This window comes from Dipteris shenzhenensis, chromosome 18 (genome assembly GCF_047967505.1).
Source record: "Dipteris shenzhenensis isolate YYH24624 ecotype China chromosome 18, Dip_SZ_1.0, whole genome shotgun sequence".
Classification (NCBI taxonomy): Eukaryota; Viridiplantae; Streptophyta; class Polypodiopsida; order Gleicheniales; family Dipteridaceae; genus Dipteris; species Dipteris shenzhenensis.
This window is the reverse complement of record NC_141613.1, coordinates 8,119,329-8,255,128: the sequence shown is the minus strand read 5'-3', so window position 1 is coordinate 8,255,128 and position 135,800 is coordinate 8,119,329. Positions and strand designations below refer to the sequence as shown.

The 135,800-nt window shown below is 42.7% G+C and overlaps 2 protein-coding genes across 2 annotated transcripts in view; one reads left to right on the top strand and one right to left on the bottom strand.

The window, feature by feature from the left end:
• The window catches only part of LOC147890760 (ferredoxin--NADP reductase, leaf-type isozyme, chloroplastic-like), a 5,484-nt gene extending 29 nt beyond the window's left edge, over window positions 1-5,455 (top strand). Inside the window, exons 1-9 of the mRNA XM_087389273.1 lie at window positions 1-198; window positions 296-566; window positions 685-818; window positions 1,260-1,338; window positions 4,337-4,428; window positions 4,531-4,608; window positions 4,720-4,782; window positions 4,906-5,140; window positions 5,278-5,455. The exon at window positions 1-198 is cut by the window's left edge and continues 29 nt beyond it. Coding sequence (XP_087245399.1) covers window positions 88-198; window positions 296-566; window positions 685-818; window positions 1,260-1,338; window positions 4,337-4,428; window positions 4,531-4,608; window positions 4,720-4,782; window positions 4,906-5,140; window positions 5,278-5,345 — 1,131 coding nt within the window. The 5' untranslated portion in view covers window positions 1-87 and the 3' untranslated portion in view covers window positions 5,346-5,455. The remainder of the gene's footprint in view (window positions 199-295; window positions 567-684; window positions 819-1,259; window positions 1,339-4,336; window positions 4,429-4,530; window positions 4,609-4,719; window positions 4,783-4,905; window positions 5,141-5,277) is intronic.
• A 29,703-nt stretch (window positions 5,456-35,158) lies between these two features.
• Window positions 35,159-116,889, bottom strand: LOC147890759 (dynamin-2A-like). The gene is made up of 24 exons (XM_087389602.1): window positions 116,608-116,889; window positions 116,395-116,481; window positions 116,019-116,217; window positions 115,840-115,890; window positions 115,580-115,700; window positions 99,309-99,416; window positions 85,210-85,271; window positions 79,480-79,597; window positions 79,062-79,398; window positions 78,575-78,722; window positions 74,025-74,126; window positions 67,039-67,158; window positions 66,671-66,754; window positions 66,335-66,462; window positions 65,516-65,600; window positions 65,231-65,357; window positions 53,140-53,216; window positions 52,910-52,966; window positions 41,055-41,211; window positions 40,785-40,951; window positions 36,494-36,607; window positions 36,280-36,347; window positions 36,003-36,166; window positions 35,159-35,795 (listed from the first exon to the last, which is right to left on the bottom strand). Exons 3-24 carry the CDS (start codon window positions 116,142-116,144, stop codon window positions 35,530-35,532), a joined length of 2,787 nt encoding a protein of 928 aa, XP_087245728.1. The 5' UTR covers window positions 116,145-116,217; window positions 116,395-116,481; window positions 116,608-116,889; the 3' UTR covers window positions 35,159-35,529.
• Between the last annotated feature and the right edge of the window lie 18,911 nt (window positions 116,890-135,800).

Here is a 135,800-nt window from a genome sequence, read left to right as displayed (position 1 = left end):
TCTTCTTCTTCTTCTTCTTCTTCTGCTGTTGATCACCTTGTTCGTTTAAGCATTGTCTTCTCCGTTGTGATCAGTTTCACAGCTTCCATGGCTTCTGCTACCCTGGCTGTGGCTGCCGCCCCTACCTCCCTCTCCTCTCCCCCCTCCCTCGAACCCACCCGCCCCTCATTGGACCGCCTCTGCTTGCCCCTCCACAAGGTCTCATCACTCCCCATCCTCTCCGTCAATTCATCGTTTGCTCGCGTTTCCGTTGTTCTTTTTGATGTTGTCGTTTACGGTTTTTCCTGTCCTTCAGTCCTTCTTCAGTGGCAAAGTTCTCTCCAACGACCGACTCCTTGCCTCTACGCTTCCCCTGCTCCCTCGCCCAGGCTCCGTCCTTGTCAAGGCATCCATTGCCACTGAAGCCCCCGCTAAAGTCGAGAAGGAGTCCCGCAAGGACGAAGAAGGCCTCGTTGTCAACACATTCAAGCCCAAGAATCCCTACACTGGCCTCTGCCTTTTCAACACCAAGATCGTCGGGGACGATGCTCCCGGAGAAACGTGGCACATGGTCTTCAGCACAGAAGGTATTGAGCTTCTTATCGGCAATCTATTTGATCTATATTTCGGAATTTCAAAATTGAGCTCGAATCTATTAGCCAGTAGTGTTGGATCTGCGTTCAAGGGAGCTGTCTCATTTCACAGGTAAAGTGCAGTATAGAGAAGGTCAATCCATTGGAATTATTCCTCCCGGGGTCGATGCCAATGGGAAGCCGAACAAGTTGAGATTGTACTCTATCGCTAGCAGCGCGCTGGGTGATTTCGGCGATAAGAAGACTGTGAGTGACTTATTGCAGGCGACGTAATACTTGTGTTTGCGAAAGCGTAAATAGAATTTTGCTTTCTAAGATCTCTTCTAGCGCTTCAAATTCCAATGCACGTAGCAAAGTTCGAATATGCAGTTTCATGATTTCACTAGCTAAAGACATCTCTTGCACGGGATGCTACTCATCAGCATTGGCTCATTTTCCAAACTTCACGTGCTCAATGAATCTAGATTTAAAGAAAAAATGTTTGATTGATTGATCATTGATGCACTTTGTGACAATTTGAGTTCTTAAAGAGGTTGGCCCTTTGATCCTATAAGAGGAGAGAGGCTAAACCCTCCCGAGAGGTATGCTTGCCCTCTCATAGGACCTGCATACGGTCAAAATGTGGGGTCTTGTGGTGAGTTATACTCTATTTAATTTCTTATAGAGGTTTTCTTTTGCTCTACCCAGGTAGCTCTTTGTGTGAAGCGACTTGTCTATATCAATGACAAGGGAGAGGAAGTAAAAGGAGTGTGCTCCAACTTTTTATGTAAGTATTTTCATAGTTGAAGTGATTAAGAACAAAGCTTAACTAGGTTTGTGTAATGGAGGTTTTCCATTCCTTGGTCCATCTATTTTACATGATGAGAGTAGGATTTGGATAAGATGATTAATGTAGCTTATGTTTTGGTTATTCTTAAGTTTGGGTGAGTGAATTACTCTCAAAGAAGTCCTCATTTGTTTGTTTGATGCGCATTAACCTACTTAAAAGACCACCTTAACAGGTTAAATAGAACTTATTAATGATAGGAAGGGGGGACCTTCTCAAATAGGCCCCCCTAGTCGTTGTTTTGCACCTATTGATTAATTAGTCGGGTGGGGGGTGTTAATGAAAATAATGAACGCTAGATATGGCATCATTTATTAATTCATTAGTTCCTGTCTTGGGGGGCGGGGCGAGGGGATTGCACCACGTTTCCTTCACCTTCCAGATTGTTCCTTCCACCGCCTCATGCGAAGTATAAAGGACCAAATAGGGGAAGAGAGCAGGCAATGCAGTGGAGTGAGGGAAGGGGGAGGCGGAAAGGAGAGAGGTGACTTGGGGAGAGAGGGGGTGAGGGAGAGGGAGAGTTGAGCTAAGACGAGGGAGTAGGGAGGCATGAGCGATGCGATGCTATTAATTGATAGGTTAATTGAGACAAAAGGGGGGGAGGGGAGAGGGTGAGTGAATTAATTCGTAGATCTGGGAGTGTGAGCAATTAGGGAGACATACATAGGTTTGGGCTTTTTGTTTAATGAACTGTGGACATGTGTGTTGAGTCACCAATGTAAGGAGCTCACAAAGATTTTGAGATTGAGGCATAGCTATTTGTTGGCCCTTCTCCATATTTCTGTACTACTCATAACATCAACAAATCTGTCTTGGTATACCCCAAATTTGCTCCGATGAATGGCTTCCCCTCCCCAAGTTTGCTTTGATGAATGTCTATCCCAATTTTGCTTCTTAGTTGGCTAATTTGCTAATTGCAAGTGCAATCAATGATTTGGAAACATGGCAAATGAGGAAGGAGCAATGAGATGAAACATGGCAAATGAGGGGTCCTTTGACATACTAGAAGGGATGAGAATTGGCCCAATTCTTCCTTAGACACCGTCAGTGCCATTTTTTAGAAATGGGCCTCCCCCCATTCCTTCTTGTGTGTTACTTGTTCTCATATTGCTTCATTGATGCCATTCTATGCACACACTCTCTCTTTCTCTTCCTCCTTTATCATTTACTCTTGCCACCCCTTTCTCTTTATGTTTCGCCTCTTTGTTTCCCTTCTACATTGATTTTATTTACTCTATGTGAGCGTGTGAGCATGCCCACGTGTGCCTATACACACACTTGTTAGTTGGGTGCAATTCATGTTTCAATAATTTACCCCTTGCCACCCTCCATTTACAATGCTTCATTGGTAGAGTGTCTTTGTTTTCTTTATTTTATTTTATTTTCAAAGAAAGGAACATGTGTTTTCTTTATTAGCTATAGGGTTCTTCCATTTGCATTCATACTTTCTTTTATGCTAATCTCTTTTAAGATGAGTCCTCATCCTTTACTATGCATGCTTCCGCCATTATTCCCTAACTTGCTCTTGCAAACATTGTTGAGACCTCATGGTTTCGTACTTACTAGTATTAAAGTTGACTTAATGATGCATCCTTAGGACATGTGGGATACAAGATGTGTGTCTGGTATCTTTTTACCATACCTGAAAGAAACTTAACGTTTTCAAAACTTGGGCTGAAACATTTTAGAACTTCAAAATGGTGGATAATATGACAATGGCGCATTTATGCTTCCTATTACCTATACATATGACTTAACCAAAAGATATTCAATTGATTTCTTAGGTGTCAACGTGGAGTACCCCAATGAAGCTAAGGCCAAATGGATAGCTCTAAAATTTTCATGCAAAAGAGGGGAAGAGTTTTGAATTTGTACCCTATGGATAATAGGGGAGGAGCCTCAGCCCTCCTCTCCTCATAAAAAGAGGACTCCCTCATCCCCTTGACCTCATCCTTGCTTTTCCATCCCTACCCACTAATTGGTACATTTGTTAATTCTTTTCAATTGGGGTGCCATACTTCTATACTATATTTAATTGATGTTGTTCTCTCTCTAGAACTCTACTCTCTCTCTCTCTCTCTCTCTCTCTCTCTCTCTCTCACCTTCGGAGAGCTCTGCAACTGATTTCTAGAAAGAACGAAGAAATTGCCGTGTGCCGATTTAGAGGACATTCTCGCGTGAGAAAGGAGAGGAGAGAGCAAATCAAGGCGACACTCTAGCAAGTGTGCGCGGGAACAAGAAAAAAACAATTGAATGTCTTCCATCTCCGGTTCTCAAGCTGCTCTGAGGCAGAGTTTGGCTGAAAGGCTATTTCTCCATTGGCCAAAAACTTCCGAGAAGTTTGTATTCCCTATTCTCATGGCTAATTCCACCCAATTTCACGATTTTGATGGGCATTCCTAAGGTTACAGCGAATTTGAGGGAGACCTCCCAAAATGGATTCTTCCATGAAAATAGCTAGTGAAACGGAGAGCATGGGAATGCTCTCTGAGATGTGCACAACTAACTAGAGCAAAGAAGGCGGCCATGTGTGCCTACCACGTGGCCCACCAGCATTTGAATCACAGCACAGGCCTAACCTAAGGGCCTTGACCACTAGGCTATGATGTACCCACGTAAACTATAATCTAAGGCTATTTCATCATTTTGTACATCCTTCACCACTTGCCAGGGACTCATGAGGTACAGGCCCCCTACTAGTATTCTGTATGCTTTTTATGTATCTCTCTTGTAAATTTTGGACAGCAATTCCTTTGCTGTATTGTATAGTTGAGGTTGTAAGTATCAGGTGACATGTCTTGAGAGATGAGAGAACAGAAATTTCACAGCAAAGATTGGCACTACTTTATGTCAAATCGACCATTTCACAGATGAGAGTCAAGCAATGTCACAGCATAGATTGGCACTAATTGACGTCAACTCGATCGTTTGAACGCAGGTGATTTGAAGCCAGGCCTTCCTGTGGCAATCACTGGACCTGTGGGGAAGGAGATGCTTATGCCAAAGGACCCGAACGCCACCATTATCATGGTCTTTTCTCAACTTCCATGCAATTAACGTGACCTTCTGTAAGAACTTTTACTATTAAATCAAACAGGCGAACCATCTCATTCATTGTCTTATTTCCAACAGCTCGCCACGGGCACAGGAATAGCGCCATTTAGGGGTTTTCTATGGAAGATGTTCTTTGAGAAACACGCAGATTACAATGTGAGCAGCTGCTTACAAGAAGCTCAATATTTCTGTCAGATTCTGCTTGTTAGCATGTAAAGGATCTTTGGTTTAGTGATTGTATTAAGTTTAGCTGGGATTTTCCTACAGTTTAAGGGCCTCGCCTGGTTATTCTTGGGAGTACCTACGAGCAGCACATTGTTGTATAGAGAGGTATATGCTCTGCCGACGAAATTATTTCTTGTCGGCAATTTTGACAGCTTCGACGGCTTCTTTTGCGAAGTACGTGTCAAGATAATTGTTGTGGTTTGCTATGATGGTGTTGTTCTTGTTCAGGAATTCGAGTTGATGAAGGAGAAGTTCCCAGAGAACTTCAGACTAGACTTTGCTGTCAGCCGTGAACAAGTGAATGAAAAAGGGGAGAAAATGTATATTCAAACACGGATGGCACAATATGCGAACGAGCTGTGGGAGCTTCTCAAAAAAGATAATACATTTGTGTATATGTGCGGTTTGAAGGGGATGGAAAAGGGGATCGATGAGATCATGGCAGGCTTGGCAGAGAGAGACGGTATTTTTACTGAGCAAATTAGACAAGGAACCTAACTCCTGAAAGAATATATAAAGCTCACTAAGAGTTATTGCTATTTAGCCACTTCGAGGGCCTCTCCCAAAGAATATATAACTTTCTGCTTTGTTTATATGCAGGCTACAACTGGATGGAATACAAGAAAGAGCTCAAGAAGAAGGAGCAATGGAACGTGGAAGTGTACTAGGCTGATAAAGCTCTAATTCCATGCCTAAAGTGTCTTCAAAAAATTGGCAAAGGCCATTTCCAGTTCATGACTTCTGTGTACAATAATGCTATCATTGTTCTTCTTGCCTTTGCTAGCTCCTTTTGCTGCATGGTTGTCGCAGAATTGTAACCAATTGCAGAAGCGAGCGGATGCCATGACCCTAAAAACGGAGCAGTGCCTCAGAACCTTTCCTAGCCACATCAGATTTATATATCATTTAGGTTAAGTTCCTTGGTATGCTCGTTATTCTTCTTCCACAAATCTGTTTGGATACTAGCCAGCTGGGCTTGTACTGTCACAAAGGTGTGGCTTTTCTGCCTGGATTTTTTCCGGGCAGTATTCTAGTTTCATCACCAAGTCACTGAAAGCTAGCTTGTTACATCATCGGCTCTTATGGCCCTAATGGAGACTTCTTTAGAGCTCACTCACCGATCACCGAATTCATTGCAATTTGTTGCAAAAAAACGAAAAATTCAATGAAGCGACAATTGCAACTAAATAAGGCAGACTCACGTTCTAATATTATGTGTACACGAGTGCGTTTCTTAGGTCTAAAAATAGAACATGATCGCTGAGTATCAGTGCAGTACATCAGAACTCATCTCACGTACAGCCCAAAAATTGGCCTGAAGTTCTAAGTACACAAATGTCAGCATTTGTCACGTACAGCCCAAAAATTGCTGTGAAGTTCTACGTTCAAGGATGATTGCTTCTATGATGGTAGAAAAAGGAATTTTTATAAGTAGAGAGTGTTACAGAGAAATTAAATACTGCATTTAAATCAGGTCAAGCTATAAAGCACCTTAAATGGGTCTGAAACTCATCTGCCTTGGGTGAATAGAAGTCGAAAATTATCAATATGCTAAGCTGAATGTCGTGGAAAAGATCACCATGCACCTTCGTATCCTGAAAAAATAGAGCATTCATGAGCTTTCTAGTTAAAGGATCATGGATGCCCGAATGAGGCTCCATATCTTGTATTGAATGTGAGCCCTTGTCCGTGACTACCCACATTGCAAGTAGAACAAGAGTGCACACTACTCTAACCTTTGTGCTAGATGGGAAACTGTATTGCGCTATACTAAAATAGGAAATGTCATTAAAACAATGAGTTAAAGTTTATGTGAAATTTTCAATGTTTTAGAGCACCTATAATTGACCTTTTTTTTTGAGCTAGCCAAATCAAGGCACCCATATTGTTCTTTGGAAGCATCTATAACTAACCTTGTTTTTTGAGCTAGCCAAATCAAGGCATCCATATTGAATTCTTCATGGCATTTGACTTTCTAGAAAATGTGCACAAGTTCTTGTTTTAGTTGTTCCTTCAAAACTAGCATCTTGTAGTCTTGGCAAAGTGCCCCATGCCCCTAATAGAAAGAAGATGTTAATTAGTGCTTGCATTTGAAATTGAAGGACTAATCCCAATTATTCAAGAGATACCCCCACCATGCATTTTCCATTGATGTAGAGCACTTACAATCAACTTTATAATTTGCACGACACTTAACTCTTGAGCAAAGTGTGTACAAGTTGTATGCTTCTATATAGGACAAGCTAGCTTTAATTTGCTCCGAATGGTATGGGTGTTGGGAATTGGCAAGCAATGTAAATAGGATTGTGATCGGTTCAATATGCTACGGTTGTTCTGATGAAGTTGCTATGGGTGCATTTGTCCAAATGTGGTCTTGATCTAATAAGCATCGATTATTGTTGAGGCTTTGTTTAGTGATTGTAGATGGTTTTGTTCCAAAAGCTTTGTTAAATGCACTTGCTTTTGAGAATTCTTAAGCATATCAATGATTAGATATCCTAGCACAAACATTGGGCAATTTGTTGCCTTTTGGCCTAATGTTTGTGCCAAGGATTGCAACGCTACATGGCTCAGTTTGATATATCATTGCTGCGCACATGGATTGACTAGAAATTGGAAGAAAGTGTGCCATGACTATGTCGAGCCCAGTGTTTAAATGTATTTTGTGAAAGCTAGAGAAAGCATGGGCTTGTACAATAGCCCTATGCTCATTTTATCAAATGCTATGATTGTAGAAAACTATTTTGTTTTGATATGTTTGTTAGGCTCTGATATTCTAGTTTCATTGAGGCAAAGTAAGTCAGATGCTTGGAGATTGTAATCTGCATTCGCTTCATCACAAAGTAATGATAGAGAGCGGGTGTTTAGCGATTGTATGATGACATGTATGTGAGACCATTCTTTGAGGCAAAGCACATCAAATCTCCAAGCTACAAATGCAAGGTTTTAGTAGCCATAGTTGAATGTATATGGGAGTGGCTGTTGTTCAAGGGCTTGAGAAGGTACAAATTTTCTTTGGTATGTACTCTTGACATGTGATGCCATGTGATGGCCCTCTCGTAGGATCAAAACATAATGTTGCCAGTGTTGAGCCTTGTGCACAATGAAGGTGCCAAATTGTCTTTGGTATGTACAGTTGAAATGTGATGCCATGTTATGGCCCTCCCGTAGGATCAAAACATAATGTTGCCAGTGTTAAGCCTTGTGCACAATGAAGTGTCCTTGCTAATGCTATTTGGAACGGGTACTATGTTCGTGTGATGATGAAGTTAATGTTATTGCCTAGTTTTATAGTGATTAGGTGTATTACAATCCAACATTGCTCGATATGGCTTTCGTACAAACGCATAGACTTCTATCGTGTGCGCGCTCCATTGCTACAGTGAGAAATTTGTATCCACATAAATTGCGGGTGAATTGCCATTTTCTATGGCTTTTAACTCTCCATCAGCTCCATTCACAAGGCCATCAATTGTGTTCTAGTTCACTGCACAGTTCAGCAAACATATTCGACTTTGACTTTATTTCCCTATGGACTCCAGTTGTCTTCTTAGAATCATCTAACAATGAAAGTGTAATAGGGAAACTATAGTGCCTCTTCTCTACAGCATGGAAAATGAAATCTCACCATTTGTTTGTTGGAATACAACATCATTATGTGCATGTACTAGTTTGTTTATGTAGAACAAATGAGGCAACATAAAGCCTTGCGGGGGATTATCGTAGTTCATAGAATTGATTGTAGTAATGTCTTCATGTTGCTGTATATTTATTTGAGATTTGTTTAAGATGTTCGTGAATAGGAAGCCATTCTCTAGCATATCACAATGCTGCATTGATAGCATTTGATATATTCCTTCCAGAAGCTTTGATTTAAAGGATTTTGTTGATGAAAAATGCACTTGTCACCTACACGAGATAGTAGATATAAGTCTCCTATTATTATAACATCGAGGCCACAAAAGGGAATGTTGTGCATGTGTTGATAACATGCAATCACCTGTTGTTGACAAAGTCGAATATTCTTTTTCCGATAAGCAATATGTCATCCAAAATAGTTGTAAATTCTCGCATGTTCTTGCAATTTATTAGTATGGCTAATGTGGATTGAAGAGTTGTGCCACTTATCTTGTATACACCATTTTTAATATTTTTACCTTTAAAGGGTCAGAGCTAGGGTCTTTGTTATACAACCATGTTAGCTACCGCACAAGAGCTTGTATGACTATTATTTTGCCAGTTCTAACTCTACATGTAAGAAATATGTAGATTGATTCCTCTAAATTGTTTTTCTTTTTCCAAATCATATCATCAAATGTATGCCTTTGCTTAGGATTTATCATTTGTATTTGCAAGTAGTGTTCTTTTATTGAGATTAGTTATTCTACTAGCCATAGAAGTTGAGCTCTAGCCATGCCTCTTTCTTGGTTGTTAATTGTTTGAGATAAGGGAATATTTATCTCTTGGTTCTTTGCACAATAGTTGTAAGGTGTCACATCTATCATGCTAGATGATTCCATTAAAACAACATTGTTAAACTTGTTAGTTTTCTTATCATATTCACGTACAACTTCAGCAAGGTATACTAGTTCCATTGCTTTTGGCCATGTTATGTAATGATCAATATAGATGAAGCACACACGATATCAGTTGGATCATTTGGTAGCAATTGCAAGATTTTATCAAGCTTTAGTACTACTGTACGTAGATGTGGGGGTTATGTGTTTATGTATTGTGTCACTTGAGGAGCATGGTGCAATTATCAGGAAAGTATTGTATAGATTGCTTGTTGTGCTAACATTACTTGCAAGTTTAAGAATGCAACTCCCATTTCCTTAATATGGTCAATTGCATCATTGTTTTCTTGGTTGGGTTTCTTTATTATGTTGTGAAATGTCAATATGCAGTTGCTGCATACAAGTCTAATATAAATCAAGTATCAGTATTTGCATTCCATAATGGTACTAGCAACTTTGCAAATGGATTTGACCAAGCATCAAATGCTTTTCTTCTCAAGAACAATGTTGGCTATTTTAAATTTGCTCGCATGTACTCCTCTTTGTTGAGGTGCAGTTTTGCTAAGAATTCATCCAAATTTTATATCGAATTCAAGTTTCAATAATTTAATTCTTTGTATACATAAGTTAATGTAGTCTTGTTCTATGAAGACTTTGTTTGCAAAGGTTCTAGAGCAATTGTTTGATCCATCAGTGGGGTAATAGGAAATGGAACATGCATATTGCTTTTCCTTTCTCCTGACACATGCATGTGTGCCCTTGATGTTGCACTAACTACAATGACTCAGGAAGAAGTGAAAGGTCCCAAACTATATACTAGTCAACAATGTTTGTTACATCTTGGTTTGTGTTTATACAAAAATTAGAGCTACGCCAATCCATCGCCAAGCATAATCATGCTCACTTCCATGAATTTGAAATTCAATTGCAAAGTAGAAATCTTTGAGCTACCTAAAGAATCTCTTAGTGGCTCTCAAGAGTTTCATTAGCCCTCTTATACGATGAATACCTTGCCTATGTAATAAGGCCATTGTGAACTAGTTGATGCACCAGGATATTGTCATCATTATTTTGTTAGTGAGGCACTCAAAATTTTTTCCATGCACTTAGTAAGATAGCCCAATTGCTTTCACCACTTGTAAATGTCACAAAGAATGTTGGGAAGACCTAGTTGGCCAACCATTGCAAAATATTTTTTTCCATTGGCATTGTAAGTAATGTGGAGATGTTTGATACTTTCAAGCTCTCGATAACCAACATGAGATTTTATGATAAATCTAAGTTACGTTTATTTTTAACATCCTTGGCAATTATGGCTCTATCATTTAGCTATGCTGTTGGTACTCAAATCCATGTTAAACTAGCAATGAAATGTATCAATACTTTTATCACTTTGAAGATGAGGTTTTGAGTATGCATTGCAAAGCGTCAATCTTTGTGCATCACTTTCCATTGTGTGACTTTTTGGTAAGTGAGCATGTTAAGCATAATTGCATGCCTTGGTTTTGCCCAAAGAAAAGTGCCAAGTAGTTTAACTCCTCACAATATTTGTCTCTATATATACTTATGGGTTTTTTATTTTTTCTTCGTGTGCCAATGGCTATAATGGTTGATCTTGTATCAAAGATTTCATTTGCATGAGTGTAACCATGCACTAGTGTATCTGAAATGGATCACTACTTTCATCTTGTCATTTAGAAACTATGCCTTCTTTTTCTAAGTGTTTATGAGCTAAAACACTAGTTTGCTATGCTTTCATTCTAGGTTGAAAGTGGGGAGCCAATTGAGACATGTTCCTGCTTGTACAATGGTATGTCAATGAGTTTGCACAAAGCCTGCATGACTAGGTTTGGTCGAACGTTGCCAGTCGTGTATGGAGTTTGATATTCCAACTTCCTCTTAATCGCAATCCCAATGGTCATGCTATCATCTAATTGGTGTGGTAGCATAGTTTGGACACTTTCTAAATTAGTTGCAAGATTTACGATGCTTTCTTTTAGTATGTTTTGGTTCAAAGTGTAATATTTCTATATTTGGGCAAATGTAGTCGTGGTCAACCAATCTTTCTTCAAGTTCTGAAAGCAACTGCACTTGTCAGATCAAGTTATTCAGATTCATATGCTTTGGCAATGCCGAATTAGGAACTTGGCCTTGAATGATCTAACGCCTACACTGTCCACATATAGTGTTGTTACTTTCTGTGATGTGACTTTCACCTATGTGCATCAATAGTGTGATGATTTCTTTAGCTGCTATCTTAGTTTGACATTTAAATGATAGTCTCTCACAACAACAACAAGGATGTGTAGGTGTATTAGAACTCAGCAACAAAAATGCTTGTATTGTTCTATCATCTTTTTTGCTTAAGTGTTTATTATGTGTCCCCTTTTCTTATTGTCTATGTAAATTGCTTTCAAGGTATTGAAGACATCAAACCATTTGTGGGACTATTCTTCCTTGCATGTTTTGGAGCATAGCTTTTGCTGCCTCAATGCATGTTACAAAAGGCTTACTATATCTTAAAAAAGGCATTTATAAGTCACCTAGTCTAGGGCATTCCATGGATCACATATTTGGCTCTAGTTCTTGAACAATCTCCAATGGATCCTACTTTGCTTTTTTGGGTAATTCATATTTCCACTTGACGCACCTCACATGATTTATTATCTTTAGGCAAATGTCTTGATCATCATGGTACTTTTGGTAGTATTCAACAACTGCTTTTGCTATCCCACAAGGCATACGGTCTATGATTGATTGTATTGATGCATTTTGCTCTTCAGACTAGGAGCATCACTTATTTTTTATGTTTATAGTAACGATGTGATCCTTCAGGATAGGATTATCAATGTGTATCTCAAGTAGTTGCTTTGTCTCATCTAGTGGACTAACTTGGTGCTAAAAGTTGATGCATGGTCTTTTCAACTATGATGCACATCAATTCTAACAATTGGTTCAAAGAGTGATTCATACATCAATTTATCATGGTATAGAATCTGTAATGGCGGGTCTGAGTTAAATTCTTCACCATATTTTCTATAGAATTTTCTCTTTAAAAGTGACCATATGTAGATTGGTGTTTTAAGATACTCAGTAGCCCATAAAATAGCAAAATGGTCTCCCCACAAGCCATTTTTTAGATACTGAAATACTCATATGCATCAAGCATTTTTCGTAGTGTTGCACCCCATGTAAACTATGTATGAAATTAGGTGTCAAGAATACTCTCAGAAAATATGTTGCTTTTTCATAGTTCATGTGTAATCAAATCACAAATTCATTTACTATTGCAATTTGAAGCTCTATAACTGTTGATGTGGAACCTATCAAGTATTTTATACTGTCAAATAAATAATTTCCAAGAATATAGTTGTAATTTCCAACATGATGTAAATAGTTTTCATGCAACAAATCATCAATCAATTCAAGCTATTCTATCCTTAAAAAATCTTCTTGTGAAACTACATCGTTTTCACTTTGATTTTCATCATGAATCATTAATGTATCTTCTCCATATGGTTGTGCAAATCCTTTGGCTAGTCACATGTCTATGTATCTTTCAATGCTTCCTAATTCAAATTGCACCTCACTTTGTAAATCCATTTGTTAGCAATTTCTTTCTTGACTAGTAGTAAATCATGTCATTCCTGAGTATTTTTTCCCTACAATGCATTCATTTCTTGATTTAAAGCTTTTTACCACTCTAGTCTATAAACTCACCTTCCTAGTATTTTGGTATTCAGTGGGGTATTCTCTGGGGTATTCTATTTGAATGGTATTTTTTATCAAAGAAAATTTTCATGTTTTTGACCTAGATCTTTTACCTTTTTGTATACATGTCAATCTTTGAGATTGTTTTCTCTCTTTAGTTGTTCACTATTGGATCTAATTTCTTGGATTTTGTAGAAACAATCATCTTCATCAAACACCACATCTTTTAATCTAATAAAGTTACTTTTAGTTGGACACATGACTTGCATGCTTTGCTTTGCTATCTCTAACCTATCATAATGCATTCTGATCTTGTATGATCATCATGAACTTATGCTCATGCTATGCATCAACAAAAAGGGTAGGTGATATTCTAAAAAACATTTCTTGAGCACTCGATTTGTTGGAAATATATTCAAAAAAATGGGTAGGACTATTCTAAGAAAAATTTCTTGAGCGTTTCTGATCTACGAGACTTATTTGAAACCTATTAAGATCATCTTTTACTACTTTTTCTATAGATTCCTAGCATAGTGCACATTGGTTGCAAATTATATCCATTATCATAGCCTTGGCTTAACATGGCATTAAAATTCCAGTGTATATGTATAAAAAATGAAAATTCAAAGATTGAGTTACCTATAAAAATTCTTGATATCGGATCCAAATAATGGTTACCAAGCTATGAGATTACTATCAAAACCATCAATTGAAGGAAGCTTGCCATTAGAATTCATGGTAGACTCTTATTAGTGGATAAGAAGGTCTTTTGCGAGAAACTTAGGTTCAAGGAGTTCTCTCTCTCATGAGAATTGATTGTGGAAGTGGGAGGGCATGAGTGTGTTAGCATTATTTTGGATAGATGTGAACATCCAATGGTCTATTGTTTGATCTTAGTCTCAATATAGATTGGAGGAGAAAGGTTTCTTCTCCAAGTCTTGGGTGGAAAAAAGGAAATGTATTTTCAATTGGTAGAAATGTTTGGTACAACACACTTGATCCTATATAAGATCTTGCTTTTAAGAAGAGAACAAGAGGATGCGTCAACAATGGAAACATGCACCTTTTGGTGAGGTAGCAAATGAAGAATCAAAGAGGCTACAATGTTGGTGGACACCAGGACATCGAATAAAGGAGTATCCTTGATCCCAAGATTACAAACTAGGCTTTCTTGGTTGAATGCGAGGATTTGTACAAGGGAGAATTTATGGTAAAGGTAATTATTAAACTCAAATTATATTTCTAGCTTATGTGTGACATATGAATTGCAAAGAAATATCATTTCAAAGACAACACTTTAAAATTTTAGAATGGCATTCCCACAACAAACTCTGTAGAATCAACTCATGGGAGCTAGCTAGATCTACTATAAGAACCAAAAGAAGAAAATTGGTTTATATGCAACATTTATCCCAAGACATGGCAATTTCTTGATTGTAATCATGTCAATATACTCATTCTTGTTAGGAAGAGAATTTAAAACTAGCAAATTTGGCAGGTGAACGTAACCTTGTTGTAGAAGAGGTAGATAGAAGAACGAAGAGACATCTCTTTATGGAGAGGGGGCAACAATTTGCAGATTTAGAGGTGCTTCCTCTAGTGCATTAATTGGGGACACTGATAATCATCACCCAAAATACATGTATATGACATGAAGAGATTGGAAAAATGTTGCTATACTTGTGGAAGCAAGAGAAGGCATCCTATAAAAAAAGAGTTGTGTACAAGCTAGTAAATGCACAAATTAATTTGAAGACTTGGGGTGGATAAATCAAAGGTCATGTATCTCCTTGTTTTGATGGGAGGATGAACACACCCATGGGGGTGAAAGAATCAAAATTTTGGTTTTATGCTAATGTATATGCCACTCTTGGAGTCCTATGAAGATAATAATTGAAATTACTAGACTACATCCTTATGAATGGGATGTTGCTAGTGTTGGTATTCCTAGACTACCTATTTGTGAGTTAATGTGATGTTGCTAGGGGCACTAGGTTAAATACAATAGAAGTACATGTCTTGAAAAATGTAGGAATTTTGTTGGAGGATGTTAGGCTTGTGAAGAAAATTTGTGCAGAGAGGTTTTGGGTCTTACTAAGTATACATGGGGGACCATCCACACTAGTCTAGGAAAATGATGGAAATAGTGTTGTAGAGTAAGAAACACCGAAGAAAAATTGTACCAATAGAGCTTATGGAAGTTGTGGTATAAAGGCAAGAGAAATACCAAAATTTTAAAGATGTCCCTAAAACATAGCTAGGAGAGAGAGTGACTAGCATTTAGCTAATGGATCTGGGGGTTGACAAAAGGTTACTGCAAAAAATGAATCCTCAACCTTTGCCCTTACACATTCCAAAGGTGGCAAATAAAGCAAGAGAGGGGGTGTAATTAAAGATCTCTAATCAATCACTCTCACCTACTAAGATAACCAACAGCTTTGATACCATGATAAAGTGAACACATAGCTAACACACTCTATGCACTCTCACCTAGAAAGCTAAATCATAAGATCTGATACCATGATAAAATGAACATACATAGTACATTCACAATAAAGGAAGAAAGAGACATCATCCTACTAGCTATACAAGTCTATAATACTCCTTGCCTAACAAAAGATAATTTGATAGAATATATAATGAGCCCTAATGTAGGTTTCCCTAAGTCCATAAGCACTATTCACACCTAGGCTTGGTTCCCTTCTAGAGCTCCCTAATAATATACTCCATGTATCCAAGATTTATACATGTTTCCCACTTATTTACACGTATCATGACCATACCAATGGCCCAAACTTCAATAGAGAGGATAATCCACTTGTACTTTGGACTTACTAGGATTATACCTATGGCATGACTAGACGAATCTGCATGTACTTGCAAAATTACATTGCACCATGATTGATGTCCTCCCTAACCACAACTCACTCAATGAAGCTCTATTAGACTCAAAACAAGAGAATACATCTTGATTGAGCCAAAAATACCAATATATTACTCTAAGAAGAGAAAGGAGGGGCCAATTCCTCAATACAAGCTAGGAGGGCACAAAGGCATCAACTAGCTGAGGAAGAAGAAGAGTGTATACACCAATATGAATCATCCACTATATTAGGAATTTGGAAATATATTTTAAACCCTCAAATAAGGTGTGAGGATACTGATATATACTCCCCAAGGTGGGTAGGAACCTCCTCCATAGTTAAGCACCACCTGTCTCACCAAACCGTAGATTGTAGCAATTGAGTTTGGTGGATTCTAGAAGATCTGTGTGCTATCTACCAAATCCCTCTAGTGAGAATATTTAAAAAAATACAAGATTTATCTCATATGAAGATAGTAGCTAGATCTGATGGTGCAATTTTGAGGTAGGTGGTCAGGGTAGGTCTGAGTGGAGCCCTACAATTAAGGAGGTAGCTCCTAGAAATGGGAAGTCTCCAATGCCAAGTAGATGAGCTTAATTGGTAGCATGCTCTTACTAACCACTTCATCACGTTGTGGAATACCTACCATAACAGTGCTATGCCCTAGATCATCATCTGGGCCTTGTGGTAAGGCCTCCATTACTAGTGGGCCCATAAAAGATTATGCAGCTAGCTAACCAGACCACTAGCTTGAGTATCATTATTATGATTAGAGCCATGAGCCAACTACTAGTCTAACCATGCATGGAGCTAGATAAAGACTCATACTAGGAACCTGTAACATTAGACATGAAAAATCATCCACCTTGGTTGCACAATCTTGGCTCCAAACTATAGCAACCTAAGGGGTAAAAATGACTCAAATTTGACAAAGGAAATGGCAATGTTGCCTTATTACAATCATGGACTATGTGAGACCTTGTAAAATCATGAATCCAATAATGTATCCACATCATTACCTCCCTTCCTAAGTTTGAGTCTGCCCACAATCTCAAGCAATGTGGAAATTTGGAGGTAAGAGTCTCCAAATCCATCCAAATAGCCTTGAAAGAAAATTGTCCTTTTTTGCAATCAAAGTATGTCTAAGTGAACCCCTACATTCAAGGAGGTAGCTTCTAGAAAGGGGGAAGTCCCCAATTCTAGGAGATGAGCTCAGTTAGTGGTGGCATCCTCTTACCTTTCACTTCACCACGTTGTGAACCACCTATCATAACACTGGTGTGACATGGATTATCATCATGGCCATGTGTCAAGGCCTTCATTACAAGTGGGTCCATCGAACATTCTAGAGCTATCTGACCAAACCACCTAGCTTGAGTAGAATTATTATGGTTAGAACCATTTCCCAACTACTAGTTTAACCATGCATCTACCTAGATAAAGACTCCTACTGGGACCCTATAATATTAGACATGACAAATCATTCACCTTGGTTGCACAATCTCGGCTCCAAACCATAGCAACTTAAGGGGTAAAAATGACTCAGAATTGATAAAGGAAATGGAAATTTTGCCTTATTATAATCATGGACCATGTGAGCCCTTCTAAAATCATGAATCCAATGATGGATCAACATCAATGATTGGCATAGAAATAGGTATTGTAGTTGCTTGATTCTTATGTCTTTGGATGCAAAACTCACATGGTTGTCCACACAGATCAAAATCTTACATTCCATTGTGGTTGATATAGAGTAGATTATGCAACTATTATATGCTTAGGCCCTTCTTAGGTCTTTGAATGCAACAAATCAGATGGCTATTCACACAAATAAACATCTTATATTCCACCATGACTAACATAGAATAGGTGTTATAGCTACTCGATTCATAGGTCTTTGATTGCAATAACTCAAATGACTATCGAAAAAATATCAAAATCTTCATTCTTCACACAAAAATAAAGTGACTCAACTACTTAGGTGAAATCCTTATGAATTTTTCATAGAATGGATGATTGATCCTAGCTATTACAGGTTGATCAAGTCAAGCATTCTTGAAATTGCTTCCATTTTTTATCATAATTTCGTCTTTAGAAATGAGAGTCTAATAGTATTCTATACTTGATCAAGTCAAGCATTCTTGAAATTGCTTCCATTTTTTATCATAATTTCGTCTTTAGAAATGAGAGTCTAATAGTATTCTATACTTAATACAAAAAGGGAATTTCGTAGGGAAATAGAGATACAATTATCTCTTTACATTTGTGGAGGAAGACTTTACCCAAATACGATAGGTGCACATCTCTAGTGATGTATATATGTAGAATTCATCTACAGAGTTTATACCAAAAGTTCTATAAGATAATATCAAAATGTCTTCATCATAAATCTTTAAGGATTCCATGTGGTTGTTGCCACTCACTTAGATCGATGCTCCATGACCGCATATACTAGTTGGCCTGTGGCCTGTGACCCAGGGTCAACAGTCTCTAACATGATCCACATGGTTGGAAGTGGGAACGTGTGAAAACTGTGGTCACCAACTATGAAATAGATGAAGTTTGGGGGAGAGGCAATGCCACACATGGACATTGGCCCCTCAAACTCTGCAAAAATAGAGCTACAAAGGAGAATACACATTATCTTTATGAGATGGCACATCAAAGAATCCTCATAGTGGATGTGTGCCAATATACTTTGCAAAGATGTTGTATGCAAAGTTCGTGCTCAACGTGCCAATTAACTTTGCTTCTTGCCCTTATATAGGTGAGCAACGGCTACCACTACCAAGACAACAACAATTGTCCCCATGAGGAGATTATATATTATATAATATATATAATAACATATATTATATTATTTATATATATTATAATATAATATATATTAATGTATATAATAACATGTATTATATATATTATATATTTTTGTTTATTTATATAAAAGAGAGGGAGAGGTAGAGAGAGAGAGAGAGAGAGAGAGAGAGAGAGAGAGAGATAATGTATTATATATTAGAATATATTATATATTATATAATATTTAATATATATTCTAATATTATACACACACACACACACACACAATACATATACCTATACCTATATATATATATATATATATGTATGTATGTATGTATGTATGTATATGTATTTGTATATGTATATGCATATGTATGTATGAATGTATGTATGTATGTATGTATGTATGTATGTTCCCATGCACTGCTTCCATCCAGCACATATGATGTTATATATCAAGAACAAAGTTAGTGATCATTTTAGAAAATGAGGCAATTTGTCTCCTTATAAACAAGCTCATACCGCTTGACTATCTATTAAACTAGATCATGATCCTATCAGAGCACAATTTATGAAGTATTGACCAAACCCCCTTAGCTACATCAGTCCTCCGATGGTGGGGGTAATCAGTGATGACAATAGCTTGGCAATTCAGGATGAACCAAGCATAGGTGATGGTAGTAGTAAAGAGACCGTACTACTAGATGAAATGCTATTTATAATTGACACCAATTGTATATGCTCATAGGGACATAACTCCAAACCAAAAATGTCCCAAAGGAATTTGACTAGAACCAAAGATGAAAATTAGTCCTACAATCTTGTTAGTATCATCGATGCAACCCTTTACCAAAAAGTTCTAGAATGGGCCTTTATAAGATCATCACCACCTCTAGTGAGACTTCCTTCATCTAAAAGAGGTCCTTCAATCAAGTTGTAAAGGCCACTTTACATGCCAAATGAAATCTCAAAAGATCCTATTGGCTGGGTAATTGTGGGAAACTATCATAAAGTACTACCATATCCACATAGAGATTCTGATGCCATCCAACCAAGAGGTAGGATGGAGAACTGAATCCAAACCTTACTCTCAATTTCTTCCATTTGAGAAGTGGTCCATTGACCTCATTTTGCCTACGTTTTCATCACCAAAGATGTATATCATGGTGCCTATAGAGTACTTTACCAAATGGTAAGATGGAGTGGCCACCTCACAAAACAATGCGATCCCAATGGCCAAAAACTTTTGTTGTTCATATTGTCTGATGCTTTAATGCCCCCAAGGATACCATAATGGATTCTAGGACCCATTTCATGAAAAATAATTACCGAGTTTGGAGGTGCTATCAACTATCCATCAATTAGTCACCCTATAACCCAAAGGCCAACGGGCAATTGGAAAGCAGAAACCAAGTGCTTGGATCCATTCTCCAAAAAAGGATAGGTTCCTATTTGTGATTGGTACTAGAAGAAACCTCAAGCCCATGTGGGCCTAAAGCTTACATAAAATAAGGATATCGGGTTCTCCCATACTTCCTAGTCTATAGGGCAAAATCCATCCACCAAGGTTAGATTAGCCCTCGAAAGCAATCACTAGTATACCAATCACCAAAGTTCATAGTTCTTGATCTTAGGCTCCCTCTCATCAATGGCATGAGCCAGTGTTTGAGTGTTGTTAGAGCCGAAAGGATTCTAGGGGGAACTCATTTTTGTCAACTATTCGATACTCATAGTTCATAAGCTCAAGAGAATTTACAATACACAAATAGTCTTCCTAGATTGAGAGTTAATCAGTCAACCTCCTTGCTTTGAGTTCTATAGGGCTACCACATGTTGAGAGGCTTCATCGAAAGTCCGTCGAATTGGGGCATCATTTTCAAAGATACCTCTCCACAGGAGCCACAATACCTCTGGCAAATGCATGCATGCCTTGAGTCTATGGGGCCATCGATCATCCATCTTTCCTTTGGAGTGAATTTATTCAAAGCTTGTTGATTCGAAGTTCATCTATTTGAAACTCATCATTGGAAGCTCACGTTCCTCTAAATTGTTGGCCAAGGATTCTAGGGAGCTTCAGCATTGCGAAATGATTTCAACCATCAGTAATCCAATCGGGACAATTGTGATCACAGAGTCACTTGATTCTCATAGAATCATCCATTAAAGATCCCAATCTAGAAGTTGGACCAATCCCATGATTGACCATTTAGCACCAGCTTTGGAAGACTATAAAAGAAGACATACCCACTACACAAAATGATGCCTGGAAGGAAAAAGACGAAACAGCACTATCACTCATTAGTTTGCACTTGGGTCCAAACATAATTCATCATATAGACTCCAAGGATCATGCCAAAGATGCATGGGATGAGTTGAACACAGTGCTTAGTGCAAAAGCCAAAAATAAGAAATTCATCTTAAGATTGAATTCTATGGTTTGCACATGAGCTTCAATGAATCAATGGCACAATTTGTCAACAAAATCAAAAGCATGTCTTTGTGTGTGAGGTGGAAGCTCTGCAGCTTGTCTTTCCCTCTGTTGAAATCCACCACATCCTCGACCATTCGAAATGAAATCATAGCATCATACCATGTATCATGGTCATGAGTGGTGTCCTATGGCTATTGGTCGTCTTCTTTGTGTGGGTCCTCCTCTTGACCTTCTTCTTCATATGGCCCCTCAATGTCTTAGAAGAGGATGGGCTTGAGGATTTTGTACCAATGAGTGATACGCATGTCTTCTGGTCCCTCATATTTGAGAGACTACTGCTGAAATTGTGCCATGCTATGATGTGGAGGCTATAAGGTGGGTCCTATGCTTGTGTGGGTGCCGATGATAGTAGAGATAGGGCCTGTTATACAAGAGCTGTGATGTGGAGGCTATAAGGTGGGTCCTATGCTTGTGTGGGTGCCAGTGATAATAGAGCTGGGGCCTGTTATATAGGAGCTATGTCAGGATGGGAGGGCAGTGGTGGTTGTAAGGTGGAATTAAAGAGGTTCGAAGACACATCCATATCAATCGGTTGTACATCGATTGGGTATGCCATATGTACTGACTTATACCAGCTTGAATCATATTTTGAAGGGCTTGGAGTATATTATTGTATAGTACTATAATTTCGGTAGGGGGATATCTTTCACTAGAAGCCCTAAACAGGCAGTGGGATATATATTCGGAATCATTCCTACCATCCCCTTTCATCCATTCTAGACTTCTACAGAGGATATCTAGATTGCAACGTTGGTCTTCTAAGGATGATGGTTTAATATGTTCTAGAAGAGGCATAGCCGTGGTGAGTCTACAAAGTCTTGTAACACTCTAGTCCATGCCATAAAATTATATACAATGGAGTGGAAAATAGTGTGAGGATGCACATATCAATGTCTTAGACTATATCCTCATGAAAATATGCCATGGCAATGATTGGATGGGCTTGAGTGGGGTGTGGCAGAAAATCTCATCGAGATCATGCAAGGCGAGTGTGTTGTCAAAAAGGAAATCGTGGGGATGGACTGCAATGGCTATTGTGTGCAAAAAGTAGTGGAATGTGTCATGGACGGTGTGTGAAGTGAAGCAAAGCAAAGGGTGGAGGCATGGGACAACACTTCCAATAGCCTCTCGTGGATGAGACCAGGTTCCTATTGTGGAGGGGTTGATGGCCGAGCTAAATGTAGATCCATCTGGAGTGTGAGGATTTGTTTTTCGAGCTGTTGGGCTACTACAACATGTTGTTGGTCAATGAGTGCAGCTTGTTGCTATACTTGAAGCTCCAAGGCCCTTTTTTCCTCCTGGACCTAGGCATGTTGCTCCTGATCCAGTGTCGCCTATCTCTAGAAGACCTCGAATTCCGCCTAAAGGATATCGGTTCGAGAGTGTTTTGTGGCTAGGGCCTTTTGAGTCCGTTGCAACTCTTGCTCCAGCTTCTTACTGATTGCAATTGCCTAGAGTCCGCTGGCCTCTACCACTAGGTGCTCTGCTTTCTCTTTTTTTAGGCCTGCTTTCATCTACTGCTGGAGCCTCTGGGTGGTCTACAATGCCAACAAGTAGTGTCTCGAGAAGATTTCATATCACCGTTGAAGAATGTTCTTGGCAACAACTATCAATGTTGTGATAGATTCCATAAAGACCATCTCTTTCTATCCGGTCTAGCTATCCTCCTCCATCAAGAGTTGTCTGTACCCCTCATTAGAAGCATAGACTCTAGAGGTGTAAAACTCCATGGCCTACTAATATACATTAGGGAAAATCGAGTGTTGGAGAGGCTACTCGCCTCGGGTAGTTGTTGGTTTTCAAGGAGGGTTGGGCTCATGTCTCCTATGTCAAATCACTGATTTCTTCCCCCTGGCCAATGGGCCGCTTCAACCGGTGCTTGCGGCAGAGGCGTTCAGCACTATCTACTGCTTTCTTTTTCTCTTCCTCTCCAAGGAGCTGTTTGATTTCCTACTGCTATTGGAGGAGGTCTTCGCATTGTTTCTCGGCCACTTCCCTTTGTCTTTCCAAATCCACTAATCTCTCCACTTATCTCTCAATCAGGTCCATGAATCTGTCGATCACATCTAATAGAACCTTCTACCACCTAACCTAGTCATACTAACCACCATGTGTTGACACACACAAAATCACACTGACCTTGTACCCCTTGGTATAACCCCATTACATCAATTTGTCCCAACATACACCCCCACAAATTGATGACCTCAACCCTAGCAGTAGTCCATGGGAAACTTCATGGCTTACCACCTCTAGTGACAACATTCATGATCCCAACCTTGCACTCACTCTAGTTACATGAGTAGTAGACTCATTTGGGCATCCTCACCCCAACATGATCTCACTCAGAATTTAGTCTCTTGGTTTACAATTGGGAGATTAAACAATGAATGTGTATGGGAAGTTCCCATAGGTCTGACAAGGTAAATCTCACACATAAGACGAACAGTCATTTAAGGGGGACATCCCAAGGAATAGAATCCTTATTGACTCAAACATAGAAAATTCTAAGTTGACTCAAACATAGAAAATTGTAAGTTGAAGATGTGGGGGAATTCCCCCCTCAATGACAATCTTTTTTTGGCATCATTTCCAAGCCACCATTGTATTAGACTCATAAACTTGCTTGTCCATTTCATTGTGCTTGGTGTCGATGAAGCAAAGCCTCCCTTCTTTGTGTATCTTCTTGGTATACCAAAAGCATAATCTTTTTGTCAATGTGAAGAAAAGTATCCAATTGTAGGCAAGTTCTTACCACATCTAATTCCTTACAAGTTTGACAAATAGACTCAAATAAGTGGAACTTGAGAACATATTCTTCAAGAGCACAATATCATGTCATCCCCATATAGATGCAAAGAAGTTGCATACATCATAAGATATGTTGCATACACCACTAAGTCATCTCCATAAATGCAAAGTACAATGACACCCATGAGTTTCATAAATGAGTTCTAATGCTCAAGAAGAGTAAATATATTGAAAACTTTAAGTCAAGTTCAAAAGCCCCAATTTAGTTGACTTGGTCAACCATTAAGACCACCAAACTATCAAAATCTACAACCAGAGATAGATAAATATTGGAGCCCAAAATTTGCATTAATGGAGTTGGCTTTTAGAGGGCTTTTAGCACAGACATGAATCTCTATAATCAGAGTACTCACACACCAGAGGGTAGGTGGCGCAGATTCACGATACATCGTCAATAAGAGGTTGTGGAAATTTGACTGGTTTTTTTGCAAATACGCCTCAAATACTAAACCATTTCTCCTCAAAATTGAGCTAGATATATCTTGAGATGTTGCCCAACCTCCCCTAATAGGAATTAGAAAGATATTGCTCTAGCAGGCCGCATTGCATAACATGGCGCTGTGGCTGGTCTTTGTGTTGGCATAGGCAGAGGGCACAAGCATTCCCTAATTCCTCTTAGCCTAAGGTTCACCCCATCAAGAGAGTGCTTGCACTCAAAGGGCTTGGAAAATGGTGTAGCAGACATGGAGAACAAGCTTAAGAAAAATCATGGCATGAGAGGGAAGAAAGGAAAGAAATGGGGAAGAAGATGATGACATGGCAAAGTAGGATAAGGAGGATAGAGGGGCTCTAATACCACATGATGGAATGGCAATGGAAACATGGAGAATACCAACAATAAAGTGAAAAGATGTGTTTATTTATAAGTAGAAGTGCCCTTATGTAGTCAATTGATACAATGCATGTGCCCAAGGGAGAGCATCTCCAGATCCACTAATCTCTCCACTAATCTCTCAATCAGGTCCATGAATCTCTCAATCATGCCTAATAGAATCTTGTACCACCTAACCTAGCCACACTAACCACCATGTGGTGACACACACAAACTCACACTGACCATGTACCCCTTAGTACAACCCCATTATATCAATTTGTCCCAACATGTAGAATGGTATTAGAGAGGTGGAACTACATTCTTACTCTATCTTGGCATGATCTAGGAGGGGTGGAACTACGTTCTTGCTCTATCTTGGCATGATCTAGGAGGTAGAAGCAGAGACTGTGTCCTTCGGGAGCTAGTGGAATTTCTCGCCTTTATGTGTGCTTCGTGCAGCTGCAGTAGGCCCATTCTTTCTCGTTGGTATGGCTGCAGCTAGGTTTGTAGTGGCAGCTGCTGCAATAGATGAGGAAGCCATTGTTGGGGCCGTTGGGATCATGGATTGTTTTTCGGCCTTTCTTGTTATAGGGGATGTTGGAATGGAAGCCACCTCATTAATGGGTGACAATGGATCATTAATTTGAGTCATCGTGCAGGTTGTTAACTGCCCAGCACCATGTTTGCCTGAGAATGACTTGTTATCCATAGCAGCTATTAGCATAACATAGAACCTACTTGCCATGTGATAACTATTGACTGATAAAGAGGTTTTGATGCACCCTATAGCAAGCGAGATTTTTCCATTTACTACACGCAGCATAACAAGCGTGAGGCGTGGGTTCGAGAGTTACCTTGAATGTTAGGAGTAGGGTACACAACTTGTAGGAGATCAAGTTATGGTTGGCACTAGGATTGATGAAGGCATTAACTGAGCATATTATTGATGCGCAATTGAAAATTGGCCTATACACTTGCAAGGGTAATGGTCAAGTCTTCCATGGGGTCCAACCCTTCCATGGATGCTTTATAAATTGATATGAGCCCTAGATGTTTCACTTTGGCCTGACGTGCACTAGCCTCTTCTAACGCTTGTGCTGCTTTATTTGAGCAACTTCCTTTTTAAGTTCAGGCTCCTGATGGATAGCCTATAATGTTTGCAGTGTTAATGGGTCATAGTAGCACTTAGGCTTACTACCATTAATATAACTGTCCATCTTGATACCATCAAGGGTCAGCATTCTACATGACCCCTGAGGTATGATCTCTACAACTTGATATGGACCCAAACCATGATATTTAGGTTTATGCTTGGTGTTCCTTGCACTATATAATAGAGCAATATAGCAGTGCTTTAGGTGATATCTCGCTATATAATATCGAGATATCACGTTCCTTCAGGTCCTTATTTCATAGATTGCAGTCCATATCATTTTTTACGGTGCAACTTTTCCACTCTTATGCCAAAGGCCGCCCTCAGTCTCATTTCATCAAGGCTTTTGAGCTTGATTAATCTTTCAAGGATTGCCTCATCGCATATCTGATCCCTAACCGTGACTTTGAGGCTTGGCATAATAAAATCCGTTGCCATAATTGCCTCTACCCCAAATGCTAGGCTAAAGGGTGTGCAATTTATAGCAAGCTTATAGGCCGTTCGGTATGCCCATAGTGCTCTGATGAGTTTGTGCTCCCAATCATTACACGTGTGGCCTCGACCATGCATGTCATAATTGTGGCACAAAAACTTATTCGAGCGTTCAGCCTGGCCATTCACTCGAGGGTAATATGGGTGGATTTTCGATGCACAATGAGGAACTCACTCATCAATATTCCAATCGTGTCATTTACAAAGTGCATCCCTTGGTCGCTCCACAATTTCAAGTGGAAGGCCAAAGAAAGATATTACATTTTCATATAGGAACTTAGAGGTTGCTCTTACATCCACTTTCCTTGTGGCTCTAGCCTCTACCCACTCGATGAAATAGTCCGTGGTCACTATAATGTAACTGGCCTAAGTCCCTTTGGCGACTGGACTATTTGGATCTACAAAATCTATCCCTCACTTTTCAAAAAGCTATACCTGTGACAATTCTAGTCAAAGGCATAGTCCTCGCCAGAGGTATGGAGACATGTTAGCAAGGATCACATCGTTTGATGAACTTGGCTGCATCTGCGAAGAGAATTGGCCACCATAATCTAGCTTATAATACTTTACAGACCATAATCTCTCCCACGAAGTGGCCTCTAGCAATGCTTGAATGAGCTCCCTCCAAAACTTCTACAAATTCATCTTCCTGAACACATTGACGCATAATGCCATCTTTTCCCATCCGGTAAAGTTGTCTGGCTATTAATTAAGATGGGGTTGCATCCTTGATCAATTTTCTAGCTCCAACGTTGTTGAGCATCTTGTCCTCGGGAAATCCATTAGCTAAGAAGTGTTTGATTTCTTGTGCCCGCTGTGGAACCAAGTCAATCAGAAATAACATGGCATCTGGAAGATCATCTTTCAGTTCTGTATGGGGTTCTTCATTGGGGACATATGATCAGCCATGAAGTGTGTACATCCCTTCCTTACCACCACTGTGAAATCATATTCTAGGAGGATGCGCATCCGCCACGTGATTCAACCAATCATGCATGGTTTATTGACTAGATACAAGAGAGCCTACTGTCCCACAAAGAAAACAAACATGTTTGCTAACAAGTAATGCCTAAAACTTCAACTGCATACACCATGGCCAGTCCTTCAGGCTCGGTTGTAGTGTAGTTCATCTCGGTATCGTTTAGCTAGCGATTAGCAAAGTATATTGGATAGTCCAAGTTAAACTCACCTGGTTGTGCCAATATGCACCCTATCGCAAATTTAGAAGCATCAATGTGGACATTAAAAATTAAATCCCAATTGGGTGCTTGCAGAATCAGAACTGATGCCAAGACTAGCTTAAGCATCTCATAGGATAATTGGCATTCTTTTGTCAAATGAAATAGGATCAACAATTTGTACAAGGGGCGAGCAATCTTAGTGTAATTGTAAATAGACCTGCAACTATAGCCCATATGCCCGGTGAATCGCTATACACCCATTGCGTTCGTGGGTGGGGCTAATTCCAGGATAAGTTTGATCTTGTTAAAGCCTGTGGAAATTCCATTTTTAGACACTACGTGCCCGAGTATAACCCAGTGTGTTTCACTCAAAACTGACACTTGAAGGGGTTCAAGGAGATTCGACAAAGATGACATCTCTTGAATACGAGTCTCAAATACTTGATATGATCCTCTCATTTGGAATGGATGCATAGGTCTCTCAATATTCCTTGAAGGCTGTGATCATCAACCTTGCAATGTCACGGGAGCATTAGTAACTCCGAAGATCATTACTTTTGAGTCATAGACTCCCCATTCCATGGTAAATGCAGTTTTAAGCTCATCTTGTGGTGCTAATAACTGGAAACCTGATTGTATCCTGAGAACCCATCTAAGAAGTTGTAAGCCTCTTTGCCTACAACTCTTTCCAAGACATGCTCCATGAAGCACAGAGAATAATGATCCTTACAAGTCACAACGTTTACTGTGGGCTTTCCAGGTTTGTAGGTCGACCCTCACAATTTTCTCATCCTTGCATAGATAAATGCTATTCGAGGCGGCCTAGACCTGCGGCGCGCATAAAGGGTCTTCCTAGGATGACATCATAGCCATCCGGCTACCCATGGAAGTCCATCACCACAAACCTAACCCGGTACATCAAACCAAATGTCTTGATCTTTATGTCCTTCAGGATTCCCACCGGCTGAGCTGTAGCACCATCAGCTAGTTTTACAATGAGGTTGTTGCTCTCCATTTCAGAATTTTCCTATCTTGCCCAGCACTGTATTGTGACAATGCTCACACTCGCTCCACCATCCAATATGGCCTTTGCCTTCTTATTTTGGCTGAAGATCAAAATCATAGCATTCGTGTCATCACTCTCAAAGTATTGAACCAACTTGTTGACCGATATCTTTAGCAAATTCGACTCTTCGAGCAGAGCTTTGCCTACCTCGATTGCTACCTCTTCTAGGGCAACCATCTATCCATTGATCCAATTGGAGAGATCTCTCCAAAGGATGGGGTTTTTATCAAGAGGTGATGGGGTTTCTGTCCTCTTGACAGGGCTACTATGGACATTTTCACCTCTGTTGACAAGAAGGCACCAAGTTTGGCAACCGGTTCTCGGCCTTCCGATTGTGGTTCCTCAAACCCATAAAAGGATGCGGGATCCTCATCTAGATCTTGTTGCCAAGTAGGGTCTTCATCAAACATCTTATGATGCACGAGAGACTTTCTCGACGATGTGCTATTCGCGACTATCTCATCCACTTATCAAGGGTAGGCAAGGGCTTTAAAGCCCTTTTTGGGTTCTAATGGTTGGGATGGATGATGTCCATGTCTTTATTAGTCCTAAGCCGCTACTCAAATCTTTCCTGAAATTGTCGGACTAATCGTTGTGCCTCTACCAGGTGTTGCTTCCTCCATGGCTGGATTGGGGATTCATTTTGACCCACTAGGCTTACATCCTGTCTATGTGGTTGTACTTCACCTTTCCTACCCTTCTCCTCAAGCCATAGTGTAGTGGGGTTTAAGATCAACCGTGCACGCCCTGATGATGTCAAGGTGGAGACCGTTGTTGCAAGATCCTCATCCGAGCCGCTTTGGATGATGATGCAATCTGATCCTTTTCCTACCTTAACTGCACTTGTGTAGCCCGTACCCTTAGACTAAGAGGCAATTTATGTTTCCCTATTAGCATGTTTACGAAGCTCCTTACTCATGGCCTTAGCCTAGGCTTCAATGATACTAAGGACACCCGGCCTCTCTCAATACGCACTAGCTTAATGCTGGCTTTAGGACGAGGAGTTGATCTAAGAGTCCTTGTCATGGGACAATCTTTATAAAGATGGTCCATCCCACAACAAGAGCATAAGGGGGTGTTCAAATTACTTGCTATTGTCTCGGGTGCGGCTTGGTTTTAAGAAAGTGAGCTCCCTAGCATTTATAAAAGGCTATGGTCTAGTTGGCAACTATCTTGTACGGACACTCACTGGCGCAGTCCAGAGACCCTGGCAAGTGTAGCATTGGATACTGGTCTGCAATTCACGCTGTTCATGTCCATGGCTCGTTGCACTGCTGGAGCCGTCTAATACACTGAAACATATTGCTCGTCCTGCATGACGTAGTGACTTATCTGGCTTGTTTGATATGTAGGACTTTCATAAGAAGTGGGGTCGGGTGCCGACAAAACATAGTCATGGTCCTCCCACTTGCTCGATGGCTCTTCAATGATCACCTAGTTTATGAGAGTGATTCGTGGCGGCATGAATTGTAGACCTAGAATCGGTGGTGGCAATGGTAGCTTTTGATCCTGTAGGTGGTCCTTGGTTGGCTATGGGGGCTCCTTGTATGTCTAGTTGGCCCTGATTGTATCGATTTGGTGGTGCAGGGAGCGACAACGGTTGCCTTTGCTGGTACATGGCTCGCAACATTGACTTGGGGTATCTACATTGAGAAGTCGCGTGATTTCTCCATCTAGCACATTGAGCACAATAATGCGTCGGCCTTGCCCAAGGTGGTTGCCCTTACATATTCCACACGACACATTATCTCACCTCGAAAACAAGTGCGGATTACTTGGGCCTTCTTTGCCCAGCCCCCACCCTTGATCTATTGAGCCACTCGATTCAATAGATCCATGGCTACCTCATCTATGTTCGTGCCCTTAGGCACTTGGATGGTGTCCTTGGCCTCGACAGTGCTAATTGTCTTGCCAGTATGAGATACTTCAAAAGGAGCAACAGGTGATTTTTTCGGTTCTTTATCCTTCATGTTGTCGTCTAGGAGCACTGCGGTCTTGCTGCACAACTCAAAAGGATAAGGGATTCAAGGTAAACAAGTCATGTAACTTGGCATACAATCCTTATAAGGCCAATCTCACCATAAATCCAAATAAGGACAATGTGTAACTCAATTATGTCGAATTGTACGCCAAGTTTAGACATTCCAATGCTCAAATGATACAAGAGCTTGAATAAAGGTACAAATATACATTATTGACAAAGGTATCTTAATCCTCTATTCAAACACTATTCTTACAAAGGTATCTTAATCCTCTATTCTAACACTACTCAGTCAATATTTCCAAATTTTGTGCTGGATGTAAGAAAATATATCCTTATTGGGAGCTTCACATAGCAAACAAATTGAGTCCAATTGTACAATGTAACAAGAGTGCACAAGCGTTCGTAGGGACTATCTCCTTGTACCATGTTAAAGCAACTGCTTTTGGATGTAAAAGAGAAAGTAATTGATTTTTTGAAGAGCTCAGCAAGGGCCTTGGTGACCCTTTGCTCCATCCCCCTAGGGCTTGTATGAGATCATCCTTTTGGTGTACTTTGTAGCTTATCCCATAGGCTCTTGAGGTCTTCCACTGACGTTAATGCATCTTTCTTTCTCTCTTTGACTTAGGTTTCTACGCTTGCACTAAAGATCTCCCTGCTGCCACTATTCATCATCCCACCTCAGCTCAAGTTATCTACCGCTATTGTTCGTTGTCCCTCTGCCACTCAAGTCATCCCGCAACCACTATTCCAAGTTCACCGCATTGCTCCAAGTTCCAACCTCCAGGCCTTTAGCTTTACCTCTCATCTAGTAGTTCAGCTCCAGTCACGCTCTCGGTTTGTTTTCAGTGCCGCCTCCCAATTTTCTTCCTTCTTTTGAGCCCCTAAAGTCTTTGGAGCGCAAGAGTCTAGTCCAAAGTTCAAAGGTCCTAGCCCCCACCCCAGGTTTTCGCTAAACCCCTATCCCAACTTGGGGGTTAGTTTCAACATTGGGGTACTCAGTTTACAGGCCTTATAAGAAGCTTTTCAACATGGACTCTTTTATAACCTCAGCTTCAATACGCAAGCCCTCATATTCCACCATTACAACACTAGCAACACCCACTCCGGATGCAAAGACTCATTGGAGAAAAAGAATCATCTCAAACCCACAAGAGCGAATCTATTCCTTGGAACAAGAAGCGAAGACCTCAAGCTTCAGCTTACAACTCTTGGGAGAAAATGCAATATATGGAGTGTAATGGAAAGCAAGAAATTATTGCAAAGGTCATACACAAATGTTATGCATCCCCACCAGCACCAATACTTGTCTCCACGATTAAGGATATGAACACAAGTTCAATCAAGTTGATGCCAGCAACAAAGTCAATACAGCATATCTCTATGTGGAGGTAAAAATGTAGGAAACTTGAGCACGAAATAAGATGATCTTACGCATTGGGGATTGAAAGATGCATGCCTTCATGACGAGAAGGAGAAAGACATAGATAACATAATCGAAAGGAAGATACCACAAGTTACATGTCTTCCTTCATGACGAGGAGGAGAAAGACATAGATGGCATAATCAAAAGTAAGTACCAAAAGTTAGATGGAACGAAAATCATATATCTAATATCAATCAAAATGATATAGGTAATAGTTGTCAAAAGGGCACAGAAGCACAAGTTATATGTCAAAAGAGGGTACCAAGAGTTAGGATCCTTAGATAAACACATTAGCTCAAGGGTACAAAGATTTGGATATCAAATGACCTCACTCCAATCCAACTCAAACAAAGGAATAGTGAACTCACCAAAGTAAAGAAAGATTGCAAAGCAAGCAAATGGGCAATTTATAGAGATGGGCAAGCAATGATTACAGATTTCAAATCAAAACCCAAAGACTTGTCTTAGACTGATGTTTTAAAGGTCACCTTATAACAAAACTACAATGTCACTTTGTTCTATAATAACTTGAGAGGAGCTGGCCTAGTGCACTCCTGTGACTCTTGCGTTACTCAGATGGAGTAAATTGTCTCACCCTGAGATGCCTTCGGACTCCCTCTCCCTCTCTCTCTCTCTCTCTCACACACACACACAAAATTTTAAAGCCCACAAACATTACCGTGTTAACCTTAAACAAGGTACATAAATTCAATGTCAACAAATAATAGAATAATGCATTATTGCTTCAACTTTAAACAAGATATATGCCAAACACGAGAACATAAAATAACTATGTTATGCAAAGTAGACATTAATCCAACATTTTTATAAGGAGTTCATACTACACCATATAGCCAATGGGGCCAATGGTAAGAAGCATGTCGAACTTTTAATGCTTATTTCATCTTGGGATGGTTCATACGTTTCAGTTTTATCTAAAAAAGACATCTTATAGAACAGAAAGGTATCCTCCCATATCATCACGACAACTCAATAGTTGTGAATAAATAGGTCATCAAACATCAACTTCAATGACAAGATGGGTTGTAGGCATACACAATTTAAAAATTGCATGTTCAATAAGAGGTACATTGATCAATGTCACGACTACAAACATCATTTAGTGCGCTTTACCTGAACATCAATGACATTTAACAGGTATTGCAAGACATGACTCAATTACAAAAATAACATACAAATTTAATAATTTCCAGTACCACCTCAATAAAGCAATTCAAATGCAATGATTTTTTGTTTATAACATTATGCATGCACTCTTTCTCATTGAACAAATTGCACTTCAAGATGTGGATTTGAATGCAAAATGATGAAATAACATTATAATGCCCAGGAAGGGGAGGCCTTTAATCTTAGAACACTACCCACCTAATAAGGCATGAGAACACAATAATTGCGATAATCAAAAATTGATAAAATCTAGGCTGCATCATATACTAGCATCACCTAAAATGATTTACAATCCAAACGCATGATTAAACTCTTGTAGTAGTACCTTCTTTCCAATAAAAATATAATACTCATCCACAAAAGATTGACTATTTTCCAAATGGATTACCCAAACAATAAAAAGTGCAAAAGCCCTTAAATCAAAGGTGATGCTCACAACTTATACTCAAATGCCCATAAGATAAAGATACAAGATCAAGATACAGATAATAAAGTAGTACAATCAAAAGATCATTTGTTAGAATCCATACTAAATAAGCAGGTTGTCTGTTTTAAGGGAAAACATATGCAAACTTCCATTTACCATTCCGACATCAGGCACATGTATGAAAATATGATATACTTCTAAAACTACTCGAACCCCCTAATACAGATTTTGAATTAAATCAACTGAAGCACTTATCCAATCTTTAGAAAGACAAGAAAACTTAATGAGCATTGAATACTGTGAACCCTTTTTGCCCGAACAAGCTAGGTCATCAAGTTTTCCTTTGAATATAAATATGTTAGTAGATATGGAGGAAGTAGAGGAATGCATGTTACCTCGAAAATATTGTGGCACAAAGGGAGACAAACCCTTACCAGAGTTTATACCATCTAATGAGATTGAAGAGGGTCTATTTGTTGCAGTTTGGGCATCTGATCTAGGTTCAGAGTTGGATGACTAAGGTGGCCCAATTTAGGTTGCAAAGGTTGCTAAGATAGAAAGGATGACAAGAGAACTCCTATAACATTCACAATTTTATGGTATGAACCAAAGCCATTGAAAAATCTCTCGAGAAGATATACAATAAAAAAACTCTATGAGGGATGCTTGCAAAAGAAATGTGAATGGGTTCCAAATAATGAGGGATTAACAAAGGTGGAAGTCAGTAGCATTATTCATTGCTGGAAATCGAGGACATGAAGTTTTAAAAAGAAGCATGGATACACATAATATCCAGATACAGATCAATGCAATTAAAGTGAATATCGTTACATTTTATAGTAGATATGCACAGTATGTAAAGAACATTGACAATGATGTCTTATATAGGACCAAATTCCTAGGAAGCAAAATTAAAAATGGCACTTGCATTGAGATGAATTGAATACTTCAATCATAAATAAGTGGCCATTAAGAATGAGGTAAGGACCCCAAAATTGTTTATTCTCAACCAACACGGCTTGATTGTAATACAACCACCTTTATGTCATTCAAGATTGTCAGGCAAGGCCTAGTCAAGAGGGACACACAAGCAAACATAATACCTTAATGAGTGCAAATCTGCCAACAAATCACCAAAATAATGCCCATTTAAGACCGTCCTTTGTTCATGTACTGCATAGAAGTCCCACAAGAAATTGGAAAAGAGTGAACGGGTGACACCCCTGTGTAAGCCACTGATCCCATTTGAAAGAAAATATGCACAATATAACCTGCTTCCATTTACTTTCGATTAACTATCACCTTAAATGCAAGATAAAAGAGGCACCCTCAAACACTATGAAACATATCCCCAAAGTTTCTTCCCTTGCATTATTCCAGAACCTGTAATCAATTTGCAACCGTACAGGAGTAAACATCCAATTGTCTTCTATGGCCAACAGCCATAAGCTCTGTATTTTCATCAACCTGATTCCCCTGTACTCATTACAGTAGTATACGGGAGTCAGGAATAGCATATACATAGTTATATATCCATTGTTACACAAAATACTGCACACCTCACACTAGAACATGCATAGCTGTGCCACTAGAATTTTTATTACCTTACAATACAACAGCTGTGGTTGTATAGATGATTTTAAAAAATCATAATAGAAAGGATGTAAAGCAGTCTCAGGAACAATAGAGGGGTAGCTCCTGCTGCCTACAAAGATGAGCTCCCCCAGATCCAAAACCCCATTAACTGCAGAGATTTCAGAGCCTTACTGCTTGATGGTAAAAGAAAATCGATCTACAAGCTGGCCTATTTGAGGCAACATGCCCCAATTGAATGCACTAACCACAGCTGAACAAATTCCATGGGGCAATATGGATGGACCAGACTGTAGGAGCTTTAGTTCTTACAAATGAGCATAGCAAACCAAAACAAATTAATATCTATACACAGGGGCTCCACCAGGAGGTGGGGGAGGCGGCTGCCGAGAAGGTGTTCTCCGGTTAAAACTTACGTCCCCATTTTGTTCTGGATCACTGTAACGACGACTGTGCCCTCCATTCATTCTCTGGGAAGAAATTCGTGGTGAATCACCTACCATGTTCTGATCCAAAGAGCCTCGGTAACTGTCAGTTCCAGCCTGTTCAAACGCAACACGCCAGTCCTCACCAGCACCACCCGCAACAGAACCTGCTGAAGGTGCTGCAAAATGTACAAAGAAGCTCAGAAAAGACATACACAGAACCCTGCCAACATTCCCACTCCACCAATCGCACACATATGCACAAACAAAAGAGGCATCCCAATCTGACATCACAGAACCAACAGAAACTGTAAACCAGGCAGGCTCAGCTCATCATTGCATGATCATTATTATAGAATTAAAGATACAGGCAATTTAATCCTCACCCCCATTTGCAGACCAGCCCGTTGTTGAGGCACGGGCCTCATGCGTACTCAGCTGTCGGGTAAGACGGGAAAGCAAAGATGCCTGCCGCCTGTAACGCTCTCTGCGTTTCTTGACATCTTGATCTTCCTGTAAAAGCTCCTGGATTTTTTCATTGGACTGTGCACTGCGAGGCAGAAACAGAAACAGTCGTGAAAGTCTAAAACATGGTTTGAAATAAAGCACATCAGAGTCACCTATTGAGAATCCAAGCAACACAAACTTATTACCACTATTCACCTGATGGAACTGTAGAGTTGATTCAGCATAGCATCCTTTGCTCTCTCAACTTGGCACAACACTACTGCCTGCAAGGAATTTCAAAAACATGAAATAACAAAGCAAACAAAGCGCCCCCCCCCCCCCCCCCCTTTTTCACCTTTCTTCCTGGGGCCTGCCCAAGAGAAAACAGGAAAAAGAATATAGGCACACATCACAATGATCTGAGCCTCACTTTTGGTACATTTGCTGCTAAGCTGTTCAAAACAGCTTCAACATAGTCACGCACTTCTTGAGCCATGAGCCTCAAATCTTCATCAGGATCTGTAGGCCTCCTTACAGCAGTATCCTGTAATAATTCACCACCAGCCCGAGGGGATGGGAAAACAAATTAAAATTTTCAAGAGGAAAAAGCATACATGAGAGAGAGAGAGAGAGAGAGAGAGAGAAAGAGAGAGAGAGAGAGAGAGAGAGAGATGCGACAGCACAGAGATACGCTACTACGACAAATCAGCCAGCAGCAGACAGGTACAGCATCACAGGCTTTGAAGGCAGACCAAGCACAGCGACGTGTCACGCTTGAGTTGGCTCCAAGACAAAGTGACGCGGAGGAGTTAGTTGACCTGTAAGCAGTATGGATCTGTGAAGAGAGACGATATGATACTGCCAAGCGAGGGACGCAGAGTCCACACATGACACAGAGAGTGACCAGGACAAGCACGATCGAGGTCAGACCTATCTCCGCCCTCCTCAGAGGCGATTTCCCGAGACGAGTCACTCTTGAAAAACCCTAGGTCAAGGAGACCACACCCTCCGCCACAGTGTGAGACAGCTCGACAGATGCAGATCCGGCAGATCTTCGCAGTCCACGAGAGAGATACTATGGTACCGGGTTTCAGTTTCTGATTCAGCTCCGGACTCTCAGCTCCAATTTTGTTTGTTTGAGCTTGAGGTTTAAGATCTATAACTATAGCTTAGTTTAGCATAGCATTCAGCAAGGGCCCTAGCGCACCCTTTGCTTCAGCCCGTCAAGACTTGTATGAGTTTCCTGTCTATTTTGGTGTACTTTCTCCCATAGGCCCGCAAGGCCTTCTGCGGGCAGATGTTAATATATCTTTCTTTTCTTTCTAAACTGCCCGCCCCCCCCCCCCCCCCCCCTCTCTCTCTCTCTCTCTCTCTCTCTCTCTCTCCCTCCAGATATGCACATATCAGGGATGATTACCAGCAGACACTGGTAGACACCCCACAGCTCTAATCAGTTCTCTCCACTGCCTCTCCGGCAGCGTAAGGGTCTTTTGTTACTCATATTTTTTCGTACCATCAAGAAACTCTTGACCCCTCCACATCGGAGGAGATTTTTTTACTGAGGATTAGGTCCCATGGGTCGTTTTTGGCCCCCCAAGGATGATAATAAATTCTACTTCTACTTCTCTCCCCCCCCCCCCGCAGGGAACACATATCAGTGTTCAAAAGGTATCTAATCTGCAAAATTAGAACCAGTTCACATGGCCTAGAGGTGGAGAGGGGCAAGTGGGCAAGATCCAGCATCCCCCAAGAGGAAAGAATCTGTAAAATCTGCCCCACAAGGGAGGTAGAAGATGAACAACCTGTACCCTAAGATGTAGAGCCTATGCACACATCAAAGAAGGATATGGGGACAGCACAGGAAATCTGAAAAATCTGTTGGAACACCAGCCAGAAAGCTAGGGAGCTACTTAAAACAAGTTTTGGAACGCCAGAACAAGGTACTTGGGCTAGCACACAAGCTGGCACAAAATTACCAAATACCTGACAACCTTGTAAGAAATTCATTTCACTGGATGTAAAAGACCACTATTAGTTCAATAATGGTCACCAGTCCCATAGATCCACTCAGACTTTAATACAATCATATCATCTCTCTCTCTCTCTCTCTCTCTCTCTCTCTCTCTCTCTCTCTCATTGGCATATTGTACTCATCCCCCCATTTTGCACGCACCCAGGGGCGGTTTTCTTGCATCTAGTTTACTTTGTATTTAGGCTCAGATTTGACATTATGTACTTTCACTTGCATTGTATTGCGTAGCACTTAGATGATATTCGACGATGCCTCTTCTTTGCGACACGTTGATTTTGTGCTATCTTGTATGCAGAGTTCTTGATGTCCCATGGGCCCATTTTGGCCTTTAGTGGACAATAATACACTTTCTTTCTTTCTTTCTTTCTCTCGATTCAGAGACCAAGGAGCCAACTTTGTCTTCTGATTCCCAGCTCTCAGTTTCCTTCAGCTTGTATTTGATTTTGTTCGAGCTCTTGAGCTCCTTAGATCAGCATAGCTTAGTACTCAACAAGGGCCCTAGCGTCCCCTTTGCTCCAGCCCATTGAGGCTTGTATGAGTTTTCTTTTTGGTATACTTTGTCCCGTAGACCCACGAGGCCTCCCGCAGACATTAATACATCTATCCCTCTCCACCCATGCCTCAGACATCCCGATATCTCACCCAGCTAGCCCAATCACAGTCCACCATTTTGCCATACACTCCTAGTTTTGTACCACAGCCCTTTCCTTTTTGCTTGGGCGAGGACTAGCTGACCCAGATGCCTGGGAGTCTTTGCTCACAGCATTCGCGTACTTGAGGACTCGCTGACCCAGATGCCTGGGAGTCTTTGCTCCCATCACCAAATGCCTGGGACTCTTTGCTCACATCATTCGCGTACTTGAGATGTAGTTGACTCACTTCGCACAAGAGCAAGCCCGCTTCACCCAAGAGCAGGCCCAAGTCATTCAGGAGCAGGCTGGCCTCATCTAGGGGCTCAAAAAGGACGTCTTGCAGCTCCGACAAGAGGTAGCAGCCATCCATGCAGTTTGTAATCGACGAGACTATTAGATGGGTAGATGTGGCCAAACGGGAAGCTACGAAGGCAACCGTTTCGGCCACTCTCATGAAGCAGCAGCTGAGAGCCAATAAGGCTCTTAACATCAATGTCCTTGGTATTCCACTCACCGATGCCACCGATGAGCAATGCGACTGCATTTGAGGCCACTACTCTTGGGGTAGCTGAGCAAGATTGAGAGGGCATGGTGGGTGGGGAGAGATCCCAATCAAGAGCAGCCCCGTTTCATACGATTCCATCATACTCATGCACAATTTCAGCTCTATGGCGTAGATCAATCTTACGGGACCAGCCATCGATATCCATGGATGAGGATCTCACCCCCTTACAGATTAAGAAGAGGCGCACTCTAATACAACAACAAGATCAGGCCCGCAAGGATGGGAAGTGGGCGGTAGTTCAAGATGGACGACTCCTTATAGCGTCGGACATCTACCTCTCCCCCCCCACATAGGGAGGTGGGTCTATGAGACTCAGCATACGGAGACCCTATCCTGTACCATTTGGAACTGTAATGGAACCTTACGGTCAAAACCAGGGAACTTCTCAAAATCTTACACATGTCATGACATAGTCTTTTATACAAACACACATCAGAGTCCATAGCGCCCACTACCAGGAGCTTGCTTACAGAGATGAGACCAAGGACACACAGGGAGTACGAGTATCGAGAGGAGTAAAACTTCTTTACAAGTCCACTCTTTTGGGGACCATCTCAGTAGAGCGGAGAGATACACACTCCAGATTTCTCTGAATTCGGATCTGACACACAGACTCTCTCTCTCTCTCTCTCTCTCTCTCTCTCTCTCCCTCCCTCTCTCTCTCTCTCAACAGCAGCTCTGCAGGCCTTCCAAAGGCCATGTTGGAAGATACTTGCTTCAATCCAAACCTAGTTGATCTTTTCAAATGTTTTTGCAAGGCCTTACCATAGCCACAATTATCATCAATCTAATTCACAAGGCAAGGATTCCATGTATGCAAGCAGCTACTAGACCATCATAATGGGTCGCCTAATGGGCAAGGTATATAGAGTAGCACTTCCAATCTCACCAAGTGTGTTGAGTACACAGCATACAGGCAACTAATTAGGCATGCATCAAACGAGATCACTCCCATCCTTACAGCTCTCGTGGAGGAGGCCAAACACTAGAAACAGAGAGTACAATGTTGCTTCATGGATTTCTAGAAGGCCTTTGACTCAGTACCACATGCCTGTCTCATCTGCTCCAAGCCACAAGTATCACGCATGATGTTATAGTTGCAGTCATGGCATTGTACAAGACAGTCACAAGACCGTGCACCAGATAGGGACTCTCTAACGAAGTTAGTGCACTATTAAAGTAAAACAGAGATTTGCTCAATCCCTTGCCTCTTTTGGGCTCTACATCCATAAGCCGGCCTCTATTATGGATGCTTTGGGTAGTGCTTTGAGCGCGATGGTTACCAGATGGTGCCACTCACATGGCATGTCTATTGACCACCTACCTGCATACCAATATTCCCTAAATGTTTTCTTATTGTGCCTGACACATTATTAGATTCGACGGCTTAATGGCAAGTATAAGTAAACATTTGTAGAACTTGTTAGGGTACTTAGCATCTGTAGCCATGTAGCGTTATGGTTTATTTTAATTAAATTGAGGAATATTTTACCAAAGAGCCATCGGAAAAACTCGTTCGCATGGTAGGAGCTGATTCATTTGTAGAGCCCTTCGCGGAAGAGGGTGCTCCTTTTGAGCCTTGGGCTGTAGAGCGCAGCTTTGTCATCCATTCTGTTTTTTCTGTCATGTTCTCAGCCTTCAGTATGATAGCATGATGTGCTGCAAAGCCCAAGCCCAAGAGATCATAAGCATCATAAACAGGTATGTACCACAAAGAAAAAGCACTTCCCAAAAATCATTACACAAGCATTCATAAGCACACCTTTCACAACAGTTTTATATGATACTTTGTTGCTAATTTTAAAGGCAAGGCTCGGGTTCTTCTCCTGCCCATTTGCACGCTTTGAGCTCTTTGACTTAGCTGGTGGTGCCTCATCCACACCATCATCCTTGTCGGAAGCTTCTTCAATAATACACTCCTGATCATTATTCAAAATTATAACCCCTTCAGACAATTATAACCACTTCAGACAATAATCAATTATAATGAGAAGACTGTGCCAATTCAAGACTGTGCCAATTCAAGTATAACAACAACAACATCTCTCTCTCTCTCTCTCTCTCTCTCTCTCTCTCTCTCTCTCTCTCTCTCTTTCCCTCCCCCCCCCCCTCACTAGCTTCCCACATGGTGGTGGATCTAGTACTGTGGACTATCTACTAGGCCCACTAGACTTTATCTCACGGATACACGACTTCTCCATACCCCCCCCCCCACTCGGAGCTGATCACTCATACTTGAACTTCCATATCGCCACCACCATGCCAACCACAGGGAGAGCTCCCCCCACACACTCAGATCCACTTTGACCATGCTCTTGACCCAGTATACATGAGCCATCTAGCCAGGGAGATCCCAGTTATACTTGGAGATGACATAGACCTCACCAGCGCCTCCGACACCCTTGTCTCAGTGGTACAAGACGCTGCTATCAGATCTTTTCCCACGACCCGATCCGAGCGGGCCAGAGATGGGAAGATGCCTCAAAACCCTTGGTTCGACAACAAGTGCAAAGAGGGGAGAACCCACTTCACACAGCAGCAAACTCTGAGTCATCTGACGCCACCTGAAGCACAGAGGATCTATCGACGACGGACACACCATAAGAGAAGGGCTTTCCTCACACACAGGATGGATGAGATTGTCAGATCGTTCCGAGGAGACCCGACCACTGGATGGGGATTTCTATCAGAGGGGAAGCCAACTGTCCCCATTTCTGACCCAGATGTGTGGCACACGTATGCGTGCTCCCTCTATGATGTCCAGATGCAGACACCGCCGGATATGTCCTCCACGCCTAGGCCCACCACTTGTCATCTGTTCACCACACAGAATGTACGAGCTGCACTCCGCCATCTACACAATCGGAGAGCGCAAGACCACGAGGGCCTCTGGACCGACACTTTGCACATGGACAGGAGGTCCTAGCCCCAATCCGAGCACAGATGTTCAACCGAGCTGTTTGTCACAAATTTCCACCTTCTTGGAGTGTCACCACTATTGTACCGATACACAAAGCCGGGGACCCTATGGAGACGGGGAACTATCGGACTTTTATGATTGACCACACTCTGTCCAAAATTTAGGGATCAGTTCTAGAGAGGGAACTCAGCAGTCATACAGAGGCAGTGAGCACTAGGACAGGTAGGATTCCGGAGACAGCACTCTACCCTAGATCACATCTTCAATTTGAGGGTTATATTTGAGGAGGCGAGGTCTACACACCAGAAAGTCTGCACATGCTTTATAGACTTTCGCAAGGCTTTTGACACTGTCCCACGATCCCGCATGATCAGGAGGTTACAGAAGCTATAGATTCCAAGGACACTGATATGGGGGGTGATGAGCCTATATGAGTCAATCAGAGGCCGAGTTCGTGTCCCAGGAGGCCTATCGGATTGGGTCGAGAGTACGATTGGAGTGAAGCAGGGATGTCCCCTCACCGACTCTCTTCGAGATGTACATTGATGAGATCACCTCTTTCATACACTGCCTAGGGGGCGAAGGATCACCACTAGCCAATCTCATTACAAATATTGCTATACACTAATGACATGGTCCTCATCTCATCCTCAGCGGAGGCGCTGCAGAGACACTTGGAGGCCCTAGAGGTGTTCTGTAGAGAGAGAGACTTAACAGTCAACCTTGGGAAGACCAAAGTTATGGTCTTCAACACCTCATACGCAATAATCCGATGACTCAATTTCACTTATCGAACCGAGCCAATGGAGATAGTGCAGTCATACACATATTTGGGAGCAGTCTTCACAGGACCCCTTTTCACTATGACACATGCAGCCCAAGCACGACTCACACGAGGACAAGGTGCTCTGGCTCGATTGGAGAGGCAATGTTTCCAACCACACTTCCAAGATCCACCGACGAAGTGCTAGCTTTTCGATACGCTAGTGCAACCGACTGCCATGTATGTAGCACCTTTCTAGGGATGTGATCTACCGATAGCAATGTGGAAGACATTTGAGCGGTTACAGGTGACCATGGGATCTAGGATGATTCGGAGCAAGCCCTCAGTCCCGCATGAGATAATAAAGGCAGAGTTCACCACGACACCACTACAAATTGATGCCATCTTTCAAACAGTGACTTTCATTCATAGAGTCTAGGACTTAGCCCATTGGAGACTACCGAGGCTAGCTCTGGAGTCATCCAAACGACTAGCAGAGAGTGGGGCAGACACATGGTATGCACGTATATCCACATGGTTTGCCAGACATGGGATTCAGATGGACAGGCTTCCCCCCTCTCAATATAGTTTGGATGCACCCCCTGAGTCGATCCCGCGAGATGATATTAACCATATCATGCGGTTAGATCTTCTCCAGCTCCATACGTATCAAGCTTGGGGGGGAGATCAAGAGCTCCCCACCAAGACATAATTCTACCGTGACAATTTTCTGAATGTCTCAGAGGATGGATTCATCGTCACACCCCTATATCTCGAGGACAGAAGAGTCTCACATGTGCTGAGGATCACCATTGGGCAAATGCGGGTTTCATCCCATCAGCTGAGGATTGAGACATGGAGAGAAGCACGTATTACCTAGAGAGCAGCGGACCTACACGCTATGCACACTGGGAGTGGTTGAGACAAAGAAACACTTTCTTTGCACCTAACCAACCTACTACTAGATCTGGGGACGATACCACTGCCTCTATTAGGACGAGAGTGGCTTCGGCCCACTATCACACTTGATCCATTTCCATGACCAGTTTTGCATTGGGCTCTAACTGCTTAAGATGTGCCGACATAGGGAGACCTTGCTACGACAAATCAAAGAGCAACAGGAGCGTTCACACCACAGGATGCAGAGGCTGACCACAAACAACGGCACGTCACAGATTTTTATGCATTCAAGTCAGCTCTAGGATACAGTGGGGTGGAGGAGGAGGAGGAGCTAGCTGCTATGCGGGCAGCTTGTTACCCAAAGAGGACTGCAGAGGCCAGCCACGACACGAAGACCGCCCAAAGCACACTCGATTGAGGTTCGCCCTATCACAGCCTTCCTCAGAGGGGACCGCCCGAGACGAGGGGTCACTCTGAACATAGCTCAACGAGTTCAGAGATCGAGGAGACCACGCCCCCCTCCGATGCCACAGTATGAGACAACCAAACAGACTCAGACTGAGATTCGAGACATTTTCACCGCTCATAGACGAGCCACCACAGTGCCCGGTTTCGGTTTTGGTTTCTGAGTTTCCATTCCAGTTCCAGTTCTCAGCCTGCTCCCGATAGCAGATAGCACATGATTTGATATGATATATTTATTATTTTTGTACTTGTTTTTGTTTGAGTCAATGAGCTCTTTTTAATTCAGCACAGTACTCAGCAAAGGGTCTTAGCACGCCCTTTGCCTCAGCCCCTTGTGGCTTGTATGAGTTTTTCTCTTTGGTGTCACTTTGTCTCATAGGCCCGCGAGGCTTTTTGTGGACGTTAATATTTCTTTCTTTCTTTTCTTTCTCTCTCATTCCAATTTTGAGGGGAATCCTTTGGACATAGTCACCACCTATAAATACCTAGGACTGGAATATAAAGGCAACTAAAAATGAAATGCATGTGTCGAAAGGAGTCCTCGAACTACTATCTCGAACTACTATCTGTGCAAGTCACAATGTTGGCTCTAGTGGTAACATGTACAACTCCAAAGAAAAGTTCTAGGAGGGCTGAAAGCTCTATCCAGCTTCCAAAAAAAATGCAGAAAGGCACATCTAAAAACTGGACATGAGTAAGTTTTTATATACAATGCTAGCGCAAACGATGATCCTCTACGGGCGTCCAACCTAGGCACCCGGGCACTCGAGAGCTTATTGAAAAAGAATATAATTCCGGATTGGAGAACTAGGGGTCAAGGAACAGGCACACTATCCCATCCTACTGGCTGAGACCACTATCATACCTCAGGAGTGAGAAGCCTTGTGCCAACACATGGTCGACCTCAACAAGCTTGAGAAGATGGATGCAAACAGGAGACCACAGAAAGCAATGGAAGCTAGAAAGACTACAAGACGGCACAGAGAGGGGATGAACTGGATGGAATTATAGGGATGCTGATTTACCAGAAGATACAGGAAACTCAGAAATTTGTTGCCGCAGAAAATGCTACAGAAATTATGGCAAGACCCCAGGACAAAAAATGCAGTACAGGAAATTAATATGATGAACTGTCAGATGCACAAATACCTCCAAGATAATATATCAATGTCCAAAAGGCATTTAATCTGCAAAATAAGGACTAGCTCACATGAAATAGAGGTGGAGAGGGGGAGATGGGTAAGACCAAGGATCCTCAGAGAGGCACGAATCTGCAAAATATGTCCCACAGGAGAGGCTAAAAGATGAAGAACATGTACTCCTTAAATACAAAGCCTACGCACACATCAGAGAAAAATACAGGGACAGCAAGGACAGAAGGGACACCCTGTGGAACAACCAGCCAAAATATAGCAAAACTACCTAAAAGGCATTTTGGGTCACCGTAGTAGCAAGGTTCTCGGGCTAGTGCACAAGTTAGCAACACAAGGACTCACGATGTAGCATGTTTTGTAAAGATTTCTTTCAGAGCGTGTAAGAGACCACTATTAGTTTATAGTGGTCCCAGTCCCGACTCCCATCGATCCTGAAGGGTCACAAGAGGACTATAATACAATGATATCATCTGAGGTTTGCCCACAGGTCCAGACACCGCCAACCACAAGTCACATCTCAAGTTTCGCCAGCCGCAGCAGGTCCAGGTGCTAGAAGCAGCAGCAAGTCTAGCAGCTGACAAGCCGCCAGCCCCTTGCTCCACAGTTATGTTGGACAATGGGAGCCCAAAAATGAGTGATGGAAGAGCAAAAAGGAAGAGCAAAAACGAGGAGATGTATTGAAAATGTTGCAACAACCAGTGGAGGCTCAAGAAAGAGGCAATATGACAAAACCCTAGGGCTAAATGCCCTAACTCGACTAAGTGTCCTAACAGACCTAGGTGGTACATGTACTAACTGTACCAAGTCCTAACTGACTATAACTAGGCCTACAAGGCACATACCAAGGAATAAGTGGCACCTATGGAAAGCCCATAGAATGCCTACAAACCCTCCTCCATGGTATGGGCTGAAGTATCCTGGACATGGCTCAAGATACCTGAATATCTAATGTCATGATTGCACATGTTCATCCTGTAAGGATATACCAACCTATGACTGTACAGAGTACAACACATCAAGTTACAAAAGATAGTAAGTTTGAAGCTTTGCCGAAAAGCCTCAAACTTAGGTCGAGGTAGGGCCTTCGTAAATAGATCTGTCAAGTGGGAACATAAGACAACTGAATATCATTGGCTGATAATTGCTCTTTAACATAGTGATAGTAAGCCTCAATATGCTTTGTGTGAGCATGGAAAACAAGATCCCGTGCAACAGCCAAAGCACTCTGACTATCAGTGAAGATGACAGTAGGAGTAGTATGACATGCATAAAGATCTACAAGTAGCTTCCGCAGCCAAACACACTCCACTGTAGATGTAAAGGCTGCTCTATCCTCAGCTTCACAGCTAGAAGTAGCAACTCTACTCTGCTTCTTGCTGAACCAAGAAACACATGAAGTACCAAGCATGAAACAATTACCACTACGTGACACACGAGTGTCCGAACAACCAACCCAATGACTATCAGTGAATCCATTCATGACAAGTGAAGTATCAGCCCCATAAAAAAGGGCTAAATGCTGAGTGCCTTTGAGATATCTAAAGACACGCTTCACGACACGCCAATGGTGCATAGATGGACTGAGTGCCTTTCAGATATCTGAAGACACGCTTCACGACATGCCAATGCTACATAGATGGACTGTGCATATATGTGCTAAACTGTGAGACAGCCTACGTTAGATCAGGTCTCATATGGCATAAGTAAATCAAACAACCAACTGCCTGCCGATAGAGAGTGACATCACATGTATCGTTGCCATCCTCAGAAGAGAAGTGAAAACGTTGTAAAAGCTGTCCAATGTACTTGGATTGTGAATCAAAATGCCCCCCTCACTGCTAGCAAATTGGATGCCCAGCTAATATTGCAAAAGACCAAGATCAGACATAGCAAATGTCTTCTGCAAATCAAGCTTAAAATCTGCAATTTGCTTAGCATGTGTCCCAATCACAAGCATGTCATCCACATAAAGGACTACAATCAGCAAATCTATCCCACGCTTGTGGATGTAAACGGTAGCCTCTAGGGTTGTTATGAAAGCCAAGTGTGAGCAAATAAGTATGAATCCTGGAATACCAAGCCCGAGGTGATTCATCAAACACAACATCCCGACTGACAAAACACTTGCCCATGTGGGGCTGATAGAGCTTATAGCCCTTGCTTTCCGAGCTATACCCAATAAAAATGCACTTGACAACTTTATCATCCAACTTGATGTGTATTTGTGAAGGCACATGAGCATAGGCCAAGCATCCAAAAGTCCTCATGTGAGAAATGTGAGGCTTACGACCCGTCCAAGCCTCATAAGGTGTGATAGTCTGCAATGCCTTTGTGGGACATCTGTTCAAAATGTAATTAGCACACATTACGGCATCCAACCACAACTTGTTGGGCAAATGTTTGCCTTTCAACATGCACCTGGTCATCTCCATCACTAACCTATTCTTCCGCTCAGCCACGGGATTCTATTGAGGATATAAGGCACCGTGCATCGATGATGTATGCCAGGTGAAGCCAAAAAAACAGCAAACTCCTTTGACATGTATTCACCCCACCTCCCTGTATTAAGATGAGCAATGTGCAGCCCACTCTCATTCTCAGCCAAGGCAATAAAATGCTCGAAGCATGAAGAAACTTCAGATTTGGATTTCAAGGCAAAAATCCAAGTGTACTTGGTGAAGTCATCAATAAAAGTGACAAAATAATAGAATCCCCCAAAAGCTGCAACCCTCCTGGGTCCACCAACATCACTATGAACCAGATAAAGCTTGCATGAGGCACCAACTCTCCCATCCTTGGGAAATGCAGCACGGTGCATCTTACCAAGCAAGCATGGTTCAAAAACATGCTTTGAAGGCATATGCATTTTGGGAAGATCAACCACCATACCATCCTTATATAACTTCACCAAAGCTCCAAAGTTGAGGTGTCAAAACCTCTCATGCCACAAATGGGTATTTGCCATGGTAGAATCAAGAGCAAAGGCATGTGCATCAGCAAGTGCAGCATCATCCAAACATTTGTCATAGGCATCAAGTCTATAAAGACCTCTAGTCAATGTGCCAATCAAGACCATGGTAAAGGTATGTGTAGCATCATACACTGCACACCTAACACCATCAAAAAGAACCTGAAAGCCGCATGTAGCTATGGCTCATATAGAAATGAGGTTCTTGCGAATGCATGGAACATAAAGCACATTCTCTAGAGTGACAACACCACCAAAGACTGAAGTAAGAGCAACTTGCCCAATACCTTTCACATTAAATGATGCATTATTGACACATGTGACACTGCCCCCCTGAGATGTATGCTCTAATGACCTGAATAACTTCCAAAAGAAGTGATGTGCTTTCTCATCAATGTTGGCCAATTGCTCTTTCAAATCCTTCACATTAGTGAGATAGGCATCCATGTTACCACCCTCTTCAAGCTTCAAGTCCTTCAACTGCTTGCAGAGATAGGAAACCCAATACAAGGATGCAAGCTCATCCCGAGCTTGCCTAGCTGTCTTGCAAGACCGGATGTGAGGGATAATAACATGTTTCACTGAAAGAGCAATCAAGGCATGTGCTTTGGCATCATGACCATCCCACTGAATCTGCCCTGTGTAGGAAGCAAAGTAACATGTAGCTGTAGAAGTAGCATTAGAACCATCACCCAAAGACCCATCCTTGAAGTAGGCTGGCTTTAGGAGACAGCATTTCACTTTGGATCATATCTTCACCTTATGGGCAGTCATTGAGGAGGCACGCTTGCGATCCCAGAAAGTCTACGCTAGTTTGGTGGACTTTCAAAAGGCTAGTTTGGTGGACTTTCAAAAGGCCTTCGATACCGCTCCATGAGGTCATATGATCAGACGACTACAAGAGATGCAGATTCTAACTGTTATGATTTGGGAGGTAATGAGCCTGTATGAGTCATTCAAAGGAAGAGTACATGCTCCTAGAGTCCTGTCAAACTCGATCGAGCGTACAATAGGAGTGAAGCAGGGATGCCCCCTCTCGCCGACTTTATTTGGGCTATATATTGATGAGATTAGGGAACTAAGGCCATGGCTTGGTACATTGCGTCATGTAAGCTTGTACGGGGGTCATACAACCAGCTGTACGGGGGCCTTTGCGTTTGATATTGTCTCTCGGCTCTGATGTTGATGCGATAATCAATGCTATAGAAGACTAGCTATGGCTCTTAGGTGTAATAGTCTATGTAGAAGACTTGGAGTGAAGCCCTCTCTTAGCAAATCAGTGGAACTATCATATTTCCTAGGAGCTTTGAAAACATTGATATGGAGCATGGTGGAAAATGGTTTTTTGGAGTTTCGACCATTGGAAGAAATGGTGGAAACGGAGTGTCAGTTTGTAAGGTTAATAATGTATATATATTGTATATTATACATACATTATCATTAATGAAAACTTTACAAAAGCTGTAAAGATACATCTTTGATCAAGTTCAAAGAGGGAAAGCGTGGCAGAGCAGAGGAACAGGAAGATTACACATAGAGGATTCAAGATGTAAAGGAACTTGGAGATTTGAGAGAAGGAAAAGGACCAGTTTCCAAGCTTGATGCAGGTGAAGAAAAAATGACAAGGAGAGGAAGCCTGAAGTGGTGCAGGAAGAGGAAAAAGTCGGGCTGAGGAGGAAGAAGCAAAGAAGAGTGGCTAGGAAGCAAAGAGGAGAGGACCGGTACAGAAATTGCGATCCGTTGACACAAGAAAATGGTATGTCAGGCGCAATGCGAAAAAATTTGGAAAGAAAAAGAGCCTATCCGAAGCACCGTTTCATGATTCGAAAATGGTTCAAAAACGTTGCACCATTTCAGACCTCTCGAAATGGCGCTTTTGGAAACTATGCAAACCATCGTTAAATGGAAGGTTGCTTTGAGTTACTCTAACTATGCCTCCGGGATGGTTGCATTAATCTCCTCTATCTTATGATCAGCTGAGGTGCATTAGTGGACTATGTTTTTCCATGGGCTCCTATGGAAGCCAGTTGTAAGTTTCCATGGAATGGGTGGGTCTTCTATTCCATTGTGTGTACGGTGACCTCGCATGTGCACGAATCTTTGGCTGTTAGATTAAAGGTTGGTGCTTGAACTCCTCGTTGCACTTTGGCTTGGTGTTGAAGAGGTTGGTCCATGAAAGCCAACATACCCTCATCAAGCTCCTCATCAAGGGTGACCCCTTCTTTTTTAACGAGGCCTCTATGAAAGATCCATTTGTGCGAGTGTTGCCACGGGTTCTTTGTACGAGGAGTGTTTCGTAGGGGTGCGTGTTGAAGTAGGAGCTTCTAGGAGTAAGCCTTCTAACAATAACTTACTCGAGAGGGCTCGACTTTGCATGTCTAGGTCAATGTTGCCCAAGTTGCCCTTTGCTTGTGGCCCAAGTTGCTCCATACAACCTCTGTGGAAGGTCATCAACTACTTCCAAGGCATGGTTGTCATGTCTGATCACTACAATACGTACCGTTTGATATTAGTGCGATACTAAAAAAACTAAAATTCTGGAGTGTGCATCTGATGGTACATGGGGGAGCTAGATGGAGAGGGTGCTTAATGGAGCAGGAGATGAGAGGGAGAGGAAGAGGGAAAGGGAGAGGGAGAGGAAGAGGGAGAGGGAGATGATGGGGGCAGAGATGGAGAGGGAGCTTGTTGCAAAGGGAGAGGGAGATGGAGAGGAACTCAGGAGCTTGGGCTGCTTGGTGGAGAAAGAAAGAAAGTTAGTTATATTAACATCTTCGGGAGGCCTCACGGGCCTATGAGACAAAGTACAATCAACAGGATAGCTCGTACAAGCCGCCACGGGCTAACGCAAAGGGCTCGCTAAGGCCCTTGCTGTGTGCTAAGCTAAACTAATAGTCTCAAAAATTCAGAAGCACTCTCCGAGCTCTCAAGAGACACCAGTAGGCAATGCAAGAACTCCGAGGACATATCCAAGAGTCGTGGTATCTCTCCGATAAGAAGCAAAGATGTCACATATCCGTAGCTGTCAAGCTATCTCTTGTCGTGGTGGGGGTTGTGGTCTCTGGGACCTCTGTATCCGATGGGCAGCATCAAGGGTGACACCCTAGGTCGATTAGTCTCCTCTGAGTGAAGCAGCGATGGGCTGAACCTCTGTTGTGCGCGCTCTCGTCTTCCTCTATGTCTCCCTATCCTCTACTCTGTGGCATCGCTGCTCATTGATCCAAGCTGCCCTCGTGTTGGCTATCTCCTCATCCTCTACTCCAATGTGTCCTAGAGCTAACTCAAACGCACAAAAATCAAACCCTTGCTGTCCGTTGGTGCTATCTCCTCCTGTTGTCTGAACTAATGTAGCAGAGTCTCCCTGAGCGGTCAATCGAAAGACACCAACACACACTTGATCGTGGAAGTGGATCAATCGAAAGAGTGGTCCAAATCCACACCAGTCTTGGTAGAAGCAGTGGTAACGTCCTCTGATCTCATAATCAGCTGGGTAGATGGATAGAAAGTGATCCTTTGTCTCCACTACTACTAGCATGCATAACCTGCAAATCAGTTGCTCTCTAGGTGTGCCTGCGGCCCTCCTCGCCTCGATCCTCAGCTCGTGTGACAAGACCCACATCTGTCCTATGGCAATCCTCAATGCATGCATGCGTAAATCGCATGTCCTCCAGATACTAGCGCCTGATGATCGATTTGTCATCTGATACCCTCAGGAAGTGATTACGGTAAAATTGGATCTTGGTAGGAAACTCCTGGTCCCCTCCCAAGTCCGTGAGAGGGAGATGGAGAGAAGAGAGTGCTTAGTGGAGAGGCAGAAGGGGGAGAGGAGTTTATATGGAGGTTTGGAGGAGAGGGAGGCTGAAAACGGGCCGAGAATGAATCTGCAATTGTCTGCTTTTGGCAAGAATCCCTAATCCGCAGGTGATTGAACGAGACCGTACGGAACCTATTACGTACGTCGAACGTAGGCAACGATGTTCCAACGCAACTCTACACTAAGAAAGCTGGACCTTGAGAGGCAGGGTACAAGACCGCTAGCTCTTTTTTCAGCGCCTCTTAGAACGCTAATATTTGTATTGTGTTCAATGCCTCTAATATAGGGTAAGTTTTTTTGGGGACAAAATTCCATAAGGATGTCCTGACTCCAACAAATCAAAAATGCCTTGAGTGGAGACAAGTGCTTATATGGGCATTGTCCTCCAACTATCAAGTTGTCAACACAATGAGCAAGTGCCTCTCTCTCCCTCAGACACACCCCCGAAAAAAGGTTAGTACCAAAAATATGAGTTCATCATATACAATTCTCAAAAGGATATGTGTGTGTACTTCAAGTACATGTTGCGAAGAATAAAGCAAACAAAAACACAACATACTTTACAATGAAAATATCGGATTCTCGCAACAAAGTTTTGAGAAAATTTTATTTGCACAATTAAACAAAAGATCTTACCTCCATATTAATGATTCCTCGAAAAATCTTCTCATCCGAGGTTTTGGTATACCCTAGCTGTGGCATACCCAAACCACCCCCCCCCCCCAAAATCCCGCAATGCGGCCCCCAAGTAAAAAGAAAAAAATATTGAGAGAGAGAAAAAAGATGACATGAATATCATCATAGCTTCTATGAGACTTGCCAGCCAAAACTCAAATCCACATATCAACACGATCTTCGATGACAACCTTGCTATTCTTTTCATTGAAAACGAACCACCGCTTGCTCCAACCATTTGTTTTTGCACTTTTCTTTAAAAGATAGCCTACATGAAAACCCATCAACCAATTTATCTTCTTTAAACTACAAGTAAAATTTCAAAACACTTAACTACAAATCCCCACTTGCAAAGAAAAGTAGCAAAACACTCTACTAGCCAAAATATATATGAAAGTTGCATACAAATGTGCGATGGTAATTAAAAATATCACAAGCTTTGTTCAGAAGCATCAAATCTAGTCTTGTTTTCCCTAGAGCAAACTACCTCAAGAAGGAATATACAGAACAAAAGATTAGTGTTGAAGGCATGTCCCAAAGTAGCAATGTTAGAAATCTGAAATGTTAGAACAAAAGATTAGTAGAACGCATATCCCAAAGTGGCAATGTTAGAAACTGAATGCATAACAGCCTCCACCAAGCACCCAAAGACCACATGTAACGTCAAGCATGTGGGGCAATACAACCTGCCACAAAACTATTGGTCATGTACCGCCTTGCCACATCTCACACCACGCCATAATTAGGACCACAAGCCCTCATTTATTCATTATATCTCACATTTTTAGCCTTTATTTGCACATGTTTGTGAGGGGTGAAAGCCATCACCTCCAACACACACCTTGGACAAGCCAAATGATACACAGAAGCTAAGGCCACAACATCATTAAGAGCCCAGCCATGAGCCTAATTGGAGAGCACAACATCTACAGTGAGGAGTATAGCAAACAAGAGAAAGGGAATACCTGGCCCACAGCAAGACTATATTGATATAGTGGCAGTCTCTATATAAAGAGTCTCAAGTATGCAAACCATCTACATGTCTGAGTGTGCCAACTACTCTGATCCCCCTCCGTTGCTAGTGCCATAGGGCCAACTAAGGTAGCATGTGACATCTTAAGTGTATGTGACCACTTGAAAGGATGCATAAAACCATAGAGGAGTAGCCCCAACCTATGCTAGCAGGACATGGTGGGGGACCCATCAATTGCTATGGAACATTCAGGCAAGAAGTAGAACATGAAGTCTCTCAACACCAGATACCCATCTATCTTAGATAGATCTAGGCCTCCAATGCGACTGCCATACATCCAAGTTGGGTAAACAATAGAGTCGAAGAGAAGAGACTTCATCCAAATATCTTGAAAAGTATTGACGCTCAAGTCTAGGAAGAGCACCAGACGCCCTGCTCAATCAAGCTCACATAGTTGGTCCCATCATGAAGATCGGGCTTGAAAGAGAACACCCAAATACACATAAGACACAACCATCTCCACTAGTGCCCCTTCAAAAGTAAATTGCTCTTGATGGACAACTGTCCGAGACAAGTTCAAGATCACAACCTTGTTTTTTCAAGATTGACCTTCAGATCCTTTCTCTCACAGAACATTTACATTGTCAGGCCCTCACTTGAGGAGACATGTCATCTACATATACTATTATTAAAATCAGAATCAAAGGTGACCCTGCTTTGCCTAACATCATGATGAATGCCTCGAGCTCATCAATGTATACGATAAATGAGGTCAATAATAAAGAGCAACCCTGTTTGATCTTCAATTGTCCTCATGATCTTCTTTGTCCACCCAATTGTGGTCCTGATACCTGCTCATATAGTATCCTAATTGTCCAAATGATATCACGACTATAACCTAAATCATGGAATCGCCTGAGTAGTTGGAAAATGTCACTGTATCAAAAGCCTTCAAAGCTACACAAAGCAACAATAAATCCTCTACTTCCGTGCCTTTGCCCCCTCAATGACTCAATGGCACATCTCATAGTGCACATCATCGTGTGGTCCCCTAGAAAGCTTGCCTACCCAACAAAGAAAGAAACCTGATTTCTCCAAGTCAAAAAAGGAGGAGTTCCCTAAGGCTGAGAAAAAGGGATTCATGTGCCAATTACTCCCTTGATTGGGAAACTTCCTATGCATGTGTAGAGTTATGCGGATCAAGAAGACTTCTTTATTTTCCCTCTCAAACATCATGATGTAGTTCTGGGGATGGCCTGGTTTCACCGTAGCGGTGTGAAGGTGTCTCTTCTTGAAAGGGTTTTAGATTTTGTACATAAGGAAAAAATACACTGGATCGTTGCCAGGAATATAGGGGAGACTATTCCCAATGTATCTAATGTTTTTGCTCGTAGAGCAATGAAATCCGATGTTTCAATCTACATGTTTTTCATTTTTTTAAAAAGTCTTGGAAGTGCATGCTGAAATGAATTGCTGATAAACAAAATTTTTTTTTCTTAAGATTTAAAGATTGCTTTTCAGATGCCTTGCCAAGGGAGTTACCCCCTGAGAGACCAGAGGATCATCAAATAGAGCTACTCACAGAGAAAAGATTATGACTCAGGTCCATGACTTGCTGTCCAAAGGGACTCAGGTACATGACTTGCTATCCAAAGGGTTAATTCAATCCAGCTCCTCTCCTTTTTCTACTCTTAGTGCAGAAAAAGGATGGTTTCTTCCGTATGTGTGTTGATTATCACGCACTAAAAAAGATGACCATTCCCTATTCCACAATAGATGATGTGTTGGATCAGCTCAGTGGAGGTTCAGTATTTAGCAGGATAGATTTGAAAAGTGGTTATCACCAAGTCCGCATGCAGCCCCAAGATGTGCGCAAGACAACATTCCGCACTACTTTTGGTCTATATGAATATTTAGAAATGCCATTTGGGTTGACAAATGCCCCTGCTACCTTTAATCAAATGATAGATCGTATCTTCCAACCTTGCAGGCATTTCATTGGTACCTTCTTCGATGACATCATAGTCTTTTCCAAATCCGAAGAAGAGCACAGAAAACACCTTGCTATTGTCTTTCAAGAGCTGCATAATTATCAGCTATATGCCAATAGCAAGAAGAGTGAATTTTTCCTGGAAGAGAACCATTATTTAGGGCATATCATTTCCAAGAGTGGAATTTCAGTAGATCTTGCTAAGATTCAAGCCATTCAGGAATGGCCTGAACTGAAAAGTTCTCATGAAGTACACAGCTTTCTAGGCCTTTGCTCATACTACAGAAGGCATTATGCAAATATAGCTGCTCCCCTTCATGACCCGACCAAAAAAAATGCAGCCTTCAAATGGCATGAGCCACAAAGGACAGCATTTAATACACTCAAAAGCAAGCTGACTACATAACCAATTCTTGTAGTCCCTGATTTGTATAAGCCTTTTGGTGTGGATTGTGATGCTTGTGGAGAATGCGTTGGGGCTGCACTTCATCAGATGGCCGTGTAGTGGCTTATAAAAGCCGCAGAATACGGGATGCTAAAATAGCTAGCTGTGATTCATGCCATTAATACATGGAAGCACTCTCTTTTCGGTGCAGACTTTACAGTTAAGACTGACCACTAAGCCTAAGATACTTCCTGACATAGACTAAGCTCTCAAAAAAGCATATGAAATGGGCAAATATGTTGTCAATGTATCATTTTCAAATCGTCCATACACTGGGAGCTCAGAATAGAGTGGTTGATGCCTTGTCTCGAAACCCCAAGTCAACAATGTGACCATTGCTTATCATAGGAATCTCGAAGAAATGAGAGAACAGCATGTTAGTGACCCAAACTTAAGAGAGATAAAGCAGCAAATGCAAGAGGAACAGTCAACAAGTCAATATTCCATGAAAGATGGCGAAGGATGACTACCTATGCATCACCCTGAGGCAAAAGATTCTAGAGGAATGCAATGCACCTACATATGCTGGGCATAGAGGAATTGTTGCTACTACTCAAGCTGTAAAGAGGCATTTTATTTTAATTGGCCAGCTATGTTTGGTGTTGGAAGCAATGGAAGCTCAAAAATGGAAGCACAATGAAGAAAAACGAGATGCTGCAATAGATTGCTGCAAAACTGAAGTGTGGAGGCTCAAGGGTGAGCCAACATAACAAAACCCTAGGGCTAACTGACCTACTTGGACTAAGTGTCCTAACCGACCTAGATGGTACATAAACTAACTGTACCAATAGTCCTAACTAACTATAACTAGGCCTACAAGGCTCATACCAAGGTATAAGTGGCATCTATGGATAGCCCATGAGACAGCCTACAAACCCCCCTCCATGGTATGAACTGAAGTATCGACATGGCTCATGATACCTAAATATCTAGTGTCATGGTTGCACATGTTCGTCCCGTAGAATATAGCAACCTATGACTGTACAGAGTAAAATAGATCAAGTTACAAAAGATACTAAGTTTAAAGCTTGCCGAAAAGCCTCGAACTTAGGTCGAGGTAGAGCCTTCCTAAAAAGATCTGCCAAGTTGTCTTCAGTGGGAACATAAGACAACTCAATATTACCTATTGATAATCGCTCTCTGACATAGTGATAAGGAACCTCAACGTGCTTTGTGCGAGAATGGAAAACTAGATTCTATGCGACAGCCAAAGCACTCTGACTATTAGTGAAGATAACAGTAGAAGCAGTCTGACATGCATAAAGATCTGCAAGTAGCTTCTGAAGCCAAAAACACTCCGATATAGCTGTAAAAGCCGCTCTGTACTCAGCTTCAAAGCTAGAAGTAGCAATTGTACTCTCCTTCTTGCTAAACCAAGAAACACATTAAGTACCAAGCATAAAAAAGTTGCCACTATGTGACACACAAGTGTCAGAACAACCAGCCCAATCACTATCAGTGAATCCATGCATGACAAGTGAAGTATCAGTCCCATAAAGAAGGCCTAAATGCCGAGTGTCTTTAAGATATCTGAAAACACGCTTCGGCTGTTTATGACAGTCCAGCAAAGGCATAGTGGAAGATTCATCAAACACAACATCCCAACTGACAAAGCACTTGCCCGTGCGGGGCTGATATAGCTTATAGCATTTTGGGAAGATCACAACCATATCTTCCTTAAATAACTTCACTAGGGCTCCAAAATTGAGGTGTCCAAACCTCTCATGCCACAAATGAGTGTCTGCCATGGTAGAATCAATAGCAAAGGCATGTGCATCGGCAAGTGCAGCATCATCATCTGAACATATGTCATAAGCAAGGCATGTGTAACATCATACACTGCACACCTCACACCATCAAAAATAACCTGAAAGCCACATGTAGCAATGGCTGAAATAGAAATGAGGTTCTTACGAATGCCTAGAACATAAAGCACATGCTCTAGAGTGACAATACCACCATAGACAAAAGTAAGAGCAACTTGCCCAATACCTTTCATGGTATATGATGCATGATTGGCACATGTGACACTACCCCCCTTAGATGTAAGCTCCAATGAGCTGAATAACTTCTTGCAGAAAGTGATGTGCTTGCTAGCATCACTATCAAAGAACCACGCATCATGGCCATGGCCATACAAGCATTAAGAACATCAGGATTATACTGACATGTAGCCAAGAAAGCCCAATGGTGGTCTTGTGCGAAATTAGCGGGCTCATGTCGATCTTCTGCACTAGAAGAACCAGATACTGCAAGATCAGAATCTTTCTTTTTCTTTTCAGATGCTATGCACTTCTGCATTCAAAATTATCATGCCCAGGTTTCCTACAATAATTACATCTCTTCTTCTTTTTGTTATCCCCTAAAGAAGAGGCACGATGTGAATGACCAACATGGGAATGAGAGGGCTTTCCAGCTGAAACCTTGCCTTTACCTTTTTGTTTGTGATGGGCAGCAAATGCTTGATCACTAGCTAGAGTAGCATTGCGATTCCCACGAATTTGCTCCTCCTGAAGAAGAAGAGCAACAAGCTGGTCAAATGAGAAATGATTGGCATCACCCCCTGCAACACCATGTTACCACCCTCATCAAGCTTTAAATCTTTCAACTGCCTGTGGAGATAGACAACCCTCGCCTCATTCCGCACCTGATACAAAGATGCAAGCTGATCCCATGCTTACTTAGCTGTGTTGTAAGACGAGACAAAGCACCTGGAGCAAGAGGTGTAGGAGTCCTGGCTGTAGCAGTAGAACCATCACCTAAAGAAGCAGAGGCTAGAGGTGTAGCACTAGTAACAGTGCGTGTAGGCCTAGCCTCAAAACCTGAAACAATATGCCATAGATTCTTGGCAACCAAAACATGTCCCATCACGTATGAGCACATGGGGTAATTGGTGCCATCAAGCTTGTCATCCGCCCCAATCAGCTCAAACAAATCATCTTTGCCACCAGATATGGTGCTGAAATACAAGGCAAATGCATCAATTGGCAAAGCAAACGAGAGAAAGGCAACCTCTCAGAATCAAGAGCCAAAAAAATCCGTCCAAGCTTCAAAGCGTGTGTCTGCAAAAGACTCTGCTGTCCTAAAAATGCAAATGAAGCAAAAATTGGAAAAATCCAATGCAACAACGGCTTACCCAACGATGTACAGCAATGACAGGCTCTGAAAGCGAGCAACTGAGTGCTGGAAATGAGAATTACAGCAAAAGAAGTGCTCCCACGAGGAGGAGAGCACATAGAAATGGAGAGAAAGAGATCCAATGGAAAGAAACTCGCATCCCGAGGCAAAGAGATGCCAAATGAGGAGGGGAGGGCTCAAAGAGAAGTCTCCGGATCGATTCAGCAGCTCCAAATGGCTCCAAACGGCTACAAACGCCAACACACGCAGCTCCAGGCATCTCCGAAATGCTGGCATGCAGCTTGAGGCAGCTCCGAAATGCTGGCACGCAGCTCGAGGCAGCTCCGATATGCTGAGAAACCTTCAATATAACTGACACATACCCCGAGGCAGCTCCATACGAAATTCTGACAGTTGTACAGATTTTTTGACAGGTGTATGGATTTTCTGACAGTGTACAAATTTTCTGACAGGTACGGAATTTATGACAAGTCCATACGGCTATACAGAATTTCACACGTCTGTACAGTGTGTACGAAATTCCGTACAGTTAGGTTTTTGCTACAGAAAAGTGCTCGGATCTGCTCCAAAATGTGTCTCCTTCGCGGTAGCTCCTCCAAAATGCGATCTTCTCATGTCAAAATGAGATCTTTCGCGACATAATTGCTTGGAAAGGTCTCAAACACTTGTGGAAGTGCGAAAACCAGCAAGACCAGTAAGAATGAGGGCTCCAGAGGCTGACAAACAGCTTGGGAAAGCTGTCAATGGCTGAGGGAATGGATTCCCGACCTGCTCTGATAGCACTGTAGGGTGTTGGAAGCAGTGGAAGCTCAAAAATGGAAGGACAATGGAGAAAAACGAGATGCTGTAATAGATTGCTGCAAGACTGGAGTGTGGAGGCTCAAGAGTGAGCCAACATAACAAAACCCTAGGACTAACTGCCCTAACTAGACTACGTGTCCTAACTGACCTAGATGGTACATAAACTAACTATACCAATAGTCCTAATTGACTATAACTAGGCCTACAAGGCTCATACCAAGGTATAAGTGGCATCTATGGATAGCCCATGAGATAGCCTACAAGCTATGCATAAAGATATATACGAGTTTGTTACAGAGGCCTCACTTGTCAGAAAGTCAAGTATGACAGACGCAAGGCACCTGGCCTATTGATGCCTCTTCCTATGCCTCAGGCAGCAAGGGAAGCATAGCAATGGGCTTCATTTTTTATTTGCCACAATCAAAGACTGGAAATGATGGGATATGGACCGTTATTGACAGATTCAACAAGCAGGCCCATTTTTTTCCAGTACGGAAGACGATCAAGGCAAATCATGTGGTCAAAGTTTTCTTGGCTCAAATTCTCAAGCACCAGGGTATGCCGAAGTCCATCATTAGTGACCGACCCCAGAATGACCAGCCTATTCTGGAGAGCTTTATTTGAAAATATGGGAACGTATCTGAATTTTTCTTTTTCTTTCCATCCAAAGACAGATAGTCAAAGTAAAGTATTAAATTCAATAATGCTAGACCTTTTGAAATGCTACATCTAACCAAAAATCAGATTGGGAAAAGTACCTTCCACTCTTGGAGTTTGCATACAATAACATAGTTCATACCTTCACAGCTAAAACCTCATTTGAGGTCATATATGGAAAGGTGATTCTGATGCAAATCCTAAGGACCAAAGACGAGATATTTGCAGCTGATCAGTATGTCAAAGGCCTTCAGAAGGCATTCAGCCAAGTTCGGACAGCAATAGAGAGGCCTCAAGGGAAACAAGAGAAACCTGCTAATAAGCATAGAAGGAAACTAGACCTCAAGTGAGGCGATGAGGTACTTCTAAAATTTGAGAAAGCCACGCTCCTCCAAGATGAAGGGCAAAGAGAAAGTGTATGCCACGCTGTCTACCAAGTATTATGGCCCTTTCCAGGTCACAGATGTGGCAATACAGATTGCAGTTACCAGAGCATTGGAAGATTCATAATGTCTTTCATGTGTGTCTTTTGAAGAAATATCAAGGATAGAAGCCTACTGAACCTATAATATAAGATCCACCCACGATAAGAGCAAATTGTGTATCATACGGTACTCAAGGGACCTCATGGGAAGGTATTTTATAGATACCTTGTAAAGTTCAAGAATTATTCGGCATTGAATGCCAAGTGGATGGATGAAGACATGTTCTCTAATTGTCCACAAGTTCTAGGTATTTACAAACACGCTTTTCAATTGCGGTAAACTGATTAGAAGCTGAGGGGATGTTACCAAGCTGCAACTATTCCAAGTACAAACCCGACCATTTATATTCTCATAATTTAAGAGTTCGTTTCTTTTTTAAATTATGGCCAAAGAATTCTTATAAGTGGTCAAAGTATTGCCTTCAGTCAAGGACACTTGACTTCGGTCAAGAAGGCCCGACTTCAATCAAGGAGACTTGGTTTAGGCCAAGAGGGTTGACTTTAGTCAACCAAGGTATTCCGACGCTCATTGGAGAGGTTTGGTTATAATTAAGGCGCCTTGACTCTTGTCAAAGTCCCTTAATTATAGTCAAAAAGGATTGCCCCCATCAACAGAGAAATTAATGTTTATGTATGTGCATTGGTTTGCTTCGTGGGGACGCCCACAGAGACTAGGATTAGTCTACAAATTATTTTTGCATGCAAAAGCTAACAGTTAATGGGTGCCATAGTGGTGAGCTTCATTAAATTGATGCAGGTACCAAGAGGGAAATACCCCATTTTCATGGAGCTAAAGAAAAACCTTACCAAAGCAAGTGACCATGGGAGTTGGAAGGCCTAGAAGGACTTAACCCATGGCCTGAGTTTGGATAGTGACTAAAAATTATACACTTGGCACTTCCCAAGAGGAGTTCCTCTCCTTTGTATTCTCGAATTTTTTTACGTTTTTATAATCACTTGAAGCTGCAGATCTTGTATACTCTCTAAATCTTTCATCTGTGAAATAGAGAACCTACCGGGGGGGTCCAGCCTAATTTGGATCTGGGTCCTAATGTGTGTGTGTGTGTGTGTGTGTGTGTGTGTGTGTGTGTGTGTGTGTATAAATGAATGTTACATAATATAATTTTCTTGGTTTAACCAAAAAAAAAAGTGTGTGTGTGAGAGAGAGAGAGAGAGTGTGTGTGTAAATCGTCGTCAATATTGCCTCTCTGTCAATTACATGGATTTCATTGTATAAATGAATCATCACTTTCGCCTCGAGAATTGGAATCAAAGTCCTGCGTCTTAGAAATCGACCAACAGAGGGTACGCACAGCGGAAGACTGATACAATAGCACAAGAGCTCACATAGTGTGTATGGGGAGTGGAATCACAAACTTCTTAAACTTATGTGAATCATATAGATGTGCAGACTCATCAATAGACAATGATCCAGCCAGATATAGAAGCTATAAAAAGAATGTATATTTCCGTCCAAAACTATGGATACAATACAAAGAGAGAGAGATCCAAAGTCCCACCAAGGCAAGGTCCTCTGATCTTACCACGTACTTCTACTATCTGCAGAAGATCTCTAGACTTCAGCCCGCATGCTCCACCTCGAGCATATGTAGGCTCTCTGTCTGGATCTCAGCTCCTTTCTGCCCTTGTAGACAGCATAGGGTTCAGCCCTGTGTGGAGCTAAGTCTGCAGCAACTTTGCTCTTCCTTTGCCTCCTAGATGTAGGCCCAAGGAAGGGGCTCCGGCTGCTCCTGCTGCTCCCTTGTGCACTGACCTGATGGATACCAAAACTGAGGCACAATGGACTCTCTTATATAGGGCCCAAGGCCCCTCAAAATAACCAACTGGTCAGCCCCTTGCTGGCCGACTCAATCTACCAGAAAACCACCCCCACAAGCCCCTTATCTTGGGCTAGTTCCTTTTGGGCTGTATGCCCCCTACCTTCGGGTGGGGGACCAGTCCCCCTTTGTTTTGTTGCCAGCTGCCTCTACACATCCCCATGCAAGGGGCTGTGGGCTGGCCTATGTGGCCATTCAGCAGACCTGACCCTATATAAGGGCAGGGTGCTGCCCACTGCAGCCCCTCCCTTCCTTGCAACACCTGGCCCTTTCTTTGTGCTGCTGCTAGGCCCCTATCCCTTTGCTTCTTTGCTGCTCTTCCGTCACCTCGTGCCAGGCCAGATCTAAGGCTCGATGCCCCGCCATCTCTCCTGCACTTCAGCTCCTCTGATGCACTCTCTGAAGCTCTGGAGGTGCTACCCATGTGGCAGCCCCCTCTTTCTCTTTCTTCTCTGGGCAGATCTTGCCCTAGGTCTCGCTCCCCATGCTCTCCTCATTTGGGGGCTTTCAGATGAGGAGCTGACCTTTCGAACACCCCCTCTCACCGACACATCTCGGTCCAATGCCAACACGTCGATGATGTTGCCCTAGCAGCTCTCGTGATGAAACCCTCTAGCACAATCCAGTGTCGATTCCGGTTCCTGGCTTTTCAACCAGTGGCTCCTGCTCCTCCAAGTCCAATCGAGCACAAGCAAACCATCCTGGTACACACGTCCATCCATGGTAGCACTAGATGGCACCACCACCTTCAGTCATGTTCCCGCCTTCAAACTCGAGCAACCCATACGCCATGATCTTCCAGTTGTCCCCCTCATAATGAGGGAACAACCTGGACTCTTCAAGGCACCATGCTCTAAGGGTCTGTTTCAACCTGTCCTTCCTTTGGCAAGGTCCGCAACAAAAGAACAATCTCGAGAAATAAAATCCCATTGCCAGAGAATAGCCTATAGCGTAGTAGCTGATGGCACACACGGTGACCTGCCATTTGTTTTGGTGCCGCACGCGACGTAAGATCTACTAGGGCTGGATCGATGGAGCTAGGAGGGGCTGAGAGAGAGACACACACACACACACAGAGAGAGAGAGAGAGAGAGATGTGTTAACGTCCTCGGAAGGCCTATGGGACAAAGTACATCAAATGAAAATGAAAACTCATACAAGCCACAAGGGCTGAAGCAAAGGGCTTGCTAAGGCCCTTGCAGAGAGAGAGAGAGAGAGAGAGAGAGAGAGATTTAAACACCCAAATCACCTACAATCCCAAATACCAGATACACTATGACAATCTAGGACCCTCCGAAGCAATAGAGCCAATGGCCCCAAATGCATGTTTAAAAACACGTAGCAATGTCTAGACATAGTAGCGTTTTGTGCTGAGAATATTATGCCTATCAACTCAACGATGGGGATGAGAGCACTGTTCACTAAAAACCTCCAAACTATATACAATGAACCTGCAACATTTCATTTTAACCTATAAAAAATATTCTCTCGGTTTTGCAAAATCTTGCAAAATTTCAGGCAATTTAGTTACAATTTGGCTTTTGAATCTGCAAATTCTCACAAAAAAAAAAAGGGCTCAAAATTTTGAAACCCCAAGTTTTGTGATTTGTTAAGAAAAGTGTTTTCCATGAGTGCTGGATAAGAGATAGGTCTTTAGTGCATTTTTATCAGAGTAGTGCATTGTACTGAGTGTGTGATGTCCATAAAATGTGGAACTCGTCACAAGGGAAATGAGTTCTCAGTGAGCCCAGCTAGGGTCCAATTGAGTATAAATTGATTGAACACATTCATTTTATTCTATATCAGCTAAAAACGAGATCCTTTTGAGCCTGAATGTAACCACCACATGTTATGTGCATCCAACTTCCTAAAGAGCATATACAGATGGTGCAGAAAACCCCCAAAAAAAAAATTTACAATCCAAGCTTCCCATAAATGTAACAGCTGTTAGCATACCTGCAGTGAGCTCTCCAGCAGGACCGGCGACTTGCAAAGATGATGTCTCTTTTGACTCCTTGTCTGATGAGCCCTTATCTTTCATAGATTTCAAGCTTCCCCCTGTCTGGGGTGGAGGCGTAGTTGACTGTTACCACAAGGCCAAAAAGCAGATTATCCACTTTGTTTGATTCCAATCAACTGTGAGTCATCCACCCTGTCATTGCACATAGGAAAGGGAGGCCTAGTGCTATATGTAAGATGTGGTATGCTTTATATGAGCATGCCCAATGGATAGAAACTAACCCTGTTTAGAAGGGATTGTTCAGCATCTTGTGCCTTACGGGAGGATCTCTGTTTCAGTTCATCCTCTCTCCGTTGCCTGTCAATCCTGCAAAACCGTATGACACTTTTTGAAGTTAGAACAAGCCATGCTGCCAAAAAAATTTGTACTACCAATCTGAATCATGAGAGGAAAAGCTTCAAACTAACTTATGAAGAATCATGAATAAAAATGCTCTCTGGTCTCACCAAGTTCTCCTGTAAAATGATATTCTGAGAGCCTAAAATGTATAGTTTAGAACCTTTGCCAATGGCCACATCTACAAGGCCCTTCTGCAAGCTGCCAGTTGCTTCAGTTAAGAATGCCTCCTCATTGTCTTTGTTGCTTTCATTATGGTCTTTGATGGTTCTTTTTATTTCCCATCAAGACCAGTTACCAATTCATGACTGATGGGGCTCAAATGAATATGTAGAATACCCCTCCTTAGCTTCAATTTTACCAAGCGTGTTTATGTGGCACATATTCTAGTGATGTCCATGTGTCCAGACGGGCAGACACACCTCAAAATCTCTGGCAAGGCTAAAGAAAATATCATGACCTTCCGTGACACCCAAGAAGTAACTATCCAATATTCCTAGACCTCATTAGCCTCAATTTGATGGAACATGTGGGTGTCATGCATTTTTGTACATGTGTTATGCCTATATGTTCATATGTGCATGACTACACTACAGATAGAGTTATCTCTGCCAAGAGTAAAGAAAACCTTGTGACCAACGCAACACACACGAGCATCCATGCACAGTCCCATAGCCTCCTTAAAAGCATGAATTTAGCACCACCTGCGTTGCACAAGCCGAATAAAATGCTGAGGAGGGATAAAGGCACGTTCCATGTCCACAAGAGCAACCACCATCTTCTTGGATTCAGCACGATAATCATCAAGAGCAGCACTAGCTATGGCAACAACCTGCATATAATTTTTAACGATGATAAAGTTCCTTTGCATTTACAATAACAACCTAGCCAAACAATGTAAAATCTATTCCCATAACCGCACAAGGCATCCAAAACTATGATCCTTATACCAGTATTTACACCACTCAGACCATATTAAAAATATGGAAGTGTAGAGGTACGAACATTCTTTCCAAAATAAACTGTCTACGCAGACATACCTCGCGCTTAAAAGGAGGATATCTTCCCAGACCAGGAGTAGATGATGCAGCAGACGCCACAATGTCAACAAGGATTCGATGAACCTATGAATAAATTATAACCACAATCAGCTCTCTCTCTCTCTCCCTCTATGTGTCTGTGCACGCGCATGCGCACGCATGTGCATAGAGAACACATACAGATGTATATCAAATTGAGCTATACGCACGTGCACAAGCGCATAGACATGCTTGCAGATAAATCAACATGGATGAAAATGTGTAGAAAAAAGTGCATATATGAATCAAGAGTACATAAGTCTACAAAATTATTCTGCCATTTAGCATCGTGAAAATGAAAAAGGAAGGAGACGAGAATTCAAACTCACCTCATCAACACATAGGCGTGCAGGATCTTTTGCTAATTCCAAAACCCTACGAACAAGCGATCTTAAACCTTTTTCAGGAGAAATAAGATACGGTTGATATCCATCTGCTTCCAACACAATCTGAGCAGACACGTCAATTAGTTTAAAATCTCCCTCTCTCTCTCTCTCTCTCTCTCTCTCTCTCTCTCTCTCTCAGAGATCCATTCGTGTTCAGATCCATTTTGACCATGCTCTTGACCCGGTGTATGTGAGCCACCTGGTTTCTGAGCTTCCAGTATTACTTAGAGAGGGGATGGACCTCGCGCATGCATCAGATACCCATTGTCTCAATGATATAGGATGTTGCCACTAGATCTTTCCCACCACGCGATCTTCACGTGTCCCAGACGGGAAGATCCAGACGGGAAGATGCCCCAAAACTCCTAGTTCAACCATGAGTGCACAAAGATGAGAGCCCACCTTACACGTGAGAGAGCACTGGGACACTTGACTGTCCATGACCTAAGCAATGGCTATTGGCATTCTCTACATAGAGATTTTGTATGCACAAACACTCCACAGCAGATCTCACGCCGAGTGACACGGCGCAAGAAGCAAACTTTCCTTGAACATAGAATGGATGAGGTGATCAGACCCTTTCGCGGAGGAGATCCTACTACGAGATGGGGGCTCTTGTCGAAGGGGAAGTCATCCATCCCCATCACACATCCAACAGATTGGCGTACATGTGTCATTTGTTTACTACACAAAATGTACGGGCTGCCCTTCTCCGGCTTCATAATATGTAGGTATGGCACGACTCACACAAGGGCGGGGTACTCTAGCCCAACTAGAGAGGCGATGCTTCCAGGCACACTTCCACGACCCTCAAAGGAAGGCTTGGCTTTTTTACAAGCTCGTGAGACCGATTGCCATGTATGCAGCACCTTTCTCAAGGAGTCATATATCAACGACAGAGTGGAGGAGATTTGAGAGGCTACACGTGATTATGGGATCCAAGAAGATTCGAAGTAAGCCCTCAGTCCCCCATCAGATTATATAAAAAGAGTTCGCCATGACCCCTCTCCGAATTGATGCCATCTTTCAGACACTGACGTTCCTCCACAGAGTTTAGGCCTTACCCAGTGGAGATTACCGAGGTTAGCATTGGAGTCCTCCGGGCGACTAGTAGAGAGCCGTGTTGATACAGCATGGTATGCACGAGTATCCACATGGTTTGTTAGTCACGGCATTTAGATGGACAGACTTCCCCCCTTTCAAAACAGCTTGGATGCACCACCCCAGATGATCCCATGAGATGAGATCAACCGTATCACACGTTTGGACCTCCTCCAACTCCATACATCTAAGGCTTGGGAGGGAGAGGAGTTCCCCACCAAGACCCAGTTCTACCATGACCACTTCCCGAGGATCTCGTAGCTTAGTCTTGTCATCAGACCTCAATATCTCGAGGACAGGAGAGTCTCACATGCATTGAGGATCACCATCGGTCAATTGCGAGTCTTGTCACATCAGTTGAGGATTGAGGCATGAAGAGCTATGGGCATACCCAAAAAGCAGAGGACTTGCACACTATGCCAGATGGAGGAGATCGAGACAGAGGAGCACTTTCTATGTGCCTGTCCAATCTATTATCAGATCCGAGGACGATATCACTGCCTCTTCTAGGAGGGGCATGGCTTTGGTCCCACTTATAGGGTTAATCCACTTTCCTGATCAGGTCTATCTTGGGCTCTATATGATTGAGATGCAATGACGAAGAGATATATTGATGCAACAGACCACAGAGCAGCAGAGATTGAGGCCATAGGTCACAGAGATTGACAGAGCACAGACACTTATTAGAGATTTCTATGCATCTAAGTCAGTTGCCGGCAAAGCTGAGGGAGAGAAGCTTGATGAGATGAGAGCATCATGGACTAGCAATGGGAGTCTCCACCACGATGCTACTAGACGAGAGACGTGTTCCACATGCAACACGAAGAGGACCACGCACGATCGAGATCTGGTCCATCTGGTGATCACCAGAGACAAGGAGTGACCCTCGATGTAGCCCTTCGGATACAGAGATCGAGGAGACCACGCCCTCCACCGCATCGAGAGACAGCTCGACAGATACATATACGAGAGACAGCTCGACAGATACGTATACGAGAGCTTCTCACATCTCATCTCAGACTCCCCAGAACCAACTCACGGCAACGGAAGCGCCAACACGAGTAGAACGTCTCTAACCCAGGTCGCACAAGAGGGGGCAGCCTTCTTTTCGCACAGCATCAGCTTAAGAGAGGTACAAGAGCAACCTATTCTCCTCCCCTAGGCTGAGCTGAGCACTGGACTCAGTCTAGGGTGTTAGACATAGCAAGAGGGCCCCCAGTTATTCACAGGCCATCAAGGAGCCCCCAAAGGTGAAGACCTTTGTTTCAACCCCTATCAGTAAACCCTCCTATTCCGACATCGCACAAACACCCAGCCCATATACATTGCATTACAAGCCGAGGGTTAGCACAGACCCACAGGAGCAGATATATTTTCTACAGCAAGAAGTAAGGGAGTTTAGACTTAATGGTTGCAGCTCTCGGGAAGAAAGTGAAGGAGATGGAGAACAATGGCAAACAAGAAATCATACAGGAAGTAATACAGATACACATGGAAGCAGCACCTGCACCACAGTTGATAACCAAAGTCCATGACATGGTTACCAATGAGGTCAAATCGATCAAAGACAAAATCTCAGCAACAATGGACAACAAAATCAACAAAAGTAAAGTATATGGAGAGGTACGAGAACAAGAAAAAAGGGCAGCTAATGCTGGATCTCTACGCATTGATGATTACCTGAAGATACATGAAGGGAGCCTGGCAGAAAATATTGATAATATCATAGCAGCAGCCCCTAAGATTGAGTAGGACTTAAAGGATATAAACATTGTGGCTCCTATTGGGACACAAGCTAAAGTGGTACTCAATGACAGGAAAGCAAAAATCAAGATTCTCATGCAAACAAATAAGTTGAGAGGCACCAAGGTATGGATATCAGAGGGGCTCACCCCGATTCAGCTCAAGATGAAGTCCATAGAATTGAACAAAGTGAAGGACACTCACAAAGAAGGGAGATGGGGTGTCTACGGAGATGGAAAAGCACTTATCAAACATTTTAAAACCAAACCCAAGGACTCTCAATCTTAAACTGAGGTAATACAGGCTGACTATCTCACCTAGAATAATGTGGCTTATCGAAATAATCTGGCTTATCTATAATTATGCACTCCCAAGAGACTCTCAGTCTATAACTAACTGACGTTAATATTCTATAATTATGCAGTCCCAAGAGACTCTCAATCTAAAAATCTAATATACCTCTCTCCCTCTGACGCTAATATCCCTCTCTCTCTCTCTCTCTGTGTGTGTGTGTGTGTGTGTGTGTGTGTGTGTGTGTGTGTGTGTCTCTCTCTCTCTCTCTCTCTCTGCGCGCACACGCGTGCGTGCGTGCATGTGTGTGTGTGTGTGTGTTTTTTTCTTAATACACACGCGCGCGCGCGTGCGTGCGTGTGTGTGTGTGTGTTTTTCACAATACACTAGTGCAGCCGACTGCCATGTACACAACACCCTTCTGATAGCACAAGTCGGCCATGTACACAGCACCCTTCTGAGACTGTGATCTACCGATAGCACAATGAGGAGATTTGAGCGGCTACGGGTGACTATGGAATCTACGATGATTCGGAGCAAGCCCTCAATTCCTCATGAGATCAAATAGTAGAGCTCGCCGTGACACCACTACAGACCGATGCCATCTTCTAGACAATGACATTCATTCATAGAGTCTGGGACCGACCCCATTGGAGACTACCGAGGCTTGCCCTGGAGTCATCCAGAAGATGAGCTGAAAGCATCGCAGACACATGTTATGCACGTATATCCACAAGGTTTTCCAAACACGGGATTCAAATGGGCAAGCTCCCTCCCTTTTAGTACAGCATGGATGTGCCCCCTGAGTTGATCCCACGAGATGAGATTAACCGTATCATACGCCTAGCTCTCCTCTAGCTCCACACGTCTCGGACTGGGGGAGCTCCCACCAAGAACTAGTTCTACCGCGACCACTTCGCGGAGGAGGGATTCATCATCACACCCCAATATCTCGAGGACGGAGGAGTCGCTATGGGGCAGATGCGGGTTTCATCCCATCAACTGAGGAATGAGGAGGGAGATTGGGCTCCCCCACTTTTGTGGCATGGATATATGAGCTCATAGTCCCTACCCCCCCCCCCTCTCTTGACACCGACCACTCATACCTATCATTTAGTATCTTAGCTATACTGCCAAACAGAGTACATGATCCACATGCCCTCGCCTAGGTTTGGGTATACTTCGATCATGCCCTTGATGCAATATACATGAGCAACTAACCCTGCACGCTAGCGAACCCCTTGGGAGATGATGCAATCTCACTCATACCTCAAACACACTAGTATCAGTGATCCGTGATGCCGCCACCAATCATTCCCCACGGCCAAGTCAACAATTCGTACCTAGGCTGGAAAGACGAGTGCTGGGAGATGAGATCCCACCTCATACGAGAGCAAGCCTTGCGACACTTGACAAGATCTAAGGCACATCGGATTTCACAACATCTGACGCGACGTATAAGGCAAGTGTTCCTCTCACATAGGATTGGATGAAATTATCCAATCTTTTTGTGGAGGTAATCCCATCTTTGCATGGGAGCTCTTATCCGAGGGAAAGCAATATGTCTGCTCTCCACAGGCCCTCCACTTGTATCCTATTCACTGCACATAATATGTGAGCTTCATTACGGTGGCTCCTCAACTGAAAAGCCCAAGACCATGAGGAGCTATGGACTGAGCAATTCGCATATGGACAAGAGGTCTTGGCCCCGACCCTAGCACAGATGTTCAACCATATTGTATGTCATGGCTTCCCCCCGTACCACCACCATTGTGCCGATAGACAAAGCAGAAGATCCCATGGATACTGGGAACTACTGCACTCTTATGATTGCTCATACACAAAAACAAACACGCAGCGAGCATTGGGACACGTTGGTTTAGAAGACGAGAGATCTACGCGTGCTATGTAGACTTTTGGAAGGCCTTTGACACAATCTCACAATCTCGCATGATCATACAACTTCAAGAGATGCAGAGATTCCAAATATCACGATCTGGGGGGTATGAGTATGTATGAGTCACTAAGAGGGAGAGTACATGCCCCTAGAGGCTTGTCAAGTTGGGTCGAGAACACAATAGGAGTGAAGCAAGGAAGCCTCCTCTCAACCGACACTATTTGGGCTATATATTGATGAGATCACAACATTTATTGACCACCTAGCAGGTGAGGCATCTTGGCTGGCCGATCTGATAATACAGATACTATTGTATGCAAATAGCATAGTCCTCCTATCCGCCTCAGCAACAGCAGGCTTACAAAGACACCTAGATGTCCTAGAGGTGTTTTGTACAAAGAGAGATACTAGACACTTAACCTTGGCAAAACAAGCTTATGATTTTTAACCCTCATGGCCAGCATTTCATCGACACAGCTTCACCTACAGAGGAGAGCCAGCAGAGATCTTACAATCCTACACCTACTTAGGGGTAGTCTTTGTGGGGTCAATCTTCACGATGACCCACGCAACCAGGGCATGACTTGCACAAAGGTAGGGAGCTCTAGCTCAACTAGAGCGGCAATGCTTTCAAGCACATTTTCAGGAACACCGACGAAGGAATGGCTATTTGACACGTTTGTGAGGGCGACAGCCATGTACGCAGCACCTTTTGGAGGTGTGACCTGACAGCGACCGCCTGGCGACGTTTTGAGAGATGACCCAAGCAACCAGGGCACAACTTGCACAAAGGTACAGAGCTCTAGCTCGACTAGAGCGACAGTGCTTTCAAGCACATTTTCAGGAACCCCGACGAAGGAATGGCTATTTGACAGGTTTGTGAGGGCAACAGCCATGTACGCAGCACCCTTCTGAGGTGTGACCTCACAGCAACCGCGTGGCGACGTTTTGAGAGGCTGCAGGTGATTGGGGGATCCATAATGATTCAGAGTAAGCCTTCAATCGCCCACCAAATCATACAGGTAAAGTTTGCCATGACATCTCTTCCAAACAGTTACTTGTCTTCACAGGGTCTGGGCCTTACCTAGAGGGAGGTTATCGAGGGTGGCACTGGAGTCATCTATACGACTAGCTGAGAGTGAGGCTCACAAGGCCTGGTATGCACGAATTTCCAAATGGTTGTTTGGCAACCAGGCATAAGGGCATTTAGGTGGATCATCTCCCCCCTTCCCCTTTCAGTACAACTTGGATGCCAGTCTAATCCCTTCCCGCCACAGCGCGAGACGACCAGACAGCCACAAATACAAGATTTTCACAGATCACAAGAGAGTCACCATGGCACCTGGCTATGTATTCTGATGCAAACATTCACACGTCAGCCTTTTAAATAAGCATTCAAATTCATGAAACTAGAAAAAATACTAGCTGTATCAGGTTATGTAGCAAATCACTTTTTCCATATTTCCGACCTCTTCTTCTCCACTTAAGGCTAGGCACTTGAAACCACAGGTCATCATGCTTACGAACTACTATGGCAAGATAATATCCCACAATTCTTGCAACCTTGATTACAGTAGCTGCACTTGCGTTAAAATTATGAGTTGATCTTCTACTTTAAAAAATGCTACTAGTATGACCTCCCCCTTTATTCCTCATAAAACAAGCAAGCCACATACAAGTATAACCTCCTACTTAAGCTGACAAGTATAGCCTCCCCTCATTGTTCTCTGTAAAATAAGGAAGGCACATACTACAGGCCCAGCACGCAAAACAACTAATACCATGTTCACATTGTTCAGAAATATTCACATGACAGCTTCATCTCATCAAGGCGGCCTCCCTTAAAATTCACATCTGTTTGCTGTCATACAGGCACAACAGCCTACATAATAGTTACCTTCTTCACATTGTTCAACTCAAAGAGATCATTCAAAGGAAGCTGCTTTATCCTATTTGGAAGTGCTCCCTCAAAACTGGTGACTACTTTCCAGCTTCCACCCTGCAAAAATAGTCATAAGAAACATCTAATCAATGTTATCTCTGTATAAGCCACAAAGATTATACTGTAAGAGAACAAATCAAACTGGTTGTAAGGCTCTATAGGTTCCAATTCATGACAAACAGGAAAAAGATGCGATCCCAAATAATACAAGATACTTAACACAACCACAAAATAAGGAGCTCTAGTAACTGGAGTAAGGCATACAGTTTTATTCATACTGAAATATAGGTTGCTTTCTAGGTTTTAGTAGTGCACGATATCTGTTGGTACACCTACAGCTCATGAAGACAAACCCAAAGAACTCCAACTACGACTACCAATCCCCAAGGAGGGGAAAAAATCAAGGTTAGAGAACAGGAGAAGAAAGGCAGGGGAAAGAGAGAAAGAAAGAATAAAGAAAGTTTATTAAGGTCTTCGAAAGACCAATCAGTCTACGAGACCGAGAAAAATCCTGATACAAACAAGCTGTGTGGGTGGAGCTCCTAAACAAGCATCCACTCCAATGCAAAATGCAAAATGATAAGTGCTGAGTGCTACATAGTCATGTCAGAATGATAATCGTCTACACAACACTAACATCCTCATCATTAGAGCGTCAAGGGGAATGAGGTAGTGAGGGCAGAAAGTCAGAGATAGAGTGCTGGCGGCTACCCGCGGACGTGGTCCCATGTCGTCTCCTAGTTGTAGCTCTGTGTCTGGCAAGAGCTACTATAACCCCTATCGGTGGAGCCCCAACTCTGAACAAGAAAGGAATATCCCCAATAGTAATCTGTGCACCCACCCTCAATCTGAGCTGTCATGTCGTTGGCTTTGTCGCGATCATGACGGGGCCTCGTGGTATGGGAGTCCGCATGGTCTAGCTAGAACAAATCAATGATCGAGCTCTGAGAAGAGTCTACCAAGGAGGTCTGCTCCTGTGCCCGTGATCGAATTAGACGCTCCCGGTGTCTGACTGCCTCGTGAATGAATGCAGCTAGGCATCTCTAGTCTGGAAAGGAGAGAAAACGGGACAATACCCAAGAACTATCTCTAAAGAGGCAATAGAAGCGTCATTGAATCTCAGAGTATACTCGGCATCTGAAAATGAAATGCTCCTCTGATTCAATCTCATGTATGTCACATAATGTGCATATGCACCTCTCCTTGGGCAAACTCTCAGCCTTGCCACTCTTGATGCGAAGTCTATGTGAAGAGACCCGATTGAGCTTCCATTGCTTGCCCTAGCCTACAATGGTATTACAACAGATTGGGAATTCATTCCCTCAGCCATTAACAGCTTTGTCAAGGCCTATGAGACACACCGAAACGAGTAGCCACTAAATCTCTTGGTGTCAAAGAGTCGAGAAGTGCTCATGGTATCTCAGCTCAAGATTATTATAAGCACACATCTATGTTCTAATCCTATAGTAAAGTGGCCTTCATTACATTAGTTTAAGATTGAGCGTCTTCGGGTTTTGATTTAAAATCTCTAAATAAATGCTAAACTATCTCAATAGATCACCCATTTCCTCACTTTGTGTGCGCCCTTCACTTTAGTGCGTTCAGAATTCCTTTGTTTGAGCTGGGTCGGAGTGAGCTTCACCGATATCCATACACTTGTACCCTTCAGCTGTTGGAAAATCTTCACTCTTCATGTCATGTCTTCGAAATAAACCTGCACTTGTATTCCCTTTTGAGTGATACAATTGATATCATTTTCATCCCATTCAACCTGGGGGGTCCCCTTCTTGAGGCATCTGATTTTTTGTGTACCCCTCCTCATCTTAATGACAGCCAAGGCAGTCCTCTTGCAGCCCCCTAATGCATAAGATTTTTCTGATTTCATACTATAGCTTCCTGCTCTTTGACTTCCGCATAAAGATATGCTTTATTCATTTTATTGTTGGCCACAATGGCCATCTTTTTCTTGGCTGAGCTGACTTGAGTAGTGATCATTTCCTTGACCATGGAAACAAGCATTGCTACTCGTGGAGATGTGCTTCATTTTTGTATGACCTCTGCAATGATGTCCTACTTGCTTACTTCTTGCAATAGGTAGTAGTTTGTTCCTATGGGGGCCTTGAGCTGATCCTTCGTTTGAAAGTCAATGCATAGGAGCAATCTTCGCGGGACCGGTTTTCACAATCATTCATCCATCCAAGGCAAGCTTACACGAGGTCAGGGAGCTCTCGCCCGGTTGAGCGACAGTGCTTTCAAACACACTTTCAAGACCCTCCAACGAAGGGATGGCTATTTGACACGCCATGTATGCAGCACTCCAAGGCAAGCTTACACGAGGTCAGGGAGCTCTCGCCCAGCTAAGCGACAGTGCTTTCAAACACACTTTCAAGACCCTCCAACGAAGGGATGGCCATTTGACACACTAGTGAGGCCGACAGCCATGTATGCAGCACCACCCCTCGGGGGGAGTGATCTCTCCGCAACTGCCTAAAGGAGATTTGAGAGACTACATGTGACTATAGGATCCCGAATGATTCGGAGTAAGCCTTGAGTTCCCCATCAGATAATACATGCAGAGTTCGCCACGACACCACTTCAGATTGATGCTATCTTCTAGACGGTGACATTTCTTCATAGGATGTGGACTTTGCCTAGCTGGAGATTACCGGGATTGGCACTACACTGATCTAACAGACTAGCAAATAGTGAGGTTAGCATGGCATGGTATACATGGGTCTCTAGAGCGTTCGCCAGTCAAGGTATTCAGATGGACCGCCTCCCCCCCTTCTATACAGCTTGGATGCACCAAACCCCCTCATCCCACAAGATGAGATCAACCGTATTATTCAGTTGGATCTACTCCACTCTAAACACTACGCACTCTTTGGGGGGAGGGGGCTTAAGACATTCGCTAGCTAGCCATGAAGCAAAACAACAATCACGTACCAAACCCTAGCCTGATCCAACCCTAGAAACTCCAAAAAAAGACTCCAAAACTAGCCGGCCCTCCAACAGCTAAAAAACACAGAAAAGGAGCACCATTTGGAGCATGGCACTGCATATTCAGTTCGCCGCCCCTCCAACAGCTTGAGGAAAAAACTCCAACACGGACAGCCACAACTCACAAATGTGATTCTGTCAGTTTGGGGCTTCCTTTGCTCTTTCTTAATATTAACAGCCGCCACTTTAGTTCGGGGCTGCTTGCAGCCCATGCGTGGGCACCTTTCTCCATGCTCCATCCGAATACCTTTAGAGAAGTTTTAAATAGGCGTCTGCATTGCGGCTGCTGCATTTGCAGTAAGGAAAAAGGACTTTGGAACATTGTCCATCGAACAGAACCTAATCGAATCAAACACTGTGTTTTTTACGAAAAGATACAGCATTGGTTTTTTTTACTCAGTATGGCCAAAACATAGGTCAAGACTTTCGTACAAGCTCTTGCTTCTTCTGTAGGGGCCTCTTCGAGAGCAGCCTGAACAAGACAGGGTGAACAAAATCAGATGTTGAGTCTACAAGAACAAATCGAGAACCTCCAACGGGAGAACCGTTGAGGTAAAAATGCTGATGGTAGTGCACTGGAGACCCAGCTAGAGAAGCATCCAGCCTAGAACACATTCAAGAAGCAGTACACCAGTGTGAGTGATCCCCCTTCGCATGTTATATCCTGGCTTGATCATTCGCATGAGGTCACATCAAAGATTAGCAAACATGTAGACATTGCGCTGAAAGAGGAGAAAGCTAGGAAGGATTGGGGATTGTTACAGTATTGGCAAAGTGAGGATATTCAAGTTCCTTTGCCATTGGAGCAATGCCTTAATAATATAGTGAATGCCATACCCATGCTCACTGGGACATTACAATAGTTGATGCATTCCAACGCGCTCCACAAAATCATGCTATCATTACATTCAAGACACGAGAGGATAGTTCGGTAATTGATTGCCAAACAAAGCCTTTAGATACAGATAACAGTAGATCTTACCCCTCAACAGCTTAAGATGAAGGCTAGTGAACTTCAGCAATTATGGGAAGCTTGAAAGCATGACAATTGGGCAGTATATCGTGCAGGCGCCACGCTCATTAAAGATTTCAAATCGATACGAACATAGATGTGGAGACAACCAGTCTATAGCTGATGTGATACATAAGTCTTCTAAGATACTAGGATGTCCTTCATTTGTTTTGATGGGCCCTCAGTCCTTATATGATTCTAGTTTCTTTACTCTCATAGACCTTTGGTCTTCACATACTATAATATACTTCCTTTCTTTATTTCTTTCTAGTTAAATTTAAACTTACATCAAAACAGAGCAGGTTTAATACTAGCAATAATCATAATGCAGAGAAAATTTGTATTTAGTCTAAAAGCAGGCACAGAAAGGCACCTACTTTGAGAGCACAGCCAGTCAACAAGTGAAAAAGTTAGAGAAACAACATGGCAGTAAGATGACAGCAAACCAAAATTTAAAGTCATATGCATCCATTGCACATGAAAGCTCACACACCTCGCCTGTATTTATATGCTGGAGAAACTTGTCTTCGAATTCCCTGCAGAGCTCCAAAGCAATCGCACGAGTTCCCTCAGAAGTTTGCACTAACTGCTCTCCTAACCTCACCAATTCCTCTTCAACCACTTGAGTGCGACCCTCAAGCCTGGCCACAACAACAGAAAAATATTACCGACCTACATAAGGAATCTAGATATTCTGCATATCTACTAGGATACCTCACAGACCTTTCAGGAAACAAGGGTGTATCTTTGAGTACATTCATTTAACAACAGCAACAAACCAGCCAAGTTCTTACTCAAGTCTAAACACATACTTGACATTGCAAAAGTTCAAATTCATACTGATTTTGCAATGATAAATCAGCTCTATTTTTCTACATTCCTACTTGCAAGAGACACATGTTTCAATACATATTATTGCTCGTTACCTAAATATACATTATTGCTCGTCACCTAAAAATATACCAAACAATTGAACTCACCCTGAAAGGATACTAGGCAGGCGCAATTTCAGCCGTTTTCGAATCTGTCTCGCAAGTGTGTCCATTAACGCATTCCTTCCTAGCTTTGATTGAGGCGCACTACTGAGTATTGACTTTAAGCTCTCCATTTCTGCCCTCCATGCTGTCTCCAGTGAATTATCACCTCCAACAGAACTGGCTGCAGCAATCGAGACCGACTGACCAATCAAGGCCACCCAAGGCACATCTAGAGTGATAGATGGCCCTTGGCCCACAAGAAGGGCTTGAACAGCTGCTATACTTCTTGGATCAGAGGCTGCTTGGTCAACTTTACTGATAACTCCAACAGTTCTGGAGCCTGTATAAGAAACTAGTCAGATACTACTCCAGATGTTGAACTATCCACTCAATACACAGATATCAATCACATGCAGCTTACCCTCAGGATCCAGGTCATGTGCCAATCTCAGACCTCGAGAACTAGAGACTTCTGGGGCTTGAGCTGCAGGCACTACCACCAGTAAGATGGCATCACTATGCTCAGTGTATTCATTGACCTGCAAAGAGCAGGATAAGCATATGATGAAAATTGCTCTTTTTTGCAGCTAATAAACAAACTCAATTAAAAAGCTCGAAGGAAACATCAAAAATGACATTTTCTCAACACTATCTTGCTGCAACACTTTATTTCCCAACAAGACATCCAATGACGGCTCTAATCGTGTTGCTTTCTTAAAATTCACTACTGTAACAAGCATTCATCACTTTACTACTGTTACAAGCATTCATAACACTACTAATGAAGAAAGGCATCACAGAAGTAAATACCAAGCAGTACAACTGTCTGGTATTAATCAATATTCAAGATTGCAACTAGATCCTCCCACAGACAAAGAAGCACATTGTCTTCCATTGCTTTTACTTGTTTTTTCAATTGGTTAAAACAATTACCATGCCATAACTAGCTTTCTAAAAAGCCAACTTAGAAATGGAGAGACATAAAGTAAGTCTTATTATAAAAACCCTCCATCACAAGGAGGTGGGTCCTGCATTGCCCTTTGTATAGCGCTTAAGAATCTTCTGGGACAAGTGGAAATTGAAAGAGAGTATATGCATCTGTCTGCATGTGCAGAAAGGTAAACAAGGAGGTGGGTCCTGCATTGCCCTTTGTATAGCGCTTAAGAATCTTCTGGGACAAGTGGAAATTGAAAGAGAGTATATGCATCTGTCTGCATGTGCAGAAAATGTAAAAGCAATCAGGACGCCACAAAAATAAGACCAGTGAGCATGTATCATGCACTGATATGAAACAGCCCGGCTCATAGAATCAGGGAATCAAGGTTTTAAATGCCATTATAAGATTGACAAGGTCAAAACTAGGTCATGACTCATGAGTCTAGACATGAGCAAAGGTGCCAAGACATAAGAAAGAAAGTCCTTTTGTGTGGGACTCCTTGGTATCCAGTCGATGTTGGCTTTAGTCAAACAAGATTTATATCAGTCAAAGATGTGGATTAATATCGAACAGTATGTTCCAGAGTGAAAACAATAAAGCAAATCACCTGAGACAAGGTGGCTTACTACATCCACAAGAGATCCAAATAAGAAATGAAAAAGTATCTCCATCAACTATACCGTTGGATTATCACCAACCAACCAAAGACATGATATAATTTGTGGAGTGATGGAAAGACTAACAAAGATGGCAATGTTTATATACCTTTGTAAGACTAGAATACATCCAATCATACAAATTTAGATTTTTTGTTGTTCTAAAGTCCAAAAATCTACACAGAAAATAAAAGAGAAAACGAAAGAGAAGTAAAAAGAGGTAGCAAAACTTTTCGAAAAACAAAAGGAAGACATACTTAGCAAGCAAAGCAACACTTATGTCGTCATCAGTGCCAAGCATAAGCAGCTATACTGGGTTTTTATTCCAACAAAGAATACAATTTCTTCTCCACAATTGGCACAGGTGCTAGTGAGGAAGTCATTTAGTTTCCATGGGTTACCAACTAAGATTGTCAGTGACTATGATCCTCGGTTACGAGTCACTTCTAGTAAGAAGTGTTCAAGAAATTGTACACCAAGCCGAGTATAAGTTCGTCTGAACATCTTAAATCAGATGGATAGACTTCTCATGGCTGAGTTTGTGTATAATATTGCAAAGCATTCAGCCACTAAGCTGAGTCCATTTGTATGGATTCCAACCTAGGGCTCCGTGGACTATTGGTCTACAAAACATAGAGATTCAAGCGATGCTGATTTTCTGCAAATGCAGCAGGATATGTTGCAATTTGCAACAAAGAATCTTCGCACAGCTCAAGATAGCGCCCAGTTCTACGCAAATCAAAAGCACTCACCTGAGTCTTTGCAAAGGGCCAGTTTGTATAACTTACAATCCCAAAAGATTCTAGGGTTTTGCCACTAGTGAAGTTTATAAGCTGGCAGCTTGTTCCTGCAATCCTTTTCGAATTATCTGTGTGATTAATAAAAGAAACCATGAATCTTACACACCAAGTTCCATGTTTGTCGCATAAAGGAGATGTTATGTGCAATTGGTAGCTTAGTTATTTTCAGGAGCTCCTAGACACGCATACAAAATCTTGGCCAAGGTCTTGATCTTGAGGGCCAGCATTCAACTTTTGCTTGCTATGGCATGGTACATAGCACCTTGTTGGTATTTCGTAGATGATCCCTAGGTCAGCTCAGGCTGCTAGTGTGCAACTTTAATGGACGACAAATGGCAAAAGACATCACGGCTAAAGTGGCTTGCCAAGCATTGATCATTTATAGCTTGTATGGAGGCGCTAGTGCAGAAATACAGCAGCCACAAGCTGAAAAACGAGCTGTGTTCTTGCAGTAGCACTCAAGTGTACAAGAAGAAATACAAGTTAAGTCTTTATAAATCATGTTAAGGGCTAACCCTAAAGCCCTATCCATTCAAACCATGTGGCAATATTATAAGTTTTAAGGTTGACTTTATGCTAATGAACTAATAGTGCACATTGTGCACACTAGAGCACAAACTATCCTACAAGACATACCAGGAGCTAAAGCATGCAAGATAAGTGATTCTGTCGGCACTCCGGAGGTGAAGAGCAAACTCAGCCATAACAAAGGCTAGCACTAAAGAAGAAATGCATCTAAGCTTTTTGAGTTGTATCCAATGAAAATGCATCTAATAGCCCTATCGTCAAGCTTATATCATAACTCTAGTGCAAGCCAATCTTTTTGGACATGGTCTTGCTCACGATGGAGAATCCGTTGTGCCTAATCTTCCTCACTCTCATCTTGTAGCCTCTTCATTTTCTTAAGGGCCTTTCTTCGAACCTCTGAAATGTCTTGTGCCATTCCCCAATCAATGATTCCAATGCGACTTGCATCGTTTGGTGTAAAATCAAGCAAGATGTTGCTAGGGTGCAAGTTTGTCTGGAACCATTTGGCCTCATGCAAGCATGCCACTCCATCCAAGAGAGCATGGATCGAATGGTGCACATTGGCACAAAAGAAGATTATACACAACAGCATTCAACCGGAATTTATTTGGCAAAGAATTCCCTTTCATCATACACCGTGCCATCTCCATCAAAGTTCTATTCTTTCTTTCTGCAATGCCATTCTATTGTGATGTGTATGGCGCTATACACTGATGTATAATGCTGTGTGAAGCTAAAGTAACAGCCAACTCATGAGACACGTACTCACCTCCCCCGCCAATGTGGAGTGTGAGTTGCTTGTGTCCTGCTCTCATTCTCAACCATGGCAAGACGCTGCTTAAAGCACGCAAAGACATCTGAAATGGACTTCAAAAAAGTAAACATGCGTATGCTGGGTGAAATCATCAACAAAGGTAACAAAGTAAGTATTGGCCTCAATAGATGTAGTCTGCATTCATCCGCACACATCACTGTGAACCAAATGCTATTTACTGGATTGCACCATCACTCTCATCTAATAGGAAAGAAGACTCGTGCATTTTCCCAAGTGTTTGGACAACAAAGGTAACAAAGTAAGAATAGCCCCCAATAGATGTTGTCCGCATTGGTCCGCACACATCACTGTGAACCAAATGCTACTTACCGGATTGCACCATCAATCTCGTCTATTAGGAAAGAAGATGGGTCAAGTGTTTGGACAACACATGCATCTTTGGGAGATCAACAACCACATCCAATGAAAGCAAACGTACCAAGCTGCCATAATTCAAATGTGCAAAGCGCTTGTGCCGTCTATGATTTCAGAAATGGTAATACCATTGTTATCACTAGAGCATTGGCTGATATCTCATGAGAAGATGTAGATTGCTTCTTCTTCTTCTTCTCTGATACAATGCGCTTTCGGCATTCAAAAATATCATGACCTGGGTTTCTGCAATAGTTTGCCCATGAATATTGGGCTTTTGTGGCTACATGTCAGTATAATCCTTCTATTCATTCTGGCATGGCAGTTTCAGACGCATCTAGCACATCGTATTTTGACAATGGTGGTTCTACGCACATCATTTCTTGCAAGGAGTTGTTTCTCTCTAATCTCATACCACTTTAAGTGTGCAAGAAGAAGTAGAAGTAGCCCCATGGAGACAAATATTTTTTATATAAGGTTGACTTTCTGCTGATGAACTAGTAGTGCACAAAGTGGACACTAGTACACAAACTACTAGCCTACAAGGCCATACCGAGGGCTAAAACCTATCAATCATGTGTCATTCTAAGGAAGGATTTGGCATCATTGATCGAAAGATGCAAAGCCGATTGCTTCCAATTAGCTTTGTTTTGCCATAGCAATGAGCACTTGCTTTGGAACACTCCCAACATAGAGGGCCAATGGCAACCCTCCCCATCACCGAAAGGGCTTCCTCTCAATCAAGATATAACATCATCTATTGCCAAGTCTCATTAGGGCTAGCTTACAATGCAAAGGAGCTAGACGCCAACCACTCATTTGCCCCAAGATAATCTTAGGCCACACGCTCAGGCACAAGACTCACATCCACTCAACACAATGGGATAATGGCCTGATCAGATCCATGGGGAGCCGCCTTCCCCATCAATTGGATTGAGTATCTCATAATGTTGGCGCGCGTGAGAGAAGCAAGACGTCTGCATTTTGCATTTTTTTGCATTCTGCATTGGTGTGGATGCTTGTTTAGTAGCTCCACTACCACAGCTCATTGTATCAGGTTTTTCACAGTCTCATAGACCCATCGGTCTTCCGAAGACTTTATTAAACTCTCTCTCTCTCTCTCTCTCTCTCTCTCTCTCTCTCTCCCCCCCCCCCGCTAAACCTCTCCCCCTAGCCCCTTGCTCATCCTCCTCCATCTCCATCTCTCTCTCCTGCTAGCCCCTCCGCTCAGCCTCTCCCGCTAGCCCCTCCCACCCTCAGCCTCTCTCTCCCGCTAGCCCCTCCGCTCAGCCTCCACAACCTCTCCCACTAGCCCCTCCCTCAGCCTCTCTCTCCCGCTAGCCCCTCCGCTCAGCCTCTCCCGCTAGCCGCTCCCTCAACATCTCTCTCCCGCTAACCCCTCCGCTCAACCTCTCCCACTAGCCCCTCCCTCAACCTCTCTCTCCCGCTAGCCCCTCCGCTCAGCCTCTCCCGCTAGCCCCTCCCTCAACCTCTCTCTCCTGCTAGCCCCTCCGCTCAGCCTCTGCGCCTCAACCTCCCTCACCCGCTCAACCACCAGCAGTAGCTGCCAACAGCAGCGCTGCCACAACACCAGCCAGCAGTCGCCACCGGGAGACGTTAATATATCTTTCTCTTTCTTTTTCTTTTTCTTTCTTTCTCTCAACAACTAGACGTGCTATAGAAATTTGATTGAATATTTGTGGGCCTTACCTTCACATGGCATTGTTTGTCCTTTCACCTCAAAGAAAGCTCAAGAGTATAAGAAGCATCTAAGATGAAAAGAAGCTTATGCAACAAACCAACCTTTTAAATCTAGCCATACTTTGAAGAATTAAATCTAGCCATACTTTGAAGAATTGTGAAGTTCAAACAAAGGGACGGACCAAAGGGAAATTTGGGGGGGGGGGGGGGCGAGAGGGACTATCCTTTAATGAAAGCCAAGCTCCCAAAATGAGCACACACACACACACCTACCCAACCCCCGACACCCCCAACACACACACACATGCGTATAGTACAAAGCAAGATTGCAAGTAATACTAACAATGGTGTCTTCTGATACTCGTTGATCAAGGCCAGGCAAATCAATCAGCTTCAAAGGAGGGGCTGCAAAACAATAAACAATATCAGGCATTATATTCTAGCCAAATCACCACAGCTAGATTTTCTATAACAATCCAAGTATTGCATTACATCCTCAACTCTAGATCCCTTGTATATCTTGCGTTATACTTGTAAATAGGGTTGCACATCCAACAAAAGAACATGAAGAGGGCACTAAAGAACAAACGCTCCCAAGAATAAAGGTAATCAAATGCACACTCAAAATAAGAACCAACTCATAATGGCTACATCTTTGTCCAACTTCTTCAACAAGAAGCACCGAAAGCGTTTAATAATTTGAAAGAAGCTCTACAAGAGAGCGAGAAATTACAGATTTCTTCACCACTATATACACATTCACCAAAATTGGAATTCCTTGTCTATCTGTGATCAAGTGACTGCTAATTTTAACATGATTAAAAATCAACAATATATTTTAGACCAAGCAGGTTATACGTCTTAAATCCCCAAAAAGAAAAAGCACATTATATAGAACTTTGCTACACCAATGTTGCAAAATGTGCTATATCTCCTAAGCAATGCTAAACACGGATCCAAACAAGTAGACTCAAGATGTTTGTATCTATTGGGCAATGCTACAACTCCCAACGTAAAGGATATCATAATGTGCCCACAACTTGGACTAGTAACTACGTGCTATCATTCTCCAGATAGTGACCCCCTAGCCCCCTTGATCCTCATAAGCCATCCTCTCCTCCTCCACATCCTCTTCAATAAAGATAAACCTCCATCAATCACCCTCTCATGCTATACAAAGCCTATAGCAATACTCCTACCCAAGAATGTTGCTGCATGTGAGATCTCTCTCCTTCAAATTCCAAATCCACTAAGGGTTCAAAGTGTTCTAGATCTTGTTGGGGGTAAAGGCACATTGCCAACCCTTAATTAAAGAATTAAACATAGGACACCTATGACTGTCTTAAGACAGTCATAGGGTAAACCTAATCCTAATAAAACATAAGTGAGTTTGTGGTGTGGCTCACTATCTCTTCACACCCGCACTAGAGTGTCACTCTCTTACTCTCTCTCCCTTCCACTTCTCTTCCCCCTCTCAACTGGTATCAGAGCTTCCTCTCCCAAGCCCCCTCTTCCTTGCCTATCCCTTTCCGTACGGACGTACGGCCAGATCCGTACGGCCATACGTCGTCCGTACAACTGTACGGACTGACTGTGACAGCGCAGGCGGCGACGGACGGCGACAGCGCGGGCGCGGGTCAGATCGACGTTGTGGGCATGGTCACGGCGTTGGTCGCTGGTCACGGGTATCTGTGCACAGGAGCTGCTAGCTGCAGCTCGAGGCACCGCATCGAGCAAGCAGCCAGCAGCTGCTACTAGCTGCTAGGCCTTTCGAGGCATTGTGAGGGCGCAGGGCAGCAGATCAGGGCGTCATCGGGTCGCAAGACTGCATCAGTCAGCTCCATAGCTGCGGGCGCAGCTATTCGACGTCATCTGTACGGACTGTCCGTACAGTCGTACGGACAGCCGTACAACTGTACGGACGACAGTCCTTCACAGCAGGGTACGGACGACAGTCCTTCACAGCAGGGTACGGATGACAGTCCATCTGCAGGTACACTGGGTTGGCGTCGACAGCAGGGTCCAGAAGTACAGCAGGACTTGTTTGTTTTGCTGCAAAGTCTTAACTTTTTTTTTGGGGGGAAGCGTGCTGCAGACTGCTGCGAGGACAGAAGTACAGCAGGAGCTTCTATGCATTTACTGAGTGCAATTCTCAGTTTTGGGTGACCATTTCAAAGGGCTTTTGCCTGGATGTGTGCAGTATATGCCTTGAGGCAGTGTGTAGCCAGGGAGCACACATTTGCTTTATTTCCGCAGTGCATTTGGTGACATTTGTTGCAGGTCACATTCTTTGTACGCACTTTGAAAATCTCAGTTGAGCCACGCTTGGTCAGGGCGCATCGAGTTTACTCGGTCCCTAACTGCCCATCGTTGACAGTGCTCAAAAGATTTTCTTCTTGGTGTCTGTACGTTGTGATTTGTGTTGTTACTGAGTACACACGGGCAGTCTATGCATTGCACATTGTCAGGTACAAGTGTCAGAGAGATTCCATATTGCATGCTACCTCAGTGTTGAGGTGTTCTCCACTTGATTCAGGTGTCAGATCAAGGGGCTTTTGCCCAGACTTTGTTTGATAGCACTTGGGTTACCGACAGAGATCTTCAGATGCATTTTCTCCCCTTGGTTTAAGGGTGATTGCTTGGGATTTATCCCATTTACTGTTGCAGGTTTTGTGACAGGCTGAAGGGTCATTTACTGTTTTTGGGGTGTTTGTCAAGTGGTTTCTGCAATTTAACTCAGTGCAATACCTCATCTGAGGTGGGAGAAGTGATCAGTACAGTCAGTACAGCAGTGTTTACAGCAGTGTTGGTGGTTTTGTCAGATGATTGTTCACTGTTAAGCACTTGTTGAGCAGCAACAGCAGTCTGAAATCACTGTTTTTATGCCTTTTTGAGCTCAGAACAGTTTGTCAGAAGGTACAGTATTTGCAGGGACATTTACTGTTTTGCTGCAGATTTTACTGACAGTAAAAACAGCACCATTGAGAGTGCTTCTGGCTCTTGAATAGAGCAGGCTTTTCTGAGAAATCAGAACTTTTATTCAGTCTTTTTACTTCCAGGGAGTCAGGTACTTTCTCATCTGATATGGCATCAGGAGGAGGTGATTCTTCAATTCTGAACATAAAGAAACTGGAAGGAGCACATAACTATGCATTATGGGCAGAACAGTGCTTGAATGTACTTCTGTTAAAGAAGATTGCTAAGCCCATAAGGGTAAAGGGTGTCAAGCCATCTGATATGGCAGCTGATGACTGGGAAGAGCTTGATTTGTCCGCGAGGGCAGCTATCATGCTCACTATTTCAGACACTCTTGTGTTCAATGTACAGGCTGAAAAGACCTCTTATGGTCTATGGCAAAGACTAGAAGAATTATATGCCCAAAAGAGCTCTGCCAGTAAGGTTTATTGGCTGAAGAAGCTGGTTGATCTTCGCATGAAGGAAGGTACAGCTATGACCTCACACTTGAGTGAGTTCAATGCCATCTTTACACAGCTGATTGCACAGGGGTTGAACCTTGATGAGGAGTTCAAGGCTACTTTCTTGCTGTGTACCCTCCCCGAGAGTTGGGACACTTTCAAGACCACCCTGTCAAACTCAAATGCCACTCTGATTTATGCTGATGTAGAGAGCTCTCTCCTTATGGAGGAGATGAGCAGGAAGAATAATGCGGGCAGCAAGTCTTCAAATGCTTTGCAGGTACAGGACAGAGGCAGGACTCAGCAGAAGGGGAGATCTGCTAGTAAGTCCAAATCCCGCAGTCAGTCCCGTGGCAAAAAGGACATTGAATGCTTTTATTGTGGCAAGAAGGGACATGTGAAGTCGAAGTGCTTCAAGTTCATACGGGATCAGAAAGCCAAGAAGGCTGAAACAAAGGATGCAGTGAATGTTGCAGCAGAGGACAGTGACAGTGACATACATGATGTTTTATGCTCTTCTGCTGTAATAGCACATGCTTTGGTTATTGATGGCCATGACATGCACACCTGGCTCTTGGATTCAGGTGCCTCTTTTCATGTTACTCCTCATAGGGAGTGGTTTACTTCCTACACAGGTACTCATGGAGTTGTTCATCTTGGGAACAACTATGCATGTCAGATTGCAGGGATTGGCAGTATACAGATAGTATTTCCTGATGGACAGTCATTTATGCTTGATGGTGTTCGCCATGTGCCGCAAATCAAGAAAAATCTGATTAGCACTGGCTTATTAGATGACAGTGGTTACCACACCACATTTGGGGATTCCAAATGGGTGATTACTGATGGCCAGACTGTAGTGGCTGAGGGTTTTAAGAGTGATACCTTGTACCCTCTTTATGTTTCCAGTGTGGGTAATCATGTTGTTGCCATAACCGAGCTGCCAAAGGTTTCATTGTGGCATAGCCGGTTGGGACACATGTCTGTTAAAGGAATGCAAGAACTGTCACGTTTGGGTTATCTGCCGCCTCTCTCTTTTTCAGATCTGCCTACTTGTGATCATTGTATTTTTGGCAAGCATTCTGTGACTCCTCATAAGAGGAGATCTCCCCAAAATAGAGCACCACTTGATCTAGTGCACACTGATTTGTGTGAGATGCCACAGTTATCACTAGGGGGTGCGAAATATTTTATTACTTTCATTGATGATGCCACACGTAAGGTGTGGGTCTATTTCTTGAAGCATAAGGGAGATGCCCTAGATGCTTTCAAAAGGTTTGTCGCTCAGGTTGAGAATCAGACAGGTCGTAGGCTGAAATGCCTCAGATCCGATAATGGGGGTGAGTATGTGTCACATGCTTTTGTGCAGTTTTGCCAAGCTAAGGGTATCAAACAGGAACTCACAGCCCCTCATAATGCATCTCAAAATGGTGCAAGTGAGCGGATGAATCGAACTATTCAGGAGAAGGTTCGATGTATGTTGTCTTATGCTGCATTACCCCATGGCTTTTGGGCAGAAGCCGTGCAAACAGCAGTTCACATTATTAACAGGTCACCAAATAAGGCTTTGGAGTTGAAAGTGCCAGAGGAGGTGTGGTCTGGCAAGCCTCCCTCATATAAGCACTTACGTGTATTTGGCTGCGAGTGCTTTGCTCATGTACGCAAAGATCTACGCACCAAACTGGATCCAAAGTCTATCAGATGCATCTTTATGGGATATGGTGACGAAGGTGAAATGGGGTACAGGTTATGGGATCCCGTTAAACGGAAGATTATACGCAGCAATGATGTCATCTTTAAAGAAGATAGTGTACACAAGGAACCCGTGCAACCTGTGGAAAACAGGAGGGTTATTTATGATGATGTTGGACAGCAAAGAATGCCCATTTATATGCAGCAGCAGCCTGCTGCAGATCACCCTGTTCAAGAGGGTATACAGGCTGAAAATCAGCCAGATAATTTTGCCAATGATGCACCACTGGATGTGCCAACAGATGGGGCTGTAGAACAGCCAGATATGGTGGTACAGCCACCCGTCATGCATGAAGAACAGGCTGGACAGCAGCCTAATCCGGAACATTTTGTGAGGAGGAGCACCCGTGCACAACGGCCTCCTGCCAGGTTTGTTCCAGGAGCCAATAACGTGGCTGATTTTATCATGCTGACAGATTGTGGTGAGCCTTCCAGCTTCAAGGAAGCTATGGGAAGAACAGAGAAAAAGAAGTGGGAGAAAGCCATGCAGTCAGAAATGGACTCCCTACTTCAGAATGATACATGGGACTTGGTGCAGTTACCTGCAGGCAGAAAGGTTTTGCCATGCAAGTGGGTTTACAAAGTAAAAGTGGATTCAAATGCTTTACCTCGGTATAAGGCCAGATTGGTTGCCAAGGGATTTAAGCAGGAGAAGGGCATTGACTTTGATGAGATCTTTTTACCTGTAGTCAAGATGACTACTTTGAGAGCAGTGTTAGCTCTTGTTGCTCATGACGACATGGATTTATGTCAGATGGATGTGAAGACAGCTTTTCTTCACGGAGATCTCCATGATGAGATCTATATGAGTCAGCCAGAGGGATATGCTGTTAAAGGGAAAGAGCAGCTTGTGTGTAAGCTCAAGAGGAGCTTGTATGGACTCAAGCAGGCGCCAAGAGAATGGTACAAGAAGTTTGATGCCTTCATGCAGTCCCAAGGGTATCATCGGTGTGAGACCGATCATTGCTTGTACACCAAACGGGCAAAGGATGGCAGTTTGATGCTACTCATTCTATATGTGGATGACATGCTTATTGCCAGTAAATCTCAGCATGAGATTAGTGTTTTGAAGAAACAACTGCATAAGTCTTTTGACATGAAAGACTTGGGAGATGCAAATCATATTCTTGGCATGCGTATTACTCGTGACAGGTCCAAGGGACTTCTGTTTCTGTCACAGAAAGAGTACATTGACAAAGTACTGCAGAGGTTTAAAATGGAGGGGGGGAAGTCCATTAGTACCCCGTTGCCTCCACATTTAAAACTCAGCAGTAAGGACAGCCCCAGATCAGATGATGATAAGGCTGAAATGGCCAAGGTTCCGTATGCATCTGCAGTTGGATCTTTGATGTATGCCATGGTTGCCACTCGTCCGGATATTGCTTTTGCGGTGGGAGTCATCAGTAGGTATATGGCAAATCCAGGCAAGCGGCATTGGGAAGCAGTGAAAGGTGTCTTGAGGTATCTCAAAGGTACCAAAGACTTGTGCATATGCTATGGTAGGCAGGATGCATTGGTGCATGGTTTTACAGATTCAGACTATGCAGGGAATGCAGATAACCGAAAGTCTACTACCGGTTATATTTTCACATTTGCAGGAGGTGCTATATCATGGGTGTCTCGGTTGCAGAAATGCGTTGCACTGTCAAATATGTTGCAGCCACTGAGGCTTGCAAGGAAGCAATATGGCTTACTCGGCTGGTGGGAGATTTGGGCATTACAGGAGATATGCCAGTTTTGCATTGTGATAGTCAGAGTGCTATCATGTTGGCAAAGAATCCGGTCTTTCATCAGAAGACCAAGCACATAGAAGTGAAATATCATTTCATCAGGGAGGTACTGGAAGACAAGCGACTTGAGCTTGTGAAAGTGCACACTGATGATAATCCTGCAGATTTGCTCACTAAGAGCTTGCCTACAGAGCGGTTTGCACATTGCCGCCACATCATGGGATTAGGATGAGACCATTCTTACTTTATGGTCTTGTATACAGTAACTGTATATTGCTGTAATTTTTATTCTTTTCTCCCCTTTAGGCACATTGGCCTTTAGGTGGGAGGTTGTTGGGGGTAAAGGCACATTGCCAACCCTTAATTAAAGAATTAAAGATAGGACACCTATGACTGTCTTAAGACAGTCATAGGGTAAACCTAATCCTAATAAAACATAAGTGAGTTTGTGGTGTGGCTCACTATCTCCACACCCGCACTAGAGTGTCACTCTCTTACTCTCTCTCCCTTCCACTTCTCTTCCCCCTCTCAGATCTATCATGTTGACCTTGCCCTATGCCCTCCTTTGATCTCTATGCACTCTAGTGATTGGAGTTTACAATGTGCAAACACTAATCTTTCTGACCATGCTGTGGCAACACTTGCTACAATGCTACATAGGTTCTTAAAGTAATCACTAGAGGTATCAAGCCTTGGGATGCTAAATGTAGCATAAAGGCTGAATAACATTTCATTGATAGCTGTATTTGGTGTATTAGGTGAAACATTGCAATTTTCTTCTTCTTGGAAGACATTCCACCGAGTTTCAAAGAGAGGCCTATATGCTCATACATGTTGTACCTTAGCTATGTGAGAAAGCATCTAGGGCAATTTAAGCTCTATTTTGGACTCTAAAACAAGACAAATATTTGGGAGGCTTCTAAGGATTAGGTTTGTACCAAAGCATAGTTGTCCCTTTCACGATCACAAAGCAACTCTTAAAACTCTATTCCGAGAATGGAACCAAGAATTCCTCAAATGCCCCATCGTGTTTAGAGATATCCAATCAAGGGGGATCGCATGCCGCATGGCAAACCAATGCAGCCACACGCCACTAAAATACATTTTAGAGGAGCATTTTCTCCATTTGTATGAGGTGGACTCACTCAAACCAATAGGATATCTATGGATTAATCTCATATGTGGTACAATAGCCATGGGCCAACTCTGGACATCAACACTAGACAGGAGACTAAGGCCACACATCATCACTGTAAATTGAGACTTTGCACACGTGATATATCTAGGTGGTGGAGACAAAGGAGCACGTGCATATGAGAAGACCTTGATACACCCCATTGGTGTATGAGGTGAGGACAAGAAGGGGGCTCCACTTGAGGGAGGATGGTTTCATTCAAGCACCAAGATACTTATAGATGCATCTCCCCCATGCAATATGGATCACCATGGACCTCATCTCATATACTCCAGATAGAGGAATCGAGGGGGAATCGGGAGGTCGTGGGAAGGAGAGCGACATACAGGGGCATGGGAGAATATGATATTACTAAAGTTCCACAGTGACCCAACAAGATCCGCAGGACAAAGGATTGCACCATGAGTTTGTACTAAGAGGATAAAGCGGAGGACAGAGACCTGCAGCAGTTGTGACTCACGGTTCCAAAAAGTTGCTAGGGGCCGAGCAAGAGTAGGAACGCTGCAGTCTGCCCTTCACTTGGAGGACCAGGTTTGAAGAAAACAACAGCCTTATAGCTGCCAATAGGAAGCCATCTACAAAAGGCCGACAAAAACACTGGTCCTGCTTCCTTACTCAGCCCTTCAATCGGGTGACAATCATCCCAAGGGTATGCCTTGTCCACGAGCCTCTTTCAGTACTTCAAGACTCCTTTTATGTAGAATCCAGGCTTCCCAAACAGTGTGTAGACTCTGATAAGACTGGCATACAAGAATTGTATCTGCTCATCCTCAATTTCTTCTAGCAAGCATACATTGCAGACTTTTTCCTCTTAATACAACATTCCATGGGGATGTTTCCACCTCAACTCCATGAGAGCTGGTTCTTAGTTTGCACAATAAGCATCACTTGAGGAGAGAGCTGCTCTTCAGGAGATACTCCTTTCTGGCATAGGTTAGCATGGGACTAAAAGGCCATTTTCTTTGGTGAGAGAGAGAGAGAGAGAGAGCCCAAAGGAGAAAAAAGGAAAATTTCAGGGGAGAAATGAACGACGGAGAACAAGACAATGTGGGAGAAAACAAAGAAATGCAGAAAAAGCAAGGGAGGGCTAAGAAAGAAAGCCAGCAGAGGGATCAGAGCAGCAAACAGCAAAAAGAAGCAAGTGGCTTCCAAAAGAAATCAGGCTGCAGTCAAAAGAAAAATGGGCTGCTCAGGGTGAGCAGGATAAGAAGAGCGAGGGAGTGAAGAGAGGGGGAGAGAAGTGAGGAGCATTCAGCGATCTCTCCCTGGTCTTTATACTTTCAAACAGGGATCAATTTAGGAAAGCACCTCTACTCATATAGGACCCCCAATCCTTTACACCTGTCCCACGAAATCACAACCACCTAGCTCCAATAGAGTCTAGTGGAGTGCACACATTCCAAGACAAATAAGTGTGAGCTCAACACCTCTCACCACAAGCCGGGAAGGATCGTCAAACTCCTACATCCTTGTAATATGAACAGTGGCCTGTTAGGACTCGACCCAAAAGCAATACCAAATAGACACAAGAGATGTTGAGGAAGGCCATAATGCTATACACACACACACACACCCCTTTGTAGGACTGGAATATATCCAACTGTACAAATCCAGAATTTTGCTGTTCTAGCCTTCATAATGTTACTTTCATGAAAGCGCTCTCATCAGTTGCACTCTCAAGTCCTTTCACACTTAAGACAGGTATATAATTTGATACATGTGCAAGGTCACTCATTTATATTTCAATTTAATTACCATACTTTGCAGAAACAAACACATTTTCACAATACAACTAAAAGCTGTGTCAGCAGAGGTCGACGTCCAACTCCTACATCTTTGTGATATGAAGAGTGGGCTGTTAGGACTCAACCCAAAAGAAATACAAAATAGATACAAAGTCGTAACAGGACAGTTCCTGGAGATGTTGAGGAAGACCATAATGTTATGTGTGTGTGTGTGTGTGTGCGCGCGCGCGTGCGCGCCTCTGTAAGACTAGAATATATCCAATCATACAAATTTAGATATTTTGATGTTCTAACCTACAAAAAATAAAAGAGAAAACGAAAGAGAAGAAAAAAGAGGTAACAAAAATTTTTTTAAAAAACAAAAGGAAGACATACTTAGCAAGCAAAGCAACACTTACGTCGTCATCAGTGCCCAAACATAAGCATCTATACATACATATATATATGTGGGTGTGGGTGTGTGTGTGTGTGTGTGTGTGTGACTATCATGAGATTGAAACTGCACTATGTTGTGTTTTTAGTAGAGGATGAGTTTGGGAATGTTCTTGGATTCATCTAGATATATGCTTCTACCGTATTAGCGGACATGCAAATTTCACTTTGTGAAGTTTCGTCCAAGTTGCAGCCTGCTGGTATTGCGATAATTCTTTCTATCTTAAATGGTGCGTTGCCCTATCAACTAGATTTAGATGCTCGTTTGGGAGAGACTAAAATGAAATCGTTTAGACTTCACAAGCAGTTGTAGCTTAAATGAAGAGATTTTGGACGACTTTTTTATTGGCCTTCTCCTTCAGTGCTAGCCTTCGTCATGGCTGAGTCTACCCTTCACCTCTGGAGTGCCGACAGAAACTCAGTACGAAGACTTTGTATAAATGGATGTTCAAGTATGTGTGGGTGTGTGGATTTGTATGTGTGAGAGCATATTTTAATACCATGGTCTACACCCACTGTTGGGCGCTGATGACGTCAGTGGGGATGTCATAGTAGCTAGTCCCTGCTCTGCATGATGGAGTTTATGGTTTTCAATCTTATGAGTGACTATCGTGAGATTGAAACTGCACTATGTTGTGTTTTTAGTAGAGGATGAGTTTGGGAATGTTCTTGGATTCATCTAGGTATATACAGATATACATATACATATACACATATACATATACATACATACATACACATACACAAACACACACACACATAAATATACCTTTGTAAACTAGAAAATATCCAATCGTACAAATTTAGAATTTTCGTTGTTCTATATACCTTTGTAGGACTAGATTATATCCAACCGTACAAATCCATATTTTTGCTGGTCTAGCCTTCAGAATGTTAGTTTCATGAAAGCATTCTCAACAGTTATTCATCTAGGTATATACAGATATACATATACATATACACATATACATATACATACATACATACACATACACAAACACACACACACATATATATACCTTTGTAAACTAGAAAATATCCAATCGTACAAATTTAGAATTTTCGTTGTTCTATATACCTTTGTAGGACTAGATTATATCCAACCGTACAAATCCATATTTTTGCTGGTCTAGCCTTCATAATGTTAGTTTCATGAAAGCATTCTCAACAGTTCCACTCTCAAGTACTTTCACACTTAAGCCATATACCTTTGTAAGACTAGAATATATCCAATCGTACAAATTTAGATTTTTTGTTATTGATACGTGTGCGAGGTCACTCATTTATATTTCAATTTAATTACCATACTTTGCAGAAACAAAGATATTTCCACAGTACAACCAAAAGCTGTGTCAGCAGAGGTCGATGCCATTGAAATCATTCAGCAAATTCAATATATATTCCGTTTCATCAAATACTTCCATGGCATCTATTAAAAATGGCAGCGGAAGATGACCAAACCGATAATGCCAAAGGTCGCCAAGAGAGGTTCCTGTAAGGGAGGGAAGGGCGACAAGCTTGTAGATATCATTAGTAGAATGGCCGGTCCAAACCGGCTGTCCGGTAGCACGATCGCGGATGGTAACAGAGGCCGCTTCAAACTCAACCTTCATATTGTTTTGACAAATCTGATGAACCGAAAGGAGATGAAAGCCGAGAGACGGAACATAAAGAACACGAGAAGAGTGTTTACCCCCTTTGCCATCAGGAATAATATCAAGAGAGCCCTCTGAATGAACAGGAATAGAGTGCTTATTGCCGATGCAGACACGACAAGAATGAGGGGTGAGATCCTGGAGCAGCGAGGAGGAGGGAGTCATATGCCGAGAGGCCCCACTATCAACAATCCATTCACGAGCATCGGAGCTATGGAAAGCCAATGACTCTACTGCAGGAAGGGGTACCGAATTCAAGAGCTCAAGGTGAACAAATGCAGGAGTGGGGGTAAGGGAGGCATCAGCCGCAGCGGCCAGAGGTGCGTCAGCTCGTTTGTGTTTGCGGTAGGGACAATTGCGCCAATAATGGCCAGGAGTGCCACAGTGATTGCAATTACCTTTGGGAGCAGGACGGTCACTGGAGGGATCTGAAGGAGATGAGTTATTGGCAGAGGACGGGGCATTCTTGGATCGAGATTTGGGACGGTGGGCCACAAGAGCCTCAGAAGAACCATCAGAGGTTTTAATGAACTGTTCCTCTTGATCCATCATCATGGGGACAAGTTCCTCCCAAGTGATGGTGCTGAGGCGGCCAGAGGTAATAAGAGAAGAATAGAATGCTGCATATCGACTGTCAGTAATAACATGAGATAAGAGAGTAATAGCCATATCTTCGGAGGAGATAGCCTTGCCTGCATGGAGGATGTCCTGATGCATGCTCTGCATTTTGTTGATGTGGTCCCGTATGGAAGGGGAAGTAGCCGGATCGAGGCGACGAAGCTGAACTTCCAAGGAAATACGTTTCATGGGAGTGACGCGAAGATACATGCCATCAAGAAATTCCCAAATAGCACGTGCAGAAGTAAGGTGCTTGATATGATTCAAAACCCCTGGTTGACAATTGAGAAAGATGAACGAGCGTACACGAGCATTCAATTTATCCCAGATAAGAGAAGCATGTGACTCCTCCTCAGGTGACGGACGAGGGATCCCGGGATCAACAAACTCAGCAAGATCATAAGATTCCAATACAAACGCCATCTGAATTTTCCAAAGAGAATAATTGGTCCCATCTAACTGCCGAGCATCTGGAAATGTAGGAAGAGTGGGAATACGTACAGGCTTGTCAGACTCTTGAAAGAAACTGGACATAGGGGGAACGCGAAGATCCGGAGTAGAATCCTTTGTTTCATCAGCCATAACTGAAACCAGGGAGTGGACAGCAACCAGGGGCTAAAGAGAACGGGGCTGGTGAAAAGATCAAGGTCTAGAACAGGGCTGCCGACAGGCAGCAAAAAATATATATATATAGGGGGGAAGAAGAGAGCTCTGTAGTAAGTGGGAAAGAGAGTTGCTGACGAGGACAAGCTTCTTCAACTTCATCAATATAGGAGTTCCAAGATCAGAGAGTATTCTGGTGCTCTGATACCATATTAAAAATGGCAGCGGAAGATGCAAACAAACTGAAATTATAGAACCACACAGAGAACACTAGAGATAACAAAATGTGCCACAACTGATCTGCTGTAACTCAGCCCCTAAACCAGGGCAGCAACTGAAATACAAGTTATCTTGAATAAGATAAGAAAACAGGAGCTGCAAGAGAGGCTGAACTGAAGCAGAGGAAAGGGAGCACAAGGAGGCTGCAGAAGAGGCTAAGCTGAAACAGCAGAAGGGGGGCACAAGAAGGCTGCAGCCTGAGAGCACGGAGGCAGGAGAAGCCTGAAGCGAAGAGGCTTAAGGAACCTGAACCGAGGAGGCAAGAGCCTAGAAAAGAGGAGGCTGAAGGAGCCTGGGTGAAGAGGCAGGAACCTTGGAACAAAGGGAACTGTAGAGGCCTGGAGCGAGGAGGCAGGAGCCCTGAAGAGGGAAGATCTGCTGCGGGAGTGTGGGCAGCCAACTGAGCAGCTGAGAGGAGGCTCTGAGGGGATGGTCAGGAGCAGGCTGTGTACATGGGCCTTGAGGAGCTGCAGGGAGAAGTGAGGGATGTGAAGGGAGGGAGTCCCTTTTATAGGGAAGGCCAGGGGGGAGTCGGCCAGATGGCCTAGACCGACCAGCCTGGTCGGTCAGCCAACTGGGCCGACCAGCTGGTCGGCCAAAGCCTGGCTGGTCGGCCAGCCTACCCCCTCTGGCCCCCCTTGCTGCGTGGGAGCTGGTCGGCCAGCCACCCCTGGAGATGCCTAGTCTCAACAACATCATACCACCAGATCCCTCAAAACATTAAAAGAACAGGTCTAGAAGAAATTTACAATGGCAACGCCAACAGGAGCAGAAAGAAAAGCACAAGAGAAGTCAGTGACAACTTTGCCAAAAAACATGCAACACCAAGACGCAAACTTAGAGGATCCCTGGTACTTCAAATCCTTAGCACAGACTTAACAGAGAACCGTTCAAAAACAGTAACAAGAGATGATAACCAGCAAGTAATGATTGCATTTAAAGAGCCATGTGTGCACATGAGTGTTATAGTGTGTTGTAGGGGCAGCACATGAGAGAGAGAGAGAGAGAGAGAGAGACCGGTGCTTGAACGGAGCTTGAGGTGAATCTCATCGGGACGTCCTCTTCCTGACGTAGGCATGCCAATCACTTTACTCAACTTATCTTGTAAGGAGTGGCGAATTGCACCTACAAATTACAAGCCACAAATGCAATGACCATTTTAAGCCCTTAGACATGGAACACAAACCAAAAAAACAAACAAACATTAACTATGAAGCTTTATTCCTCCTTTTTCAATTCATATGTATGTATGTATACATAAACCATCCCCAAACAACGAAAATCCACAAAAATTCACAAGCACGCGAGTCTAACATTTGCAAGAATTAAAATCAAAACAGAAAGTTTCCATGAAAATCCTATCTTGCTAAAATATAACAGGCAATTTATTTTTGCCAAAATGTGTTCAAAAGTTAAGAACTCTCTAGCCCAAATAGTCCCTGGCAGATAAACAGACCAGCATCTCTGGTCGAGGCACAGCTTCCTGGCTGAGTCACAGAAAGCCACCTTAAAATAGAAATAGCAGTAGTTCAATCGTAATTCTAAGAATTACACACGACTACCAAGCCAAAAGCAGCCGTTGAGTAGCTAACAGAGACAACAAGCAATTGTCTATAAAATTTGAATGTCTCACTTCAAAGATAATAGACTTGAAGAGAGAAAACAGAAACTAGACTCCACTTCTAATTGAGAATAGATACATTGGGCGTGGACACTGTAAATCAAAAGGGACGTTTGGCCAAATCACAAAATAGCTTAAAAACGGATGAAGGACTAACACAAGAGTCATCAAAGGATACTAAAGAATTTGAGAGATTTAGTACATGCAGTTCACTAATGAAGTGAACAACCTGGCAAATCAAGCAATCAAGATCGGTTCCCAACCGTGAGCAGACAGTATGCTGTTAAATGCTGTGAAGACCAGAATGGTGACAGAAGCCCGGAGATGCTGACCATGGGAATATTTTGTGAGGAAAGGATTTGAAATTTGTATTACGTGCTAATGTGCACCCCATGGTCCGCATTATCAATGACTCCATACAATCATGCAAGCAACTATGGAAGCTGTCAAAGAAGAGTCTTTGAGGACAGAATCGCTCCTATAGTCCTAGGCCTGCTAGGGGAGGTCTGGTGTAGGCTGGTGGGGGATGCCATAATGAGTGTGTGCATTAGTTTTGACGAATGAAGTCTCTCTTCTTCCGCTTCCGATGGGCCAGACAGGGAGTGGACCGATCCAATGTGTGCTGGGCAAGTGGATCTGGTGGTACGAGGGAACAATTCGAGAGAGGGCATCATACAATGAGCGGGTGATAAGAGTTGGCTTTATCCTCTAGTAGATGGATAGCTTCGAGATTAGCAAGCATAGTCGAGAGTCGGGCGACATAGGTGGGGGCTAATTTGTGATCAAAGTGAATCTCTTGGTACTTATTGTACATGGGATGGGATGCGTCTGATGGTGAGTCGGATGGATAAACTAAAAAACAATTAGGTATGTCTAGCTCCAAGTGGGGGGCAGGGGACACAAAAGTCTGCGATGTGCGAGGCAAAGGCAAGGGTTCCCATGAGATAGTGAACTACACTGGACCCTCGTCCATGTCAAAAATAAGTGAGTCAACTAGAAGAGGGCCATCTCTCTAGACTTGCATTGCAGCTATTATCATCACTCGAAGTGGGAGACCTAGGGGGAGAGAGGATACACTATGCGAGTGGGAGAGAGGATAGAGTCGGGGATGGCCGTCCGAGGGGCCTTAGAGCCCGGAGAATCGCGAGGAGAAGGTGGGCCGAAGTGGAGCCATCACAATACGTGGCGATGCTATCCACTCAATCCCCCGTTGTGCGAGTGAACCTTGTGTTTAACTAGTCCATTATCTATACTCTTTACTTTTCCCGAGTCTTTGGGTTTCTCTTTCCCTTTGTCACTTGCTGTAACTCGATGAGTTAGCTTGTGTGCTAGTCCAAGTATCTTGTTGAGGTGTTCCAAAGCTTCTTTTAGATAGCTTCCGAGTTTTGTAGATGGCTGCTCTAATAGAATTTTCAGATTGCCTTCATATCTTTCCATGATGTGTGCATAGGCCCAGCACTTGAGGAGTATGTGCTGCTCATTTTCCACCTCCCCTGTGAGGCAGGTTTGCTTAACCTTTATTCCTTAGGTCTTACCCACCTTCCCTTCTCCACCTGAGCTAGTTCTCATTTTGCATATTAGATGCCTTTTAAACATTGGCATGTCTTCCCCAAGGTATTTTTGCATCCCATAGCAGTCCACTGGATTGATTTCCTGTTTGTAGAACTGCATATTTGCCCCTGTGTCTTGCCATAATTTTTGTAGCATCCTCTGGTATTCGGCTGCTATTATATCCCATAATTCCATCCATGTCATGCCATCTCGGTGCCATCCAGTGTTCTTTGTACCTTCCAATGCCTTAGGAGGTATCCTACTGGCATCCATCTTCTCAACTTTGTTGAGGTAAGCCATGAAGTGGCATGATGCCTCCCCTTCGAGAGGTATCATACTTGTCTCAACTACTAGGATGGGTTAAGAGAATTTGCACCTTTACCCCAATTCCCCTATGAGAAATCTCTTATGTAAAGTATTCTTTTGAGGTAGGTCCTCGGGAGACCGGAAGCCCATGCTGGACACCCATAAAGGATTAATGTTTGTACAAGCATAATGTATAGAAACTTCCTAATTTCCCAATTCCACATGTGTGCCCTTCTTGCAATTGTTCTGCAAGCTTTTTACAAGGCTATCAAACGAGAGAGAGAGAGAGAGAGAGTTAGTTATATTAACCTCTTCAAGAGGCCTCACAGGCCTATGAGACAAAGTACAATCACTCGACACCCATAAAGGATTAATGTTTGTACAAGCATAGTGTATAGAAACTTCCTAATTTCCCAATTCCACATGTGTGCCCTTCTTGCAATTGTTCTGCAAGCTTTTTACAAGGCTTTCAAACGAGAGAGAGAGAGAGAGAGAGAGAGAGAGTTAGTTATATTAACCTCTTCAAGAGCCCTCACGGGCCTATGAGACAAAGTACAATCAGCAGAATGGCTCATACACTCAGCAGCATGTACACACACACACACCATTAGCATATGATATATAATAATGTTTTAATGTCTACGCCAATGATGTCATGACAAGAGAAATGATTATTTAGTTAATTGATAATCATTAGAACCTTATTATTGTTAGGCGCCAGTTTGATGGTGCGGTTATATGTTTGTATTTATGATCGATCAAGCAGTGTAAATAGTACCGCAAAAACTTAGTAATAAAGATGTGCACACACGTGTCTACGTCCTAAAGACAATAGGAAAGGGAAAGGGTGCATTAGAGTGCATTGAATGGTAGGTGGAGGGTCATAGGATAAGGGTAGGTGTAAATGGGAAGATGGAACTTGAGTGATCTCAAGAGACATTAATGAAAGGGTATCACCCTTTCATTGTGAATCTCACACAGTATTCTCTCTACCACATTGCATTCATCCGCCATCTCTCTCTCACCTTGCATGTAGGTCGAAATAGAAACAAGTACTCTCACGAGGGCGCTCTTCCCCATTGGAGGGCCAATTGGCATTCAAATTTGGCATGCATTGCACACATTTGCATTCTCGAAAAGTCTGGTTTTTCACATTCGGTATCAAAGCGACGACGGTCCATGAGCGGGACGAGAGAGCAACAAGCATAATCACGGCGGAAGCACCACTGTTGGGAAGACACGGCCTATGACAGCCACGAAAGACGATGGGACACGTCATGAAAGGTGCAGAGATGCAAGCGGACAGTGAAATCTCGACGGACCGCACAAACTTCCCGGACTGCAAACATCTCGTCTCCGGCCAATTCTGAATTTTCGAGGCAAGCATGTTGCTGAATTCCTGAGGTTCTGAATTAAGGGATTTTTATGGAAATCTTTCGGTCTTGAACGGTGAATGGGGTGTCCTAACGGGGTGACTCCCCCCCCCCGGTGTGAATGTACCCTTAAAATCCTTAAGGCCCATCAAGTACCCCCTATAACGGTATCTAGAGCTCCAATACACTGAAAACAAGTAGCCCAAACGGAGCGTACCAGTTTACAGCAGAAATACAAGAAGAAAAGCTTCAAAGAGAAGGAAGAGGAGGTCATTTTAAGTGTCTTCTCAACACAAACGAAGCGCCAGTCACATAAGTACCACCAACTCTACAACACTTGGCTTTTGCTGTAAAATAAACCCCTTTTTCGAAATTACATCAAGTCATTTTCTCTCTTGTATTACTAAAAGGAAAGAATGGAAGGAGAAGGGAGATATAACAATGAACTTTCCACCATTACCCCAAGGAGAGAGAGAACGAACACCTTCACTCCCTCCTGAAGAGGATGGATTAGGTGAGAGTTACACACATCTTGAGTATGATAACCCACAAATAGATTTACAGCAGTCTCTCCTTCAAGAACCTCTTGATAGGGATTTCTCCTTTCGTAATGAAAGAAGAAATGAGACCAGCCAAGAACAAGGTAATGAGTTTACGCCTTCAACTCAAAACCCAGCACACATGGATTATAATCCAAAATCCAAGTGCAAGAGGAAGAGAGGAGACTCCTATTGATATGTTGATTTCCCAGCTTAGCAATACGACCAAGCAATTCTCCATTTGGAGCACCTGTATTATTGATCAAGAAGAAGGATGGATCATATCGTATGTGTATAGATTACCGTGCTTTGAAAAAACTTACAATTAAGAACCAGTACCCGATTCCAAGAGTGGATAATTTATTGGATATGCTTAAAGGTGCTAAAGTTTTTAGCAAATTAGATTTGAAATCTGGTTATCATCAACTTTGTATGAAAGCTGGGGATGAACATAACACTGCTTTTCGCACTCTCACTGGACATTATGAGTTTTTGGTCATGCCTTTTGCCCTAACTAATGCTCCAGCATCTTTTAGTAGACTGATGAGAAGGGTTTTGCGACCCTACTTGGAAAAATTTGTCATAGTCTTCTTTGATGACATTTTAGTTTTCAGCCAGAATGAGGAAGAGCATAAGGATCACCTTGCTAAGGTGATGTAGCTCCTAAGGAAGAATCGATTGTTCCTGAATACCAAGAAGAATGAGTTCTTCAAGACAGAAATAGAGTATTTGGGACACATTGTGTCTGTTGAGAGAATTCGGGTTGACCCTAAAAAGGTCAAGGCCATAATTGAATGGCCAATACCCAAAAATATACATGAGCTGAGATCCTTCCTAGGGATGTGTAGTTATTATCGCAAATTCATTAAGAATTTTACACGTCTTGCTTCTCCACTAACAGATTTGTTGAAGAAGCATTCCTTGTATGAGTGGGGAGAGATTCACCACTTTTGAGGAGCTTAAGAGAACATTGGTCACTGCACCAGTGTTAACACTTCCGGACATGGACAAAGAGTTCTTTGTTGTATGTACAGATGCGAGTGGTACCTCGATTGGGGCGGTGTTGATGCAAGGAGGGCATCCCATTGCTTATGAGAGTAGAAAACCCCAAGGGGCTGAATTGAAATATATCATGTATGAGAAGGAGTTATTGGCAATCATTCATGCTTTAAAGTTATGGAAGCATTATTTATATGGTTCTCCTTTCAAGATTAAGACTGACCATCAAAGTATCAAGCACTTGTTTTCTCAACCCATTGTTTCTTCAAGGCAAATCAAATGGGCTGACTATATTCAATCCTTTGGGCAACCAAATATTGACTATCAGCCAGGAAAGGAGAATTTAGTAGCTGATGCTTTGAGTAGACGGCCCCAAGTTAATCACATTTCCGTGATTAAGGAGAAATCATTAGAAGCAATGGTTAAAGCTTATCCTTTAGATGAGAACTTCGCTAACATTTATGGGAAGATTCAACGTAATGAGGTCGAAGGTTTAGGGGCTTATTCCATCATGGATGGATACTTATTTTTGGGACGCGCCATATGTGTACCCAAAACATTTCGGTATCTAGTCATAAGCGAGTTACATGCGAGTCCATATTCTATACATAGAGACATTAGAGGGACCATTGACAATATTGAGAGATACTTCCATTGGCCTAAGCTTCGCAAAGAAGTTTCGACCTTTGTTCAACAATGTGACGTATGTCAGCGCATTAAAGCTGACGCAAGTAAGACTACTGGTCTTTTGCAGCCTTTGCCTATTCCCTCGAAAAGGTGGGAACACATTACAATGGATTTTGTGTCAGTTTTCCCCAAGGTTGGTCAGTTTGAGCAGATTTTCACTGTTATAGATAGACTAAGTTAACAAGCTCATTTTATTCCCTGTAAAAAGGAGTTGTCTGCTCCTGAAATAGCAAAAATACTCATTAGGGAAATCTTTGGGTTACATGGGTTACCAAAATCTATTGTATCCGATAATGATGGCCGTTTCATTAGCAACTTTTGCACAGCCCTATTGGAGAATCTCGGAACCCAACTGAAATTTACTACAGCCTTCCATCCTCAAGGAGATGGACAAAGTGAGAATGCCAATCAAACCATAATTACTTTACTCCGAGCTTATGTCCATGACCAACCTAGAAGGTGGCCAGAGTTCTTACCCATGTTAGAGTTTCCTTATAATAACAATGTACATACTTCCACCAAGAAAGCCCCATTTGAAATCATCTATGGGCAATGTTTACCCACTCCAATAACACACTTGGGGGAGCGAATTTTTGCTGCTGACCAGTTTGTTGAGGATATGTGACAGGTGATTGAGCAGGTAAAAGAACAAATTAAGAAGACCCAGGTTCAACAATCCAAGGCAGCCAATAAAAAAAGAAAAGAAGTTTATTACAAAAAGGATGATTGGGTTTTACTGAAGATTGATAAAAGAAGAATCAAGTCAATGAGAGGAAGTACCAACCATGTCAAGTTAGCACCGAAGTTTTATGGTCCATTTCAGATTTCAGCAGCTTTATATCCAGAAGAAGGATCCAGAGCATATGAGCTGAAATTACCAGAGCCCACTGGCATATGAAGAATATCTTTCATGTGAGCAATTTGAAGAGATACCATGGCGATACTTCTACATTTTTCGATACTCAGCATCAAGAAGAGCCTGAACTAGAAGATGGGACTGAAGTTCTTACTCCGGAATAGATCATGTACCATAAAGAGAAGAGTACTCCTAGAAAGAAGAGAGAGATGTATTTACTTAAGTTTAAAAACCAGCCAGCTAGTGATGCACAATGGATGGAAGAAGAGTTCTTTGCAGATTTTCCTCAGATACTCGCAGATTATAAAGAGGCCATGCAATTCCAGAAGTAACAAGAGACAGTGCACGTAAGAGGAAGAGACGAGCAATAATCCAGAAGAGGACTTCTACTCATTCAAGCAGGAGGGAGTGTCATGACAAGAGAAATGATTATTTAGTTAATTAATAGTCATTAGAACCTTATTATTGTTAGGCGCCAATTTGATGGTGCGGTTATATGTTTGTATTTATGATCGATCAAGCGATGTAAATAGTACCACCAAAACGCACACACGTGTCTAGGTCCTAGGGGCAATAGGAAAGGGAAAGGGTGCATTAGAGTGCATTGAATGGTAGGTGCATGGGTCATAGGACAAGGGTAGGTGTAAATGGGAAGATGGAACTTGAGTGATCTCAAGGGACATTAATGAAAGGGTATCACCCTTTCATTGTGAATCTCACGTAGCATTCTCTCTACCACATTGCATTCATCCGCCATCTCTCTCTCACCTTGCATGTAGGTCGAAATAGAAACAAGTACTCTCACGAGGGCGCTCTTCCCCATTGGAGGGCCAATTAGCATTCAAATTCTGCATGCATTGCACAAATTTGCATTCTCAAAAAGTCTGGTTTTCACGAATGGTGTAACATGTATTTGTATTTATGATGGACACCGACTGATTTGTTATGGCGGTGGATCATCTCAATACATAGGACTAGTCGAGTTGGAGCCACTACTTTAGACAACATCGAATTTGGACATGTGATACTTATTCTATTAATAAAAATGTGCACACACGTGTCCAGCTCCTAGGGACAATAGGAAGGGAAGGGTGCATTAAGGTGCATTGAATGGTAGATGCATGGGTCATAGGCTAAGGGTAGGTGTAAATGGGAAGATGGAACTTGAGTGATCTCAAGGGACATTAATGAAAGGGTATCACCCTTTCATTGTGAAATCTCACGTAGCATTCTTCATTCACCTTGCATTCATCCACCATCTCTCATACACCTTGCGTGTAGGTCGAAATAGAAACAAGTACTCTCACGAGGGTGCTCTTCCCCATTGGAGGGCCAATCGGCATTCAAAATCTAGATGCACTGCACACATTTGCATTCTCGAGAAGGCTAGTTCTTCACATTTGGTATCAGAGCTTCGACGATCCACTAACAGGACGAAAAGAGAAGGAAAAGAAGCGAGAACGAGAACTAGAGAGGGTGTAAGCGTGCGGGACAGCAGCCAACGCGGAAGGGAGCTGTACGAAAAGGTGGTGCACGGAGGAGAGTGCCGTGGAATGCATAACGGGAGAGCGCCGTTGAAAGGCACGTGCATCGAGAATTGGAAAAAAAACCAACATGCGCAAAACACCACAAGGGACCTTGAACAACTCTGTGCGGAATAGACCCTTGGCTGAAAGGCAAAGGACTGAAGAACACAAGGACGAGAGGCACCAAAAGTTGCACTGCTGAACGCAAGAGGAAGAAGGGCGTCAGCCCAGGGGCTCTGGAGTAAGGCTTGAATTTGGAATCCCTAAGGTAAGGGCTTTCTCTGATTTTTTTGGGTCTTTGGACGGGGAACGAGGTGACCCCCCGGTGCGAATAGACCCTTAAAACCCTTAAACCATGGGAAAAAGAGACGCCCCCCGTTCTCCCCAACGGAAAGTCGGATTGGAACAAGATTTTAAGGGGGTGATCCACCCATCAAGTACCCCCTATAACGGTATCTAGAGCTCCAATCCACTCAAAATAAGTAGCCCAAACGGAGCGCACCAGTTTACAGCAGAAATACAAGAAGAAAAGCTTAAAAGAGAAGGAAGAAGAGGTCATTTCAAGTGTTTTCTCGACACAAATGAAGCGGGAGTCGGATAAGTACCACCAACTCTACAACACTTGACTTCTGCCGTAAAATAAACCCGTTTTCTGAAATTAAGCGAGTCATTTTCTCTCTTGTATTACTAAAAGGAAAGAATGAAAGGAGAAGGGATATTTAATAATGAACTTGTCATTTTTCCTCCACTACCAGAAGGAGATAAGGAGAGAACACCATCATCTCCTCCTAAAGATGATAATGTAGATGAGAGTTACACCATATTGAGCATGATAACCCACGTATAGAATTACCTTCATCTCTCCTTCAAGAATCTCTTGATAGGGAGTTAGAAATGAAGGGAGAAACGAGTCCATCCAAGAGCAAGGCGTTGAGTTTACACCTTTAACTCAAAATCCCAAGAGGAAGCTATTGTACAAAAGCCAATCACGTCCTAGATGGATACCCTTTCCCTCCATGACTGATGATGAGAAGAAAAAGTTAATTAAGAGGGTAAATGTTTAGGATGTAAGAAACGTAAGCTAGGGCATCCATGGCATAAATGTCCTACTCTATTAGCCAAAATTACCAAAACCAATTATGTAAAAGAGAAAGGCAAAGCATCCAAGCAAGAGGGTGAGGCTTCTACCTGCTCATCCCAGGACTCTACGGTGAACATAGAGCCAAGAGTAAATGCTATCCATTCAGCCAACACTGGTGTATGGATGTATGGACTTAATAGAGAGTAGGCATATTCATTGTAGAGTATGGACAGAGAATAAAGAATCTTCTCCTCCATGTAGAGCGTCTGATAGGATGAATAGGGCTGAAATAAAAGAGTTCGAAAAAGAGAGTAATAATCTATAGTCTCTATAGATTTAGAAGCTCTTCATCACAAAATCATCTATAGCCAAGGTCTACCTAGTTCAATGAAACATTTGGGTGAGAGAATCGTTTTAATACTGACCAGTTTTTTGAGAATATGTTTCAGCTAACTGAGCACGTTACTATAAAGAGATTTCAGCAACTTGGTATTCAGAAGAGAATTCTGAGTATGAAGAGATACTGAAGAGACACTGCAGTGATACTTTTGCATTTTGAAGAGGAATCAGAACTTGAAGATGTGATTTAAGTTCTGATTCAAAAGAGATCGAGTACTACTAGGAGCAGATTATGAAGAGGAGATGCAAATGCAGAAGTGAGAGAGAAAAGCGTATGCAAGAGAAAGACAAGAGAGGATCCAGAAGAGGACTTCGGCCCATTCAAGCACGAGGGAATGTCATGACAAGAGAAATCACTAATCCGTGATTAGTAGACATTAAAACATTATTATATATTATACGCCAATGGTGTAACATGTATTTGTATTTATGATGGACACCGACCGATTTGTTATTGTTATGGTGGTGGATCATCTCAATAGATAGGACTAGTCAAGCTAGAGCCACTGCTTTATACGGCATCAAATTTGGACATGTGATAATTATTCTAGTAATAAAATGTACACACAAGTGTCTAGGTCCTAGGGGCAATAGGAAGGGAAGGGTGCATTAAGGTGCATTGAATGGTAGATGCATGGGTCATAGGCTAAGGGTAGGTGTAAATAGGAAGATGGAACTTGAGTGATCTTAAGAGACATTAATGAAAGGGTATCACCCTTGCGTTCTGAAATCTCACGTAGCATTCTTCATTCACCTTGCATTCATCCACCATCTCTCACACACCTTGCATGTAGGTCGAAATAGAAACAAGTACTCTCACGAGGGCGCTCTTCCCCATTGGAGGGCCAATCAGCATTCAAATTTTGCATGCATTGCACACATTTGCATTCTCAAGAAAGTTGGTTCTTCGCAATGTGCGCGCGCGCTAAAACGAGCATCATCACTCATGCAAGATGCTAAATGCTACATAGTCCTAGAAAGCATCAGTATGACACAATCATAACCACAACATCATATACATCAACATCACCACGTCACATCAAGTCATGTGCCAAGTCTGACTTGATACAACATGGTACACAACGACTAGCGAGGCTACGGTGGTATAATAAGATCTCGGATAGAGCGATGTTGGCTATCCCTAGGTGCAGTCCAGTGTGGTCTCCCAACTGCAGCTCTACTTCTGACTGGGGCCACAATAACTTCTGCAGGTCTTGTCCCAAGTCTGAACATGGAAGGGATGCTACGAGTGTGATCTATGTGTCCTGAGTATGTTGTGTCCTTGGCTTAGGATTTCTGCCTCGTCGACTACCTAAGGAACAAGGATCTGAAAATCTAGCTGAAAGAACTCTACGATCGTGCTCTGAGAGGAGTCTGCCTATATGTTCTACCCCTACCTCTCCAATCTGAGCAAGCACTCACAATGCTTAATTGCTTCATAAATAAAGGCAGTTAAGCATCTCTGGTCCGGATAGGAAAGGAAACGGAAGAGCAATCCAGAGCTATCTCTGAAGAGAGAGTAGTAGCGGCCTCGGATTTAGTAGTATACAAGGCATCTGAAGATAAAATGCTCCTCCAACTTGATCTCCTATAGTCCTATAGACCACATAAGGCATAAATACGTCTCTCTCTGCAGTACTCTCTCAGCTCGTCCACTCATAGTACGGAATCTATGTAATGAAACCAGAAAAGACCCTCAATAAGTGGGATACTCCCTCTCTCTCTCTCTCTCAAGTACTCCCTCAGCTCATCCACTCTCCCTCAACTCCCATGATGAAACCCGCTGGCACAATCGGGTGTCAATTCCGATTCCTTGGCTTTTCAGCCAGTGGCTCATGCTCCTTCAAGTCCAGGTCCTACACACTTAGTTACACAAAATGGCACCGCTAGCTTCAATCACATTCCTGTCTTCAAACTCCTACAATCCAAATGCCACCATCTTCTAGCTATCCCCTCCATAATGAGTGAACAACTTGGAGTCTTCTAGGCACCATGCTCTCAGGGTCTGTTACAACCCATCGTCCTCTGGCAAGGTCCACAACAAAAGAAACATCTCAAGAAATGAAATCCCAAGAATATCTCCATATACCCTAGACCATGAACTCTCACTGAGCTCTCAAGCAAGTACTCTTCTGGCTTCAGTACACCCTGTCTATAATCACCTTTCCAACAATTTGCTTTTGAGATTTGAAGAAGCACGCACACTTCCCCTTCTGCCTTCCAAGAAGGCACATTCCTTCCAATCTCTCATTTCCTGAGACAAAGCACATTCTCTCCACAGCATGCTATAAAGGCTCAAATTAGTGACGTCAAGTACATAACCGAACATCGTCTTGCCAGTGTGCTTGCTCTAAAATCAAACCATGCACCTCATGGAGGCATATACCAATGACATGTGTAGTCTTGCAATGCCCCCTTCTGAGTTACAGCATCCATCTAAATTTGAAACCCTAGGGCACTCCATGGAATCCACCCTTATGTTAGTATCAACAGCCAAGCACTTGGAAGAGTCCAAGCACTCCTTGTTGTTTACAAAGATCTCTAACTCCCCATCTTCCCACATCTCAATATCAGACATCTTCACTGTGACTTCTAGGTCTGCATATCTGACCTCAGGAACACATTGAGATGTCACCAAGAACAGTTCTCCAACTACCACATTAGCCAAACCTTTTGTCTCACCATTCAAATCTGCGTTGGAGTCCTTCTTGTTCTTTTGATCTGCCTTCTTCTTCTGCAATCCTTCGCAAAATGGCTTAGCTCATCACAATAGAGCACTTCATCTTTTTGGCAAAGAAAGGAACCTTCTATTAATGCTTGAAAGACTTCATACAAAACAGCAACCTCGAAGGCTGAGTATGGAAAAACCCGAGAAAAAGCTCAAAGAAGAACCGGCCTGTTCTAGAGAAACCTAGCTCACTGCCTAGGGGATCTCTAGTACTTGGGCTAACAACCAGGAGGGGGGATTATACAACCAGTGAATCCCTCACAAAGTGAAAATGTAAAAAACCATTACCAGACTACAACAAGCAACCCAAATGTTCCACGTAGTGATACTGGCTACTACCTCCCATACGTTGTTCTCCCGAGGAAGAGGAGCCAGGCTATCAAGAGGGACCGCCTCATGGAGCTCTAGCCTTTCAATGCTCAGACCCTGTATCCAGTAAGCTGGGGAGATCTCATCAATATATAACACATGTCCTCCCTCAATCAACCAGGCCATCAATCCCCAAGTATAGTCCCTCTGAAGACTCTGCATACGGGTCATAATCCGGAGGGCTCCCATCCAAATCCTCGTTGCAATAGAAGCACTTCTATTGCTTTCCCTTGTTACTGCAAGTGTCCTCTTCATCTCCAAAATCATACTTCTTGGGCTTGCCACCGCTAGGCTTGCCCTGTACTTTGCCAGCTTTGTCCTTTGCCAGTGACGCCTTGTCATCATTGTCTTTGTTGTAGAGCTTATCCCAAGCCTCTTCCCGTAACAGTAAAGGACCCAACTCCTCAAAGATTAGAGGTTAGGTCCTCTGTTCTGCTGTCATAGTTGTAATGAAGCTCTTGAAACTCCGTGGTAGCATCTCAAGTACCATCACGACCAACTGGCTTGAGTCTACCTTTTGACCAACCGATGCTAATTGATCTCTCACCACCTTGAATTTTATCAACTGGTCATGAATCAAACCTCCCTCGTCCATATCCATGTTGTAGAGTTGATGCTGAAGAGTCAAGATCCGAGATGAATTATCTATCTCATACAGATCCTTCAAAATGGCCCACACCTTAGGACCAGGGCTCAGACATCTCTATCCTCCCATGCTTTGAGTTAATCTCCATCTACCAGTACAAGTATCCTCCCCTTTTTGTCCAGCACATCCTCCGACTCCGGCTCCGTTCCCGTTGTCAACTTCCACAATTTAAAAGCCACTAAATGACTCCGGATCTTCACCTTCCAAATAGGATAGTTAGTCCCATCTAGTTTCTCGGACTCTCCAAAGTTAGGGATAGTGAAAGAAGAAACTCAACTGGAGGAGAAGGAAGGAAGAGCAGTGGCTAAAGAGACTGCTTCTGAAATCAACATCTCTACTACTATACCACACAGCAAAATCGAAAAGCAAGCACCGCTGTCTGTAGACAAGAACTCTTTACACACCTGACTGACCCTCCTTTTCGCAAGGGCACAGTCCTCCAGTCGTGAAGTCGATTCCCTAGAGCCTTGAATCAAGGCAGTCCTTCAACAAGGTCCCTACCTTCAAGCTCCCACACTTGTGAGCCTCCTATCTAGACTCTGATACCATGTTAGAAATCAACCAACAGAGGATACCTACAGCGAAAAACTGGTAGAATAGCCCAGGAGCTCACACAGTGTCTGGTGTGGGTGGAATCACAAACTTCTTACTTAATGTGCTTCACACAGATGTGCAGAACAGCAAATAGACAATGCTCTGAAGAGATATAGGACCAACAAAATATTTTCATCCAATGGATACAATACAATAGAGGACCTAAGTCCCCCAAACCGTGGTCCTTTGTCCTCGCCAAAAGATGCTGTCCTACTATCTCCAAGACACTCCTAGATCCCTAAGTCCACGTGTGCTCCCTGATGTGTGTATGTAGACCTTAGTCTCCGTGTCTGATCCTCCGCACCTTGCTGCCCTGAGTGTCAGTCTACAATACAACAGAGGACCTAAGTCCCCCAAACCGTGGTCCTTTGTCCTCACCAAAAGATGCTGTCCTACTATCTCCAAGACACTCCTAGATCCCTAAGTCCGTGTGCTCCCTGATGTGTGTATGTAGACCTTAGTCTCCGTGTCTGATCCTCCACACCTTGCTGCCCTGAGTGTCAGTCTAGCCTTCTTCAACCTTTGTTTGCAGTGGACGGCCTGCCTTGGTCCTCCTAGATGTAGGCCCCAAGTGTGCTACTCCTCTACTCCAAGTCTACTCCTCGAAGGCTGCCTTGGTGGATGTGATATGAGGCCCCCAAGGGTGCCCTTTTATAGGGGCTGGTAGCCCCCTATTTGCAACGACCCAGCAGGCCCTTGCTGTCTGCCTTGCAGCCTCAATAACTGACCCATGAGGGTCTACCAGCCGACACAGTAGCCCCCCCCATGGGTTCTCCATTCCACGCCATTGTGGACCCTGTAACCGACCTGCTTGGACGACTTATTCTCTGCCTCCCCACCGATCTGTGGGGCTCTATAAAGCCAGGCCTTTGGTCCTTCACTCCATGCAGCAGCCCAGCCCCTTGGTCTGCTCCATCCTGGGCCTGATTGGCTGCCCTCTTTCTGGCTGACCCTGCTGCTGTTATCCCCCTTGTTCCTGGGCATGTAACAGGCCATAAGCTTGCCCACAATCTTTGCCACAAGTGCGCCTTTGCCCCGCCCTTGTTTGGCAGCCCCTTTTCTCTAGGTAGTTCTTGCCCTAGGTCTACCTCCCCCATGCTCTCCTCATTTGGGGGCTTACACATGGGGAGGTGACGTTTCCATCAAAGAGGATATTTTTGTATCCCTTCTTTGAAGTAAGTACACAAGCCGGCATCTAAAATACAACTGCCTATATGTATGCATACAATAACCCTCTACACAATAACTCAAAAATGTTTGCTACAAGAGAATAGTTTTCTAGGCCCCCTTTGAAGTATGTACACATGTTGGGCTTCCACCCTATATGCAATATGTACACATGAAATAGACCCTATATCCTCTATATGTATACATATGAAGTATGAAGGAGAGGACATTATTTTGGTTGACTGCAAGAAGATTGATTTTTTGCAATATTGAGAAGAATTGAATGGTGACATGTGAGGGTATGTGCATGCAAGTGTGAAGTTATGGGGATCTTTACCTTGGATGAGAAAGCCCACCCCTTAGGCCAAGGTGAACACACCCCAAAAATAGCATTTGAGGGTATGTGCATGCAAACGTATGAAGTTATGGCAAGCTTTAGCTTGAATGACGAAACCCACCCCTTAGGCCGAGGTAAACACACCCCAGCAAATGGTCAAGGGTACGACTGTTAAAAAATGTCCTTTGGTGTAATAGCAACATGCTTAACAATTTGAAGACTGCCCAAAAACATAATGACGCTCTCCAATTTAGTGTCCCAAAGATGTAACGAGCCATAAGAGTTCATATATCTGTGAAACAAAATACATGTGTAGGAAATAGTGCCAGAACTTAAAAGACTGAAGATCTTTCTAAGTCTCTACTCAAAGCAAACCAGGCCACAACTGTAAAGCTCTTTTATCTCCATAAGAAACACTCTGATACAATACCAAGATTTCCTTAATGAAATTCCAAGCAAAATCTTTTTCACAACAGCAAAAATATCATGGAACAAAACTTCTTCCTTACTGGCAGAAACTTGTTGTGTTTTGTTATCAATCTGAATCACCAATCCTCGACTGCTTACAGAATCATCACGCTCCATATCAATGACAATGGGTGCTCTTGTTGCACCATTTTCTCCTGTTGGCTGCGAAGTACACCCAATCAAAACTCGACTTAGGGGCGTTCCTTATTGCCGTTCGAGTTCATGAAGCCAAAGCTAATCCAAGGGAATCATACTAAAAGGCAGGCAACACAATCCAATCCAGCTCAAGAGGAAGACGTACCAACACAGGATGACCTATGAGACTGTTCAGGACTGCTGACTTTCCTGCACCCTGTTAATGAGGTTCATGTGCACATGTCCAAGGGTCAATACTGAAATTTTATGCAGACTTAAATCGACTAACAGGCTCGGATCGTTGTGGCATGTGCATTCGTATACATAGAGAGACATTGGACATACAATGTTACCAAGAGCCACAACGCTGAGGAAGCCAGCAGCCTGCTTTGGAGGATCTTCTGGATCTTCGTCTGATAGAAGTGCCGATGCCTGATGCATAGATTCTGAGAGTTGTATTAAATTATCCATCCTTTGATGAGATTGAACGGCTTCCGGTGTGTCCGGTGAAAAGATACAGCAGCGACTTCAAGACAGCTCGGGCCTGGCAAGAGAAATGGAACACCACCTCAGAAGACTTGCCTTCAACACTATCCGTGTTGTATTGCGAGAGTTTGTGGATGAATGCATCAAATCGCGTAAACTTTGCCCCCTTAATCCAAATGTTGGCAGTCCGAATTTCATTAATATACGCGAGATCTCGGATTCAGAAACATTATACCAGCCGCCAAACCGTGGCAGATGCTAATTAGATCAAGAAACCGGAGCTCCACGGAAATCGAAACCGATCAACGCCGTATCGGGCCAGCTGGAGCAGCGATTGTCATCCAGGTCGAGCAGTCAGAAACAAGGGTCCGGGAAGGCACGGGCAAAAAAAAGCGGAAGGATTGCGATTGGCAAGAGCAGGAAGCGAGAGCGGCAGGATGGTACTAACCTGAGGAAGGAGCCCAAAGAGGGAGGCAGAGGCATAGCGAAGCTTAGGGCAAGATGAAGAGGAGTGAGCTGGTGGAGGTGGAGGGAAATGGGGGACAGATGGAGACGGATCTCGAGGCAGGGAGGGGAGACATTGAAGGGAAGGCTGGGAAAGGGAAGCGAGGGATGGATCTGGGGAGGAGAGGTGTGGCTATGGCGATCAGGAGGTGGGAGGGAGAAAAAGAAGAAGAAGAGGGTCTGCAGAGTAAGTAAGGTGCTCAAAACACTAAGATATGCAAGAGAAGACGGAGAGCTTTTCTATGCTCTCCCAAAAAGAAGTGGAGTCAATAACGCGGGGCAACCTCTTAACCTCGCTTATTCATTTCACCTTCCCTTAATCTTCATTTGGAGTGTTACTAGCCAAACTCTTCACTGGTTTGCCCAAGTAGGTAGCATGTGGCTCTTGCAAGGATAAGCAGGTAGCACAGCTCTTGCAAGTATATACATTTTCCTCGGCGCTCGAAAACTATGATATGCACAAAACCTAGCTCCTATGCTACCCGAGCCCACTTAAGTGGTCATGATGGCAAGAGTGGTAGCTCAAGTGGTGTAGGCGTCCGCCCACTTAAGCTGGTTGCTCGTATTCACTTCCCTCGAAAGATCCTTGTTGCCTATAAACATAGGCCACGAGCAGTTGGTCCCCCTAGCAGTTGGCCTTGTGTGCGGGTGTATGAGGGGGGGGGAGGGGAATTATTATTTTATTTCATTTTATTTTATGATCCTCATTTCCATACCTCCATTTTTTGCATGTGACCCAAAAGAGCAAGGAACACTAAACATGATTGGATCAATCTATCTATCGCCCCATGCAAAGCAGCAATTGCGCAATAACATATGTCACCTTGGCGTTGCCTCTATCAAGAACCAAGTTTTGCTATCATGTCACAATTACCCACCTCATCTCACTCAAACAGAGGCTATGCATGCATGCTAGGTTCGTCATTCCCTTGCTTTAGTTTATGGTATACGATTAGTTAGATGGTTAAGCTATGCTCACCTATCTTCACTTTTTAGCTATATATAGGGTGATTTATGTTGTTGGTGATTTGATGTTTGTAATCTTATCTTCACATTTTGTTTGTTCTTTCTTTGGGGATCTTTGACGAAGCCTCCACTTTCTCACTTATGCAAGGAAGGTTACTTTTGAAGATGGGCATGTGAGAGACAAGAAAAAGGTTTGGAGGTTACAATGGGCATTTTGAGTACAAGCCCAATTGCGAAAATACCTCTCTTCACTCTTTTTTTCTTTTCGTTTCTTCATCCATTTCGATGTTCAAACTTAGGGACACTATGAACCTAATCTTGGGCTAATGTATGGATCATGGAAAAGGGTACAAGGCCTAGTATATAAAAAATAAGAGGGTGGAATATCTCTCTTCCCTCCCCATAATGCACATCCTCTTTTGAATTTACAAATGAGCTTATTGTTTTTCTTTATGCATGGGATCTTGTTCTTCCATTTGGCAATAGCATGCTTGACCAAAATTCCACTATTGTCAAAAGTCCTTGTAAGAGTGCCAATCTTCTAAAATGACTTTATACACCCTTACCAAGCACCATACCTTTTTGCATTATATGCCCACGCACTTTCACCCTCAAAATGACATTAATCAATCAACAATTAAGAAACTTGTGTCTAATATACCTCGACCCTTCATCATTAAGAAACTTGTGTCTAATATACCTCGACCCTTCATCTTGCACCATTTAAATACATCTATACTTTTTTAATCTAAGATCCCCTTTATTGAACAAGTAGAAACACTACTGTGCCCAAACTAGATCGTCAATTTGTGAAGGCACTTATTGAGACTTTTGAAAAATTACTCACTTGCCATAGACCATTAAGGGCTCTCTCTCTCTCTCTCTCTCTCTCTCTCTCTCTCTCTCTCTCTCTCTCTCTCTCTCTCTCTCTCTCTCTCTCTCTCTCTCTCTCTCTCTCTCTCTCTCTCTCTCTCTCTCTCTCTCTCTCACTCACACACACACACACACGCTCACATGAGCATTGAGGATCTCAATTGGTCTCCACATTGGGTGTGAGTTGAGACAAGGGTAGGCAGAGGTTGCCCCACGAGAGAGCCAGATATGCACACATTTAGATGTCCTATGTAATATGTGGTCCATGGACAATATCACTATCTTTTCAACAATAGTCTCAATTGAGGATCTCAATTGGAAAATTATGGGTGTCTCCACACTGGGTGCGAGTTGAGACAAGGTAAGAAGAGGGCGCCCCACGTGAGAGCCAGATATGCACTTTATGTGATATGCACACATTCAAATGCCCTATGTAATATGTGGGCTGTGGACAGCATCACTATCTTTTCAACAATAGTGATGGCCCACTCATAGATTTTATGGCACATTTTGATTAAAGACGCATGGTGGTCTCCCTCCTCGAGGACAGAAGGAGATGGAGACTCAAATTGCCACCCTTAATGATACCTTTGAGGGCAAGTACTAAAGATAATACCTTTGAGGGCAATTAATGATACCTTTGAGACCAATTGAAGATCCTCCACTAAAGATTGAATGAAGCCGTATACACTAAAGACCGAATGAAGACCCTCAAGGCACATGAGGATAAGAAAACAAAGAGCGAATGATGACCCTCTACATTTGCAAGGCAAAGCAAGAGTTTAAATCGGAAAATGAAATGCTCAATAAGGAAATGGATGACATGCAAACCACTATGCAGGAGCATGCTAAATTCTCCCAACAAATAACCAAAATGAAGGTAGAGATGTTAGAATCAAAAGAGGTAGCCAAGCAGGGGACATCAGCCTCATATTTGGAGGATAATAAGAGAGGAGGATAACAGAAGGAACCACAACTTTGGTCTATTCATCGATGAATTGGAAGAGTGAATGAGAACACACAACGGCGGCGAAGTTGTCCAGATTGCAGGTTATGCCATCTTATTGGCTTATTTACACAAATGATGTAGTTTTCTTCGCAAAAAGCAAGAAAGAGATGCAGACACATTTGGATACACTAGGAAAATTATGCAAACACTTAGGAATGCAAGTCAACATATCCAAGACAAAAGTGATCGTGATTGGGACTCAGAATAAACAAGATGATTTCACTTTTTAGGGGGAGCCTCTGTATAGTGTCACTACATACAAATATTTGGGGCTGGAATTTGCACACTTATAAGTGGAATGCATGTGTGGAAAGAAGAATCCTAGGAGGTTTGAAAGCTTTATATAGCTTCCAAAACAAGTGCAGAAAGGCACACTTGTGGAACTGGGAAATGAGACATGCTCGTACAAACAGTGGTCCTTTACGGATGTCTAGCCTGGGCACCTCAGCTCTCCAGGGCCTATTGGAACCGAATAAAGACTTTGCATAAACAATTTCTCATAGGGGAGTTAGGGGTGAAGGCACTAACATCGTACCCCATCTTGTTGGCTGAGACAAGTATGATACCTCTTGAAGGAGAGGCATTGTGACAATTCATGGCATACTTCAACAAAGTTGGAAAGATAGACGCCAATAGGATACCACACAAAACAATGGAAGCTATGCGAATCACTAGATGGCACAAAGAGGGGCTGAAATGGATGGAATTATGGGGTATAACCGCTGCTAACATCCTCAAAGATGCATGTGAAATCAGGGAGTTAGTGACAGAGAATGCTACATAAGCTTTGGCAAGAACTGGGAGCAAAAATATAGTTTTATAAGCAAGAAATCGATCCGATGGACAGCTATGGAATGCATAAATACCTCGGGGAAGACATCAATATTTAAAAGACATTTAATCTGTAAAATCAAGATCAGCTCACACGATCTCAAGGTGGAAAGGGGAAGGTGGGCAAGACCCAGGGTACCAAGAGATAAAAATCTACCCCATAGGAGAAGTAGAAAATGAGCAGCATGTACTCCTAACATGTCAAGCATATGCACAAATCAGAGAATGTTATGGGGCCAATAGAAGCAACTTGAAATCCCTATTGTAGTGGCCAACCAAAGAGCTAGGCAATGACATAAAGGAAATTTTAGAATATTGCACAATAAAGTACTTGGTCTAGCACACAGGCTAGCACAACAAGTACTCACTCCAAAGGCTCCCACAATAAAGTACTTGGTCTAGCACATAGGCTAGCACAACAAGTACTCACTCCATAGCACATTTATGCTTTTATTTATGCTATTTTCTTTCAATGGATCTAAACAATCACTACTTGTTGATAGTGATCACTATCCCATAGATCCTAAAGGGTCTCACGAGGGTGTTAATACAATCATATCATCTCTCTCTCTCTCTCTCTCTCTCTCTCTCTCTCTCTCTCACACACACACACACACACACACACACACACACACATGCACACACTCTCTCTCTCTCTCTCACATGAGCATTGAGGATCTCAATTGGCCAATTCTTAGTGTCTCCACACTAGGTGCGAGTTGAGACAAGGGTAGGCAGAGGCCGCCCCACGTGAGTGCCAAATATGCACTTTATGTGAAATGCACACATCCAGATGTCCTATATAATATGTGGTCCATGAACAACATCACTGTCTTTTCAACAATAGTCTCAATTGAGGATCTCAATTGGACAATTCTAGGTGTCTCCACACTAGGTATAAGTTGAGACAAGGTAGGCAAAGGGCACCCCACGTGAGAGCCAAATATGCATGGAGCATGCTAAATTCTCCCAATAAATAACTAAAATGAAGGCAGAGATGTTAGAATTGAAAGAGGTAGCCAAGAAGGGGACATTAGCCTCATATTTGGAGGATAATAAGAGAGGAGGATAACAGAAGGAACTGCAACGCTCTAAATGTCCTTATTAGAGGCTGAGTGGTGGGTGATACCCCAATGGTGGATGTTCAAGCATTGATTATCAAGATGGGTGTCAACCTCACCTTTGAGGTAGCTTGGAGAATGGGTAAGGCCAATGGTAGTGCGATTGGGCAAGGTCGATAGTAGTGAGATTTCGAACAATGGGGTAGACAGATCCACCTTCATAAGTATGAGGGCAACATCAAAGGGTACCAAGGCATATTTAGATGATGACATTGTCCTATAGCAACAACATTAGAGTGGGGGGATGGCTAAAGTGATGGCAGCAAGACAAGATTAGGAAGCGGGGATGCATATCTCATGCTATCTTACACATCATAAGAGGAGGGCTTTCCTCCCACATGAGCTAAATGATGTGATATGCTCTTTTTGAGGAGTGGACTCCAGTATTGCATGGGGGATTCTCATAGAGAGTCATGGACCCAACTATCTAGCACACACATATGCCACATCACTCTATGATGTCCTGCTCTATGCACGACTTGATATACTTACCCAGGACCACCCCACCATATTTGTTTACCATTTGGAATATGCAGGCTACACTATGTCAACTCCATAACAAGGGATCCCAAGACCACGAAGAGCTATAGACAGAGCACTTTGCACATGGACAAGAGTTCTTGGTCTTGATCCTAGTGCAAATGTTCAACCCTACTATATGCCATAGCTTCCCCCCTACTTAGAGTATCACCACCATATTATCGATACACAAAGTATGGTATCCCATGGATATTGGGAACTATCACACTCTCATGATTGGCCACACATTAGCAGAGATGTATGGGGTGGTACTAAGAGGGAGATCAATAGCCACACAAAGGCACATCAGTAACAAGCCTTGGTATAGGCTGGATTGTGGAGACAACACTCTATTCTAGTCCACATCTTCACCCTGCAAACCATCATTGAGGAGGCAAGAACAAGATCCCAAAAAGTCTACACTTGCTTGGTAGACTTTCAAAAGGCCGTGATCTAGCATGATTAGGAGACTTCAGGAGATGCGGATCCCAAGATTCATGATTTGGGGGGTGATGAGTCTACACGAGTCTATCAGAGGGAGATCATTTGCCTCAAGAGGTCTATCTGATGGATCAAGAGCATGATCAGAGTGAAGCAATGATGCCCCCTCTCACCGATACTTTTTGGGCTCTACATTGATGAGATCGCGACCTTCATTGACCACCTAGGAGGAGAGTGATAAGTGCTTGCTAATTTGATCATACAGATACTATTATACATGGGTAATATAGTCCTCGTATCCTCTTCAATTAATAGGCCTATAAAGACACCTAGAGGCCCTAGAAGTGCTTTGCAGGGAGAGAGACTTGATAGTCAACCGTGGTGGTAAGATCAAGGTCATGACCTTCAACACCTCATGGGTAGTACTTGATAGACACAGTTTCAATTACTAAGGGGAGCCATTGCAAATCATGCAGACCTAGACTTACTTAGGGGCACTCTTCACAAGACCAATGTTAATGATGATTCATGTAGCAAAGGGAACGACATACATGAGGTTAGGGGGCTCCAATGCAACTAGAAGAACATTGCTTCAAGGCAAACTTTTGGGATCCTCGACAAAGGGGTGGCTATTTGATACACTAGTAAGGCGGACAGCCAAGTATGCAACACCCTTCTAGGTAAGTTATCTCTTAGTGGTTGACTAGAGGAGATCTTATAGACTATAGGTGATCATTGAATCTCAGATGATTTGGAGTAAGCCTTCAAATCCATCATCATATCGATAGTACGAGCACAGTTTGCCATGACACCACTCTAGATTAATGCTATATTTTAGACCATGGTGTACCTTCACTAGGTTTAGATGTTAGTAAGAGATTATTGAGATTGCCACTAGAGTCATCCAAATGAGTAGCAGATAGAGGAGTTAGCATGGCCTACTATGCACATATATCCAAACAGTTTGCCACTCAGCATATTCATATGGATCCCCCCCCCCCTTTCCCCCTTTATGGTATAGCTCATCCTTGGAGATGAGATATACCATATCATAGAGTCAGATCTATACATCACAAACGTTGGGGGGGGTGACTAGGATTTCCCCACCAAGATCCAATTCTATCATGATTGGTTCTTGAGTGTATTAGAGTGTGGAGCAATTATCAGACCAGAGACAAATCTCACATTCTAGAGGAGAGACGAGTCTCATATGCATAAAAAATTGCCATTGGTAGATGTGAGTCCCATCCCATCAACCAAGGATCGAGGCAAGGAGACCCATAGGACCTAAGGGAGCAACACATATGTAGGCTCTGCACACAAGAGGAGCATTTCCTATATACTTGCCAAGTCTATTATGAGATCTATGGATGATATCATTGCTTTTTAAAAGAGGGTCAAGGTCTTGGGCCACTCTAGTGGTGGATGATCCACTTTCATTTGACATGGAGATAGCCTACTAAGACAAATTAGACAACAAGAGATGAGAGGGCCATAGGAGACACATCTTGACCAAACATAGTGGCATGTCACATATTTCTACACATTCAAGTTAGCCCTAGGGCACAATGGAGGGGAGGAGGAGGAGCTAGTTGATTTGAGGGTAGAGTGGATCAACAGGAAGAGATGACATAGTGGTATAGACCCAAAGACACAGAGTCCACGCGTGGGTGTAGAGGTGACTAGAGCATGCACAATGGCCTACCACGACTCTACTTAAGAGGGGACTCTTAGGTTGAGGTGTTGCTCTTGATATGGCATGTTGGATACAGAGGTCACGGAAGGCCACCACCCTGCTACAAAGCAACATATGACCTGACAGAGACAAATACAAGATACCTTCACATGCCATTAAAGGGTTGCCATGGCATAAGGATCATAGATAATAGTCTATCACTATCTTAGGATTCCTAAGTTTTTGAGTACCAGTTCTTGAGCTCCTTAGTATAACATTGAGCAAGGGCTCTAGGGATCCCTTTGCCTCAACCCATGGTGGCTTTCTCTCTCTCTCTCTAGCACCGATGATATAAATGCCCCAGTATACTTGTCAACCTTTGTGAAATTTGACATATTAATTGAAGGAGAGATACGAACCTATCCAGCTTAACATTTTTTTAGAACAAGATATGTTACATTGGGAAGGAAGGATCGGAACACATCTCTCAAATTGTTATCCATGTCACATTAAGTAAAACAAAATTCACAATTAATGATGTTATGTCTAATGTACATTTGTTTTGTTTTTTGTCTTTGTCATGTGATTTGACATTGTAATGAAGTACTACTAGAAATGCCAAATTCTATGAGTTATAATACTAGAAATGCCAAATTCTATGAGTCATCGAATGTACCTTGTCCAATGCCATTTTCTTGTTTATGTTGATGTAGAAGTTGTTGATGTATGTAGTGTTGTCATTGGATATGATGTATTTTCCAATGTGACCAAATATATTTTATTTAGTACGTGTAATCATGCTATGGCCATCAATCACTCCATTTTGGCTGATCATAATGACCTACTAGGTATTTAATTACCAAAGAGAGAAAATATAAAAGCTTTCAAATATTATATATATATAAATACTATCAAATGTTCCTATATATTTATTTATTCATATATTATCTTAATAAAGAGAACAATAATCGACAAATAAAGAAGTAACCATATAAATAACAATAGGCACTCTCAATCATAAAATAAACTTAAGCAAACTAGATTGGTTGGTCGAACTCTTAATATCACGTAAATTCACTTAAACATCACTATTGCAACTTTCCTCGAGACATAACTCTAAGATAGGAGTCCATAAGACCATGCAAATAAAACCAAGCACACCGTACCTAAGCACAAGTAGAAAATGAGAAGATTAAATTGAAAGATTAGAAGAGCCAAAAAAATACTTGGAGCCTAACAATATACAAAATTGCAATATGTCAACAATCATAAATACATATATATACATATATATAGATATGTATACATATCTATATATATGTATGTATATATATATACACATATACATATACATATATGTATAGATATATATGTATTTATATATATGCATGTATATATGTACATGTATATATATATGTATGTATATATATGCATGTATATATATATATGTGTGTGTGTGTGTGTGTGTGTGTGTGTGTGTGTGTGTACATATATATGTATGTATATATATTTGTTTATTTATTTACTTATATATGTGTATATAGCTCTTTTAATATAGTATACATCAAACTTCTCAAAGCCAGACTCAATTCATTATGATCAAAAAGTCATGGGAATGGTTGAGAAGCTGATTTTTGTTATTTGAGCTTGCAGTCAAAGCACAAACACCATATGCCATCATCTCAACTATCCCATTGGAGGGATTGGTACATCAACAAGTGGTTAGTACTTTTTGTGGTCAAGATCAAAAGGAAAAATGGCATTTTATAAAAGGGAGATCAACCAAATGCATGTTTATGAGGAACAAGAGTACTTGAAAGCACACTTCTCAATCCATAAAAGAGAAATCATGGTTCAGACACCACGCCTCAATTCCCACCACCTCCAAATTGAATTGGTGGTTGGAGTGGGATCCTAAGAGACTATATTTTATGCCAAATGTGTGGCTTGAATGAAGTGAAGATGATGAACATGGCTTGATCAGATGCATAACATTTCAACAAGTCCAAAAAGAACCATGGGATCATTGATTTAAGTCTACATGAATTGTTTCAACTCCTAGTAAGAAGGTTGGGTGACTACTTGGTGGAGCTGCATGACTCCCAAAATATGTGGTGTGACACCATAGTCACAATGGTATTGTAGAAGTTGGATCAATGTAGTGACAAAAGTATTACTGTGCATGTAAATGTGTGATATAATGTATGAGGGCATTATGGGCCCGAGGGCGTGAATAAGGTGTGATACACATATGAATTAACCAATCAATAAAATTAACTATCTAAAGAAACTAATAGATCATCTTAATTGGAGAAACATGACCCAAGGCTCTCTACAATTGGAGAATTTCTATGCAATTCCTAAGGTTTGTGATGCCTCATGAAGCGCTGCAATTGCAGAGACCCTTTACTGAATCAAAAATAAAATACACAATTATGAGTACGAATAGAGGTACTAAGCCAAGGGGGGCAGATGGATTTTTTGTTGAATTTTTTCAGCATTGGAGCTGACGTGACTGCCTTTATCAATAGATGTTAATAGAGGGGCAAGATTCCTAGGAGTATGAAAAGTTGGAATTATCAAATAAATTCCAAAATTGCAAAATAAAGTCATTACTAATAAAATTATAGCTAAATCTATGGCCAATAGAGTCAAGTTCATTCTACGAAGAATTATCCATCCAAGGCAATGCGGCTTTGTCCAAGGCAAAAACATACATGATATGGTTCGTAACACGCTATTGGCAAAAAACCATGCAATTACCCAAAATGAAATATTTGTCATGTTGAATCTTAACTTAGAAAAAGGATGTGATAAGCTAGTTGATAGTTTGTTTTGTTAATGATGCAAAGACTTGCATTTGGAGAAGGGTTCTACAAGATGACCCGTATGCTACCATTATCAATAATTTGCTTTGTAAAGATCTATACGGCAAGGTTTTCCATCGGCGCCACTATTGGATGCAATTGTTTTTGAACCAGTCTTATGCAAAATCGACTATTTTTTGAATTTGGGCCACTATAGAGGTCTTCCTTTATCGGATGGCTCTAAGTCTTGCTCATAGTTCTTTGCATATGACAATACAAGCTTTTTATAGGGCAATGAGCACAATATTAGATCTCTTCTTAAGGTCTTTGAAGGTTTTGCTACTATCTTTGTTGGGAAATCAATGCTTTGAAAACTACTACAATTTGGCATCACTAGGAGGATCCCCCTGATTGTACAGTCAGCTTTGGATTCAAATGGGTTAAGTTTGGTTAGATTCTTAGGTATTTGGGTTGCCCAATCGGAATTGGTGTTTCTCCTAAAGATAGATATGAATGGTATGCCCAAAATTCATAGGATAAATTTGATAAATGGAAAGGGAAAAAGCTATTTTTACTTGGAAGATTTACAGTTGTGAGACACATAATGTCTTCAATTGCTATTTATGTCTTTTTAGATTTCCCCTTTTGGGGTAATATTCTAAGGAAAATGGACAATTTGATGTGTGACTTGTGGAGAGAGCAGTGGCATGCTTAGTCTTAGGATCTTTAATCCACTCCTAAGAATGAAGGTGGTATCGATTTAGAAAAGATGAGGGATAGGTGCAAAGCTCTATATTCTAATGGCTACTTAAGTTGGGTTGTAGTCAACCATGGGCTAAATTGCAAATGCATAATGGGAGACTATAGTTGAGCTTATGGATGTATTACAAAATAGAGCTTAATACATAGGCTTTATGTCCATTGGCATGTCAACATGACCCTTGTCCCCAAAGGGGACCCCTTAAGGGCCATAATCTTTTTAGAGTTAAAAGCTAGATGATATTGAGGTTTGGTGGCCCACTTAGGAGGAGCTACATGCGGTTCTATACGCATTTAAAACTTGGAGACATTATCTATATGGAGCCAAGTTTGTTGTATTGATGGACCATGAGTTTATCAAATTGTGATAGGCCTGAATTGAGGGGAAGAAGGGCATGGTGGGCTGTTATGTAAGACTTTGATATGGAAATAGGTATAGGAAGAGTAGTTTGAATAAGATTGTTGATGCTTTGAGTCGCACTAGTGAGGTTTTATCGAGATAGGAGCTGACCTTTGTGACTCCCTAAGAGGGATATGTAGGACCAAAAATCATTTTGTTTGGCATCGGCATCAAGTACAGACAAGGAGATCTAGATAAAGAGATCAAGACTTAGAGGTCATATCATCTGTTTAGGTGGCTGGTGGTCATTTCTACATACAGAATGGTTTGTTGTTTCAAATTTGAAAATTTTGTATTCCTAATGACAGAAAGGTTAGGAGGAGGATCTGATATGAATGTCATGATGCTCCCATCAAGGAATTCAGTGAGCCTATGATTTAGTAAAATAGACATTTTACTAGCCTAGGATGAAGACTGAGATTACTACCTATGTGGTAAAATGCCAGTAGCGTCAGTTGCTGCCTTAGGGCTAGAGGATTGTTGCATCATTTTAGACATCCCTGGAAGTAAATGGGAAAGTATTTCCATGGACTTCATTGTGGAATTACCACAAACCCAATGAGGAACCTTAATTGCACCACAAGCTCATCTCTCAGAACTAAACATGGCTGTTAGAGTCAATACGCACATTGGAAACAAGCCTAGAATGGGTTAAAAACTTCAATTACAACGAGGAGGATGAATCGCAATGGAGCAAATTGCAGACGGGGGTTCTACCTTGCTTTGAGGCTACAAACTTCAGATGGCACATTAGAAACTCAGCAATGAAGCTGGTGTTGAGTCACAGTTGGGAGAGAAGACGGTAGAAGGAGGGGGGAACAAAAACATGACACTAGGGCCCCTGAATAAGGGTTGGACCACCCCAAAGGTCTTTATTGCAGTAGAAATCTCTTAGTACAAGTTGGCTTACGAGGGAGCAGAGTCTAGATATAATTCTCAATACAACTAGGAGCCTAGAGGCCCTTATTTTATAGTCTAGGCCAACCAACTAGTAAGCATGTGCTTTCTTAAAGTTGGGCCTACTTTTCTTGCCTATAATAGGTATTTTTCTTTAAAAAGTCGAGCTTTCTCCAAAATCTTGGGCTTTCCCCAAAAGCTGACACTTTCTCCATAGAGTGGGGCACCTTTAATGCTTCTAGCTTGAGTGGGCCCTTCATTAATTGTGGTGCCACTTGTCTCATGCTTTTCCCCTTTAAAAAATGGGGGAATTTAGCACCCTTGCACCTTGCATAAACAATATCCAACACTTTAACCCATTACAGGTTAGCCAAATGCATGCATTCTAGTTCTTGGACTAATCCTAGCCCCTTGTGGGCATTCCCACAATGTTATTTAGCCAATGCAACCAAAGGAAAATATAATTTTTTATAATTAACCGAAGTCAACTTTCTTTGACTAAAGGCAATCTTAAAGATTTCTCTTTATTTCTTGGGAGAAGTTACAAACTTGTGACATCCCCTCTGTTTCTATACAGTGCCTTCAACTGAAAAGCCTCTTGGTACAACTGTAGAGCTTGGGTGTATTTGGAGAAAAACTCTTCATCCACCCACTTGGCATCAAGTGCCGAATAATTATTGAACTTGGCAAGGTACCGACAGGTAAACTTGCCTCTAGGTCCATTTTTCTTTGTATAATACACAATTTGTTCTAGTTTGAGCATCTCCTCCATTATTTCCACCTCTGGTGGTTCTGCTTGAGCTGGTTCAGTGGGTTTTGGTTCTTTATATTTCTTTAGTAGATTCACATGGAAAGCATTGTGGATCTTCCAATTCTTTGGTAGTTCTAGTCAATAAGCGACTTCGTTTATTGGCTCGTTGTCTTGAAAAGGTCCATAATACATGGTTGATAACTTCAGAGATACCTTTTCTTTCCCTTTCATATTTTTGAGTCTAGCTTTCTCAAACTTGAGAAGTATCCAATCCCCTTCTTAAGGATTTAGGTCCCTTGTATGATTATCTATTGATCTTTTATGTTTTTCTTGAGGTCTTTAGATGGTAGTCCTCCTCTCCCTAACCTAACTAACTAAGGGCCTAAAGCCCTTTCTTGCACAGAGCAGCCGTAGCGCGACGTAGCCCGCAACCAATGGCAACGTGCTTGCCCTGCCTCACCCGTGCCTCAAGCCACCCTGCCTCCTGTGCCTCGTCCTCCTGCATGCCTCTCCTTCCACATCCCCTCCACCCCCTACCCCCTACCCCCCCCCTCCACCCCCACCCCCCCTTCCACCCACCCTCCATCCCCTCCCCCCCCCTCTCCATCCCCTCCACCCCTTCCCATCCCATCCCCTCCCCCCCCCATCCCCCCCCTCCCTCTCTAACCCCTCCCCCTCCCCCCCCCCCCCCCCCCCCAAATCCCCTCCTCCCCCCCCTTCCATTCCCTCCCCCTCTCCACCCCCCCCGCCGACCGCCGTCCTCTCCCTAACCTAACTAACTAAGGGCCTAAAGCCCTTTCTTGCACAGAGCATCCGCAGCACGATGCAACCCGCAACCAATGGCGATGCGCTTGCCCTACCTCACCCGTGCCTCAAGGCCACCCTGCCTCCTGTGCCTCGTCCTCATGCATGCCTCTCCTTCCACCTCCCCTCCAACCCCCTTTCACCTTCCCTCCTCCCCACCCCGTCGACTCCCACCTCCCCTCCCCTCCCCTCGATCGCCCCGTCGCCCTCCTCCCCTCCATTTTTGTTTTTTGACTTAAAAAAAAAGAGGGGATTAAAACCCTAAACTAACCCTAGTTAGAGGTTAGATAAGTAGAACTAATTGTAGTTAGTTGGATAGGTTAACTATGGTTAGTAGAGGGACTTACCTCGATTCGATTAGGACACACTAGTTAGGTTAGACTAACTAAAGTTAGTTTGGATAGGTTAGTGTAACTACAATTAGGCTAAATTTAAGGATAGGTTAGGCTAACTCCCCTCAGTTCAGGTAGCCTCAATTACATCAATGAGTTAGGTTAAAGTCTAACTAACAGGTAGACAATCTAACTTAGGGTCAACTGGATTGGGCCAACTAGGTCAATTGAGTTGGGTTAGTTACTCTCCCTCAGTTCTTCTTTAAGTCCATTCACACTTAAACCTATTAACCAAGGCACCCCCCTCCAACACACACAAAAAGGCCCCATTTTACCCCTACTTTAATGCATCGAAATGAATCCATTTGGTGGCCAGACTGGACCCCATTTGAACCACGGTTTCACACAGAAAGCACCATGCCATGGGGCATTTTTCCTGCCCATTGCATACCATTTTGGAATCCCTAGCACTCCCTAATTTGCACCCCGATGTGGGCCTCTTTTTGTACTAATTCGCTCATAAATTTTCGTCAAGACCTTCGATTGACGATCTGTCTGCACCAGCACATTTCCCTACACATGTGGGATAATCCTAGGCAAGTTATTAACATGACGGTCCTTACAACACTAACACATCGCTAACCCCCCAAACACAACTGCTTTAACACCTGCACTTCCGGCAGAGACACCCGTTCCACCTTTCACCAAATCTGCATGCAGCTACGCTCTGGCCAACGCCTCCAACACCAATGCTCACCAAATCCCCATACAACTCCATTGCAGACGCTGCCTCCAACAATCCTCTAACCCGATTCCCCCTCTGAAATTCAAAAAATCCCTTTGACTCCTCCACAACATGACATGGTTGGGCGCCTGCCCTATGAAATCCTAGCAACAACAAGAAAGTATATAGTTAGTCCCTACCTAGTTTACTAGGTCACGTGCACTCACATGCTTTCGCTTAGACACAATGTCGATTGCATGGATAATTGTGCCACACACTTCCACTCTCAAAGCATGTGTAAAAATAAGATCCTCTCACAAACACACACAAATGTCATACCTACATGCCAACAAATCTAATGATCAACGGTACACCATATGCACATGGATGCATGTTCAAAAAAAATGCTGCCACTAAAGAGGATGCGCAGAAAGAGCCCACCGCCTCAACCATGAGACCCCCTCTAGAGTTCGTAGAGGGCAACCACATGCATTTGTGGTCCAGAGCGATAGCTCTAAGGAGGATTCAGTGCATGACCAAGAAGAACAAATGCCACCCCAGTCACCACCGGCCCACACGACCATTGACGGGGCCCAGTCCTTGGAGCTTGTGTGGCCACCTACATCGACTTATGCTCTTTCCAAGGCAACAATATCTTTCTTAGAGAAAAGGGGTGTGGGCAGTTTGTATGAGAGCCTAAAATCCTTAGAGGACAATCCTACAATGACCACATACATCAGGGACTTTCTCCATTCTTACCACTCTAGCGATGCATAGGTTGGCAAGTACGGCACCATCACTGTACATTAGAGCCCACTCAACATTATCCTCGATAGTACAGTCATTCAAAGGTCCTTCTCACTCCCAACACAAGGTGAAAAATACCCTACAAGGCCTGCTGATGCTAAATTTCTTAACATCCATCTACCATAAATATAAAGAAGAAATGGATGAGATGCAATTCCAAAAGATAATCATCTCCAAGCTTGAACTCCAATTGCTAGTGCACAACAATGAGGCAATGGAAGACAACACCAATGAAGTCCCACTACAATGCACAACAGTGGTGTACCAAGAGCCTGTGGTCACTTTACAAGCAAAAGATCACCTCACAGCACGAGTGCTTATCCAATGGAAGCAACTCCAAATCATGATCATATCTGCTTATCCAATAATGAAATGGGAACATTCCATAGGGACCAAAACTCTGCGCATAATTTGCCAAGACTTGTCCGAAGATGATAAAAATATCTTTTGCTTGTCTACACATGCAAGGTTTACAGCACTCAGGATGGATGTTGCATATGTATGCCTCATGGGTAGTCCTCCCCTCAGGGTTATTATTGGTTTGTTGCCATTGCTATAAAGGCCATCACTATTATTTGCAAGGCATGACATAACCAATATCCCACCCTTGCAGCAGTTGATGATCCCATCGCACCAGCAAAAAGAAGTATCGAAAGTTGACAGGGCCTATCTCACATCCAACTTCCCATATCTAACCACTCTCTATGCCAACCTCATAACCTCACTTACCCTTGCTGCTACCACCCTCTTAATCTTCCCCAATCTCCAGCCTACTAACATCTACTCCCTTTATCATCTCTTTGCTCATGCCTCTCACCACTTTCAACTAACCCAACAGTAACAAACTTACGAGCCCCTCACACCTAGCTTCTTCTCTTCCCTTGCTAATCCTACCATCAAGGATTACCAAGCTGCTCAAACCATTTGCTTAGTTATTCCCCCCCTCCCCTCTGATCCCCTTCCATAACTAACACTCTTCCATATTTCTTCCCCATGTCCCCAGATTCTCTCTTAGCCCTGTCATCACCTTTGACACTACGTGTGCTACCCCATCAACAGAAAATGACCCAGTATTTGATTTTGAATATCAAGATCCGGATAATCCAATTCGCACTTCCATGCCAAATTCCAATGATGGGTATGATTTTGATGTGATACCACTTCCCACAAGGATTTTTGGAGCAAATATCCTTATATGAAAACTCAAGGTGGATGAACTCTAGACAACTTCCTTCGTCAGCGTCAAGTTAGTGAAGATTGGGTAAGCAAGTTGGATCCCCAACCTGATTGGCGTCGTCCCAAGCTCATTGATGTAATCTTCTTAAAAGAGTACCTGCATGCACCTCCATGTCTCAAAACCCATCCCAAATCCTGTAGTTCCACGACGTCACACATGGGAAGCCAACATACACACTTTGGGTGAAGATTGCACCATTAATTGGCCAATGATCGAGCCATACTTTGGTGTAGAATGGAATATCCGAGGCACACTGATCCGAGCACTTCAATAGCATGAGCAAATAATGTGCGGCAACATTAATCGCTTCTTTCGACAAAGTGCTATCTTCTGCAAAACATTGGAATACATTTTGGAGATCCCCAGCCACCAGCCACATCGACCGCCATTTGCCTCCATTCAGTTTTAATCCCAGTGAACGATCGATGCTCATATTACAAGCCGACTTTATTAAAGAGTCATCTTCTTAGAAGCACACCACATATCTCTGTTCGAACAAATGGTGGATACAGGCTACCTAGAAATAGAGCAAAAATTGTGTGGTGCCAAGGCTTTAGAGCAGGATCGACTGCCACGACATAAGTTCCACAGCCATTGGATTACACACATGGCATCCCAACTCCATGATCACAAGAAGAATCCTCAACATGCAAGTCCTACATGCACATTCTGTACTACCTAAGTCCATGTCGACACAGATACAACATCTCTTTCTCATATATCCCCATTTGCCTCTCGGCATCACATAATATTCTACTTTCGTAGGTAACCCATGCTTGTTTTGATGAAGAGCAGCTCCAACACACTCTCCACAAACATCACAATCCACTTCAAAGGGCTGATATAAATTGGGAACAATTATATATAGGCTCCGTGGTTAGCTTCTCCTTGAGAGTGTTGAAAGCTATCTTTGTCGCGCTCCCCATCCGAAGATTGCAAACTTTTTTGTTTGACCATGCAACGGGGCTGCAATATCAGTAAAATTTATAATAAACCTTCTATCATAGGAGCAAAGTTCTAAAGGTATGCAATCCAGTAGTTATATCTACCATTCATTTTTTTGATTGATCGTTGCCCTAATATATCATGTACCATTGTTTATGGGATCATGTGGGCAACCGAAACCAATACAACTATTGCAATATGACACATAATCCTCACAAATCACATTGCTGATAGTGTCATGTAATCTTCCATGAACTCAAACCAGAAACAAGCTAATTTAAACACATATTAAAAGCAATGACACAGCCACCCATTAACTCAATTTTGAAGTGCTAGAAATATTCCCTACCTCAACAATTGTTCCAATTGTTTGAATAACATGGTCAAATATACTCGTCCTTTCAAACTCAAAGGCAGTGTAGCCCTAGTCCAAGGATGAACGACTTGAAGGGATTCGATTTGTAGGAATGGTCTATGTGGTATTAGTGACCCTTATAGGATCTTTTGTTCCCAGAGATCTCTTTAAAAATTCCTCAATTATACATGCTGGCTAGACTCATTCACATTTGAAATATGAAACTTAAGGGATGCCATTGGATGGGTTTAATGTTTTTTCTCATTTAAGAAATCCATTTTACCAACTTACCAAATGTCAATCCTATGCCTACCTTCACGTAACAGCAATAGAAACACATTATCAAATGATCTTGTTAAGGACAAACAAAGGCTACCTTCCTCTTATATTTAGATTATCTATAATAAATATTTCATTGAAAGATCAAATGCTCTTGTGTATCTCCATTGAAAGCATCAAGTATTGCTATTTGTTCATTTTTACTTTAAAAAACTTGTTTGCCTATATTCCAGATTGGTTGGTGGCATCTTAGGTTGACATAATCCACAAAGGAGAGATCATTCGATACCTTGGAGCCCTACTTGGACTGGGTGTCTCTTTGAGCCAATGGTTCGAATGGTCTAAGGATCAAATCAAAGCTAAGCTGAACGTATGGAGTGGTGTGTCTTGGTAATCCAACACATTGTATTTGGCATCTATTTTTCACTTTAAGGGATCTCATTGGAATAAAATCAAGCATGTGTTAAGAGCCTTTGTATGGGTCGAGGAGAGAGGACCCAGGAATATGCATTACGTCCCATGGGATGCTCTAAAAACTTCCCCATGGCGGCCTGGGGCTATCAGATATTGCCTTGAAGAACACTACCTTGATTGCGAAATGGCTT

Excerpts from the sequence above, each read along its gene's own strand:
- LOC147890759 (XM_087389602.1), bottom strand. The coding sequence starts at position 116,144 with ATGGATAATTTAATACAACTCTCAGAATCTATGCATCAGGCATCGGCA. Across the intron at positions 79,598-85,209 it reads GAGTATCAGAAGACACCATT|GTCAATGAATACACTGAGCA; the intron begins GTTAGTATTACT and ends TGCTCTTTGCAG. Across the intron at positions 74,127-78,574 it reads AGCATATAAATACAGGCGAG|GGTGGAAGCTGGAAAGTAGT; the intron begins GTGTGTGAGCTT and ends CTATTTTTGCAG.